We start from the raw sequence: 144,179 nt of genomic DNA, 5'->3' as shown, positions 1-144,179 counted from the left end.
CAGGGGCAGAAGACGTGCCGTGACAGACACGGCACCTTTCCGCTGGTGTCCTCTGGGCCAGACTGAATTTCGCGGCGGCTGCGTCGAGCGTCTTCTGAACGACAGAGGGCGTGCAGTGAGTAGGGGCCATGGAGCAGCGAGGAACTCCCAGACAGTGCGAATCCTGCGCTCCACCTCAAACAAATGACGCAGGACAGCTGGCCAGCCTAGTGACAGCTGATGCACGGGGCAACCATCTTGCCTTGGGTGACAGACTTAAAAGTCTTTTCAGGCGTGTGGAGATCCTTCTACACGGCCAAAACAAAAAGAGTACAGACGAAACTACCAGATACTAATGAGCAACATTGACAAAAATTTTCTTAATCATAATCTGAATGCAACTTGTAAGAGGTCCATAATTAGAGAACTTGTTGCTAGCGCACTCGAGCTGATGTAACTTCGATGTATTGCTCACGCGCTGCCTGCGATATGTAAGCTAGAAGAGAATCTGAGACCAAAGAGCAGTATTGACTGCAGTAAGAACTGTGTGTTAGTAGGAGTAAGTTGTTGCTAGCGAGCAGTCGTGTTTGGTGTATCGTGTTGGCTGGGCCGGTCGTGTGCAGCGATGGCGGAGCCTGAGCGTTGTAGGATAAGGTAAAAGCAGCCTCGCGCATATGTAGTATTGTTACATCAAGACCCATGTAAATGTTTTTAAAAAATCTGTTAATAATAATCTTTCTCATAATAAGTAACTTTTGACATTCATCTCAATTTACAGAAATCACTAATTTCTCCAATCCTTGACCATCCCGATTATTGAAAAGAAAAATCAGTTCTTTCCTTTTATATAAGACAAATCTATCGGCCAGCATTGCACTTAGCTGCGCCATGAAAATTTCTTACAGGAGCAGATATATACGCCTTATCCGGCGATCTAATTAAGGTAAGATTTTTCAGTTTATTCAGAATGATGTAACTGGGCCATGACGCAGCATTGCTGACGTCCAAATTTTACCAGGTTAAATTGACTATCAGTTATTGAAAGATTATAAGTGACCCGCATTTTTTTATCGAGAGATTAGTCACGTTTTTATTGTTGATAGGTTCCGCAATTTATGTTGTGGGGAGGTTACACTGAATGTGAACGACATAATTATATTTTTTACTGTTGAGAGGTTTCGGAATTTTTTTGTTTTGAGGCTACATTAAATGAGAATATTATTCATATTATTTTATTTTGTGGGGAGGTTACAAACTTCTGAGTTTGAATAAGTGTAAAATTGCCGTTTCCATTTTCCTTATTTTAGTAATGCCAATGGCAACTTCACTGTGGCTACTACAAGTTGGCCGTTGAGCCTACCGATTAAATTTTGATACTGGCGACCATGCTGTGCTGTTTGTAAATGAGCCGTTGTATCCAACAACTTTTGAGGTACTTCTTTTTAAAAAATGTGTCATTTGAAGACAAAGCTTGTCTTGTCTGAAAAAAACATCGTTTAGTATTACGGTAAATAGTTTTTTCTAATAAAAGTGGTTAATAGTCCTTTTGAAGAAAAAAATTGTTCAAATGTGTGTTAAATCTTATGGGACTTAACTTCTAAGGTCGTCAGTCCCTACGCTTACACACTACGTAACCTAAATTATTCTAAGGACAAACGCACACACCCGTGCCCGAGGGAGGACTCTAACCTCCGCCAGGACGAGCTGCACAGTCCATGACTGCAGCGCCCAAGACCGCTCGTCTAATCCCTTTTGAAGAAACAGCCCTACTACTCACCTTTTTCTTCATTACGCCGTTGTTTCACAATGTCTGATGTTTATCTAACGAGCCGTTTTCGTGATGCTTACATTGAACTGCTGTCTCCATTTCCTTGCTGTCTCTAGCTGAATTACAGCACCGCCGAATTACCTCAAAGATTTTATGTCGTCACCTTGAACCTTAGTACCTTTCCCACATTTCTACTTGGTTTCCTACCAATGAGGTACCGAGTCGTAGTCCATGTCCCATTCAGTCTCGTCCCACCTTGATAATACTGATAAAATTATTAATTAAGTGCAAACACTACTGAAGGAAGGGAAGGACGATTTAGGGCCAATATTCAACTGCGCGCTCGCACTCACACGCACACCTACACACACACCTACACACACACCTACACACACACACACACACACACACACACACACACACACACATACATAACTTTTTTTATTTTGTTCCATTTATACTTAATTACTCTCTATCCTTAATGCTTTCTCTGATGTAAGCACTGTATTGTAAAAAAATTATATTCGCTCTGTGTTTGCCGCTCGGAGTAGCCGCGAGGTTTGAGGCGTCATGTCACGGAGTGCGCGGCCCCTCCCGCCGCAGATTCGACTCCTCCCTCGGGCATGGGTGTGTGTGTTGTTCTTTACATAAGTTAATTTAAGTAGTGTGTAAGTCAAGGGTCCGATGACCTAAGCAGTTTGATCCCTTAGAAATTCACATACATTTGATCATTTTGAACACTCTGTGTTTGCACCTCACAGACGTTTCCAACGCTGTTCACCTGTAATTCATCCTTTGACAACGACAGTCAGTTAAAATGTTACGATAGCCTTGTAACGGAAAACTGTTAATGAGGTAAATTAATGCAGCAGTATGTCCACTATTTTATGCGTTTCATTTATCTACATCTCCATCTACATGATTATTTTGTAGCTCACTCCTAAATGGTTGGCAGAGGATCTGTCGATCACCGTCGAACTATTTCTCTGCTGTTCCACCCTGGAAAAGCGGGTAATAGGTACAAACAATTCAGTCTGACCGTTCGAGTTTTCATTTGCCTTATTTTATTGATTATTGTTCCTCCCTATGTAAGTGGCCTAAATAATATATTTTCGCGTTCGGAGGAGACAGCTTGTGGTTGTAATTTAGTAAAAAGATCTCCTCGCAACGAATGTAGGGTGACATGTACTTAACACTCTTTGCTCTGTTTCAAAATAAGGCAAAAAGATGTGTCCCCCTGCCATTTTTTCCATGTAATCTTTCAGTCCTGTTTGGTAACGAACAAATACGACATAGACGAAGTAGAATAGGATGAAAAAGCGCAGTGCAGGCAATCTCTTTAACAGATTGCTTGCGTCTTCTAAGTATTCTGCCTATAAGACGCAGTCTTTCGTTCACCTACCCATGCCGGACGGAGTGGCCGAGCGGTTCTAGGCGTTATAGTCTGGAACCGCGTGACCGCTACGGTCACAGGTTCGAATCCTGCCACGGGCATGGATGTATGTGATGTCCTTAGGTTAGTCAGGTTTAAGTAGTTCTAAGTCCTAGGGGACTGATGACCTCAGCAGTTAAGTCCCATATGGCTCAGAGCCATTTGAACCATTTTTTTCGCCTACCCAACAGCATTTTCTGTGTGATCGTTCCAATTTAAGCTATCCGTAATTATAATCCCTCTGGATTTCGTTGACTTTACAGCTTTTAAGTTTGTGTATTTACTGTGTAGCCGAAAATTAACATGCTCCTGTTATTACTCTAGTGGATGAGCCTACACTTCTCACTATTTAGAGTAAATTGCCACTTCTTGCTCCAAACAGGTACCTTGTTTAAATAATTCTACAGTTGGTTTTGATCTTCTGATTTCTTTCCCAGCTGATGATCGAAAGCATCATCTGTAACCAATCTAAGACGGCTGCTCAAGCTGTTTCCTAAATCGCGGCAAAATGTACAATGACACTAAGAATGCGCTACTGGGCAATTTGAGGTTTGGAACCTGGAGTCGGAGAGGCCAACTTAAGGAGATATGGAAGTAGACCCGTCTATCGCTTTGTCTAGCGTTACTGTTTTCTAGTGTATTTACAACTAACATACACGTTTACACGGACTGTGCTGTTTATTTACATGTACACTGTTTATTTCCTGCCACGAAAATAGGAGGACGAGCTTGATTACTCGGAAGTCATGACGCAGATTGCAGGTTTTGTTTACTGTACTTGTTCATACGGTGGTTCTGTTGTATCGTATTTAAATTGTCCCATGACAGAACGTAATATGAATCAACGACGCACCCACTGATTGCTTGGTGCTATTTAGAGACGTAAAGGACAATACTACGGAGCAGTACTAGTACAGTTCCGTAGAACTCACTGACATTCATCTTGTGTACGCGGAACAACGTTGCAATGCTCTTGCCGCTGGAAGTCTGTGCACGGAAATATTTCCTTAGATATATAATCCTTCACAAGGAGTGTTTATTTCTCTCGATCAACGAATGCGGGGGATTCGTTTATTGGAATGAAGAAACGAGGGACCTGCCAACATCAGGATCATACGCATGCCCGATTTTGCAGAGGAAGTGTTGCAGGGGATCCCACGTGACGTACTCGTCATATTGCGTGTGAAATGGACGCTACACAAACTAGCGAGTGGCGAGCACTCCACAAATAACAATTACATCCACATCACCCAGAATGAGTCCATGCAATGCGTGTGACTGACTTTGCACCAAGGGTCACATTGTGTCAGTGGTTTTTCCAACACTAGATTTATCTACCAGATTTCCTCCAAATCATGGTATTTACTGACGAGGCCTCATTTGACCGTGATGATATTTCGAACAGTAGGAATAGCCATATGTGGTATGACGGAAACCTGCACGCTGTAGTAGAGCCACACCATCAAGTACGTCCTGCTGCGGAAATCTGGGCCGGAGTTGTAGGCGACAGTCTCATTGGGCCACATCTTCTACCGGTCCGTCTGAATGGCCACCCATACTTGAGGTTCGTGCAAAGAGTTCTGGCTGAGTTGTTGGAGAGCTCTTCCTTGGCTGTTCGTGAGAAGAAGTGGATACAAAATGACGGGACAGTCCTATTCCTAGGTCTGCGAGGTCACCTGTCCTGAACCCTCTTGACTATTTCCTAAGGGGATATCTAAAGTCACTTATGTATGAGATCCCAGTGGATATGGAGACTAAATTATTTACCAGAATTGTAGGTGCCTGTGATATGATTTGAAACACATCAGGGATGTTGGTCAGGGTGCGTCACAATCTTCTTCACTGACGTCACGTTCGCATTGACGCCAATGGACTTCACGTTTACCACATTTCATAAGACACAATAAAAATGGTTCCTTTAGTGTGTGAGTGATAGCATTTGCAGTAACCTGTAACAAATGTAAATAAAAATGGACCTAGTAGTTTGATTTTATTCGTGTTATCTCCTTAATCTGGCTTTTACGACCCCAGGTTATCTACCAGAGATTGGTCAGTGGAGCATCCTGTATCTTCTGTAAAATTTTTGCACGCTCTTACTTCAACATGATAGAACAGCATAGAGTCTATAACATTTTCCTGTAGCAGGAATGGTATCATTTTTGTTTCACCCGATGACTTTCCGTCGATTACTACGAATTATATCATTTCTTGATGGAAATCAAGAACTAATTCGCACAACCGCAGCGTTGCTCGATAGGCATGCAATTTGATTAGAAGCCACTTGTGAAGTATCGAAAGCCTTTTGGAAATCCAGAAGAATGGAATAATCAGAGATCACCTACTGCTTTCACTCATTACTTCATGAGAATAAAGAGATAGTTGTGTTGCACAAGAACGATACTTAATGAATCAGTGATGAGTATGTGTCAACAGATCGTTTTCTTCAAATAATTCATAATGTTCGAACATAGTATATCTTCTAAAACATATAGATATGTATTAATCCTTGTTCCATAGATCATGAATACGTCATTTCGTAATGATGTGGAATGTGTAAATTTATCATATGGCTTCTTTACACAAAATAACTAACCTTTTCTTTTACAGTTACTACTTCATTTCTAATAATTCATCTATTGAGTAGAGGGCGCTGTAATTCAGAAATTCTTTTAATTTGCTTGTGAATGTTGACTGGATATTTATCAGACATTTAATATTGCTTCGCGAAGTACCAAAATTTTTTTGTGGCAGCATAAGTCACCTGTTTCTTTGTGAAAGTGAGATTTAATCCGGAATAGTGAAGATTGTCCTTTCTTTTAGTGTTGTAGTTATGCATTTCACTGTTATTTTCGAATTGGAATGGATTATTAATGACAAATTTCATAAGTGAATATATATATTGCGAAGTAAGTGGGGATATCCTGAGTTTTTAAAATAAATGTCTGCAACGTGGTCTTGGGTGTGCTCCAGCTATTATTCTGATTACACACTTTTTGGCAATGAATAATTTCTGTCTTAATGACGAGTTGCCCCAAAACGTGATGTCATATGAAAGCAGTGAATGAAAATAGGCATAGTACACTAATTTACTGATATGTTTATCACCAAAATTTACAATAACCATAATAGCGTTAGTAGCTGAACCTGTTTCCGCAGATCATTGATGTGTTTCTTCCAATTCAGTTTCTCATGAATGCACACACCTAGAAATTTGGAATATTCTGCCTTAGCAACAAACTTCCGTTCATAGTCCATATTTATCAATGGTATTATGCCATTTACTATACAGAATTGTATTAACTGTGGTTTCTCAAAATTTAGTGAGAGTCCATTTGCAGAGAAACACTAAATAATTTTCTAAAAGACATTATTTGCAATTTTTTCAGTTGATTCTTGCTTCTTGGGTGTGATCACTATACTTATATTATCAGCAAAAAAATTGCTTTGCATCTTCATGATATATAGTGGCAAGTCGTTAATATATATTATGAACAAGAAGGGACAGAAGACTGTCCCCTGTGGGACACCATTGTTGATACCTCCCCAGTAAGATGTTTCTGCTGGTGTTTGTAGACTGTCTGTACTGTTAGTTTCAACCTTTCACATTCTTCCAGTTAAGTAGGAATTAAACCATTTGTGCACTGTCCCACTCATACCACAATACTTAAGCTTATCTAGAAGAATTCCATGATTCACACACTCAAAAACGTTTGAGAGACCACAGAATATACCAATGGGTGATGTTCAGTTATTCAATGCATTTCATATTTGATCACTGAAAGCATATATAGAATTTTCTGTGCAAAAGCCTTTCTGAAAACCAAATTGACACCTTGTTAGTACTTCATTTTTAAAATATGTGATGCAACTCTTGAATACATTACTTTTTCAAGAATTCTGAATAGGACTGTCAGAAGTGTGGCTGGGTGGTAGTTGTTAGCATCAGATCTATCCCTATTTTTGTGCAATGGTTTAAGAATAGCGTATTTCAGTCAATGTGGAAAAGTGCCCTGTTTCTCTTAACTACTACATACGTGGCTGTGAATCCTACTTATTTGTTGGGAACAGGCTTTCAGTACTCTGTTGGAAATGCAATCAATTCCATGTAAGATTTAACTATTGAGTGAATTTATTATTTTCCTAATTTCAGTAGGAGAGTTGGGTTGAATTTCCGTTATATCAGACTGCATAGGTACCGCCTCTTCCACTTACTGCCTTGCGTTTTCTAGTGAATATGTAGATCCTATTTCCTTTACAACACTTAAAAATTATTATGAAAAATGTTTTCTACTTCTGATTCCTTGTTAACTAACCTTTCATTGTGTCTGATAGAAATATAGTCTTCGTTTGCTCTTGGTTGAATTGTTACCATTTTGAACAATATTCCATATTGTTTTAATTTTATTATCAGATGAGCTAATATCAGGTCTAAAGCATATACTTCTGGACTTTTTAATAACTTTTCTTAATATATACTGTAGTTTTTATGTATCACTGTTTTGGGATCATTACTCAACCTAGCTGTGAGACACATGTCCATTTTCTGTTTACAAGATATTTTTATCCCTTTAGGAAGCCATAGCTTTTCACATGGTTTCTTGGAATTTTATTTCACTATTTTCTTAGGGCAACTGTTTTCAAATATACTCACAAAGGTATCATGAAGTAGGTTACATTTTTAATTAGCTTCATGTTCCCTGTGCACCTAATCCCAGTCTAACTGTTGCAAGCTTTCCCTACAATGGTGAATTGTTAAATCATTAATAGAATGCACTAGCTTGGAGGACTGTTTTACTTTACCGTATGGAGCTCTATCATATACTGTAACTAGCTGTGCGTCATGATCACACAGGCCATTCTTAACAAATAAATTTTTATTTGATTAGATTTATCTTGGTCTATGAAAACGTTATCTATCAGTGTGCTTCGTTCCTGTGCCACCTAAGTAGGAAAATCAGTAACTGATGTCAAATTTAAAGAACCAAGTAGTACTTCAGGGTCAAGCTTTCTAGCAGACTCTTTCAAAAAATTTGCATTGAAATCCCCAGAAACAATAATTTGCTTTCCTCTATGTGACAGATAGCACTACAAAGAATCCAAGTTTTCCTAAATAGTTGAAAATTTCCTAATGGGGACCTATAAATGTCTAAAAATATAAAAGTGCCACTCTTTAGTTTAAGCTCACATGCACATGCTTGTGTATGTTCCTGTACACAAAAGTTTTTAGTTTCCAAATTTTTCACATGATCACAGATTTTAACGTTTATGGCAAATCTTCCTCTCTCCATAGTGTCTCTACTTACATGCGCTGAAAGCTTATATCCAGCTACATTTACCATTTCCATACCTGTGAATATATGAAGTTCATACAGGTTTAGTAAATCTATTCTACACTCAGTTTCTTAATCTAAGAAAACAAGAAGCTCATATACTTTGGTTTTTAATCCCCTGATATTATGATGCAATATATTAACATTATTTTTCATTTTGCCTTTATATGAATCTTGTGACATACTAACATTATTTTTCACTGCCTGTTATAAGAATCTTATGATTTTTTCACATTTCTAGTACCAGCCTGGCTGAACTTCTCATTAAGCCTAATTTCAGTCAATTTAGGATGACTGGACACTGATCTTAGCCTAAAAAAGTACTCCAATGAGTTTCAGAGCGCCCCACCCCCGGTATTAAAGATTTTGCTATCATTCCAACCAGTTTATCCTTCCCTTTCCTAATGAGGTGCAGGCCATGTCTTGTGAAGTTCCACCTACCAATAACATCAACAGGAACCCAAAATATGCCTAACAAAGTAGCCACCCAAAGCAGCTGATCTAGCTCAAAATTGACCCTCCTGATAGAGCTGTTCAATTGGGGCTGAGCATACTGCATGAAAGTAGGAACCAAGTCAATATTTGTATGGTTTGTTGCAGACACTATTTTTACCAGGTGACACTCAATATTGTAGCACGGATGCCTATCAATACTGTTTCCTGCTCCAACCACTATCACAACACGATCCTGCTTTGTAAAACCCTTGCACAATGATCTTACCTCGGCTAATACATGCACTGGGCTTCAAAATACTTGTGACCTGGACCTGTCACCTAATTTTTCCTGCAACATTTAGCCCACATCTCTTCCATACCTGCTAACTAACAACAGAACTTTCCTCCTACTTTTTACTTCTTTTGCAACGGTTGGTTTCCCAGTGAAAGTCTGTTGAGTGCTGACTACACTTACATCTACTTGAGCCACTTCGCCGGCCGCGGTGGTCTAGCGGTTCTAGGCGCGCAGTCCGGAACCGCGGGACTGCTACGGTCGCAGGTTCGAATCCTGCCTCGGACATGGATGTGTGTGATGTCCTTAGGTTAGTTATGTTTAAGTAGTTCTAAGTTCTAGGGGACTGATGACCACAGCAGTTAAGTCCCATAGTGATCAGAGCCATTTGAACCAACTTGATCCACTTCCTTAGTTGACTGAGGTGGCAAGGCAAATCTATTGTTTGTGCCAATGATGAAACTGTCAGATACTGTTCTCTTCCTGTGTCCCCCGTCCCTTGCTACTACATCCCACCTTTTTGCACCTTTCTCCCCCCTTAACCTCATCATTTCCTTCTTGGCACTATCCAGTTCAGCCAGAGGGGCTCTAATTTTCCCTTCCTGTTCTGCTTTTTTCCTGTCACTTGAATGAATCTGCAATATCATGGAAGGGACACATTTACTTCCCCGATTCCAATGCCACTACGTTGACTTCAATGTAACGATCTACCACAACAGCTGCACAGAAACCAAAACTGACTGTCCGACAGCAGCTGAAACACTTCTCACTCATATTTGCTTACAATATTTCTACAAAATTTATCTTGGCAATAACAATAATATTCTATTAACTACAGATCACTAGAGTCACTAAAGTTATGCAGAACACTAATATACGTGTATACTATTAATATAGCAACGTAATGCAGTTAAATTCACGTAAAAATCGAAACTTGTATACCCCAAAAAAGTTAGGAGAAAGAACCATGTATGAGAGATATGTACTTCACGCGTTTTGAAAGGAAATAAATACAGAACTTAAAATCTTTAACTCTCCAAATAGATAAGGCACTACTAAATATTTGTGTGTATGTGTGATGAAAACAAACTAAATTCTTCGTGTAATGCATAAAGAAATGTCTTACATTTATATGTAAACTTACGTCTGAAGTACGCGGAAACCGTCCCCTAGTTAGGTTTTTTTTTTCGATAAATACTTTGAAACGAGTGAGGTTCAATTGGCTCTGAGCACTATGCGACTTAGCTTCTGAGGTCATCAGTCTCCTAGAATTTAGAAATAATTGAACCTAACTTACCTAGGGACATCTCACACATCCATGTCCGAGGCAGGATCGAACCTGCAACCATAGCGGTCACGCGGTTCCAGACTGAAGCGCCTAGAACCGCACAGCCACACCGGCCGGCATAAAACGAGTGAAACCTTCAATACATAATATAAAGTAAACTCTAATTTACTTCGTTTCAGTGTAATAGTAACTTAGTTGACAGTTATTAAGGAATTAACTACTTATTCTCAAGAGCTTAATATTCAAGCGTATGCCATCTGCGGCAGTGCTGCCAGCCACAAAATCCACATTAGTGATTTGGGTATGTAATTTGTCGACTGAACTGCTGTATAATATTGCTAAATATGATGGTTTTATACCACTGTAGTCAGACAGGAACTTAATTGGCATAGAATGTGTACTGAAAGACTTGCCATTACTAAGTGATTTAGATTGCTGTACTATACCAGGGCATCTACTTCTAACAATTGAACACTCCCAAATGTAAGTAAAAGACCTTTACGAAATTTGGCAGGTATATGTAGGGGGAAAAATAATTCGAAACATGTTAGCTTCTGTATTTGCCCAGTTTCACTTTCAAGGTGTGAAATAGATCCCAAAAAGTAATCTGATATATTAGGTTTATAGCGAATATCTTAAAAATCATGATACATAAATTTTGTTCTGTTGTTGAAGTTGATACGTAATTAATGTTCTTGGAAACAGAACCACTAACTTTGTAATAATTCAAAATTTTGTAAATTCATCCCCCATTATTAATTAGTTTTGCAAAATAAAACTTTTGAAATAACAAAAAATTTAAGAAACTTTCAAGCCATTTACATCAACGTGATATGAAGCTGGTTTCTGAATTACTGATTTTGGACAATACATTACACATACTGTACTCTCAGAGTATATTCATTTATTGTTATTCTATTGTTTTGTTGTAAATATATTTATTTTAAGGTTTAAGTTTGTTATTTTAGGTTTTTTTAATACTTTTTTCAGTTTTCCATTTCACATACATATACTGAAAATAATAAATAAGACATTATTATGCTACAAAATCATTACAGCATTGATAATGCGGATGTAAATTCTTCATTTATAAAGTTTCTAACACCATGTATATAAAAGTATATTCATTTAACAAAATGCATGTATGTAAAGTGGTAAAATAAAAAAACATGCAAATTTAATTTCTAAAACAATTTATAACATAAAAATGAAAGTAAAATAAATAATTGGAATAAAAATGAATAATTAAATATTTTAATCATGGACAGCAAAAACTCTTTGAAATCAAATTATGTGTAGCTTATTAACCAAAAATGTTGTTTCCATAATCAGGTTTATTACAAATGGATGTATGTGACATGACAAGTTTGCTTTTGCAAAATTAATTAATGGCAGTGGGTTTAATTTGCAAAAATTTAATTGTTTGCAAAAGTTGGTCATGCAGTTTTAAGGATGTTAATTACGCATAAACTTTTATATGAAAAACATTTTTTATATCTTATGGTTTTCAAGGCATTCCTCCTAAATTTAATATGCCGAATTACCCTTAGTGTGTATTTTACCCCTTGAAAGTAAAATTGATCAAACACAATAAAATAAGTATTGCGTTATTTGTTCCTCTATGCACTTGCCAAGGTCCAGCAATAATGTTCATTTAGACTTGGGTATGTTCCCTTGTAAGTTATTTATGTTAGCAGCTGTTCTTGATTCGAGTTCTGGAATTTTACTTCGTCTTCTATGGTGACAGAATTGCGGAAAACCGTGTTTAGCAACTCCGCTTTAATGGCACTGCTGTGAGTTGATTTACCATTGATATAGTGCTGTGAAGGTAGCGATTATGAATTAAGTAGTCGCTATAAATAAATAAAATATTTGTCTGCCAGAAGCGGATACTATCGTTTATAGTAATTACATGAATGATGTGCAACACCACACATAAAATTGGTGAACTGTGTAAATAGTACTTCAGTCTATGGAGGGTGCAGAAGGGAGTGGACGGCTGATAGGTAGGGAGGAACCAGGAGGCGAATAGTTTCAATAAAAACGTGTACTGCCAAAAGTCGAGCGCCATTCTTTCTGTCAAAAGCCAGAAACATTTTGATCCGCCTCGTAAACGTTGAAGCTGAGGTCGGATCCATACCTCTTAGCGTCGGAAACAATAATAATGCGTCGAAAATAACGATTTGTCCGGTTCTGATACAAGTCGGTAGTTTTTTTACGCGATCAGTGCTCAACCAGAACGGCGCTGTTTGCGGTGTCGAAGGCCGCTGCTGCATTATGCATAGGCGGGGGATGCGATGTTTGGCGGTGCGGCGGCGCGCATGAATGCTTAATTGCGGCTCATTAGCGCCGACTGCCGGCCGACCGCAGAGCACGCGAGTGCCGCACGCACACTGCACGCACACTGCACGCACACCTCTGCCGCCGCTGACCGCAGGCGGCCAGCCAGCGGTGGATGCGTCCCGGGCCCAGAAAAATTAACGGCGCGGCTCGGGCTCGTACATGTCCTGCCGCTATGCTGTCACCGAGGGGGCGGTTCCACGACGGGGCGAGGCAGCAACCGTAACAGGTTTTAGTATCCATCAGATGTCGCCACATAAATTTCAGGTACGCCGGTGGGGCCAACCTCATGTCGAGGAGCGCAGCTGAGGTCTTTCAGGAAAACTAAATGGCTGGTCATAACACGAAGAAGGGCCGGAGATCTCACAGTCAAACTGATATGGGAGATAACGCATCGTAGGAAGATTACTTGACTGAAAATATAGCCCCACGTGAAGTGAGGAAGGTGATGAAATCGGTATTGAGAGTTGCCACCATTGCTGACTATAGCCGCTGCTACCCGCATTGGCACTGAATCGAAGAGACTCAGGATTGTTGTTGAGGTACAGCACTCCGGCCGGCCGGTGTGGCCGAGCGGTTCTAGGAGCGACAGTCTGGAACACCACGACCGCTACAGTCGCAGGTTCGAACGCTGCATTGGCCATTGGTGTGTGTGATGTCCTTAGGTTAGTTAGGTTTAAGTAGTTCTACGTTCTAGGGGACTGATGACCTCAGAAGTTAGGTATCAGTGCTCATAGCTACACTCCTGCAAATGGAAAAAAGAACACATTGACACCGGTGTGTCAGACCCACCATACTTGCTCCGGACACTGCGAGAAAGCTGTACAAGCAATGATCATATGCACGGCACAGCGGACACACCAGGAACCGCGGTGTTGGCCGTCGAATGGCGCTAGCTGCGCAGCATTTGTGCACCGCCACCGTCAGTGTCAGCCAGTTTGCCGTAGCATACGGAGCTCCATCGTAGTCTTTAACACTGGTAGCATGCCGCGACAGCGTGGACGTGAACCGTATGTGCAGTTGACGGACTTTGAGCGAGGGCGTATAGTGGGCATGCGGGAGGCCGGGTAGACGTACCGTCGAATTGCTCAACACGTGGGGCGTGAGGTCTCCACAATACATCGATGTTGTCGCCAGTGGTCGGCGGAAGGTCCATGTGCCCGTCGACCTGGGACCGGACCGCAGCGACGCACGGATGCACGCCAAGACCGTAGGATCCTACGCAGTGCCGTAGGGGACCGCACCGCCACTTCCCAGCAAATTAGGGACACTGTTGCTCCTGGGGTATCGGCGAGGACCATTCGCAACCGTCTCCATGAAGCAGGGCTACGGTCCCGCACACCGTTAGGCCGTCTTCCGCTCACGCCCCAACATCGTGCAGCCCGCCTCCAGTGGTGTCGCGACAGGCGTGAATGGAGGGACGAATGGAGACGTCTCGTCTTCAGCGATGAGAGTCGCTTCTGCCTTGGTGCCAATGATGGTCATATGTGTGTTTGGCGCCGTGCAGGTGAGCGCCACAATCAGGACTGCATATGACCGAGGCACACAGGGCCAACACCCGGCATCATGGTGTGGGGAGCGATCTCCTACACTGGCCGTACACCTCTGGTGATCGTCGAGGGGACACTGATTAGTGCACGGTACATCCAAACCGTCATCGAACCCATCGTTCTACCATTCCTAGACCGGCAAGGGAACTTGCTGTTCCAACAGGACAATGCACGTCCGCATGTATCCCGTGCCACCCAACGTGCTCTAGAAGGTGTAAGTCAACTACCCTGGCCAGCAAGATCTCCGGATCTGTCCCCCATTGAGCATGTTTGGGACTGGATGAAGCGTCGTCTCACGCGGTCTGCAGGTCCAGCACGAACGCTGGTCCAACTGAGGCGCCAGGTGGAAATGTCATGGCAAGCAGTTCCACAGGACTACATCCAGCATCTCTACGATCGTCTCCATGGGAGAATAGCAGCCTGCATTGCTGCGAAAGGTGGATATACACTGTACTAGTGCCGACATTGTGCATGCTGTGTTGCCTGTGTCTATGTGCCTGTGGTTCTGTCAGTGTGATCATGTGATGTATCTGACCCCAGGAATGTGTCAATAAAGTTTCGCCTTCCTGGGACAATGAATTTACGGTGTACTTATTTCAATTTCTAGGAGTGTATTTGAACCATTTGAACAGCAGTCCGTGCTGTTTCCACATACTGACAAAGTTGAGCAGTAGGTGGGGTCTTCAGTGCCAGTCGTTTCGAAATCATCGAGTAGACGTTTTCGATAGATGAGAGATCGGGAGAAGAGAGAGGCAAAGGTACCAGTGCAATCGTTTGGGCTACGAAGAAGTCTTGAACATTGCGTGCCATTTGCTGTCGAGCATTATTCTGTTGCAATGTTGCCGTTAGCAGGCTCCCGATGGTATGGGAGGACAACAGGCTCCACCCCTTCAGAGATGTAATGCTGGCTGGTTACTGTACCAGTAACGCGTACAAGGGGGAGAGGGGGTGGGGAAGGAGAGGGGGAGGGGAGTGGAATCCAAACCACTATACCGAGTACAAGACCAGTAGGGCGATGTGTAAGGTAACAGTTGGGCAAGTATCTACCACAGTGCCTCCAGACTCCAATCTGCAATCTGACCGTGGTGGTGGGGCAAGCAGAATTGGGATTCGTCGGTGAAAACAACGCCGTGCCGTTCACTTTTCGATGCCCGTTGTTCATCGCAACACTGTCGTCGCAAGCACCTGTGACGTTGACTCAGTGGTAAAGTAGGACAGTCCACTTTGCTGCAAATGACGTCGAATAGTGCTCGCAGATACTGATTGTTTTGCAAGAGACTGGATTTGTTGTGAAAGGGATCGTGATGCTGTTGAGCGATCCATCACTGCCATGAGCACAGCATGCCGGTCACCATGCCTAGTGGTGCAACCGCTCCCATCGGTCCGTCGTTCCCTCCTTCATAAAACGATGACAGATCTGCATCACAGTTGCTTGGTTCCGCCCGACATGATCACCCATTTTTTCTGAGGAATTATCGCCAAGCCGGCCGCGGTGGTCTAGCGGTTCTAGGCGCACAGTCAGGAACCGCGCGACTGCTACGGTCGCAGGTTCGAATCCTGCCTCGGGCATGGATGTGTGTGGTGTCCTTAGGTTAGTTAGGTTTAATTAGTTCTAAGTTCTAGGCGACTGATGACCTCAGATGATAAGTCGCATAGTGCTCAGAGACATTTTTGGAATTATCGCCAATCCTAACAGGTGACTATTCTCCCTCGTCAAAATCCGAAACGTGCTCGAAAGAAGCGCGCGTGTCTTCTAGGAGGCATACTGAATCTGCATCAGCAAAACAATCGCAGGTAACGACAAATGCTGTACGTCCACACGGCCGTCTGTTGCTACTTTATACGGCACTTACAGGTGACCCTAGTGGCGCAGGTGGTGTGCGTCTGCCCTGAAATGCTAGCCTACTCATGTGCATTTCTCGTCGTCGCAAACGGATGCTTCAGATTTCACCCAATTTGGATGTTTCCTTCAAGGTGTTACATTTTTATCATTTCGATCCCTACGGCAAATCGTACCTACAGGCAAGTCAAGGGGGTGGTACTTCTACGACATATTTCCAAGAGACCGAAAACTTTATGTCTAAGAATGAACACTGTTTGAGTAAGCATATCACTTGCCAATCTTAACTGGTCCTTCTCTCACATGATATACTGCGAATTGTGAACGAAGGGCAACAAGAAGATTCTGTATTTCCAGATTTGCGAAAAGCATTTGATACGTATTTTATTGCAGTCTGTTAACGAAGGTACGAGGGTACATAATAGATTGCCAGATACTTTAGTGGCCCGAAGACTTCTTAAGTAATAGAAGCCAATATGTCCTCGACGGCGAGTGTTCATAAGACACAAGGGTATCGTCAGGAGTGCCCCAGGCAAGTGTGGTAGGACTGCTGTTGTTTTCTGTATGCATTAATGATCTGCAGGACAGGATGGGCAGCAGTCGGCGGTTGTTTGCTGACGATGCTGTGGTGTGCGGGAAGGTGTCAAGGATAAGTGATTGTAGGGTGGTACAATATGACTTAGGCAAAATTTCTAGTAGTTCGTGTGAAGAATGCAAAAAAATGTAACTTAGGATGGATGAGTAGTAAAAACAAACCCGTAATGTACAGATACTGCATTAGTAGTGCCCTGATAGATACAGTCACGTCGTTTAAATACCCGGGCGCAGCGTTACGAAACAATGTGAAATGGAACGAGCATTTGAGGATTGTGTTAGGGAAGGCGAACCTGGTCTAATTAAAGGAGTACATCGAAGCATCTCAGAGAGGGGCTGCAACGTTTGTTACCAGTAGGTTCGAACAACACGCAAGTATTACGGAGATGCTTCACGAACTAAAATAGGAATCTCTGGAGGGAAGGCCACGTTCTTTCTCAAGGAACACAGGTGAGGAAATTTAATGAACTGACTTCGGAAGCTGAATGCAGAACGATCCTACTTCCACCAAAATACACTCCTGGAAATTTAAATAAGAACACCGTGAATTCATTGTCCCTGGAAGGGGAAACTTTATTGACACATTCGTGGAGTCAGATACATCACATGATCACACTGACAGAACCACAGGCACATAGACACAGGCAACACAGCATGCACAATGTCGGCACTAGTACAGTGTATATCCACCTTTCGCAGCAAAGCATGCTGCTATTCTACCACGGAGACGATCGTAGAGATGCTGGATGTAGTCCTGTGGAACGGCTTGCCATGACATTTCCACCTGGCTCCTCAGTTGGACCAGCGTTCGTGCTGGACGTGCAGACCGCGTGAGACGACGCTTCATCCAGTCCCAAACATGCTCAATGGGGGACAGATCCGGAGATGTTGCTGGCCAGGGTAGTTGACTTACACCTTCTAGAGCACGTTGAGTGGCACGGGATACATGCGGACGTGCATTGTCCTGTTGGAACAGCAAGTTCCCTTGCCGGTCTAGGAATGGTAGAACGATGGGTTCGATGACGGTTTGGATGTACCGTGCACTATTCAGTGTCCCCTCGACGATCACCAGAGGTGTACGGCCAGTGTAGGAGATCGCTCCCCACACCATGATGCCGGGTGTTGGCCCTGTGTGCCTCGGTCGTATGCAGTCCTGATTGTGGCGCTCACCTGCACGGCGCCAAACACGCATACGACCATCATTGGCACCAAGGCAGAAGCGACTCTCATCGCTGAAGACGACACGTCTCCAATCGTCCCTCCATTCACTCCTGTCGCGACACCACTGGAGGCGGGCTGCACGATGTTGGGGCGTGAGCGGAAGACGGCCTAACAGTGTGCGTGACCGTAGCCCAGCTTCATGGAGACGGTTGCGAATGGTCCTCGCCGATACCCCAGGAGCAACAGTGTCCCTAATTTGCTGGGAAGTGGCGGTGCGGTCCCCTACGGCACTGCGTAGGATCCTACGATCTTGGCGTGCATCCGTGCGTCGCTGCGGTCCGGTCCCAGGTCGACGGGCACGTGCACCTTCCGCCGACCACTGGCGACAACCTCGATGTACTGTGGAGACCTTACGCCCCACGTGTTGAGCAATTCGGCGGTACGTCCACCCGGCCTCCCGCATGCCCACTATACGCCCTCGCTCAAAGTCCGTCAACTGCACATACGGTTCATGTCCACGCTGTCGCGGCATGCTACCAGTGTTAAAGACTGCGATGGAGCTCCGTATGCCACGGCAAACTGGCTGACACTGACGGCGGCGGTGCACAAACGCTGCGCAGTTAGCGCCATTCGACGGCCAACACCGCGGTTCCTGGTGTGTCCGCTGTGCCGTGCGTGTGATCATTGCTTGTAAAGCCCTCTCGCAGTGTCCGGAGCAAGTATGGTGGGTCTGACACACCGGTGTCAATGTGTTCTTTTTTCCATTTCCAGCAGTGTACATTTCCCATACGGTCCACGAAGATAAGTTACGATAAATTGGGGATCATAAGAAGACTGGTAGATAATTGTTTTTCCCTCTCTCTGTGTCCAAATAGAACAGGAAAGCAGAGGACTAGTTGTGGTACAGGATATCCTCCACCACGCCCCCTATGGTATGAAAATGTAGACCTAGGACATAGCATAAAAGAACGTAATACTGGTGTAGACAAATTGATAAATATTGGCAACGCACAATATTTGTGTCATTAAGATACAGAAAAGGTTTGTGTTTCTAACGGTGAAACACAAAATCGACACCGATGGCTCTGCAATTATTTGATTCATTTTCATTTAGTCTTCTTCTCCGTTCTACTTTTCTCTGTCGTTTATTGTGTCTATTACAGAATCCGCTTTTTCAGCGTGCAGTAAAGTTCTATTTACTATTTAACTTCGCGGGCAGAATCCCTACCAGACGGCAGAGTCGTCAAAGTCACCAGGGGCACGGAAGCTATGTGAGACACCTGTGTAAAATTTGTTCTCTTAGCGTCGTATTTTCATTTTTTCTGTATCTTATTCCTCCAGCTCCGTAGCAGTGTGGTCAGCGTGGCTGACAGACACGTGGAGAACTTAGGTTAAAGTCCCGTTACTGTCAGAGATTTTTCATTTGTGAGAGGTCTGGAACAGGGTGCTGTAAGCTTCGTGATGCTAATTGGGAAGCTACTCGATTGACAAGTAGGTGCTCCAAAGTTTGGAAGTCCGCTAAAGGTATAGAACACGGTGTGGCGATTCACACCGTATCCCTAGCGCGGCTTATCACAGAGGGTGACACGGCAGACAGTTAGCTGTGTATCGTATACTCTGAGGCAGAATTTTTGGGCCGGCCCAGGAACTCCCTAAACGAGCGGTAGAAACCACGCAGATTCGTTCCGAGTCAGCATCGGCGCCCAGTCTTGCAATCTAGGGCGCTGCTCATCACGCTGTATCAACACTGCTTCTATGTAATTTGATTTACACACGTACATCTAAAAGGCACTTTACGGTGGAAACCACTATTTGACTGTGTATTATCATACACTATTTATCTTTAGTACTACCCAGGTTTCGGTATTTGTGCCATTATCAAGTACAATGCTAAAGGCATAAAATCCGAACTCTGGACAGTAAAAAAGATAACTATGATGGGCCATAGTCAAATTGTAGTCCTTAGTCAAATTGTTGTTCACTCTTTTAAAACGTGTTGCATGACTGCGGCTCAGCTCCACCGAAAACTTTGTACTTTAATGTGTCTGAGAGCATGCAGTGATTTCACTGACAGCAGACGTCGGGATTGGTTCCTGGAGTAATGATGTTTGGGTATGTGACGTCGTAGGTATGCAGACAGTTAAAGTGTAGATTACTAATATTTATTTTGCTTCACTTAGTTTTAAATGTGCGAGAGGCGTTCAGTAACTAATGCTACACAATATTTCTCCCCAAATTTAAAAAATGTGGGATTTTTGTGGTTCATCGTGGAATACTCCCGCTCAATCACATACAGTCTCATTAAGTTTCAATAGGTAACGGGGCTATAGGTAACCTTCAAAATGGCGTCTGTAGATTGGTTGGTTGATTTGGGAGAGGGGACCAGACAACGAGGTTATCGGTCCCATCAGATTAGGGGGGGAAATCGGCCATGGTCTTTCATAGGAACCAACCCATCATTTGTCTGAAGCGATTAAGGAAATCGTGGAATATCTAAATCAGGATGGTTGGACGCGGATTTCAACCGTCGTCCTCCAGAATACGAGTCCAGTGTGCTAACCACTGCGCCACCTCGCTCGGTTGCGTTTGTAACGGAAGTGCAGAGGGCTGTCATTGAGTTTCTTTCGGCGGAAAACCAGAGGATCGCAGATACTCAAAGGCTCTTGCCGAATTCCTACGGAGACCAGGCAGTGAACAAAAGCACGGTGACTGGTTGGGCGGGCCGCCTGGCCGCACACAGCTTTGACTGCTGCAATGTTCAAATGTCCGGACACTCTCACTGAAGATGATCAACTATCACAATCAAACCCAGTCGCTGCTCAACTGGACGTCGCCGCTTGTAGAGTTGATACATTAGCCCAACACATGGGGTATTCAAAGGTGTGTGCAAAGAAACTATTCGGAAGTGTATTGTGATACCATCAGGAAATCGAATAAAATACGCCACTGTGTTCGTCGCCACAAAAATGTAAACATACATCTCTTTCTCCATGACAACGCAAGGCTTCACACAATTCGACGCACCTGAGACGTGCTCATCAAACTTCATTTGACTGTTCTTCCTCATCCACCCCGCAGGCCGGATCTCGCACCCTCCGACTTTCATCTGTTTGGCCCTGAAGGATGTTGTTTTTGTTGTTTCGGGGAGAAGACCAGACAGCGAGTTCATCGGTCTCATCTGATTGGGGAAGGACCTGGAAGGAAGTCGGCCGTGTCCTTTCAAAGGAACAATCCCGGCATTTGCCTAGGGCGATTTAGGGAAATCAAAGAAAACTTAAATCAGGATGGCCGGACGCGGGATTGAACCGTCGTCCTTCCGAAGGCGAGTCCAATGTGCTAGCCACTGCACCACCTCGCTCGGTCCTGAAGGATGCACTCCGCCGGAAGTGGTACGTGCACGGTGAGGAGGTTATTGATGCAACTGGACGTTCATTCCGACGTCGAGTAGCAGTGTGTAACCAAGCAGGCATACAGGCCTTCCCAGTAATGTGAAGTAAGGCCGTCGCATTCAAGAGAGGCTCTGATGATAAACTGGGTTTTGTAGCCAATAGAATGGAGAATAATATGGTGTATTGGAATGTCGAATAAACGCAACCTGCTTTCAGAAAAACCACCGTTTTGCTTAATTATTGAACTCCAATAGTAGTTTGTGTTAACACACAAACCTGTTAAGTAACCCGGGGTCTAGGCTAAGTTAGGATAAGACAATACGGCTGTCAGTTATCGAAGCTATAGGATGGAACACGAAACTTTGTTAACGGTAAGTTATTGAGCTGTAGCGCATCAAGAATTCTAGGTTGGATTAGAAGGTAATGTTTTGTTTGTGATCTGTCAGAGGCAACGTATGTAATAATGTAATTGCAATAATTTATATTTGTTGTCACAGATTGTATCTGAATTTCAGTGACAGGTTTATGTATGGTATTTTACCCACCAGGTTAGCCGAGAGCACCAATGCGCTCCTTTCTGGACTTGGGTAGGCGCGCCGGCCCCAGATCGAATAAGCCCGGCGGACTGCCGACAGCGGCCGGTGTGTCGGCCAGCCTGAATGTGGTTTCTAGGCGGTTTTCCACACCCCACTAGGTGAATACCGGGCTGGTCCTCACGTTCCGCCTCGCAGACATCTGGCCACGTTCGCACTATTCCATTGCTTACACTAGACGCAGACAGCTGGGGTACACTAATTCCATCCTAGGCGTATGGGATGGCAGCAGGAAGGGCATCTGAGCATCCCTTAAAACTAACCTTGTCAAATACGTTCCTAACCGTGCCGAACCTGCGACACTGTGGGACATGGCACTAGCAAAAGAAACAAAGTAAGTTTATGTACGGTATTTTTTTGAGATCAGGGGTCAGCACTGATAGCGTTAGTGATACTTTCATTATTTCCTTAGAGAGTAGTTCCACTTCAACAGTTGCTTCTTCACTTTCCTGTTTTTGGAATGGTGTGTAGGAATAACAACATTCCCTCCTTATAGGCTGTAATACTCCCGTTTTTTATCTGAAATACTTAAGACGTTTAGGGATGACGTAAGGCATGTTCCCTGATTCCTCTTACAGTGCGCTGTCTCGGAAGTTTAATTGTAATCCTTTACATGGTGCAGTTCACCTAACTTCAGTAGGATGCCTTGGTAGTCTGAAAGTTAACATCATAATACTCTCGCGCTTGCGACATGAACCAGTAACGATATGCACTACCCTTATTCAGAAAATCTACGTCCTCTGTAACAGCTGTAATACACTCCTGGAAATGGAAAAAAGAACACATTGACACCGGTGTGTCAGACCCACCATACTTGCTCCGGACACTGCGAGAGGGCTGTACAAGCAATTATCACACGCACGGCACAGCGGACACACCAGGAACCGCGGTGTTGGCCGTCGAATGGCGCTAGCTGCGCAGCATTTGTGCACCGCCGCCGTCAGTGTCAGCCAGTTTGCGGTGCCATACGGAGCTCCATCGCAGTCTTTAACACTGGTAGCATGCCGCGACAGCGTGGACGTGAACCGTATGTGCAGGTGACGGACTTCGAGCGAGGGCATGCGGGAGGCCGGATGGACGTACCGCCGAATTGCTCAACACGTGGAGCGTGAGGTCTCTACAGTACATCGATGTTGTCGCCAGTGGTCGGCGGAAGGTGCACGTGCCCGTCGACCTAGGACCGGACCGCAGCGACGCACGGATGCACGCCAACACCGTAGGATCGTACGCAGTTGCCGTAGCGGACTGCACCGCCACTTCCCAGCAAATTAGGGACACTTTTGCTTCTGGGGTATCGGCGAGGACCATTCGCAACCGTCTCCATGAAGCTGGGCTACGGTCACGCACACTGTTAGGCCGTCTTCCGCTCACGCCCCAACATCGTGCAGCCCGCCTCCAGTGGTGTCGTGACAGGCGTGAATGGAGGGACGAATGGAGACGTGTTGTCTTCAGCGATGAGAGTCGCTTCTGCCTTGGTGCCAATGATGGTCGTATGCGTGTTTGGCGCCGTGCAGGTAAGCGCCACAATCAGGACTGCATACGACCGAGGCACACAGGGCCAACACCCGGCATCATGGTGTGGGGAGCGATCTCCTACACTGACCGTTCACCTCTGGTGATCGTCGAGGGGACACTGAATAGTGCACGGTACATCCAAACCGTCATCGAACCCATCGTTCTACCATTCCTAGACCGGCAAGGGAACTTGCTGTTCCAACAGGACAATGCACGTCCGCATGTATCCCGTGCCACCCAACGTGCTCTAGAAGGTGTAAGTCAACTACCCTGGCCAGCAAGACCTCCGGATCTGTCCCCCATTGAGCATGTTTGGGACTGGATGAAGCGTCGTCTCACGCGGTCTGCACGTCCAGCACGAACGCTGGTCCAACTGAGGCGCCAGGTGGAAATGGCATTGCAAGCCGTTCCACAGGACTACATCCAGCATCTCTACGATCGTCTCCATGGTAGAATAGCAGCCTGCATTGCTGCGAAAGGTGGATATACGCTGTACTAGTGCCGATATTATGCATGCTCTGTTGCCTGTGTCTATGTTCCTGTGGTTCTGTCAGTGTGATCATGTGATGTATCTGACCCCAGGAATGTGTCAATAAAGTTTCCCCTTCCTGGGACAATGAATTCACGGTGTTCTTATTTCAATTTTCAGGAGTGTAGATAAGTGTCTAAGAGTGCTAAGTGGTATTCAAGAAAAGTTAAAATCTGTTCACACTCTCCAATAACTATACTGCTTATTACAAATATCCACTATTGTAATTTCGACCTTAGGTAATTTTTAGTTGGTTATTGGTGCTGGAAACACAGCAGCAGTTACATCATTAAAATGTTGTGAGGCTCCATCACTTGTGTCAGCATCCAAAGAAGATAATCCAAATACTGCTTTCAAGTAGCTCTCCACAATAGGCTATGTTACTCACAGCTCTTCATCTACGCTTAAATACTTGCTGAATTCAAGTCCTCATATTCCTCTGCAGTTTCTATTTCTGTCCATTAACAAGCAGACAATTCCTCTATGATGTGTCATATGACTTGGTCTTTTGTTTTGGTCGAATTATCTTATAAATTCCTTTTTCTCAGTATGATTCAGTACCTTCCCATTAGATATTCGATCTGAAGGACCATAGAAAATTTCTGAATACATAACCAAAAAACGTCATACTCTGAACACGTCGTGGTAGCATGAACGAAAGTAATAAATTGAAAGAGGTTCGTGCGTGGTTCCTGAGACAAAATTTAATACAAACTGATTACTCTGTCATGGACTCTACCAACGGAACTTCCAGTCGCAGTACATTAACTTGTCGATAAGAGCGTGGTGATGTCGGTGCTGATGACGAATCGTTTTAGAGAGAAACCATTTCGAATGCACCCAGCGTCGTCCTAATCGGTTCGCGCGTCGCGTCGCCACCGCCTAAGCTAGAGTCCACTTTGCGATAGCGGCGCCGCGAGCGGCTGATTCGCCATCCCGGCGCGACGCGGCGCTGCGGTCGCGACACCGGCCTGCTCCTGTCGCCGCCGTCGATATGCCCGCCGCTCATCCCGATGCCCCGCGCCTACCGACACTTCCTGCGGCAACCTGCGGCGCTCTGCGGCCTGCTGCGCACCCACTGGAAAGGCAATTCCAGCCCGCGTGCGACCGGCGCAGTAACGAGGCCAAAAATATCGCCCGTGTTGGCATGCGGCGCCACCGCAGCAAAATGCCGATCTGACGTTTAATCAGGCGACATCGCCCGCGCCACCACATTCTACGCATCGCTGTCGCTTGTCGGGATATTGCCTCGTAACTACTCTGATTTGCAGATCGAGGTAGAAGCGGGCTGGGTGCTAAGTTTTCAGCAGATGAGGCGCTTGCAGCACTAGTCGAACGTACACTAATAACAGACTGCACCCTAAACTTCCCGAATGAGCATAATAAAACATTTTTCAGCTAAATCTTTAACCATGGAACGCATGACTGGTTGACCTCGTGATGATACATGATATATAAGACCCTTGCCCCAGAACAAACGTAAATGTTAGTCACTAGGACAATATTATCAATTTATAAGTGAATTTGTGAAACAACACCAGTAAGAAAGTATTTATTATGATCATGTGATTTGTATGTTAGTAAAAGAAACTCAACATCACAGCATATTTATAATTTTACTGAAATTAAACAACAGTTTCTCAATTTTACTGGGCTCACACCTGAAGTGCTGCTTATTACAGTACACTACTCACAGTTAATTGCAATATGTCCTTTGTATCTATTTTTGTGCATGTCCTACATGTAAACGATATTCTGTCTCTGACGGATGCAGGTGAATGAAACACCTTGGTTTTCATAATCTTCCACTTCCCATAATCTTCAGATGTTGGAAAAAACACCACAACCTACCACAGCTTCTAGAACATTATTTTGGAAGAATAGGTTGTCGACTCTCATCTCCGACTGGTCTCGTACCAATTATTGCCATAATTCCTCGAAAAAATTTCTTTTATCAGTTCTGTCATTCCGGTAGCCAGGACGTTACTGTGAAACTATATTTGTTCTTTTCCTTCAGTGTTTTTACCGCGTGTCTGTGAGGTCCGCTACATGGGTCCATTGTCTTCATTTCGCTCTATCAAGGGCTGCATCTGGGTGGATTTTCACGCATTTAAGGTCTTTATGAATAGTATAGGCCCAACATTGCTTAGGTCGTCCTTTGAGCCTACTTCCGACGACTTCAAGTGTGTAACCCGCCTTGGCAATAGAGTCATCACCAGCCCATAAAACATGCCCAAACCACCGAAGACGACTCTCACACATCTTGTCTTGAATCGGTGCAATACCAAACTGTTTCCTAATGCTGTCATTAGGAACGTGATATAGCTCAGTGTGGCACGCGGTTCACCTTAACATCTTCGTTTCCATTGCACTTAGGTGTCGTTCGGTCTCAACTGTAATTGGCTAGCACTCACAACCATACAAGGCGACTGGTCGGATGACAGTGTGATAGGTTTTTTATTTTAAATTATCTTTCATCCTGTGGTCGAAAGTAACTTCGGTTGTTTTTCACCACTTCACCCAGGCTGTCTTAGTTCTGCTGTTGACCTCTTCAGTGAGTCGGTCATCAACAGTGGTCGTGGAACCAAGGTACTTAAACTTATTCATACGAGTCAGATCTTCACCATTAATGGTGATGGTTTCCTTTTCATGTATCACTGATGTCATGTACTCGGTTTTCTTCAAATTAAGGTGCAAATCGTGTAGCACCAACTGGTCACTCCATTCTTGAGCTAGGCTCTGAAGATCATGCTTTTTTCCTGCTGCCAGCACCACGTTGTCAGTAAAAAGTGGGGTTCATGGTAATGGCCGGTGCATGTCAGCTGTCACCGTGTAAATTTCGAGAATGAACAGAAGTGGTGATAATGCAGGACGTTGATGGACGCCAACTGTGATGGGGAAGTCATTTGGTAGTCGTTGGCTGTGTATAAAGTAATGGCACCCAACTAATAAGCTGCTCTGGCACATCACGCTGTCGACGTGCTAGCCAGATGAGACTTTGTGGCACCTGATCAAAGGCCTATCCGATATCCACGAATGCTAGATGCAGCGGCTTGGTTTTCTCATGATGTTCCTCGACTAAGAGTCTTGCAGCATGAATCGCATCAATTGTGCCGCACTTCTTCACAAATCCAGATTGTTTTCTGGAAATCTGTGTAATCTCACGGATCCTTTGGTCCAGAACACGCTCAAAGATTTTCATTGCGTGGCAGTGAAGTCGACTTGGACGTTAGTTAGTGCACTCAGTGGGATTTCCCTTCTTCTTAAAGATAGACACGGTGACACTCTGCTGACAATCAGTTGGTGTTTGTCCTTCGTCAGTGTTCTTGTTGATGAGTTCCGTTAACCATTCGGCAGCCTTCCAATGATCGGAGCACCATCGAATGGTGTGAAACTACACTATGGTGACGAATCATGGGACTCTTCCTAATATAGTATCAGACCTCATTTTCCCTGGCGTAGTTCAGAAACTAGACTTAGCATGGACTCAATAAGTCGTTGGAAGCCCCTAGAGAAATATTGAGCCCTACTGCCTCTATAGCTGTCCGTAATTGCGAAAGTTTTGTTGGTGTAGGATTTCGTAAACGAATTCATCTCTCGATGATGTCCCATAAATGTTCGTGGAATTCATGGATGGCAAAATCATTCTCTCGAATGGTCCATAATGTTCTTCAAACCAGTCGCGAACAACTGTGGCCATCTGCCATGGCCGGCCGGGGAGGCCGAGCTGTTCGAGGCGCTACAGTCTAAACCGCGCGACCGCTATGGTAGCACGTTCGAATCCTGCCTCGGGCATAGATGTGTGCGATGTCCTTAGGTTAGTTAGGTTTAAGTATTTCTAAGTTCTAGGGGACTGATGACCTCAGAAGTTAAGTACCATAGTGCTCAGAGCCATTTGAACCTCTGCCATGACGCATTGTCATCCACAAAATTTCTATCTTCGTTTGAGAAAACGAAGCCAGTGTGTGGCTGCTAATGATCTCTAGGTAGCCTAACGTAACCATCTCTAGTCATTGATCTGTTCATTTGGACCAGCGGACCCAGTACATTCCATGTAAAGACAGCTCACATCATTATACAGCGCCACCAGCTTGCACAACTTGAGTCCGTGTCTTTGTGGGGTCTGCACCACACTAGAATAATACCTTCTGCCCTTACCAACCGAAATGTGGCACATCTGACCAGACCATAGTTTTCCAGTCGTCTATGGTTGAGCCGATGTGGTTATGAGCTCAGGAGAGACGCTACAGGCGATGTCATGCTTTTAGTAAAGGCGCTCTTGTCAGTCGTCAGCTGCCTTAGCCCATTAATGCCTAGATTTCGGCGCATTGTCCGAACGGATATGTTTGTAGTACGTCCAACGTGATGTCGGCAGTTATTTCACGCCGTGGTGCTTGTTTATAAGCACTGGCAACTCTACACGAACGCCGCTGGTCTCGGTCGTTAAGTGAAGGTCGTCGGCCAATGCGTTGGCCATGGTGAGAGCTAAAACCTGAAATCTGGTAGTCTCGGCACACTCTTGACACTGTGGATCTCGAAATATTGAATTCCCTAACGGTTTCCGCAATACTATGTGTCACGCGTCTAGCTCCAACTATCATAAAACGTTCAAAGTCTATTAATTCCCGCCGTGCAGTTATGATCGCGTCGGAAAGCATTTCACATGAATCACCTGAGCAGAGATGACAGCTCCGCCTATGCACTGCGCTTTTATACGTTGTGCACGCGATACTACCGCCATCTGCATATGTGCATATGGCTGTCTCATGAATTTTGTCACCTCAGTGTAAACACTGAACATTTGTGGCTGTTGCATATACGACATTTGTATATAAGGCATGGGACCATCTATTTGACTGTCTCTTGCCTTCATGTGTTATACTCGCTCACGGGCCACTTTTGTTGACGCTCTACTTCCAGCAGCACTCAGAAGAACAAAGCTGTGGCCTCGTGGTGTGGTTCGCTCTGCAAGAGGTCCGTCTTATCGCTGCATTGTATTACTGTAGTGCTAGAACTTGTCCGACTCATGCTGTCTAAGCAGCCGCAATGCTGTAACTGATACGCCTGCATGATGGCGTCCGCTGACTGCCTTCCATTGCTGCGGCTACTCAGTGGAGGAATTACAGTGAAATATAATGCATGTAACGAAGTGAAGGAATCTCACAGCATCTGACTATAAATTCAGCGGTAAACATCTTGAACATCCTTCATCTTTCATTCTATAAGTACTTACTAGCCCTAATTACTGCGATTACTAAGTCTTTATGGAAGAAACAGAAATACCTTTGAGATTAAGATCCTGTCAATGACTTGGTCATTAGAGACCAAGTACAATACTGCATTCGGGATGGAGTGGAAAGTAAATCGATGGAACTCTTTCTAAGCAACCGACCCAGTATTCTCCTTAATTTAGAGATAAGCCAGAATATTTAATTATGGGTGGCTGGATGGGGATTTGAATCGACGTAGTCCAGAGAACATCTCCACATCTTACTAACACGCCAAATAATTCTGTATGAAGAAGCGATATGAAATGGAATGGTCGCATACGATCAGGATTAAGGAAGGCGAATGGATAGCTTAGATTTGTTAGATGGGTTCTTAGAAAGTGCAGTGAATCTGTATACGTGACACTAATTGAGTGATTTCTATTGTCTCAACTTTTATAGCCCTTGTTGAGTAAGCAAGATATTAGACTTTGGGTGAATTCAGAGATGGGTTGCTATTGTTGTAGCAGGACGGTATGGCCCATAAGAAAATGTAAAATAAATGCTCAAGTAACGTAAGCGGAAGCCCCTAGATGAGTGATGATGTCTTTCTCAAGTAACTGTGTTGGGTAAATTTAGAGACCATATATTCGAGGAAAACCCTGTGACCAGTACGCTGACTCAATAGTAATCCTCGTGTAGCAATAAGGCGGTTCTAGTAGCAGCTCTGTAGGTCTCCAGAAGTTTGATGGTCTTTTCAGTTTTACAAAGTTACATCTACATCTAAATTTGTGTATTTTCAACTTCACCTAGCGCTAAATACCATGCTTAGCTCAGCCGCTTGTCTGCTTCTTTCTCTTTTATAGTGAGTCTTCTTAAAACTGTCTACCAAAACGTCTCAAAAAAGATTACCAAACAAACTAATTCCTAGCTTAAACTCGTGCATGAAGCAATACTCTGACTAAACTGAATTGTACAGACTTAATATGATTTTCTCAACACTGTCAACTTATTTAGTTAATTCCAGACTGTATACCAATTAGGTCCCATCAGAGTATGCTGATGCAATAGCTCCATACTTAACCATCATCTACAACCATTCGCTCGACGAAAGATTCGTACCCCAAAGACGGGAAACTTGCACAGGCCACACCAATATTTATGAAAGGTAGTAGGATTAATGCGCTAAATTACGGGCCCATATCATTACCGTCGATATACAGTAGGATTTTGGAACATATATTGTGTTCGAACATTATGAATTATCTCGAAGAAAACGGTCTATTTGTAAGTAGGATGTTTAGGTTTTTTTTAATTGGTAACGCCACCGCCACGTAGCGCTCTGTATGAAAATCACTGGCTGTGCCGTGTGCAGTCTGTGGCTGGTTTGCATTGTTGTAATACTCGCCATTGTAGTGTTGGGCAGCGGCAGCTGGATGCTAACAGCGCGTAGCGTTGCGCAGTTGGAGGTGAGCCGCCAGCAGTGGTGGACGTGGGGAGAGAGATGGCGGAGTTTTAAAATTTGTAGGAATTGGTGTCACGAACTGATTTATATATTATGACTATTAAGGTAAATACATTGTCTGTTCTGTATTAAAATCTTTCATTTGCTAACTATGCCTGTCAGTAGTTAGTGCCTTCAGTAGTTTGAATATTTTATTTAGCTGGCAGTAGTGGTGCTCACTGTATTGCAGTAGCTCGAGTAACGAAGATTTTTGTGAGGTAAGTGATTTGTGAAAGGTATAGGCTAATGTTAGTCAGGGCCATTCTTTTGTAGGTATTTTTGATAGTCATACTGCATTTGCGCCAAAAATTATTGTGTGTCAGTTTAAGCACAGTCGTGTATAAATTTTTCTAAGGGGACGTTTCATATAGACCAGTCTTATATAATTCTTCAAAGAGGACGTTTCATATGTCGACCCTTAGCCGAGGATACTTCACTGGAATCTTCTGACTTTTTCTTGTAGTTTGTGTAATTAATGTAGATTTTTTTTATTGCTAGCGCGTAATCATAGAGGGAATTTCCTTTGTAGTTGTAGTCTTTCATTGTTGTACAGTACAACAGTTGTGGCACGCATGTAGAGTTGCACCAAGTATTTCGCAGCTGCGCTTGCAATTAACTAGATATTATTTTCAGTGCTATGTTAATGTGTTCTCTTATTTTTGCTCTTCAAATTTTGCTTTTTTGTGTTGTCGTGTGAAATATTGTGACAATAATGGCGTGTGAAAAACGTAATACTAGGCTCCAAAGTAAACTGAGAAATGAGAGTGAAGACGAAAGCAGTGTGTTAGCGCCACCATGTAATGAATTAACTAATGTTCAAAGGAGTAATTTGGTAATTGTCCATAGGGAAATGGAGCGGGTTGCAAATAATGGTGTAGGCAGTGAAACAATTAGTGAACAGGGAAGCATTATCGATCGATTGGTCGGCAACAGCTCGCGTCAGGAATCCGATATGACAGGACACAATCTTGCAAATACTGTACATTCAGGTTTTGCGTCCTCACCGTTTTCTCCAATAAGCCGAGACACATTATCTGCTTGTCAAACTGTGAATGTTGCCGGTGCAAATGCACTGCCGAAAAGCATAGATGATCAGATTCCAGACACTAATACATTAAACACTAATACATGAAACAAAACCAGAGACAAACACAGCAACAGTTAGACACAATGGAACAAAATCTTCAGAAGTTAGACACAATGGAACAAAATCAGAGACAAACACAGCAAAAGTTGGACACAATGGAACAAAATCAGAGACAAACACAGCAAAAGCTTCAAAAGTTAGACACAGTGGAACATATGCTTGAACAAACACGTGAAGATTTAACTACTGAATTACATAAAATCGAATCGAAATGTCAAAAAGTCTGTAATGACGTAAAAACACAAATTTGTGAGCATTTCCAACCTATTTATTCGCGGCATGAAAATGCATTACAGAATCACGAAGCAGCCATAAAAGAACTGCAAACAGTTGTTCATGAAAATCATGAGACCTTGCAAGCTAAAATTGACTCAGTTGCATCCACCGATTCGGTTACGCAACTTGCAAGAACTCAGGAAAACTTAAAGGTCACAGTAGATTCGATTTCAACACAAATGGATACTCTGAAACTTGGTTCAGAAAAACACACTGAGGAAATGTGTTCACTATCGGAGAAAGTAGCCGAACTTTCAGATCAGTTCACTAACTTATCTACGAAGGTAGATGATGATCTGAATGACACAAAACCTGTAGCCTTGTGAAGGCTACAGAGAATGAAGAGAATGAACAAAATAGGAAATTCAAACAGAATCAAAATCAAATCAACACGCAGTACAAAAGAGAAATGCGGGAAGTACAAGATCAGTTGGCTCAAGTAATACAAGAATTACATATTTCAGAGGACACTCGCGCCCCAGTATGGGAAGAGGGACATAGCAATACAGAAAAACCACAAAATAATAACACAGGTCATTTCGGAAATCATGAACGTAATTGGCAAAATACACCGAATTTTGAGATGGAACCGCCGAAACGACGTAACAATGACCGATATGCGACCCGCCGACACGATGATTTTGACTATAAGCTGTTCATTACTACACGTAAATTCAAAACATTTAAGAATTCTGGCAACGACATTCATCCACAAGCGTGGCTCCATCAATTCTCTCATTGTTTTCCTCCCAACTGGTCACTAGAGCACAGATTAGAATTTATGTGTGACTATTTAGAGAATGAACCAGCTGTAAGAATGCGATCGGTCATTCACGATTGCCACAGTGAAGGAGAATTTTACCATGCCTTCCTCTCAGCATATTGGTCCCAAGCCACACAAGACCGAGTAAAACATAGCATCATAATGATGAAACATTTCGAACAATCTGAATTTTCCAGTCTTGTCAAATATTTTGAAGACATGTTACATAAGAATCAGTATCTTTCAAACCCATACAGCCCCTCAGAACTCATCCGCATTTGCTTAATCAAATTACCTGAACATTTACGACATATTATTTTGGCAGGACGTTGCAAAGACGACATTGAAGCTTTTCAGGGACTCTTACAAGAATTAGAAATTGACAATGACAATCGCGGAACGCGAAAACAGGAACACAACAATTACAGATCACACCTGTCACAATTCCGCGATGACAGAAATAATACACGACAAGGCTATTCGTACAACGTAAATCGTGACCAAAACGGACACCACCCATATGACAACCGTTGGCAGAGTAGTAATTATTACAGGGAAAGATCACCTCTCCGCAGTAATGACTATCACAGAGACAATCAGAGAAACAGACAATATGGAAACCAAAATAATTATTATCAAGGGAGACGGAATAACTTAAGACGCAATGGTCCAGCGCACAGTTACGATTCAGGGAGAAATTCTCCTCCACGTGACTGACAAGAAAGAAACTATGGAATCTACCGCCATGACGACACACGATATGATCGTAACGACAGACCTGAATTGCAACAGAACTGGCGGGAATCAAACAGAGCAGGGCCCTCTCGACAAGGTGAATTTGTAGAAGTTAGGTCTCCTAATCCCATTAAGGACTCGCGCCAACAAAGACACAATAGGCAATGACTCATACCGCTGGCAGCCACAAAACGTACGCATGAAACTGACGACGCAGCTGCCGTAGCTAGTAATTACGTAAAAATGGAAGACATTAGGGACATCTTACTCCAGGAACAGGACGTAAAACATAACAACATTGCATATCCTGTGATTCACATTACAGTAAATGACGTAAAATTTACGGCAGTACTTGACTCAGGCAGTCCCATTTCAGTAATTAGTGAAACAGCTTTTAGTAAATGCAGCAAATCGAAAGATTGCCCCACACTTCCGTTACGCAAGATTAAATTACAAGGTGCAGTCATTGGAAAAAGTGTAGATGTACGCCAACAAATCGACTTAGAATTCTTTTGTCAAAGCCACAGCTTCTCTATGAATTTTCTTATTGTTCCATTATTGTCGACGGAAATTATACTGGGAGTAGACTTTTTGAATGAAAACAAAGCAATCTTAAACTTTCACGATGCTGAAATAAGTTTAGAGAAAGAAGGTAAGTCAATAGCTTTGAAATTTGAAGATTGGCTCTCAAACCATGACGAGGAAATTAATCGCCTTTACCTTCTGTTAGATAACAGTTCGGAATTTTCTACGGAACTAGACACTAACAGTCGCTCTGCAAATACTGACAGGGATGATATCGACGGCACAATTGAAACTGATGAGTTAATTCAGAATAAAATTCAAACAATCGAGAATTGTAATGACACTGATAGGCAGGACCTTTTTGAGATTTTACAAGCACATTCCACAGTTTTTACTCACAACACAGGAACAATCAAGGGATTTCAATACCAATTTCGTGTTCGTGAGCATACTAGATTTTGTGTTAGACCATACGTAATTCCAGCACATTATAGGGACCGTGTTGGAACAGAAATACAATCTATGCTTGACGAGGGCATTATTGAGGCTGCAGTAAGCTCATACAACAATCCATTACATATTGTTGATAAGAAAAATGGGTCGATCAGGCTTGTCTTGGATTCGAGACAAATCAATACTATCATTATTCCTGAAACAGACAGGCCGCAAACGTTGGAAGAACTTCTTCAAAATTTTAATGGTGTAAAAGTGTTGTCTTCCATTGATCTCAGATCCAGCTTTTATCAGATCGAACTTCATCCAGAATGTAGAAAATACACAGCTTTCCTTTGTTTCGGCGTTTGTTATCAGTTTCAGAAACTTCCTTTTGGCTTGAACATTTCTTCGGGAGCATTCATTCGCGGGCTAAATTCCATATTACCTGAGTTCTTAAAACGTCACATCACCTTATATGTGGACGATATTCTGATAGCAGAAGCCTCATGGGAACAACATAATCGCATCCTCAACAGCGTGTTACATATTTTTGCAGAATCTGGAATTACAGTTAACTTGGAAAAGTCTGAATTCGGTAGGACAAAAGTGAAGTTTTTGGGACATATTATTTCTTCTGAAGGCATCCAGCCGGATCCTGAAAAGTTAGAAGCAATCAGAGCCATTCCAATTCCATCCACAAAAAAACAAGTCCGCAGTTTTCTAGGTCTCGTAATTTTTACCGTCGTTTTCTGAATATGCAAATTCTAGTTACACCAAAACTTTGTTCTATCACTGGAAAAAATACTATTTGGAACTGGGACGAACAAGCACAGTTGGAATTCAATTCTTTGAAACAATCGTTACTTAACGCGCCAATACCAGCTCATCCAGATCTCTCACAAGATTTTTGCCTTAGCACGGATTCTTCTAAAGTCGGTGTTGGTGCCCATTTATTTCAAGAAGCCACAGAAAATGACATTACTGTTCAGAAAACCATTGCTTTTGCTAGCCGAGTGCTAACAAAATCTGAAAAAAATTATTCCGTTACTGAATTAGAAGCTTTAGCTATCGTTTGGGCATTTAACAAATTCCGTTTCTTTCTTTATGGTAAGCATGTAAAAGTATACAGTGAGCATCGTGCATTACAATTTCTTATGTCTTCAAAATTAAATCATGACAGGTTAAAATGTTGGGCATTGTTTCTGCAAGAATTCCACTTCACAATAGTCTACATTCCCGGCAAGGAGAACATTGTTGCGGACGCACTGTCACGCGCACCGGCTGGGCTTGAGAAAAGTAACACTGAAAGCAACCTCGAGAGAAATTTCAGTATTCTTTGCATCCAGAAAGTCGCCTTTGAAAACTTCATCACCACATCTTGAAAGGACATTGCTCATGAACAAGATAAAGATCCGATTTGGAAAGACATCAAAAGTAAATGGCATGAAAAGACACACACACAGATTCGGCATTATTATCTGGTTAGAAACAACATACTGTTCAAACGATGCACTGTTGATGACAAGCTATGGGTACTTTGCATTCCAGACGATTTTGTTAATAAGCTCATGTGGTACATTCATTTCAGCTATGCACATTTTGGTCCACGAAAATGTTATCATATTCTTCGAACGACTTGTTATTTTAACAATATGGAAAAGAGAATTCGAAGAGTCTTGTCTATTTGTAAACTTTGTCAAAAGGCGAAACCATCTACTGTCACTCATCGTGCTCCATTGTTTCCTATCATTCCTTCTAAATTAAAAGAATTTGCTGCTGTTGATCTCTTGGGACCGCTTGTCAGAACATCTAATGGATTTTCGTACGTTCTAGTCGCTGTTGAACTTACTTCAAAATTTGTTTCTTTCACTCCGTTACGTAAAGCCACTGGACGGTCTGTATCCAACGCCTTTGTTACAAATTTCTTACGTGAAGTTGGACACGTTAGTAAAGTAATTTCAGATAACGGACCGCAATTCAGATCTGCTGTTTGGTCACGCATGCTTCGTAACCATAAAATCAAATCTGTTTTTATTTCATTGTACTCACCACATTGTAACCCGTCTGAACGGATTATGAAAGAAATCAATAAGCTTTGCAGACTTTATTGTCACAGAAAACATCAGCATTGGGACAGATATTTACACTTATTTCAAAACGTGCTGAATGAAATGCCTCATGACTCCACTGCTTTACCACCTGTTCTTGTACTGAAGAATAAAGAACCACCAAACAGAATCAGAGAGCTTGTACCTTTTCCGAATACACGTAAACTTCGACACAAAGACATAATTGATTTGGCTATTAAAAATATAAATTCTGCTGCAGACAAAAGGAAAAAATTACACGGTAAAGCAAATGCAAAGAAATTATATATTGGTCAGAAAGTTCTCATTAAAGTTCATCCATTGTCACATAAGAAGAAACACTTGAGTCACAAATTCTTTCTAGTTTACAATGGACCTTACAGAATCCGACGTATACCACATGATAATTGCGTTGAAGTTGAAACTCTGCGTACTAGGAAGAGTAAAGGCTTACACCACATTTCACATGTAAAACCGTTTATTGAAAGATAATCTGCTTTTTAACTTTGTATTTGCCATATAACTTTTCACTTCACATTACTAGTATGCTTTGTCAGACTTATAATCTCTTAACATGCAGCAATATTTAAGTTAAATATCCAATCAAGAACCAAGAGAACTTATCTAAACAGAAATTACGAATGCATTGTTACAATGAACAGATGACACAGTGTCATTGTGTGTGTGTGTACATTCTTGCTTGTTAGTAGCACGATTATGTAACGACCATAAGGCTGACATACTTAGAACATTTACCAGTACTACTAATGAAAATTTAATGCAACATTTTGGTTTACTTGCAAATACATTCTGGATTTAAAGTACTTTCTGTGAGATACCAGATGACACAGTGGTTAGTATATGTGACAGCTACACGATTATATCACGACGCTACTAATGAGTGACAATTTACAATGTTGCTTTTGCGGTGTATCTGTTTTATATCTGCAGTTTTTCTGAATAATTCTGGAAAGTAAAACATGTTTTACTAGTAACTTTTGTGGTATAGCTACAATGAGACAGCCTTTTCTGTAGCACAACAATACGTTACAGTACAGTACTTACTTCATCACGGCAATAAGCGTAGTAACTACGATATCTATACGCAAAGCATTTCACTTTTGTTTATCATGAGGTAAGTATATTGACTTCTGCAGCACTTAGTTTTCGGAGGACGATAACTACGACACTTCCACAGAGATTATCTTACAGCAAGACGCACAGTTTAGCGCTACAGTACGCGTATTTGAGTGACTAATTTTGTACTTAAAACATTTATTTTTAAAGATATTTGAAATACAATGATACAAAGGTTTTCCGTGATACATTTCATTCCATTGCTGTAATCTGTAACATCTGAGGATATAATTACATTAATCCTCAGGGGGGTACACGCTTACTTTGTGTACCATGTGTTTGGCAAGCACAAGGAGCCCTAGCTAATATGGTATGTGTTTATACAACTTTACACATCGGTACCATATTTCTCTAACACATAAATTACACAGCTATCTGATCATTTAACTGAGAGAGACAAACATTTACTTTACTACATCAGTGACAGATGTTTACGTAATTACACCATTGGATAACTTCACACTTACGAAGTTGTATTTTCTGAACTGTTCATATTTTTTCGGAACCATTGTGATACAATGAGAGCTTTGAATGACATATTTGGTATGGGATCACGATTTTTAAAGTACGTTTGAGGCAGATGACACTTTTGACATGAGCAGAGAATTTTTTTTTAGGTTTTGAAATTATTGGAGGAAGCTACGGAGATTTTGAGAATTTGACTGTGGTGTTATGATTTTATTACGACGACGATGTGAATTATGCTGCTGAAGTATGCTTAAGCTGATGCTATATGAGTTATTTGGTTATGCTACGTATCTGTTATGATGACATATTGAAGAAGTGTCGACGAATATACATATGTGTAATAAGGTAAGGAATAATGAGTAGTGGTTAGGGACTCTGGTTTGTGAAAAATGATGTTGGAAACCAAGAATCGTACTTTAAGAGTTATGAAATGTGTGTATACGTGTGAATGTATCGCAAGGCCGCCAAAAATTTTTGGACACTGTTATATTAATAGAATTTTGTTTCTACAGATGTGTAACGCAAATTCTTGACGTGTGAATTTTTTTACATGAGACTGCCACTGTAGTGGAAGCTGGTGTCGTAAATATTTCGTTAAGACAGTTAAGTGACCACCTGCACGTAATGCGTCGTGGGCACCCAGCTGCGTGACAACCACCTGACAAAAGAAAGCCATTAGTGTGTGCCTTTCAGAGGCACAGGTAAAAAAAAAAGGCCATTATCCTCTCTATTGAAATTCCTTTGTAGAAAGCATCGCAAAAACGACACGCTCATTACTTGGAAAGATATTTTCTTACATATGCATACCTGACAATAACAAGCGTCTTTCTACGAGAGTTGAGAGAATTTGTACTAACTTATGAAATGTCCCATGACTATTGAATGATATTTTTATGCTTTGCCTTTCATAGTTGCTTGTTTCATTTGATATCTGTTTTCCAGCTGTGTTGCAACATTGGTTTTATAAAATAAAATTAAATGCATTTGCTAATGTGAACACTTTCTGTCGACAGATCTATTAAATAATTATTTTATGATCCACATTCTGCGAAAAAGGAGCTCTTGGAATGGAAAGAGCAATAAGAAGCGACTAATAACAGTAACTGTATATATAATTTTCTTTTCAAGTACTTGGTAATTTATTTCATTGAATAAGTAGTGGTGCACCATTTTAATTATATAGACATTAAGATGTGAATATACATTTCCCTTATCTGCATTGTTGTCTTTAGCGTAATATTTTTTCTGCTTGAGCTTTGTCATGTTTAGGTATAATTTATAGCATTTGCTGCTGCTGCTATGTGCCAGGGATAGTGCTACTGAATGTCACTTTGTATTACTAGGTTAAGCCAATTTTATTACTGATTTATTTTTCTTGTTTGCTGCGCATTGCCTTATATTAGTTGTAATATTGCTACCTTTTTGGCAATTTCCATTTTTTTATCATTGCTATTTGTATTAATTGTTTTGTGTTGCTGCATTGCCTCGTCCCTTACTTTAGCATCTGAGCTCAGTAGGTTTAAGTTAGCTTAAGAGGGGGTAGACTAAATAAGAAACTAATTATGAGGAATTGGAAGAAATGCGTTGAGAAGTTACAAGAAAATGATTTGGCCAAAAAAGTAGTGTACAGTGGAGGAAAACTATTTTTGAAAGAGGATGTGAACAAAATACAGAAATCATGCTTGAATATGATATTTTTGGTGGAAACAAATGTTGAGATAAGACGAAAGATCTACAAAATGACGTTCTGGGTTGGACTGCAGTACCAAATGTTACACTGAAAACAAACCCTGTCCTTTCCCTTTCTATGATTCCGCTATGTGTTTGTGTACTCTTGTATATTTGTGTTCTTCCTGTCTTTATGTGTTTAGCTAATAATTTTTACATTGTAGAATTTTTCTGATGTTTAGACATTATTTATTCTCTTTTATTTTAATGCTCATGTGTGAAGTTGATGTTTCAAAAGTTATTCTGATCTTTTATGTACGTACTTATGCCGTAATTTTTGTAACACTGATGTATTTGCTATTTCTATTCTCTTGTAAAGCCTGTACTACTACAAATGTTATCTGTATTGTTATGTTATTTAAAGATGTATTTTGTACCTTTGTTATTGCATTCTTATGTTATAAAATTGTAATTGACACCAGTTAATCAAATTAAGTAACTTGTAAATTACATTTCACTGCACACATTTCTGTTGGTCATAGTATATGGACAACATGTGAGAAGTAGGGACTGATAGTGTTTGCACGTGTGTTAATAATTCAGTAAGGGACTGGATAACAGCATTGCTGGTTCTAAGGACATTTCAAAAACAATTTTTGTGAGTGCACAAGTGGTGGTTATGGACTTGCTATATTATCCGCAACACTCTTCAATGGTGACTGAGCGCCTGCACAGTCAAACAGATGGCTGCTGTCCATCTCTACAAGGACTACAGTGGGTCTACACCTTTGATGACCCACCAATACCATTATTTCTACAAGGACTGCAATGGGTCTGCACCTCTGGTGGCCCACCAATAGTAATCTGTACCAGGACTACAATGGGTCTACTCTGTGACGACCTACCTACCAATATTCTTTAAAACTTCGACTGACTCTGCTGTGGGTTTGCTCTGTTGTGGCCCATTACCTGTCTGCATGTCAAGAGTCAGCACCGTCTTTCGTTGGAAGGACAACACTACTTCTTCAAAACTGCATGGAAATCCACTACTTCCGTGTGCATTTTCTTTTACTACTCAGACTTTGAGAAAAACACTGCAATTTTACTTTGATGAATGATCATGATTGTCTTTATGGACTGTGAGAAAATTTTAGCTTTTGACCAACATTGTATCGATAAGTGTGTGCATTTCATTTCTTTGTTATTGTAATTATGAAAAAAATTTTCAAATCTGTATTGGCCACTGCCCAAAACAACTTGTAAATTTTTTTGTGGGGAGAATGGGGGCTATGTAAGTAGGATGTTTAGGTTTTTTTAAAATTGGTAACGCCGCCGCCACGTAGCGCTCTGTATGAAAATCACTGGCTGTGCCGTGTGCAGTCTGTGGCTGGTTGGCATTGTTGTAATACTCGCCATTGTAGTGTTGGGCAGCGGCAGCTGGATGCTAACAGCGCGTAGCGTTGCGCAGTTGGAGGTGAGCCGCCAGCAGTGGTGGACGTGGGGAGAGAGATGGCGGAGTTTTAAAATTTGTAGGAATTGGTGTCACGAACTGATTTATATATTATGACTATTAAGGTAAATACATTGTCTGTTCTGTATTAAAATCTTTCATTTGCTAACTATGCCTGTCAGTAGTTAGTGCCTTCAGTAGTTTGAATATTTTATTTAGCTGGCAGTAGCGGTGCTCACTGTATTGCAGTAGCTCGAGTAACGAAGATTTTTGTGAGGTAAGTGATTTGTGAAAGGTATAGGTTAATGTTAGTCAGGGCCATTCTTTTGTAGGGATTTTTGATAGTCAGATTACGTTGCGCCAAAAATTATTGTGTGTCAGTTTAAGCACAGTCGTGTATAAATTTTTCTAAGGGGACGTTTCACATAGACCAGTCTTATATAATTGTTCAAAGGGGACGTTTCATATTGACACACTGTCAACATGGATTTAGAGAACACCGTTCTTGTAAAACGCAACTAGCACTTTATTCGCATGAAACGTTGAGTGCTATTGGCAAGGGATTTCAGACTGACTCAGTAATTCGGGATTTCCAGAAGGGTTTTGACACTGTACCACACAAGCGACTTGTAGTGAAATTAAGTGCTTATGAAATATCGTCTCACTTATGCGACTCGATTCATGATTTCCTGTCACAGAGCCGGCCGCTGTGGCCGAGTGGTTCTAGGCACTTCATTCCGGAACCGCGTGGCTGCTACAGTCGCAGGTTCTAATCCTGCCTCGGGCATGGGTGTGTTTGACGACAATAGGTTAGTCAGTTTTAAGTAGTTCAAAGTCTAGGGGACTGATAACCTCAGATGTTAAGTCCCATAGTCCTTAGAGCCATTTGAACCATTTGAACCTGTCAGAGAGATCACAGCTCGTAGTAACTGACGGAATGTTATCGATTAAGACTGAAGTGATTTCTGGCGTTCCTCAAGATAGTGTTATAGGCCCTTTGCTCTTCCTTATCTATGTAAACGATTTGGGAGACCATATAAGCAGCCTTCTTATGTTGCTTGAGGATGAGGCTGTCCTTTAACGACTAATAATGTCGTCTGAAGATCAAAACAAATTGCAAAACGATTTAGGAAAGAAATCTGTATGGTGCGAAAAGTGGCAATTGAACTTAAATAACTAAAAGTGTGAGGTAATCCACATGAGTGCTAAAAGGTATCAGTTAAACTTCGATTACATGATAAATCAGTCAAATCTAAAGGCCGTAAATTCAACTACATACTTATGAATTACAAATACGAACAACTTAAATAGGACGGAACACAAAGAAAATGTTGTGAGGAAGGCTAAACAAAAACTGCATTCTATTGTAAGGACAGTTAGAAAGTGTAACGGGTCTACTAAGGAGAATGCCTACACAATGCTTGTCCGTCCTCTTTTAGAATACTGCTGCGTGTTGTGGGATCTTTATTAGATAGGACTGACGGAATATATCGAAAAAGTTCAGTGAAGGGCCGTACGTTTTGTACTATCGTGAAATAGGGGAGAAAGTGTCACTCAAATTATACAGTATTGGGATGGATCTAACTAAAACAAAGGAGTTTCTCGTTTAGGTGGAATCCAATCACCAACTGTCACCTCCGGATGCGAAAATACTTTATTGACACCGACCTACATAGTGAGTAACGATCACCATGATAAGATAAGGGAAATCAGAGCTCGTACGGAAAGATGTAGGTGTTCGTTCCTTCCACGCGCTATACGAGATTGGAACAATAGAGAATTGTGAAAGTAGTTTGATGAACTCTCTGCGAGGCACTTAAATGTGATTTGCAGAGTATCCATGTAGCTGTAGATGCAGGACTGTTTCCATGAAAATGCAGTGCTACCTTGAATTTAACCCGACTTCTGAAAGCCAGCCGGTGTGACCGAGCGTTTCTATGCGCTTCAGTGTGGAGCCGCGCGACCGTTACGGTTGCAGGTTCGAATCCTGCCTTTGGCATGGATGTGTGTGATGTCCTTAGGTTAGTCAGGCTTAAGTAGTTCTAAGTTCTAGGGGATTCCTGACCTCAGATGTTAAGTCCCACAGTGCTCAAGCCATTTGAACCATTTGGAGAGGGCGGTGAGCAACGCCGGTTGACTCACACGCCATTTCTGGAAGCTCTCAATTGTTCAGAAAGTCACGTTAGGTGGACTGCAACCTCGGATGCCGCGTAGTCGTGCTGTGAAAGTAGGCTGTTTAAGTGCTTATATTGGTAACGCCGCCGCCACGTACCGCTCTGTATGAAAATCACTGGCTGTGCTGTGTGCAGTCTGTGGCTGGTTTGCATTGTTGTCTGCCATTGTAGTGTTGGGCATCGGCAGCTGGATGTGAACAGCGCGTAGCGTTGCGCAGTTGGAGGTGAGCCGCCAGCACTGTTGGATGTGGGGAGAGAGATGTAGGAGTTATAAATTTTGAAGTTTTTGCCACAACTTGACCAGAAGAAGGGATCGGTGGGTAGGACATGTTCTGAGGCATCAAGGGATCACCAATTTCGTATTGGAAGGCAGCGTGGAGTATAAAAATCGTAGAGGGAGACCAAGAGATGACTACACTAAGCAGATTCAGAAGGATGTAGGTTGCAGTAGGTACTGGGAGACGAAGAAGCTTGCCCACGATAGAGAAGCATGGAGAGCTGCATCAAACCAGTCTCAAGACTGAAGACCACAACAACAAGACGGGATGCCATGAATTGCTATATACATTATGACTTTTGACACTATTGAGGTAAATACATTGTTTGTTCTCTATCAGAATCTTTCATTTGCTAACTATGTCTATCAGTAGTTAGTGCCTTCAGTAGTTTGAATCTTTTATTTAGCTGGCAGTAGTCCCGCTCGCTGTATTGCAGTAGTTCGAGTAACGAAGATTTTTGTGAATTAAGTGATTTGTGAAAGGTATAGGTTAATGTTAGTCAGGGCCATTCTCTTGTAGGGATTACTGAAAGTCAGATTGTGTAGCGCTAAAAATATTGTGCGTCAGTTTAAGCACAGTCCTGTATAATTGTTCAAATGGGACGTTTCAACTGTACGTTGAGCCTGGCCCTCCTTTAGGTAGGCCGTGACACCCATGTGACGCTGGAGTTTAGGGCAGCTTCCACCCTGGACCGGAGGGGTGTTGGTAGCCTCTCGGTGTACCCGTCAGGTCTGGCTGCTGTGCATGATGCTGGACTCCATCAGCCTTGTCTTCAGTTCTCAATCCTACCGAAGGACAGCAAGTGCAAGATCAACACAAGAAAAATCTGACACACATTCCATAACCAGAGAATAAAGTGCGATCGTCATGAACGCTATGGACCTTAATGATTGAGTACCAAAAGCTAACGCGCGTGAAGTATTCATGTAGCCGAGGAGAGGCTCTGCTCTACGACTTAACTCATAGTGAACGATTTAATTCTGCTCTTCCAGCGTCTTTCAGCAAAACTTGCATAACGAATTTCTTACAGGGTATTTACTGATTAGTCAGATTCTCGCTACTCATTATTGCTTCCTACCTAGAGTCTCTTGTGTAAAGTTGTGGAAGTAACGAAGGCCGTTCTGTATGCGCTCTCCTAACCATTTCCGCTGAGTTGCTATCAGTCTCTCAGTCTCTCAGTCAGAGCGGTCAGAGGACCTATTTGCCTAACCCAGTAACGGTGTTGAAATGTTTGCGTTTCTTGGCTGGCAGCAGTTCAGCGTTGTTGAGTAACGCAAGCTGCATTCGACCCAATTTACTCTTGCGTCCACTTTTTCTGTGTATGTTTATATCTAAGAAATTGAGTTTCGTATCTGCTGACCTGTCAATTGTGGATACCATTTTACAGTGAACCGTGTTTATGTTACTGTGTAGTAGTTTTATCTGTGTGTCCGTTTCATCTATCAATCAAATGACGACGTCCACATGTCGATACCCGTGTATAAACTTGTATTGTTTTGTACGTATAATTTCACTAAATATTTTGTTTTGAAAATGGCAGAGTTTTAGAAACCAAAATTTAATTTTCAGGGACCGAAAAAAAAGTCAATAAGGACTCCAAAATATAGCAAGAAGCCTCTATACATCTACATCCATACTCTACAAACCACTGTTAAGTGCATGGCGAAGATCTTAACCCGCTGTGCAAGTCGTTAGGGCTTTCTCCATTCACGTACGGAGTGCGGGAAAAATGATTGCTTGAATGTCTTGAATGTTATCTTCGCGATCCATTTGCGAACAATACGCACGTGCAATATATTCCTAGATTCGTCACTTAAAGTTCTAGTAGCTTTCTAAGTAGATTTTCTAACGGCAGGTTGCGTCTAATTTCAAGCGTTCGCCTGTACTTTCAGCATCTTCGTTATACTCTCCCATGGATCAAACAGATCTGTGACAATTCATGCTACCTTTCTTAGTAACCATCCAATAATCTCTATGTGGTACGGATCCCATGCACTTCAGCAATGTTCTAGGATGGGCCCTAAAAGTGTCTGGTATGCAGTCACCTTCTCCAGCGCTCTGAAGAATGAATTTATCTTGGACTACGTTTATGTGGAAATTCCATTCCATAGCCCTAGAAAATGCTAAAATGCCACACATTGATAGTACAGTCATAGGATACTACGTTATTTCCTTTTGTGAAGCGAACAGTTTTATTTTTATGATTATTTAAAGCAACTTACCAATCCTTGCAATCAGTGCCCCAGTTTCAAACCGGTTCAGTACCTGAGTAAATATCCGTGGAGGCTACTTGAGACAGTAGTTCACTATAACTAGTACAACATCTGCGAAGCGTTAGAGGTTATTAACTCTATTGTCTGAGAGGTCATTAATATATAACACGAAAAGCTAGGATCAAAACACACTTCCCTGGGCACATGCGCAATTATTTTCACATCTGCCGATGACTCTCCATCCAAGATAACATGCTCAGTCCTCCTAGTAAAGAATCCTCTATCCACTAATAAATTTAGCTTGATTTCCGATAAGATCGTACTTCTCATAATAAGCGTAGTTGTAGTGCTAAGTGAAATATGTTTTTCGGAAATCGAGAATTACTGCATCTGTTCGACTGGCTTGATACGCAGCTTTCAATATATGCGACAAAAGTTCGTGTCGGATTTCACATGATGGCAGTTTTCAGACTCGATGCTAGTTGGCATGGAGGACGTCATTTTGTTCTAAATACCCCATTATGTGAGATATCAGAATATATTCTTAGAAACTACAACAAGTAGATGTCAAGGATATTGGACGGTAGTTTTCTAGATAACATTATCTCCCTTCTTGTGGAACAGTGTGATCTGTACTTTCTTCCGACTATTAAGCACGGTTTTTTTGTCAAGGGATCTACCACAGATTATAGTTCAAAGAGGAGCTGAGTCTGCCGCAAATTCAGTGTGGAAGACGATGGTGACATCATCGGGCTCTGGAGCTTTGTTGAATTTTATGTCAGCTTCCTGTCAACGCCACCGACATGACTGTATCACTCATCTTTTCAGTGGTATGTCAATTCAATTGGGGCAATATTGCTCGGTTTTCCTTTGAAAAGGAAAATTTGAAAACGGAATTAAGCATTTCTGCTTTTTGTGCTACCGCAAATTTCACTTCGTGTCTTGTCCAACAGCCTTTGCACACGATGAGAATTTCTTCGGGTTTTGTGAAACACATTTCGAGAATATTCCGCTACGGTATTTGTTGAAGACTTCATACGTTGCTCTCTTTCCAGCCGAACACTTCTCATTCAGTCTACCTACAGCCCTATGTCTTGCTTTACACCCATTATGCAATAGTCTCTGTTCCTTCAGGACTTTCTTTACTGTGATAGCGTATTATGGAATGTCCCTCTCACCATGAGCTGTTCTACTGGGTACATATCTATCTCGTCAAGGGTCAACTATTCTTTTCAACCTCAGCCATAGTTCCTCTCCTGTCCTGAACTAAGTGTGGCAAGTTCCTCACTGAAATATGACACTACTGCCTCTTCGCTTAGTACTCTCAACTCACCAATATTTATTCATATTCAGTGGCTTTAAACCGTACTCACTTCAATCTTTTGCGCTTTGTATCCAAATCGTTAGCATAACTGGAAGACGAAGGGAATGTAGTGACTACGCAACGACTAAAGACAGCAGCTGAGCGAGACCAACCGATGCCGGAATAAGCGGCTACGGCGCCCGACATCGCTGCAGCAATAGGGAGCTCGTCGCTGTCGGATGTTGTACTCTGATATTTAAATTGAAATAATTACTAATTAACATGCGTTACTTGAACATGTTCGAAGGACTGTCATTTTGCTGGTGACGTTGTGCTAATGACCTCAGTGTAATTAAATCTCAATAAATAAAGGAAGAGACTCGAGCAATGATCATAAAAATTTCTCGGCACATTCGATGACAAAACGAGTATAGAGTTTTAAAGTCCATTGTCTCAGATCATGAGAGTTAGCATGAGTTATAGCTGCGTAGGCTTCTGCGGTCAGAGTCAGCTGACACAAAAATTTTCAAACTATCGTACCACGTCATAACCTAAATAAACTTCACTAAAAAAGCCAAAGTTTGGCCACGGTCACAGTGACCTTCTCGTGGGTCTACTGAAGTGCCTTAGCTTTGAAGACTAGCTTATATATTCTCATTACCTGTCTCCTGCCTTAGCTTTGAGGAGTAGCTTATATTTTCTCATTACCTGTCTTCTGCCTCAAGGGGCCAATTATAGCCATGACCTTCTACATTTATTACGTAACGTCACGTTCATTGAGCGGCACTTAACAAAATAAAAGCGACTCCTCAAAGCTGAGACCAGAAGACCCAGAATAAGCCCATAGTAACCGTGCCTGAATCATTGATTTCTCCCTTACAGTTTCTTACGATATGATGTGGCGAGATACTCAAAAAACTTTTATGTCAACCTAGTATGTTTGGTTTTTGAGGAACGCCGACTTTATGATGAAACAAGCACAGTGCTAGAGGCATGTATATCTCTTATTAATAATTTATGTGTGTTTGTGAAATTCTAAGGGACCGGACTGCTGAGATCATCAGTCCCTAAACTTACACACTACTTAAACTAACTTATTCTAAGAACAACACACACACCCATGCCCGAGGGACGGGCCACTCAATCCGTGAAATGTTGCGTCAGACCGTGCGACCAATCCTCGCGGCATTTAATTATTTATAAATAAGATTGCGCATATCAGTTTACGTCCTAATGTCTTCGACATTACGATCTTCATCTCCGCTCATCCATGATGCTCCTATAGCTTGTCTATTCTGGTTTCTTCCCTCACGCCAGAAAGACAGTCATGCGTTGGCAACTTGTGGAACTTCACTGCTCTCTCAGTAAATTCTACAGCCAAACAGGCTCAGCATCACCTCCATCGCTCGAACCTCACCACTGTACTCAGAGGGGTCAGTCCAGAAATAATGGATGCGGTGGTGTAATTACAATTAAAAATCACATCCTGATCTGAAAATACTTGGAACCTTTCGCATCGAGAGCACTTATGATCATAGCTGTCTCACTATTCCATTTACAGAGGTACCCTCTACAACAAATCCTCTTCTCGTCATTGAAACACTGGTGTAACATCGTCAAGAAAATGAATATATCAGAACCCATACAGAGTCCCACCACTGCAGAAGATGCCTAACTTAGAGTAACCAATAAACTTCTGACTGTAAAAGGCTGCCTACCCACCTCATTGTGGAGCAAACAATTTTCTACTCTTCTGGCCTAAGTGTACTTTTCTAAATACTTTCGTTATATATCACGTCTGTCCCTGGTAAACATTAATTGTAAAGCTGAGCTCCACCCTACTAAAACTGAAAAAACTATAGGAGTTTCTTCTATCAGTGCCCTCAGCCATCCAAATGCCTCCGTAAAACCCACTATTACCACAGAAGAAACTATCAGTTTCATGTGAACGGTTGAAAAGCTTCATGCAAACTACTGCTGGTTCCTTTGAAAGATGTGGCCGATTTCCTTCGTCGTCCTTTCCCATCCCAAATCTTTTTTCCTTCCAATCTACTACCATTCCAATCAACAGATCAGCCTATTGTATCTGCCCATCTGTCATTTAACTGCAGGAGCTAAATACTCTCACAACGAGGTTTTATTCGTGTCCATCCCGTTGACATTCTCGTTCAAGGTCCTATTTCAATTTTTCGGTTCTCACATTTCGAACCTGTTATCACCAGTTCCAGAACTCGACGAAATTTTCCAATTTTCCACTCCACTTCTACCTTTGTCCATCCTTCAGTCATAATGGAGTTTGTCTTTAGCCTCATGTTATTATCGACGCATGTTCCTGTACATTTCATTCCACAGAAACATCCTCTATTGGTGACAATCTCTGTCCTTTATACCTCTGTCCGGTAAGCGCCTCACGCATATGATTTCCTACATCCCAACTATAACACTTTATGACTTCCTCATCGATAATAATAATATTTTCTCCGTTTACATTACGACAGCTCGTCTTGACACAGTCACTTCCATGTAGATCTCCAGAGGGGGGTTGCATTTACCGACATCTGGAAAGTGTTATGGTCGCTAACACCACAGAACACCAGTCTTAAAGGCAAATCCAGCTCATATTCCACTGTGGTTTCATCGTTGTCTTTTAAGGTGCACTGCTGATGAAATCATTATTCCACCTGAAAATGATATTTCCCCTGTCACCAAATTTCTTGTCCACAGGCTTGATTGGAGGTGATTTTTGTGTTCAGTGAAGTCTATCGACAACGTGTGTATTATATAAATGAACTGTGTAGCATTATCCTTTTAGACTACAAAATCATTGGAAGATTACCTACAGTTACAAAGGAATAAATGAAAAATCACTCCCAAGCAAACACGCCATTCCTGTTTCTTGAAGAGAACAAATCTTAGAAAATTCCACGACATAAATTTTGTCGAGTTTCATAACGCGCGGAAGACCAAAATGCAAAAGATCAATCAAATTTCTGAGTGATACGTGACCAATGCACCATGCCTTCCATTTAAATTTTAGCGGCGCAAGCTACGTTCAGAGACAACTACGGCGTAACTCTCCATTCAGAGAATGTAATCCGTGAGCATGAAATCTATCAAGTTGTCACAAACTTAGAAAAGCAGAAATTCATCGCTCCTCAGTTCGCCCACGAGAGATGTGTATTTTAATGAACCACGGGAGGAAAAGAATAGCCTTTTTCCAGAATCAACAAACAAAACAGAATGGTACACTTGTGATATGACCAATGAGGCTGTGCTGTTGTCACTAGACTGGCCTTTTGTTCTGGAGGATGCAGCCACCAAGCCCCTTCCAGCGATCTTTATTTAGGATTACTGTGCATCCCTAAATTACTCAGGCAAGTTCTGATTCCTGGTTGCCGCATTACCATTAGAGTAGACACATTTCAGCCAACAGGTCCAGCGCAAACGAGTGCTCCATCACCAAACTGCCCTTCCTCGCGTCCTTGGGGTGTACTCATCGTCAGTTCCGGAGCTGGTGCGTCTTCCGTGACGCAGGTGCGGGTAGCGCCGCCTCTCCAAATTAACTGGAGGCCACGGAAACCGCATCGGTGACCGCAGGCCCCGTGATAAATCGGTTCGCCGTGCGTCGAGCGGACGGATTCATTTGTCTACGCCCATAAATAAGTCGCGGCTTAGCCCGACGGGCAGGCCTTCTCTATAAAGCGGAGTTTTTGAAGCTTAACGAATTTCCTCGTGACGCCGGCCATTATTGCAGGCGCAGGGCGGATCCAGCGCGAAGACTAATTACGAGCAACGTGGCAGGACGGTTAGAGCAGGCCGCTGGGCGGTCAGTGGAGACGGAAGCATCCGTTAGTCCGGCCTGATGTGAACCAGGCGTGTCTAAGCGCGAGGATGAGAACAAAGGTGTCTGAAGCTTGTGACAAAGTGAAACATGATACAGTCTTTCAAGGCCCGCGATTACATAATTAGTGATACCCGTTAGCTGGAAACTAGGCTGGGATTTGAAACCTACGTTTTTTTTGGTTTTTTTGTTTTTAGTGGTTTCTCGTTTCTTACCGTAGGGGGCTACCTCACAGACAACGTACCCTACTGGCCGTTAAAATTGCAGCACGAATCATGATAGACGATAAACGTATTTTACTTATTCTACGAACTGTGTTCAATAAGTACTACAATACATTATTTTCTCCAGCAACGTCGATTGAAAAAATGCGAAATTTGTGGTGGGACATCGGTGAATACTCTTGCATCAGCCCTGACGTTATATGAGGTTCCAGTAGGTGGCAGTGCTACAACTTGCCTTCAAAATGTCGTTTGAAATGAAGGTGCGTTTCAAGCAGAGAGCTCTCATTCTTTCTGCAGAAACCAGAGAAATGCAAATATACGGCGTGAAAAGTATTTAAACCGACAACCTCTGGGAGGTTCCAGGGGATATCAAAACAAATACTTTCCCCTAATGTCATTTTTTCGTATGAGGATTATTTAAACCGGTGGAGGCCGTATTACGCTGTTCAGTTGTAGGCAACTGCTGTCCACCAGTGTAGTAGTGCACTGTCTCTGTTTACTAATGGAGCGATACACCTGGAGTGAGTACGCTCATATGGTTGGTGCGTACTACGTAGCGCGCCACAACCGAAGAGCTGCACAGCCGGTTCATCAACAACAATATCCTAATCGCCGTATCTCGCATCATACGACCTTTGTTGCTGTGTACCAACGTCTGCGTGGGACCAGGTCATTTAGCAGATTACCTGGACAGAGATGCCGTCGCACGGTAAGAACGCTGCAATTTGACGAAGCTGTCTTGCAGCATGTGGAGCGGGATCCTTCTATCAGCACTCGCGCAATTTCACTTAACATGAGGACGAATCAGACGAATGTAAGAACAGTCCTTCGTGAGCAATTGTTACGTCCATTTCACTTACAGCGTGTCCACAACCTGGAACCAGTTGATTATCCACCCAGAGCACAGTTTTTGCAGTAGGACCTGGAACAGTGTGAAATGCATCCTACATTTCCATCCTCTGTGTTGTTTAACGATGGAGCAACGTTCGGACGTGATGGAGTCTTCAACATGTACAATTGGCATGTTTGGAGTGAGGATAACCCACATGCCACAGTTACTAGCGCTAATCAAGTGCGGCTCTTCGTTACTGTGTGGGTCGGTGTTGTTGGGGTCTGTTTAATTGGGCCGTATCAGCTCCCTAGGCCGTTAAATGGCAGGCACTATCACAATTTTCTCACCAGAGCATTGCCAGAATTGCTGGAAGACGTCCCGCTCCCTACAAGACAACACAAGTGGTTACAACATGACGGGGCGCCGGCGCATTCCAGCCGTCGTGTGCGTCGATTCGTGGACCGACGGTTCCCAGAAACATGGATTGGCAGAGGTGGTCTTGTATCATGACCTGCTCAATCTCCAGATATGTCCCCTCTGGACGTTTTTGTGTGGGAAGAGATGCGCAACCTTGTTTGCGCAACTCCTGTTGCATCAGAGGAGGATATGGTTGCCTGGATAGTATCAGCAGCAGGAACAACTAAGGATACTCCAGGGGTTTTTGCCCGTGTCAGACAGAACATACTCTGACGGTGTAACCTATCGCCGGGCCGTGTCGCCGAGCGGTTCTCGGCGCTTCAGTCTATAACCGCGCAACCGCTACGGTAGCTGGTTCGAATCCTGCCTCGGGCATGGACGTGAGTGATGTCCTTAGGTTAGTTAGATTTAAGTAGTTCTAAGTTCTAGGGGACTGATGACCTCAGATGTTAAGTCACATAGTGCACAGAGCCATTTGTTCCATTTGGTGTAACCTTCGTTTACGTTTCAATAGAGGCATTTCTGAAAATCTACTGTAATTGAAATTGGGTTGCGCTAATGTGTTGTCTCTTGGTCATAAAAAAATGGAAAAGTGGTTGTTGGTTTAATTAATTTGCAGCTAGAGAAATATTCCTCTACCGGTTTAAATACTCCTCGTAGGGAAAAATGCCATTAGGGAAAAATATTTGTTTTGATGTCTCATACAACCTCCCAGAGTTTGTCGGTTTAAGTACTTTTCACCCTGTATATAGCCGCTTGCAGAATGTCTACAGAGGCCTGGCAGTGAACAAAAGGACATTAAGTCATTGCGCAAGGTGTGTGTGTCATCGCAACAAGGTCGCACAATCCCGTCCGATCTCCCGTGTCCGGCCGGCTGCACACAGCAGTGCCTTCTGCGCTGCTGGAACGTGCGGACACACTCATTCGACGCGATCGGCGAATCACAATCAGACACTTCGCAACACTACTATACATCTCTTTGGTACTGTTGACAAAGTCGTACAGCAGTTGGTTTTCTCAAAGCTGTGTTCACGCTGAGTTCCTCGTCATCTAACAGGAGACAGTAAACAGCGACAAAGGTCACCTACGATGAACAGCTTGCTCGTTACGAGGCTGATCGTGATAATTTTGTGTCGAACATCGTCACAAGCGATGAAACATGAGTCCGTTACTTCTAATTGGAAACACATGGCAATGCATGTGTCGCCGGCACACCTACTCTGCACTGAAGAAAAGGTTCGAAGTCGCACCTACAGCCTGTAAAGTCGTGGTGACAGTTTTCTGGGACTCTGAAGGGGTTATTTGTTTGATGTCCTCTCTCATGGTGCAACCATCAACTGTGAAATTCATTGCGTTATCGTAGTAAAGTGAAGAAACGACGTCAACGTCTTCGTCACTACAAACCTGGAAAAGAATTTCTCCTCCATGACAACTCAAAGCCTCAGACAAGTCTGCGCTCCCGAGAGGACCTCACAACACTTCAGTTAACTGTTCTTTCTCATCCTCTCTACGGCCCAGATCTCGCACCTTTCGACTTCCATCTGTTTGGCCCAATGAGGATGCACTCTGCGGGAAGCAGTACGTGGATGACTGAGACATTCAGCAAGACGTTGCCTTCGACGTCGTCCAGTAGAGTGGTACCATGCGGGCATATAGGGCACCACAGTAAGGGGGGGGGGGGGGGGGGGTAAGGCTGTCGCACTGAACGAAGATTATACTAAAAAATAGGATTTTCTAGAAAAAAGAGTGTGGCACAATACGGTGTATTGGAACCTTCAATAAAGCCAACTTGCCTCCAGAAAATAGTGTGTGGCATTATCTCATATGTATAGGGTATAGTAGGAGGAAAACATGATTAACCATTGGTCCATCTTGTTGAATGTGATGCTTCAGGATTTGTAGCTATAGCAATTATCTGGAAAGCAATAACAGTACCAATTACGGTATTGTTTTATAAAAATACGAACACTTTCAGCCACCAAGGCTATTTTCGGGCGGTTATGAACCTATCATCGTGATGGAACACAGCGCATCTTTGTACCTCCATGGCGCAAGGCTCAAAATCTCTTGAAAACGGCCTTGGTTGCTGTAACCAGTCATGGCGCTGATGATTAACCAGTTTCAATGTCTGTGACAGTACAGAAAAAAAGATGTTTTATGGTGAGTAGTCAATAGGACGTACTGCTGGATAACAGACACTTCATAAAACTCAGGAAAATGAATAAATTTGATCCGGAGATATTTGACCTGAGAGTTAAACTAGCAGTCTGTGAATATTGAACGAATCTGCCAACCCAGAGCTAGTTATGAAGTATCGAGTTACGTAGCAATTACTAACTGCAGAGGCTTTTTGATGGCTCTTAAGCTACTCATATGTCAAATACATTTTATTGCTAAGACAAAAATGCCTGTAATGCTTCTTATTATGCCGTTAAGGAAGTAAACATGTAAGATCGTCAGTGGTCTATTCACAACTCTGAAAGGAATCATACCCCATCCGTCTGCGTCTGCACTGATTTTACATCTACATCTACATCTACATGACTACTCTGCAATTCACATTTAAGTGCTTGGCAGAGGGTTCATCGAACCACAATCATACTTTCTCTCTACTATTCCACTCCCGAAAAGCGAGCGGGAAAAACGAACACATAAACCTTTCTGTTCGAGCTCTAATCTCTCTTATTTTATTTTGATGATCATTCCTACCTATGTAGGTTGGGCTCAACAAAATATTTTCGCATTCGGAAGAGAAAGTTGGTGACTGAAATTTCGTAAGAAGGTCTCGCCGCGACGAAAAACGTCTATGCTGTAATGACTTCCATCCCAACTCGTGTATCATATCTGCCACACTCTCTCCCCTATAACGCGATAATACAAAACGAGCTGCCCTTTTTTGCACCCTTTCGATGTCCTCCGTCAATCCCACCTGGTAAGGATCCCACACCGCGCAGCAGTATTCTAACAGAGGACGAACGAGTGTAGTGTAAGCTGTCTCTTTAGTGGACTTGTTGCATCTGCTAAGTGTCCTGCCAATGAAACGCAACCTTTGGCTCGCCTTCCCGACAATATTATCTATGTGGTCTTTCCAACTAAAGTTGTTCGTAATTTTAACACCCAGGTACTTAGTTGAATTGACAGCCTTGAGAATTGTACTATTTATCGAGTAATCGAATTCCAACGGATTTCTTTTGGAACTCATGTGGATCATCTCACACTTTTCGTTATTTAGCGTCAACTGCCACCTAACACACCATACAGCAATCTTTTCTAAATTGCTTTGCAGCTGATACTGGTCTTCGGATGACCTTACTAGACGGTAAATTACAGCATCATCTGCGAACAGTCTAAGAGAACTGCTCAGATTGTCACCCAGGTCATTTATATAGATCAGGAACAGTAGAGGTCCCAGGACGCTTCCCTGGGGAACACCTGATATTTTATGTGCAAGTTTAAGAAAATTTTCTAAATGTTTGCGTAGTTTGTATCTGAGGTGGGGTACCGGTCCTGTATTCACTTAGTGGTATGTGGAAAACAACGTATGTTGGAGCCGAAAGGACCTTATCTCGTACAATGTGCATGTCAACCTCGAGTATCAACTTTTAACATGCACATTGTATTTGATAAGAGCCTTTCGGCACCAACATACATTTGTGTCATTGTCGATACCATGGTAAAGGGTTGATAAACCTTTATTTCTGAAAATGGTTGGCTGTTATTTTCCAGTCCTATCAAATTTCTACAAGCACCGCTTCAGAAGCGCAATAGTGTTTAAACTTTAAAAACATGACAGTAGAATCGTCAGTGCCTAGATGGTAGCCTAAAGTAAATATGTGTGTGTGTGTGTGTGTGTGTGTGTGTGTGTGTGTGTGTGTGTGTGTGCCTGTTTTGACAGTTCGGCGGAATCACTCAGAGGTGTGGAGCAGAGTTGCCATGGCCCACACGAAATACAGGCCCTACCGTACATTTCACTCGAGTCGCTCAAACTTGCACACAGTTCAGTACACAGATATGAAAAGAGAACTCGTATGTTTCCATTTTAGTTTTATTTTTGGCCGCAGATTATTAAGTCGATATAATCCAGATTTTCAACAAGAGGGAAACTTTTTTATTACTGAAGTTAGGTAACACTTTATGCGAATGAAATCATAGGAATATATCACACTGTCATCTACTCCAAATCTGGTCATCCTTAGGACTTTCTAAGGTTAGATTGTTTGTGTTAACGATCGGAAACATCCGTTCGCTCTCGAAGTACCAAGCAGCCGCCCGTATTGTTTCGTTACGAGAAACAAATAGTCAGAATTATAATTAACCCGGTATTAAGTTTCCCTCCTCCTTACTCATTCGTGACGTAACAAAAAATGTGATATACGAGTATGACTCTTTACTGTGGTGAGAAAATGTGTCAAAATTAGCCGACCGGTGTTGGGAGAAGAATAAAAGCTTAGGAAAACCCAGTCTTTCAGGATTCTAGCAACTGTACTATAAACAGGGATATTTATTTGGTATGATACAGAGTGACTTCCTGCGATTATAATTTTGGGTTTGTAGCTACTAATAGCCCTGTATTCAAAATGTTAAAACCTACGAAAATATAACTTACCTTCGTAGTTACTTATGATCCTAAACTGCGCACTGTAAGCATTCATCTGAACCCGACCTGAGCATCACTTCTACGGCGCAGTGATAAAACTCCACTGAGACGTGACACTAGTCGCTACAAAATATGCATGCAGTGTCACTGTCACAACCGTTATTTAGTGAAATGATCATCTTCTCCGCTGAATTCTCCTAAATAGCTTCATTCTGCCAATATCTTTCCCTGTTGCTCTGCTTAAGATTGGCGGCTCTTTTCGAATCTTCAAAGGCAAACTTCCTAACAGTTTGTTTTATGAGTGCTTCGACTAGCGACAATGTAAATTTATTCCTGTTTATAACGACGTAGCCTTTAATTTTGACCCTTATCAATACTCTTACGTTCAAATAATAGTGGCGAGGAGGTGAGGCAGTAGCGTAATGCCCCATGCCCATACGATTTTGCGAGCTTGCTGATTTCTAATATGGGGGGGGGGAAGGGGGGGGGGTTGACTGATGGAGAGATTTTAGTTTCATATTCTCCCACTTAATAGTTCTGGCTTTGCAGCCACAACATTCAGATTCAAGATGCTCTTCTTACAGCATCTGAGGAGGCAGCAGTGGCAAGATGACGTAATGTGATGTGAGGTACTGATGACAGGTGGTCTGTCCGCGATTGGCTGCTGCATTCCGAAGCTGCGCGCCAAAATGACAATGTTCTGTTATTAATATTATCAAAATTAAACAACGGATTTACTGGCATTTCAAATCAAAGCGTCTCTCGATTGCGTGCTATCATTCCATTGTTGCACAAATATTAATAACCAGCTGGCTAATAAACAACTGCTAAACGAAAAGGCACACGAAGCACTTCGGTCATCTTAGGATTTCTCCTAACTTGGATGGCGGGCGAAGACGTTCGGCTGCAAGATCATAGCTGGTTCGACAGTTTTGGAGGACAGACATGTTATTGGCCGCCTTATCAATTAAGACATTATTTCCAATGTTTAGTTTGTAAATGTGAGAGTTGTAATTACGGAAGTACACAGTTCATTAATTTTTTGCAGAAAAGAAATTATTTGTGACTCTAAAGTGGAAACTAAGTGTGCAGTTTGTCGTATTCTGCCAACAAAAAAAGAAAATGACATCGTGCACAAACAAACGGATTGGAAATTCAGTTGTTTCTGAAATAAAAGTCCCTCGCTAAGAGTTTCTTAAAGCCAACGACCAACGTGTGCTGTTTACTGCGCAGAAGACCACAAATATAGAAGACTGCAGGTTGGCGGACATATATTAGAACTTATGCATTCTACTCAGGTCGGTGGAAGCAAATAGGCAATACTGCAATCTTGGTACAAATGACATCAGTGACACATCATCATATTTTCTTTCACCCACTCTCTCTTTTTCAGCATGTCGTACAACTTTGTAAGACTATCACTTATGTAGACTTTGTGGCACTGAAACCAAATCAGGCATCTCCTTTTGCTTTGCCGTGATAGGAATCTTGCCAACAACAATTGAACGACATTAAGAACTTAAGAACAATTGTTGATAGTCTTCCCGGAGGTAGAATTAATATTCTACGAACGACTTGGTAAATGCGACATGGTTCATTTCATCATGATGATCGCCTGTCTTCTTTGCCTTAAAAAGCAGGAGATCTTGTGCAGTCCCTCCATGCAGAGGACCAAGGCAGCAACCCCTTGTCGCAAGGCACTGGCTTTGTGCTTTTAGTTTTGTCATCTGGCCAGCCTTGCTTCAGAAGCAACCAAACTTTCTACGTTTCGTAAAGCAAGATAGTTTCGTCGACATTCACGACACGAGTCTGCCTTAAAATTCGGCCTAGCCATGCAGCTATATCATTCCTCTCCATTAACGGCGTAGGGCCACTGAAATGTCCATAGCGAAATACCAGGGCGTGCTAAACTGTGATATCAATATGGGGCTGCCTAAATGCTTAAAACTGACAAATTACTTTCTGAGTGTCGGATGTTACTTTCGGTGATAATAATCATGAGTATGACGACATATTGTATTATCAGCAAATAAACCTATATAGGTAATTCGCTTATCTCCACTACGATTTTTCCGCAGTTTGAAGCTTCGCTGTCTTTTAAGGTCCCTTTTCTTTCATGAGCATCCTCGGCAATCTTCATAACAGCGTGTTTGTTTGTATTTAAATCTGCATGCGTTAAATCGATTAACGTGTTAACTTATATCAGCAGGTCACCATTAAGTATGTAAGTCGTGAAGGAAGCATGTAATGAACGAACCACTTCTCTCAACTCGCCTCGGAAGACAATCGAACATGCCCCCTTACAAAATCCTATGAACTCTTTCAATAGCACTTAACTAATAACAACAATTAAAATAAATAGTTTCTGTAACCGCAAAAATAAAATCGAACGGAATCACAGGGCGTAACGAACGTGCACACAGGCCATCAAGCTGGCCGGAAAGAGCAAGTGGGAGTTGTTGTGCTGCGGCTGCGGTCTTGCGAATTTGCCTGAATATGTACCATTTCTCCAACAACTGTTGCAAGCCACTAATTCCTTCGTTTCTGACATTCTAAAGTAAATAAAAATGTAAATGTCGTGTGACTAGGGCCTCCCGTCGGGTAGACCGTTCGCCGGGTGCAAGTCTTTCGATCTGACACCACTTCGGGAGCTGCACATGTATGGGGGTGAAAAGACGATGTTTAGAACAACACAACACCCAGTCCCTGAGCGGAAAATATCTCCAACTCATCCGGGAAGCGAACACAGGCCTTTAGGATTGACACTCTGTCTCGCTGTCCACACAGCTACTGGTGGCGGACGATCTAAGATAATGATAAACATACAATAATGTGGCTTGTGGTTATTTACAGCGTGAGCAGTGATAACTGATGTGATACAAATGGAATGCTGGATCTCATGAAGTTCTCGTCCGTTAAATACTGTTTCTGGTCGTGTGATTCACCAAAAATATTAAGTATTATATTTATCTGACAAATCCAACAGCCACATAGTTTAGTTAGTTAAGTGCTCCACTTATCGAAATGAAGTGGAACGAGTCAGTTTACACGATATGTACATATGATTAGCGTTAACATTAACGAACACCTTATTATTGTGTTCCTGGTCATGCAGTTACACTTCAAAGTAAGATTTTTCGCTCGCCAGTAGTTTTTAGAAGAAATTCTTCTGTCGAGAGAAGGAGATATCCAGGAGAAAAGATTTTAAATTAGATTTAAAAATTGCTTCGCTAGCATTGAGATATTTTGCATTACTGAGCAAATGATTAAGAATTTTTATTGCTGAATGCTGAACTCCTCCCCAAGCGACTGACAGCTTGAACAATGGGTAACAAAGATGGTATCTGTAATCACAGTGTATGAGGAGGAAATGTTCCGTGATTTGAAGTCGATTGCAATCAGTGAAAATAAATACAGCTCCCTCAGATATGAAAATATTACTCAAAAGTAAGAAACAGCTTTTCTCTTCGTAAGAAAAAAATTAATAGCTGGCTTTTCCATCTCTTCCAGCATTACTGAAGTAACAAGACGAATAATCTATTTTTCTAAGTGTTTACCTAATTTGCAAGAACTTTTGACTCGTCAGCTTACTTTGTAGTTTTGGGATACCCAAGGGGAGCGCAGAAACAATACATAGAGTGTATCTAATGACTTATTGACTCAATAGCAAAGTTTATTGTTAGTTAGCTGAGCGCAAACGAAGACAATGGATAATGTGCCTCTCGAGTAAGGAATCATTTGTCCCTACAGACTTCACACTGCGGTGTCGTACTGTAGTGTCGTTGAATGACTTCCAGCGATAGTTCCCAATATGGCTGACCTAGCCGCTGTACACATGATGACCGATGGCGAACTGTGGCGGGATGGCATGAACGTCTTGGCGTTAGGTGGAACCAACAATTGGTCTCATACATACGGATGGGATGTTAAATAATGAAAGCAAATCCGAAGTGTTGCTCACTGCTGAGAGTATGCTGAAATCCTAGCCGGCACGGGATTCCTCGTCTGTTGGGACGGAGGCCGTTCTCTCTGGAAGATTCATACACCGGGAGAAAGCCAGTGGGGGCTGGAAACATTAGGCGGGCGACGGAGCTCCTAGGAAAACAGCTAGGGCGGTCAATGTTGCTGGAAGCGTTCGTTATTCCGGTCTGTTGTGAACGAGGCTTGTCTAGGCGGAAGGAACTCGAAGACGAGAACAGAGGTGTCTGAAGCTTGCGACGAAGTGAAACGTGATAGTCTTTCAATGCCAGCGATTACGTGCTTGGTGATACCAATTTCCTGGATGCAAGTCTGGATGTTAAGGCCCGCGTCCTTTTTTTAGTGTATGTCTCATTTTCTACTATGGGAGGCAACCTCACGGAGAATGTGCACTGCTGGCCGCTATAACTGCAACATAGGTTAGGATAGATGACAGCTGAATTTTACTTTTTGTACGTCGGGCATTCAATAAGTTCCATGCAAAACATTTTTTTCTCTAGCAGTTTCGCTTGAAAAAATGTAATATTTCTTGTGGCACATTGTTGAATACACCCGCTCCCGCCTCTAAGGTTTCATGGAGTTCCAATTGATGGTGGCGCTACACGTTGTCCACAAAATTGCGTCTTTAATGGAGATGCGTTCCAAGGAGAGAGGTGTGATTCTTTTGGCAGGAACCAGAACATCGCAGATATTGATAGCCGCTTACAAAATGTCTGCAGAGACCTGCCAGTGAAGAAAAAGGACAGTGGGTCGTTGCGTAGTGTCTGTCATCATCGGAATAAAGTCGCGCGAACCTGTAGGATCTCCTGCCTCCGGCCACCAGCATACAGATCTGACTTCTGCGATACTGGAACTTGTGGACACACTCATTCGGCGTAATGGGCGGATCACAAACAAACGCCTCGCAGCCCAGCTGGACATCTCTGTTGGTACTGCTGACAAACTCGTCCACCAGGTGACGTTCTCAAATATGTTTTCTCGCTGAGTTCCTCGCCGCCTGAAATAAGACGATTGAAAGCAACAAAGGACCATCCACGTGGCGTTGCTTGTGCGTAGCAGGCTGGTAGTGTCGATTTTCTGTCGAACATCGTCACAGGCAACGAAACATGATTTCATCGCTTCGAACCGGAAAGAAAACGGCAATGCGTTTAGTGACTCCACACCACCCATACTCCGACGAAAAAGTTCAAAAGCGCACTCACTGCGGGTGAAGTCATGGCGACAGTTTTATGGGACCCCAAAGGGCTTATTCTGTTTGATGTACTCCCTCATAGCGAGACGATAAACTGTGAGGTGTACTGTGCTGCCCACAGGAAAATATGAAACAGCTTCAGCGTGTTCGTCAGTACAAAAATGCAAACGAACATCTTCTCCTTCTCCATGACAACGCAAATACTAACACAAGTCTGGGCGCCGGAGAGCAGCTGAAGAACCTTAATTTTCCTGTTCTTCCGCATCCAATCTACAAACCGGATCCCTCATCTTCCCACTTCCATCTGTTTCGCCAACGAAAGATGCACTCTGGGGGAAGCAGTACTTGGATGATGGTGACGTTATTGATGCAGCAGGGCGTTGCCTTTGACGTCGTCCAGCAGAGTCGTACTATGCGGGCATACGTGCCTTCAAGGTATGGTGGTGAAAGGCCGTCGCACTGAACAGAGATTACTTTCAAAAATAAGGTTTTGAAGCCATAGGAGTGGGGGACAATAAGTTGTATTGGAGTCTCGAATAAAACCAAACTGCCTTCAGAAAAAATGGGGTTGCATTACTTCTTTAGTGCCCATCATACGTGTAGGACGTGGCAGGAAGAAAACATGATTAACCATTTGCCCATTGTGCCGAAGGTGATGCTTCTGGGACTGAAACTATAGAAATTAACCAGAAAACTATAACAGCGCCAGCTACAATTTTATTTTATAATGACACAAACAGTGTCAGCTACCAAGACTTTTTTCAGGAGGTAATGTGCCTTTGCTGATCCAGAGCGCAAGGCTCAAAACCACTTGAAAATGGTCTTCGTGGCTGTAACTGCTCATGACGATAATAGTTAAAGAGTTTTAAAGTCTGTGACAGTGCAGAACGAAATTTTCACTGTAACTCATCGTTACAAAGTACTGCTAGGTAGCGACCATTTTATAAATCTCAAGGAATTAAATAAATCTGAACCGAAAATATTTGACCTGAGAATTAAACTAGCGGTCTGAGAACATGTAACACGTCTGCTAACATATAGTTGTTTACGAGGTATCGCGTTATGTGGTAATTACTAGCTACGGAGGTTTCGAGATGACATTGTCTGTCAGATAAGTTTTGCTGCCAGGACTAGACTGCCAGTATCAATACTGATTATGTCGTTAAGGAGCTATCAGTCTTCTATTCGCAACACTGGACTTAATCAGTGTACCCATACCTCTGCGTATGCAGTAGATAGGATGTGCAAGTTTTATAAAGTTTTCCAAATATTTGCATAGCATGTATCTGAGGTGGGCTATGGCTACCGGCCTGGTATTCTCTTAGTGGGATGTGTGAAACAACATTTGTTGGAGACGAAAGACTCTTATCCCGTAGAATCTGCATGTCAAACACAAATATCAACACTTAAGATTCCCCTTGTACTAGATAACAGCCTTTTGGCACCATCAAACATTGTTCCCGACATGTGATTCTACAAGTCCATTTTCCTTCCGAAGAAGAAAAAAATTATATTTGTTGAAACCATGTTAAAACGTTAATAACGTTTATTTCTACAACTGGTAGGTTGTTGTTTTCCAATTCAATCAACTTTCCACGTGCACCTTAATAAAGGGCAGTAAGGCTTAAAATTAAAAAAAAAAAAAATAGCGGATATATCGTCAGTGCCCTGATGCCAGCCTGAAGTAAACGTGTGTGTTTGTGTTTGTGTCTGTGTTTGTTTGTTTGTGTTTGTGTTTGTGTGTGTGTGTGTGTGTGTGTGTGTGTGTGTGTGTGTTTGTGTTTGTGTGTGTGTGTGTGTGCGAGATGTGTTTTGACAGTTCGGCAGTATCGCGAGCGGGTGTGGAGCAGAAATAAACGCCTCATCATACGTTTCATATTCAATTGGCTCAAACTTGCACTCTTTCCAGCACACGGGCAAGAAATAGGAACTGGTCGATATAATCCAAATTTTCAGCACGATAGAAACTTTTGACTACTGAAGTTGGGTCAAGACATTAAGCAAATGAAATCTTAGGAATGTATCACACTTTAATCTACTCCAAACGTGATATTTGTCAGAGTTTCCCAAGGTGAGATTGCTGCTGTTAGACGTGACGCACAATGCTCCACCCGCTCGCTAAGTACCATGTAGCAGTCTCTCGGTTTTGTTGTGAGAAACAGATCGCTAGAATTATAACTACCGTGTTATTCACTTTTCTACTTGCCTACTAATTTATAACGTAGCAAAAAATGGTTTCTGAGTGTTTACTGTGGTTAGAACACGTATCTTAAATTTGCCGACAGATGTTGGGAGAAGAACAATAGCTTCGCAAAACCAAGAATCTCAGGATTGCAGCAACTGTATTAATAACAGGGGTATCTATTTCTTGTGATACAGACTGACGTCCTGCAATCCTGATTTGGAGTTTGTCGCTGATCATACCCTTGTAAAGCCTCCACAGTAAGCGGTCCACAGCACATTCCTCCCATGTCTGTATAAAACCTATGTAATAAGTACAGCTATGAGAAAAAACTATACATCGTATACTGAGAATTCTCTCACAGTTTATCGTGGTGAAAACGAATTACGATACAACAAATATTTCGGCAAATACTGCATGTGAAGAGTTTAGCTCAATTACCTATTATATCGATGGACACCAGAGAAAGGGGAATGTTTGAGACCGCAACTAATAAGATGTTGCGATCTAGAGAGTTACTACAGATTCACATTGCAAAATTATTTTGTTGAAGGTAAGTTTAATAGTGGAACAAACCTGAGGAAGGTAAGGATAAAAGAATTTTGCAGGAATTATCCAGTTCCATTGTGGCAGGCTGCTACAGCAACCCGTTACGAATTATATCAGAATAGAGACAATGTTGGTTGCGAAATTGTTTAATATCGATGACGCGTTTCACCCTTTTGGGCCATCATCATATTGTGTAAAAGTAGCTGGATGTGTAACCTATCATTTATAAAGCCGTATAAAACAGATAATGGACATATGCAGTTGCTGTTGCGTTCTTTTTTCATTTTATATTGGTTTAGGAAGGATGGGTTTCATATCAAGCTACTTTGACATATCCTGAAGTTTCTCGAATAGGGTGAAACGCGTTAGTGACATTAAATATTTTTGTAAAACAGATGTGATACAGAAGTAAAACAGAAGTGATATCAGCTGTTCCCCAGTGAAGCGTCCTGGGACCTCTGCTGTTCCTGATCTATATAAATGACCTGGGTGACAATCTGAGCAGTTCTCTTAGGTTGTTCGCAGATGATGCTGTAATTTACCGTCAAGTAATTTACCGAAGACCAGTATCAGTTGCAAAGCGATTTAGAAAAGATTGCTGTATGGTGTGGCAGGTAGCAGTTGACGCTAAATAACGAAAAGTGTGAGGTGATCCACATGAGTTCCATAAGAAATCCGTTGGAATTCGATTACTCGATAAATAGTACAATTCTCAAGGCTGTCAATTCAACTAAGTACCTGGGTGTTAAAATTATGGGCAACTTCAGTTGGAAAGACCACATAGATAATATTGGGGGAAGGCGAGCCAAAGGTTGCGTTTCATTGGCAGGACACTTAGAAGATGCAACAAGTCCACTAAAGAGACTCGTTCGTCCTCTGTTAGAATACTGCTGCGCCGTGTGGGATCCTTACCAGGTGGGATTGACGGAGGACTCGAATGGGTGCAAAAAAGGGCAGCTTGTTTTGTATTATCACGTAATAGGGGAGAGAGTGTGGCAGATATGATACGCGAATTAGGATGGAAGTCATTACAGCAAAGTCGTTTTTCGTCGCGGCGAGATCTTTTTACGAAATTTCAGTCACCAACTTTCTCTTCCGAATGCGAAAATATTTTGTTGAGCCCAACCTACATAGGTAGGAATGATCATCAAAATAAAATAAGAGAAATCAGAGCTCGAACAGAAAGGTTAAGGTGTTCGTTTTTCCCACGCGCTGTTAGGGAGTGGAATAGTAGAGAGATAGTATGATTGTGGTTCGATGAACCCTCAGCCAAGCACTTAAATGAGAATTGCAGAGTAGTCCTGTAGATGTAGATGCAACCAAGACTGTTTTTATACCAAAACGTTTTAGAGAAGCTCGAAATCTGTCATCAGCTGTAGAATGTCCTGAAGACCTTTTAAATGAGAACCTGATCTATACCACAGAAAGTACATGAAAGACAAAAAACTACTCACTTTTACGTGATAATTAAGTTTCAATGGTAATGTATCAGGCTTAGGCGCAAATAACATGAAATGTTATTTTTAAATCATTCTGTGTATATGTGATTTTACGTTTCAGTCATAAAAGTTTCCATTTAAGGATTTATGAATTTTCTAGCCTATATGTTTTACACAGGAAAATACACTGACGGGAAAACAATCGCAGCATCAACAAGGAGTTCTGAATTATAAACAAAAGTTGGTAGGCGTGTTTCTCCGTCTGAAATGTAATGTCTATTCAAATTTCGCGCCGGTCGCATAAGAGCGGGGCTGCTAGTGAAAGTATGATGATGCACTTCCGGCATCCTTTAAATACACGCTGTTGCAGTCTTGAGCGTAAGTTACCTTTGAGATTGGACGTGGTGAGTTGTTGTTAGGCAAGAATGCTTTTAAGGCGACAAACACGCGTTGGTCAACACCTCAATAATTGAAACTTCCTGGAAGATTAAAACTGTGTGCCGGACCGAGACCCGATCTCGGGACCTTCGCCTTTCGCGGGCAAGTGTTCTCCCACTGAGCTACCCAAGTGCTTGGCTAGCTCAGTTGGTAGAGCACTTGCCCACGAAACGCAAAGGTCCCGAGTTCGAGTGTCGGTCGAGCATACAGTTGTAATCTGCCAGGAACTTTCAATATCAGCGCACACTCCGCTGCAGAGTGAAAACCTTATTCTGGACCTCAATAATAGTGAACGAGGAGGTATAATGGGACTAATAGGAGCCGGTTGGCCTTTGTGCGATATTGCAGAGAAACGTGGTAGGAATGTAGCAACTGTACACGATTGCTTGCAGTAGTGGTCACGAGAATGTACAGTCGGAAGATAACTGCGTTCTGGACGGACACGTGGCATTGCCGAGTGGGAAGACCATCGTGTTTGGCGTATGGCTCTGACGCATCGTGCCACATGTGCAGCAGCAATTTGAGCAGCAGTTGACACAACAGTGACACAAGGAAATGTTGCAGATTGGTTACTTGTAAGACAGCTGCGTGCGAGACATTCTGTAGCGTGCATTCACTAACCCCAAACCACTGCTGTTTACGACTTCAGTGGTGTCAGGCGAGAGGTCATTGGAGGACAGGGTGGAAGTCTGTTTAGTTTTCTGATGAAAGCTTTTCCTTTTCCCCGGTCCCAGTAATGGGCGCGAGTTGGTTAGAAGGTGGTCACTTGAAGGCCTGCAACCAACCTGTCTGTATGCTGCATGGACTGGATTTAAACGCAGAGCTACAGTCCAGGTTGTGATTTCGTATGACAGCAGGTTCACTCTCGTGGTCATGTCACGCACCATGACTCCAAATTTATACTGCAGTCTAGTGATTCGACTTGATGTGCTGCCATTCGTGAAGAGCATTCCAAAGCGTGTTTTCCAACAGGATAACGGTCGCCCACATACCGCTGTTGGCAACGTACCACACAGAGTGTCGACATGTTGCCTTCGTCTTCTTGACCAGCCAGATCTCTCTCCAGGCGAGCATATATGGGACATCATTGGACGACAACTCCAACGTCATCCACGAACCACATTAATTGTCCCATCTTTGACTCACCAAGTGCAACAGGTATGGAAGTCCATCCCACAAACTGACGTCCAGTACTTGTACGGCGTAATAGATGCACGTGTCTATGTTTTCATTCAACTTTCTGGCGTTTACACTGTTTGCTAATGTACCAGCATTTCACATTTGCAAAAGGCGTATCTCACACTTACATTAACTTGTGATCTTGCAATCAGTTACATATACTGATAACCATATCGAGTCTCCAGCCGGAACAAAGCGTCAGGTTAGAAAGCCGTCGCACTAACTCACCGGAACCAAAATCAAACACGCAAAGGCGGCTCCTTCCTACATGGCCTGTATATCCAACGCATAGTTGCCCTCTAGCACAAAGTACGATAAACTGTAGGTGGTGAACACTTGCGGAAACGATAAATAGGTATCAAACACTGTTGACACCTTCTCATGACCGAAGAAAATACTTCTGCTTCTTAATGTCAAGTAAAACACGGCTCCAACTCTTACGTGAAGGATGCCCCTTATCTATGTCTACAATATAGTCAGATTGCCATATTTCAATAGCTTCTTTCACTACACAGTTCCAATAACACGACGCAGTGGTAACTCTGGTACCGCGCGCCGAGGAATTTTAATCCCCCCCCAGACGCCACGGACGTCGAAGTCCCGTAGAGGTCTCTGTACCATCGCGCCGTAAGCTGTGGCGGCGCGCGCCTCCTGCCCGCATTTAGAGTGAGGGCGCCACAGTGGAACACGTGGTTGCAGCGGCCAATAGCGGCGTCCTCGATAGAGTAGTTAAGCGCCTGCCTGTCGATCAGGCTGCCTGTGTAACCTCGCGTGCGTCTCAGGGCTTATCGCCTAGCATTAGGCAGCCTATTGACTTTTCGTGTTGCTTTACGAGTGGACGTGGTTGTCTTCTGTGGTTCGTGACTCTGTTGTCTGTTCTCGTTTTGTGTCGCAAGGTCCTCCGTTGGTCGTGTCTGTCATCTCCCGTTGTGTTGTTGTTCGCGGGCCGCTCCGCAGGTCTCGCCGCGTTCCCGTCACCACAACCCCACGACCGTTCCGGTCGCCGTTATAACGGAATCCACTTGTGTCTGATTCAACAACATTTTATGTCCCTCCGTAAGACTATGTTCGGCAAGCGTAGATTTTTGTGGTTGCAATAAACGCGTTTTGTGATGGTGCTCAACTTTTCGATCCTACAGCGTACGAATCGTTTGTCCAATATAGGGTTTCCCACAGTAGCAAGGAAATTTGTAGACACCAGGCTTCCTCAAACACAAATTATTCACTAATTATTCTTCGCTGAGTCCAAAAATGCCCTATTCTTAACTGGCTGAGGAAATACGTTTTTCACACCAAATCCCTTTAAATTTCTTCCTTTTTTTGAAGATATGCTTCCCACGAAAGATAGTAACTCCACCGATTTCCATACATCTTCTGTTGGTTCCAATCAGTAAAGCATGACGGCTCTGATTGTTAGTATTGACACTACTTTCACACGATCCAGTTTTATGTGTCAAACTATCTCTATCTGAGATGGTATAAGGTTTTATACCAATATACGTAGGACTCCTTGCGTTGGTTCGCTGGAAGAAAATGGATGAAGATATGGGTCCGAATAGGGGGATTCCGATAAACACTGTGCCCTAATGTTCCTTCATCCTCCTCTAGACGAAGATACCTAATAACAGAAGTTTTCCGTCATTTTCAACCTCCATCATGAGCTCAATATTGGGATGCTGACAGTTAAAATAATCTAGCAAAAGATCCAGAGCATCCCGCCCATGTGGCCATATCATAAACATATCGTTGACGTATCATCAAAAACAGTTCGGTTTTAAGAACGCCGTCTTCAGTGCCGTGTCCTCAAAATCTTCCATTAACAAATTGGCGACTATGGGGGATCATGGTGTGGGAACCTGCCCACTCGTCTCTTATAGGGTGCCCAGGAAGCTGTTTTCTCGGATAGCTAGACAACATACAAGCAAATCATGTTAATGGAATTTATTACAGTAATTGAATTGACAATACGTAACTTTCGTTTCTATATCATGGGTCGTAAGCAATTGACAATATGCAAATACTCAATGTCCTTTAATATGTACAATTTCTATGGAAGCTAATAACAAAAGTTCATAAGTCACTGCTATCGTTCGTATCACTGCGACATTTCTAGTGCCAGTCTTCGAGACGGTGTTCTAATTCACGATTTCTAGCGCGCGGCCTCGTTAGGCGGCACGTCCCCTTCAACTCTCTTCGTGTAGATGCTGCTCCTGTCGTGGTGACGTGCTAGTCAGGGCGCTATTTGCTGACGTTGCCTCTCAGCCCTCTTTTCTGCATCGTTCTTGATCTTCGTGCCGGCTCTTTTAGTTACGCCGGAACCAATGGACTCTATTAGTCACCCCGTCTGTTCGTTCAGACTATTTGTCATTCAATAAGAGATACGTTTGGGTCAACGCATGGTGCCTAAGCTTAGTTGTTTCTTCGTCCAATTTCGCATCAATTAACTGCAAATAATATTCAAGAGGACCTCTGGTAAAAAGGGATGCAACATCGAAACTAATGAGCAAATCCGTGGGACTGAGACACAAAGACCTCAAATGCTGAATAAAAATCAGAGAATTGGAAATATGATGTTTACATTTCCAGGTAGGGACTGCGATTGGATGCTATATACTTGTCAAGTAAATGACGATGCACTGAGCACCATCACCACATGCGTTTATTTCAGCCAGAAAAATCTGCGGTTGCCGAACATTGTCTTTCGGAAGGACAGAAAATGTCCACATGACGCAAAAGTGGTCTCCCCTGCGTCGCGTTATTGGGACCGCGTATAGAGAGAAGCTATTGAAATCCGGATATCTGAAAAAATTATAAACAGAAATAAGGGTCATCCTTTAGGTAAGAGTAGGAACCGTGTTTTGTTTGACTCAGAAAACAACGGTCTTTGCTTAGCTCATCAAAAGGAGTCAAAAGGTTTTACATCGATTTGTCGTTTTCACAACCGTGTTTGCGCTAGAGGGCAGTTATGTTTGCGCATGCCCGGTGGATATATAGGAGGGGCATAAAGGAGCTGCCTCTGCGTGATTGATGTAGGCAGTGTTTGGTTTTTTATGTGTGCTATTTTTTTACGGTTTTTATCTCCATTTTAGAGTCGCCCTTTTTTTGTCTATTGTCTTCCACGATGTTCCCCCTTTTTCATATCTATGTTCACCATGTTTTGTCCTTTGTATATTTTTAACTCTCTTCTGTTGTTTGTTCTATGTCTTTCGGCTGAAGAGCAACGCATATCCTGCTGCCAGCCCTCCCTGATGGGGAAATGAAATACAATAAAGGAAAAAAAAAATGATTGATTTTCGTCCGGTGAGTCAGTGCGACAGGTCACTCACCAGAAGATGGCGTCCAGGTGGACCGTGGAAATATTATGTCAAGATGACGTTATATTTCCACTGGAGACCCGATACGAATATCATCAATTACTATTCCGGGAAATTTTACGGAGCCGCAATCACATATGTTACCTTGACAAATGTAGTCCCAAATTTTGGTTACTGATTTTCTCCAACTTTCGCACGGTGCGCTACTGTAACGTAGTTCAATCAAACTGTTATTGTAGCACAGAACTTAACTGAAAGAAACACCCAACCAGACGAACAGAAATGACACTACTATTCCGAGACAATTATTACATTGAAGCCGCTGCCGTTCCTGGTGGTCCCCTGCACATTACGATCGGCGGACATCTCAAAAGGGTGTGATATCATCATGAACGACAGTACATACTGTGCAGTGCTCTTCCATTACGTACCCTCATATGACGAGAGGTAGTAAAACGTAATGCAGCCAGCAACATTGCCGAATATGATCGTTTTGTTGGCCCAGGTGTCATGATGCGGGGAGACAATGTTGCATGCACGTATCCTAGATCATGGAACTCTCACTCGTGAACATACTTGTCACAACGTGCGCCTTCCGTTTTTCAGGGGTGAATTCGGCCACTGACTACATTTTTGTGGATCGCAGTCCGCGACCGCATCGAGCAGTGCAGGCTGAGTAGCTCTCGGAACTAGAGGATATTCGGCGAAGGGACTGGCCTTTTTTAACACCCAGGTACTTAGTTGAATTGACAGCCTTGAGAATTGTACTATTTATCGAGTAATCGAATTCCAACGGATTTCTTTTGGAACTCATGTGGATCATCTCACACTTTTCGTTATTTAGCGTCAACTGCCACCTAACACACCATACAGCAATCTTTTCTAAATTGCTTTGCAGCTGATACTGGTCTTCGGATGACCTTACTAGACGGTAAATTACAGCATCATCTGCGAACAGTCTAAGAGAACTGCTCAGATTGTCACCCAGGTCATTTATATAGATCAGGAACAGTAGAGGTCCCAGGACGCTTCCCTGGGGAACACCTGATATTTTATGTGCAAGTTTAAGAAAATTTTCTAAATGTTTGCGTAGTTTGTATCTGAGGTGGGGTACCGGTCCTGTATTCACTTAGTGGTATGTGGAAAACAACGTATGTTGGAGCCGAAAGGACCTTATCTCGTACAATGTGCATGTCAACCTCGAGTATCAACTTTTAACATGCACATTGTATTTGATAAGAGCCTTTCGGCTCCAACATACTTCTGTGTCATTGTCGATACCATGGTAAAGGGTTGATAAACCTTTATTTCTGAAAATGGTTGGGCTGTTATTTTCCAGTCCTATCAAATTTCTACAAGCACCGCTTCAGAAGCGCAGTAGTGTTTAAACTTTAAAAACATGACAGTAGAATCGTCAGTGCCTAAATGGTAGCCTAAAGTAAATGTGTGTGTGTGTGTGTGTGTGTGTGTGTGTGTGTGTGTGTGTGTGTGTGCCTGTTTTGACAGTTCGGCGGAATCACTCAGAGGTGTGGAGCAGAGTTGCCATGGCCCACACGAAATGCAGGCCCTACCGTACATTTCACTCGAGTCGCTCAAACTTGCACACAGTTCAGTACACAGATATGAAAAGAGAACTCGTATGTTTCCATTTTAGTTTTATTTTTGGCCGCAGATTATTAAGTCGATATAATCCAGATTTTCAACAAGAGGGAAACTTTTTTATTACTGAAGTTAGGTAACACTTTATGCGAATGAAATCATAGGAATATATCACACTGTCATCTACTCCAAATCTGGTCTTCCTTAGGGCTTTCTAAGGTTAGATTGTTGCTGTTAACGATCAGAAACATCCGCTCGCTCTCGAACTACCAAGCAGCCGCCCGTATTGTTTCGTTACGAGAAACAAATAGTCAGAATTATAATTAACCCGGTATTAAGTTTCCCACCTCCTTACTCACTCGTGATGTAACAAAAAATGTGATATACGAGTGTGACTCTTTACTGTGGTGAGAAGTTGTGTCTGAAATTGGCCGACCGGTGTTGGGAGAAGAATAAAAGCTTAGGAAAATCCAGTCTTTCAGGATTCTAGCAACTGTACTATAAACAGGGATATTTATTTGGTATGATACAGAGTGACTTCCTGCGATTATAATTTTGGGTTTGTAGCTACTAGTAGCCCTGTATTCAAAATGTCAAAACCTACGAAAATATAACTTACCTTCGTAGTTACTTATGATCCTAAACTGCGCACTGTAAGCATTCATCTGAACCCCACCTGAGCATCTCTTCTACGGCGCAGTGATAAAACTCCACTGAGACGTGACACTAGTCGCTACAAAATATGCATGCAGTGTCACTGTCACAACCGTTACTTAGTGAAATGATCATCTCCTCCGCTGAATTCTCCTAAATAGCTTCATTCTGCCAATATCTTTCCCTGTTGCTCTGCGTAAGATTGGCGGCTCTTTTCGAATCTTCAAAGGCAAACTTCCTAACAGTTTGTTTTATGAGTGCTTCGACTGGCGACAATGTAAATTTATTCCTGTTTCTAACGACGTAGCCTTTAATTTTGACCCTTATCAATTCTCTTACGTTCAAATAATAGTGGCGAGGAGGTGAGGCAGTAGCCTAATGCCCCATGCCCATACGATTTTGCGAGCTTGCTGATTTCTAATATGGGGGGGGGGGGAGGGGAGGGGGTTGACTGATGGAGAGATTTTAGTTTCATATTCTCCCACTTAATAGTTCTGGCTTTGCAGCCAAAACATTCAGATTCAAGATGCTCTTCTTACAGCATCTGAGGAGGCAGCAGTGGCAAGATGACGTAATGTGATGTGAGGTACTGATGACAGGTGGTCTGTCCGCGATTGGCTGCTGCATTCCGAAGCTCCGCGCCAAAATGACAATGTTCTGTTATTAATATTATCAAAATTAAACAGCGGATTTACTGGCATTTCAAATCAAAGCGTCTCTCGATTGCGTGCTATCATTCCATTGTTGCACAAATATTAATAACCAGCTGGCTAATAAACAACTGCTAAACGAAAAGGCACACGAAGCACTTCGGTCATCTTCGGATTTCTCCTAACTTGGATGGCGGGCGAAGTGGTTCGGCTGCAAGATCATAGCTGGTTCGACAGTGTTGGAGGACAGACATGTTATTGGCCGCCTTATCAATTAAGACATTATTTCCAATGTTTAGTTTGTAAATGTGAGAGTTGTAATTACGGAAGTACACAGTTCATTAATTTTTTGCAGAAAAGAAATTATTTGTGACTCTAAAGTGGAAACTAAGTGTGCAGTTTGTCGTATTCTGCCAATAAAAAAAGAAAATGACATCGTGCACAAACAAACGGATTGGAAATTCAGTTGTTTCTGAAATAAAAGTCCCTTGCTAAGAGTTTCTTAAAGCCAATGACCAACGTATGCTGTTTACTGAGCAGAAGACCACAAATATAGAAGACTGCGGACATTTATTAGAACTTATGCATTCTACTCAGGTCGGTGGAAGCAAATAGGCAATACTGCAGTCTTGGTACAAATGACATCAGTGACACATCATCATATTTTCTCTCACCCACTCTCTCTTTTTCAGTATGTCGTACAACTTTGTAAGACTATCACTTATGTAGACTTTGCGGCACTGAAACCAAATCAGTCATCTCCTTTTGCTTTGCCGTGATAGGAATCTTGCCAACAACAATTGAACCACATTAAGAACTTAAGAACAATTGTTGATAGTCTTCCCGGAGGTAGAATTAATATTCTACGAACGACTTGGTAAATGCGACATGGTTCATTTCATCATGATAATCGCCTGTCTTCTTTGCCTTAAAAAGCAGGAGATCTTGTGCAGTCCCTCCATGCAGAGGACCAAGGCAGCAACCCCTTGTCGCAAGGCGCTGGCTTCGTGCTTTTAGTTTTGTCATCTGGCCAGCCTAGCTTCAGAAGCCAACAAACTTTCTACGTTTCGTAAAGCAAGACAGTTTCGTCAACATTCACGACACGAGTCTGCCTTAAAATTCGGCCTAGCCATGCAGCTATATCATTCCTCTCCATCAACGGCGTACGGCCACTGAAATGTCCATAGCGAAATACCAGGGCGTGCTAAACTGTGATATCAATATGGGGCTGCCTAAATGCTTAAAACTGACAAATTACTCTCTGAGTGTCGGACGTTACTTTCGGTGATAATAATCATGAGTATGACGACATATTGTATTATCAGCAAATAAACCTATATTGGTAATTCGCTTATCTCCACTACGATTTTTCCGCAGTTTGAAGCTTCGTTGTCATTTCAGGTTCCTTTTCTTTCATGACCATCCTCGGCAATCTTCATAACAGCGTGTTTGTTTGTATTTAAATCTGCATGCGTTAAATCGATTAACGTGTTAACTTATATCAGCAAGTCACCATTAAGCACGTAAGTCGTGAAGAAAGCATGTAATGAACGAACCACTTCTCTCAACTCGCCTCGGAAGACAATCGAACATGCCCTCTTACAAAATTCGACGAACTCTTTCAATAGCACTTAACTCATAACAACAATTAAAATAAACGGTTTCTCTAACCGCAAAAACAAAATCGAACGGAATCACAGGGCGTAACGAACGTGCACACAGGCCATCAAGCTGGCCGGAAAGAGCAAGTGGGAGTTGCTGTGCTGCGGCTGTGGTCTTGCGAATTTGCCTGAATATGTACCATTTCTCCATCAACTGTTGCAAGCCACTAATTCCATCGTTTCTGACAATCTAAAGTAAATAAAAATGTAAATGTCGTGTGACTAGGGCCTCCCGTCGGGTAGATCGTTCGCGGGGTGCAAGTCTTTCGATCTGACACCACTTCGGCGAGCTGCACATCTAAGGGGGTGAAAAGACGATGTTTAGAACTACACAACTCCCTGTCCCAGAGCGGAAAATATCTCCAACCCATCCGGGAATCGAACGCAGGCCTTTAGGATTGACACTCTGTCTCGCTGTCCACTCAGCTACTGGGAGCGGACGATCTATGATAATGATAAACATACAATAATGTGGCTTGTGGTTATTTACAGTGTGAGCAGTGATAACTGATGTGATACAAATGGAATGCTGGATCTCATGAACATTTCGTCCGTTAAATATTGTTTCTGGTCGTGTTATTCACCAAAAATAATAAGTATTATATTTATCTGACAAATCCAACAGACACATAGTTTAGTTAGTTAAGGGCTCCATTCATCGAAATGAAGTGGAACGAGTCAGTTTACACGATATGTACATATGCTTAGCGTTAACATTAACGAACACATTATTATTGTGTTCCTAGTCATGCAGTTATACTTCAAAGTAAGATTTTTTCCCTCGCCAGTAGTTTTTGAGAAGAAATTCGTCAGTCGAGAGAAGGAGATATCCAGGAGAAAGATTTTAAATTAGATTTAAAAATTGCTTCGCTAGCTTTGAGATATTTTGCATTACTGAACAAATGATTAAGAATTTTTATTGCTGAATGCTGAACTCCTCCCCAAGCGACTGACAGCTTTAACAATGGGTAACAAAGATGGTAGCTGTAATCACGGTGTATGAGGAGGAAATGTTCCGTGATTTGAAGTCGACTGCAATCAGTGAAAATAAATACAGCTCCCTCAGACATGAAAATATTACTCAAAAGTAAGAAACAGCTTTTCTCTTCGTAAGAAAAAAATTAGTAGCTGGTTTTTCCATCTCTTCCAGCATTACTGAAGTAACAAGACGAACTACCTATTTTTCTAAGTGTTTACCTAATTTGTAAGAACTTTTGACTCGTCAGCTTACTTTGTAGTTTTGAGATACCCTAGGGGAGTGAAGAAACAATACATAGAGTGTATCTAAGGACTTATTGACTCAATAGTAAAGTTTATTGTTAGTTAGCTGAGCGCAGACGAAGACAATGGATAATGTGCCTCTCGAGTAAGGAATCATTTTGTCCCTACAGACTTCACACTGCTGTGTCGTACTGTAGTGTCGTTGAATGACTTGCTGCGATAGTTCCCAATATGGCTGACCTAGCCGCTTTACACATGAGGGCCGATGGCGAACTGTGGCGGGATGGCATGCACGTCTTGGCGTTTGGTGTAACCGACAATTGGTCTCATACATACGGATGGGACGTTAAATAATGAAGCAAATCCGAAGGGTTGCTCACTGCTGAGAGTATGCTGAAATCCTAGCCGGCACGGGATTCCTCGTCTCTTGGGACGGGGGCCGTTCTCTCTGGAAGATCCGTACACCGGGAGAAAGCCAGTGGGGGCTGGAAACATTAGGCGGGCGACGGAGCTCCTAGGAAAACAGCTATGGCGGTCAATGTTGCTGGAAGCGTTCGTTATCCGGTCTGTTGTGAACGAGGCTTGCCTAGGCGGGAGGAACTCGAAGACGAGAACAGAGGTGTCTGAAGCTTGCGACGAAGTGAAACGTGATAGTCTTTCAATGCCAGCGATTACGTGCTTGGTGATACCAATTTCCTGGAAGCAAGTCTGGATGTTAAGGCCCGCGTCCTTTTTTTAGTGTATATCTCATTTTCTACTATGGGAGGCAACCTCACGGAGAATGTGCACTGCTGGCAGCTATAACTGCAACATAGGTTAAGATAGATGACTGCTGAATTTTACTTTTTGTACGTCGGGCATTCAATAAGTTCCATGCAAAACATTTTTTTCTCTAGCAGTTTCGCTTGAAAAAATTTAATATTTCTTGTGGCACATTGTTGAATACACCCGCTCCCGCCTCTAAGGTTTCATGGAGTTCCAATTGATGGTGGCGCTACACGTTGTCCACAAAATTGCGCCTTTAATGGAGATGCGTTCCAAGGAGAGAGGTGTGATTCTTTTGGCAGGAACCAGAACATCGCAGATATTGATAGCCGCTTACAAAATGTCTGCAGAGACCTTCCAGTGAAGAAAAAGGACAGTGGGTCGTTGCGTAGTGTCTGTCATCATCGGAACAAGGTCGCGCGAACATGTAGGATCTCCTGCCTCCGGCCACCCGCATACAGATCTGACTTTTGCGATTCTGGAACTTGTGGACACACTCATTCGGCGTAATGGGCGGATCACAAACAAACGCCTCGCAGCACAACTGGACGTCTCTGTTGGTACTGCTGACAAACTCGTCCACCAGGTGACGTTCTCAAATATGTTTTCTCGCTGAGTTCCTCGTCGCCTGAAATAAGACGATTGAAAGCAACAAAGGACCATCCAAGTGGCGTTGCTTGTGCGTAGCAGGCTGACAGTGTCGATTTTCTGTCGAACGTCGTCACAGGCAACGAAACATGATTTCATCGCTTCGAACCTGAAAGAAAACGGCAATGCGTTTAGTGACTCCACACCACCCATACTCCGACGAAAAAGTTCAAAAACGCACTCACTGCGGGTGATGTCATGGCGACAGATTTATGGGACCCCAAAGGGCTTATTCTGTTTGATATACTCCCTCATAGCGAAACGATCAACTGTAAGGTGTGTTGTGCTGCCCGCAGGAAAATATGAAACAGCTTCAGCGTGTTCGTCAGTACAAAAATGCAAACGAACATCTTCTCCTTCTCCATGACAACGCAAATACTAACACAAGTCTGGGCGCCGGAGAGCAGCTGAAGAACCTTAATTTTCCTGTTCTTCCGCATTCAATCTACAAACCGGATCCCTCATCTTCCGACTTCCATCTGTTTGGCCAACGAAAGATGCACTCTGGGGGAAGCAGTACTTGGATGATGGTGAGGTTACTGATGCAGCAGGGCGTTGCCTTTGACGTCGTCCAGCTGAGTGGTACTATGCGGGCATACGTGCCCTCAAGGTATGGTGGTGAAAGGCCGAAGCACTCAATAGAGATTACTTTGAAAAATAAGGTTTTGTAGCGATAGGAGTGGGGGACAATAAGTTTTATTGGAATCTCGAATAAAACCAAACTGCCTTCAGAAAAACTGGTGTAGCATTACTTCTTTAGTGCCCATCATACGTGTAGGACATGGCAGGAAGAAAACATGATTAACCATTTGTCCATTGTGCTGAAGGTGATGCTTCTGGGACTGAAACTATAGAAATTAGCCAGAAAACTATAACAGCGCCAGCTACAATTTTATTTTATAATGACACGAACAGTGTCAGCTAGCAAGACTTTTTTCAGGAGGTAATGTGCCTAGCGTCGTGCAGGTACAGAGTCCATCTTTGCTGATCCAGAGCGCAAGGCTCAAAACCACTTGAAAATGGTCTCCGTGGCTGTAACTGCTCATGACGATGATAGTTAAAGAGTTTTAAAGTCTGTGACAGTGCAGAACGAAATTTTCACTGTAACTCATCGTTACAAAGTACTGATAGGTAGCGACCATTTCATAAATCTCAGGGAATTAAATAAATCTGAACCGAAAATATTTGACCTGAAAATTAAACTAGCGGTCTGAGAACATGTAACACGTCTGCTAACATATAGTTGTTTACGAGGTATCGCGTTATGTGGTAATTACTAGCTACGGAGGTTTCGAGATGACATTATCTGTCAGATAAGTTTTGCTGCTAGGACTAGACTGCCAGTATCAATACTGATTATGTCGTTAAGGAGCTATCAGTCTTCTATTCGCAACGCTGGACTTAATCAGTGTACCAACACCTCTGCGTATGCAGTAGATAGGATGTGCAAGTTTTATAAAGTTTTCCAAATATTTGCATAGCATGTATCTGAGGTGGGCTATGGCTACCGGCCAGGTATTCTCTTAGTGGGATGTGTGAAACAACATTAGTTGGAGACGAAAGACTCTTATCCCGTAGAATCTGCATGTCAAACACAAATATCAACACTTAAGATTCCCCTTGTACTAGATAACAGCTTTTTGGCACCATCAAACATTGTTCTCGACATGTGATTCTACAAGTCCATTTCCCTTCCGAAGAAGAAACAAATTATATTTGTTGAAACCATGTTAAAACGTTAATAACCTTTATTTCTACAACTGGTAGGTTGTTGTTTTCCAATTCAATCAACTTTCCACGTGCAACGTAATAAAGGGCAGTAAGGCTTAAAATAAAAAAAAAAATAGCGTATATATCGTCAGTGCCCTGATGCCAGCCTGAAGTAAACGTGTGTGTTTGTGTTTGTTTGCTTGTGTGTGCGCGCGCGCGCGCGCGCGCGCGTGTGTGTGTGTGTGTGTGTGTGTGTGTGTGTGTGTGCGTGTGTGTGTGCGAGGTGTGTTTTGACAGTTCGGCAGTATCGCGAGCGGGTGTGGAGCAGAAATAAACGCCTCATCATACGTTTCATATTCAACTGGTCAAACTTGCACTCTTTCCAGCACACGGACAAGAAACAGGAACTGGTCGATATAATCCAAATTTTCAGCATGATAGAAACTTTTGACTACTGAAGTTGGGTCAAGACATTAAGCAAATGAAATCTTAGGAATGTATCAAACTTTAACCTACTCCAAACGTGATATGTGTCAGAGTTTCCCAAGGTGAGATTGCTGCTGTTAGACGTGACGCATAATGCTCCACCCGCTCGCTAAGTACCACGTAGCCGTCTCTCGGTTTTGTTATGAAAAACAGATCGCTAGAATTATAACTACCGTGTTATTCACTTTTCTACTTGCCTACTAATTTATAACGTAACAAAAAAAAATGGTTTCTGTTTACTGTGGTTAGAACACGTATCTATTTCTTGTGATACAGACTGGCGTCCTGCAATCATGATTTGGAGTTTGTCGCTGATCATACCCTTGTAAAGCCTCCACAGTAAGCGGTCCACAGCACATTCCTCCCATGTTTGTATAAAACCTATGTAATAAGTACAGCTATGAGAAAAAACTATACATCGTATACTGAGAATTCTCTCTCAGTTTATCGTGGTGAAAACGAATTACGATACAACAAATATTTCGGGAAATACTGCATGTGAAGAGCTTAGCTCAGTTACCTACTATACCGATGGACACCGGAAAAAGTGGAATTTTTGAGACCGCAACTAATAAGATGTTGCGATCTAGAGAGTTACTACAGATTCACATTGCAAAATTATTTTGTTGAAAGTAATTTTAATAGTGGAACAAACCTGAGGAAGGTAAGGATAAAAGAATTTTGCAGGAATTATCCCGTTCCATTGTGGCAAGCTGCTACAGCAACCCGTTACGAATTATATCAGAATAGAGACAATGTTGGTTGCGAAATTGTTTAATATCGATGACGCGTTTCACCCTTTTGGGCCATCATCAGATTGTGTAAAAGTAGCTGGATGTGTAACCTATCATTTATAAAGCCGTATATATCGGAAAATGGACATATGCAGTTGCTGTTGCGTTCTTTTTTCATTTTATATTGGTTTCGGAAGGATGGGTTTCATATCAAGCTACTTTGACATATCCTGAAGTTGCTCGAAAAGGGTGAAACGCGTCATTGACATTAAATACTTTTGTAAAACAGAAGCGAAACAGAAGTAAAACAGAAGTGATATCAGCTGTTCCCCAGGGAAGCGTCCTGGGACCTCTGCGGTTCCTGATCTATATAAATGACCTGGGTGACAATCTGAGCAGTTCTCTTAGGTTGTTCGCAGATGATGCTGTAATTTACCGTCAAGTAAGGTCATCCGAAGACCAGTATCAGTTGCAAAGCGATTTAGAAAAGATTGCTGTATGGTGTGGCAGGTGGCAGTTGACGCTAAATAACGAAAAGTGTGAGGTGATCCACATGAGTTCCATAAGAAATCCGTTGGAATTCGATTACTCGATAAATAGTACATTTCTCAAGGCTGTCAATTCAACTAAGTACCTGGGTGTTAAAATTACGAGCAACTTCAGTTGGAAAGACCGCATGGATAATATTGTGGGGAAGGTGAGCCAAAGGTTGCGTTTCATTGGCAGGACACTTAGAAGATGCAACAAGTCCACTAAAGAGACAGCTTACACTACACTCGTTCGTCCTCTGTTACAATACTGCTGTGCCGTGTGGGATCCTTACCAGGTGGGATTGACGAAGGACATCTAAAGGGTGCAAAAAAGGCCAGCTTATTTTGTATTATCACGTAATAGGGGAGAGAGTGTGGCAGATATGATACGCGAATTGGAATGAAAGTCATTACAGCAAAGTCGTTTTTCGTCGCGGCGAGATCTTTTTACGAAATTTCAGTCACGAACTTTCTCTTCCGAATGCGAAAATATTTTTTTGAGCGCAACCTACATAGGTAAGAATGATCACCAAAATAAAATAAGAGAAATCAGAGCTCGAACAGAAAGGTTTAGGTGTTCGTTTTTCCCACGCGCTGTTAGGGAGTGGAACACTAGTGAGATAGTATGATTGTGGTTCGATGAACCCTCTGCCGAGCACTTAAATGTGAATTGCAGAGTAGTCATGTAGATGCAACCAAGACTGTTTTTATACCAAAACGTTTTAGAGAAGCTCGAAATCTGTCATCAGGTGTGGAATGTCCTGAAGACCTTTTAAATGAGTACCTGATCTACACCACAGAAAGAACATGAAAGACAAAAAACTACTCACTTTTACGTGATAATTAAGTTTCAATGGTAATGTATCAGGCTTAGGCGCAAATAACATGAAATGTTATTTTTAAATCATTCTGAGTATATGTGATTTTACGTTTCAGTCATAAAAGTTTCCATTTAAGGATTTATGAATTTTCTAGCCTATATGTTTTACACAGGAAAATACACTGACGGGAAAACAATCGCAACATCAAGAAGGAGTTCTGAATTATAAACAAAAGTTGGTGGGCGTGTTTCTCCATCTGAAATGTAATGTCTATTCAAATTTCGCGCCGGTCGCATAAGAGCGGGGCTGCTAGTGAAAGTATGATGATGTACTTCCGGCATCCTTTAAATACACGCTGTTGCAGTCTTGAGCGTAAGTTACCTTTGAGATTGGACGTGGTGAGTTGTTGTTAGGCAAGAATGCTTTTAAGGCGACAAACACGCGTTGGTCAACACCTCAATAATTGAAACTTCCTGGCAGATTAAAACTGTGTGCCGGACCGAGACCCGATCTCGGGACCTTCGCCTTTCGCGGGCAAGTGTTCTCCCACTGAGCTACCCAAGTGCTTGGCTAGCTCAGTTGGTAGAGCACTTGCCCACGAAACGCAAAGGTCCCGAGTTCGAGTGTCGGTCGAGCATACAGTTGTAATCTGCCAGGAACTTTCAATATCAGCGCACACTCCGCTGCAGAGTGAAAACCTCATTCTGGACCTCAATAATAGTGAACGAGGAGGTATAATGGGACTAATAGGAGCCGGTTGGCCTTTGTGCGATATTGCAGAGAAACGTGGTAGGAATGTAGCAACTGTACACGATTGCTTGCAGTAGTGATCACGAGAATGTACAGTCGGAAGATAACTGCGTTCTGGACGGACACGTGGCATTGCCGAGTGGGAAGACCATCGTGTTTGGCGTATGGCTCTGACGCATCGTGCCACATGTGCAGCAGCAATTTCAGCAGCAGTTGACACCACAGTGACACAAGGAAATGTTGCAGATTCGTTACTTGTAAGACAGCTGCGTGAGAGACATTCTGTAGTGTGCATTCCACTAACCCCAAACCACTGCTGTTTACGACTTCAGTGGTGTCAAGCGAGAGGTCATTGGAGGACAGGGTGGAAGTCTGTTTAGTTTTCTGATGAAAGCTTTTCCTTTTCCCCGGTCCCAGTAATGGGCGCGAGTTGGTTAGAAGGAGGTCACTTGAAGGCCTGCAACCAACCTGTCTGCATGCTGCATGGACTGGATTTAAACGCAGAGCTACAGTCCAGGTTGTGATTTCGTATGACGGCAGGAGCACTCTCGTGGTCATGTCACGCACCATGACTCCAAATTTATACTGCAGTCTAGTGATTCGACTTGATGTGCTGCCATTCGTGAAGAGCATTCTAAAGCGTGTTTTCCAACAGGATAACGGTCGCCCACATACCGTTGTTGTAACCCAACGTACCACACAGAGTGTCGACATGTTGCCTTCGTCTTCTTGACCAGCAGATCTCTCTCCAGGCGAGCATATATGGGACATCATTGGACGACAACTCCAACGTCATCCACGAACCACATTAATTGTCCCATCTTTGACTCACCAAGTGCAACAGGTATGGAAGTCCATCCCACAAACTGACGTCCAGTACTTGTACGGCGTAATAGATGCACGTGTCTATGTTTTCATTCAACTTTCTGGCGTGTACACTGTTTGCTAACGTACCAGCATTTCACATTTGCAAAGGCGTATCTCACACTTACATTAACTTGTGATCTTGCAATCAGTTACATATACTGATAACCATATCGAGTCTCCAGCCGGAACAAAGCATCAGGTTAGAAAGCCGTCGCACTAACTCACCGGAACCGAAATCAAACACGCAACGGCGGCTCCTTCCTATACCCAACGCACAGTTGCCCTCTAGCACAAAGTACAATAAAGTGTAGGTGGTGAACACTTGCGGAAACGATAAATAGGTATCAGACACTGTTGACACCTTCTCATGACCGAAGAAAAGACTTCTGCTTCTTAATGTCAAGTAAAACACGGCTCCAACTCTTACGTGAAGGATGCCCCTTATCTATGTCTACAATATAGTCAGATTGCCATATTTCAATAGCTTCTTTCACTACACAGTTCCAATAACACGACGCAGTCATAACTCTGGTACCGCGCGTCGAGGAATTTGAATTCCCCCCCCCCCCCCCCACCCCCAGACGCCGTGGACGTAGAAGTCCCGTAGAGGTCTCTGTACCATCGCGCCTCCTGGCCCGCATTTAGAGTGAGGGCGCCACAGTGGAACACGTGGTTGCAGCGGCCAATAGCGGCGTCCTCGATAGAGTAGTTAAGCGCCTGCCTGTCGCTCAGCCTGCCTGCGTAACCTCGCGTGCGTGTCAGGGCTTATCGCCTAGCATTAGGTAGCGTATTGACTTTTCGTGTTGCTTTACGAGTGGACGTGGTTGTCTTCTGTGGTTCGTGACTCTGTTGTCTGTTTTCGTTTTGTGTCGCAAGGTTCTCCGTTGGTCGTGTCTGTCATCTCCCGTTGTGTTGTTGTTCGCGGGCCGCTCCGCAGGTCTCGCCGCGTTCCCGTCACCACAACCCCACGACCGTTCCGGTCGCCGTTATAACGGAATCCACTCGTGTCTGATTGAACAACATTTTATGTCCTTCCGTAAGACTATGTTCGGTAAGCGTAGATTTTTGTGGTTGCAATAAACGCGTTTTGTGATGGTGCTCAACTTTTCGATCGTACAGCGTACGAATCGTTTGTCCAATATAGGGTTTCCCACAGTAGCAAGGAAATTTGTAGACACCAGGCTTCCTCAAACACAAATGATTCTTCGCTGAGCCCAAAAATACCCTATTCTTAACTGGCTGAGAAAATACATTTTTGACACCAAATCCCTTTAAATTTCTTCCTTTTTTTGAAGATATGCTTCCCACGAAAGATAGTAACTCCACCGATTTCCATACATCTTCTGTTGGTTCCAATCAGTAAAGCATGACGGCTCTGATTGTTAGTATTGACACTACTTTCACACGATCCAGTTTTTTGTGTCAAACTATCTCTATCTGAGATGGTATAAAGTTTTATACCAATATACGTAGGACTCCTTGCATTGGTTCATTGGAAGAAAACTTAATGGATGATGATATAGGGCCGAACAGGGGGCTTCCGATAAACGCTGTGCCCTAATGTTCTTTCATCCCTCCTCTAGACGAAGATACCTAATAACGGAAGTTTTCCGTCATTTTCAACCTACATCATGAGCTCAATATTGGGATGCTGACAGTTAAAATAATCTAGCAAAAGATCCAGAGCATCCCGCCCATGTGGCCATATCATAAACATATCGTTGACGTATCATCAAAAACAGTTCGGTTTTAAGAACGCCGTCTTCAGTACCGTGTCCTCAAAATCTTCCATTAACAAATTGGCGACTATGGGGGATCATGGTGTGGGAACCTGCCCACTCGTCTCTTATAGGGTGCCCAGGAAGCTGTTTTCTCGGATAGCTAGACAACATACAAGCAAATCATGTTAATGGAATTTATTACAGTAATTGAATTGACAATACGTAACTTTCGTTTCTATATCATGGGTCGTAAGCAATTGACAATATGCAAATACTCAATGTCCTTTAATATGTACAATTTCTATGGAAGCTAATAACAAAAGTTCATAAGTCACTGCTATCGTTCGTATCACTGCGACATTTCTAGTGCCAGTCTTCGAGACGGTGTTCTAATTCACGATTTCTAGCGCGCGGCCTCGTTAGGCGGCACGTCCCCTTCAACTCTCTTCGTGTAGATGCTGCTCCTGTCGTGGTGACGTGCTAGTCAGCGCGCTATTTGCTGACGTTGCCTCTCAGCCCTCTTTTCTGCATCGTTCTTGATCTTCGTGCCGGCTCTTTTAGTTACGCCGGAACCAATGGACTCTATTAGTCACCCCGTCTGTTCGTTCAGACTATTTGTCATTCAATAAGAGATACGTCGGGGTCAACGCATGGTGCCTAAGCTTAGTTGTTTTTTCGTCCAATTTCGCACCAATTAACTGCAAATAATATTCAAGAGGACCTCTGGTAAAAAGGGATGCAACATCGAAACTAATGAGCAAATCCGTGCGACTGAGACACAAAGACCTCAAATGCTGAATAAAAATAAGAGAATTGGAAATATGATGTTAACATTACCAGGTAGGGACTGCGATTGGATGCTATATACTTTTCAAGTAAATAACGATGCGCTGAGCACCATCACCACCTGCTTTTATTTCAGCCAGAAAAATCTGCGGTTGCCGATCATTGTCTTTCGGAAGGACAGAAAATGTCCACATGACACAAAAGTGGTCTCCCCTGCTTCGCGTTATTGGGACCGTGTATTGAGAGAAGCTATTCAAATCCGGATATCTGAAAAAATTATAAACAGAAATAAGGGGCATCCTTTAAGTAAGAGTTGGAACCGTGTCTTGTTTGACTCAGAAAACAAAAGGTTTTATATCGATTTGTCGTTTTCACAACCGTGTTTGCGCTAGAGGGCAGTTATGTTTGCGCATGCCCGGTGGATATATAGGAGGGGCATAAAGGAGCTGCCTCTGCGTGATTGATGTAGGCAGTGTTTGGTTTTTTATGTGTGCTATTTTTTTACGGTTCTTATCTCCATTTTACAGTCGCCCTTTTTTTGTCTATTGTCTTCCATGATGTTCCCCCTTTTCCATATCTATGTTCACCATGTTTTGTCCTTTGTATATTTTTAACTCTCTTCTGTTGTTTGTTCTATGTCTTTCGGCTGAAGAGCAGCGCATATCCTGCTGCCAGCCCTCCCTGATGGGGAAATGAAATACAATAAAGGAAAAAAAAAGATTGATTTTCGTCCGGTGAGTCAGTGCGACAGGTCACTCACCAGAAGATGGCGTCCAGGTGGGCCGTGGAAATATTATGTCAAGATGACGTTATATTTCCACTGGAGACCCGATATGAATATCATCAATTACTATTCCGGGAAATTTTACGGAGCCGCAATCACATATGTTACCTTGACAAATGTAGTCCCAAATTTTGGTTACTGATTTTCTCCAACTTTCGCACGGTGCGCTACTGTAACGTAGTTCAATCAAACTGTTATTGTAGCACAGAACTTAACTGAAAGAAACACCCAACCAGACGAACAGAAATGACACTACTATTCCGAGACAATTATTACATTGAAGCCGCTGCCGTTCCTGGTGGTCCCCTGCACATTACGATCGGCGGACATCTCAAAATGGTGTGATATCATCATGGACGACAGTACATACTGTGCAGTGCTCTTCCATTACGTACCCTCATATGATGAGAGGTAGTAAAACGTAATGCAGCCAGCAACATTGCCGAATATGATCGTTTTGTTGGCCCAGGTGTCATGATGCGGGGAGACAATGTTGCATGCACGTATCCTTGATCATGGAACTATCACTCGTGAACATACTTGTCACAACGTGCGCCTTCCGTTTTTCAGGGGTGAATTCGGCCACTGACTACATTTTTGTGGATCGCAGTCCGCGACCGCATCGAACAGTGCAGGCTGTGTAGCTCTCGGAACTCGAAGGGACTGGCCTGCCTGATCGCCCATCTTCAATCTCACCGAGAGCGTTGGGGTGCTTTGCGAAGGCGCACTGGAGCACGTTCACACTCGATTGCGACCGTACTCCAGTTGTCAGCTGCGCTTGTGGACGAATGGAACGCCATACCAAAAAATGGTTCAAATGGCTCCGAGCACTATGGCACTTAACTTCTGAGGTCGTCAGTCCCCTAGAACTTAGAACTACTTAAACCTAACTAACCTAAGGACATCACACACACCTATGCCCGAAGCACGATTCGAACCTGCGACCGTAGCAGCCGCGTAGTTCCGGACTTAAGCGCCTACAACCGCACGGGCACAACGGCCGGACGCTAAATAGAAGCTCCTCCTGTAGAGACTTCCCATTTATATAACGGACAAAAACTAACAAAATGACTAAATTGGCAACATCACTCGATTCATTAAGTTGAATCGTCAAAGAAGGACTGGTACGAACCTTCTCTAAAATTTCATTTTCAACATAATGTGACATGTCTTTAATGCGAAGGTTGGTAGTGTTGTTGGATGATATTCACTTTTATTGTGAAAGCTTCTCCAAGCATGCACGTCATTTATAGACGGCCGCACTAAATCTTCAGCTACTGAATGACGTTTTGCGGTTTTAGCAATTCTTTTAGTTAACGCGATGAGATAATTCAAGATAAATGACATTGTCGCTGTTTGCAGCTTCGGGACTGAAGCGCCTAGAACCGTTCGGCCACCGCGGCCGGACATGAGGGAGAACATCAAACAGAATAACCCCTTGAGAGTCCCAGAAGACAGACGTTATGACATAATCGACTGGCGGTGCGGTTGGAATTTTTCTTCGGAGGTGAGATGGTATGGCACCTCTCCATGGACTGCTCTTTTCTTTGCGGTTCGAAGTTACATCCCCTGTGACATTGTTCGCGCAAAAATTGTCACTATCAGTCCCGTAATACGCAAGAAACTTCACACAGATTGTATTTTCTTCCTCTTTATTGTCCTCAGTTAGGCGGCGTGTAATTCAGCAGGCACACCTCTGAGTACCCTAACCGGTAGGCGAGTGCGTCAGCACTACCAAGAGAGACGTCCAGTCGAGCAGCGAGGTGTTTGATAGCGATCTGTTGATAAACTCTAGTGAGTGTGTCCGCACGTTCCAGCATTGCCTGAGCCACTGCTGTGTGTAGCCGGCCAGCACGCGGGAGATGGGAGATGTTTGCTCGACCTTGTTGCGGTAATGACAGACGACTCCCTGTGCTTTCATTCCCTACCTGGTCTCTGTGGATATCAGTGTTGGCTCGTGACAAAACAAGATGGTGGTGCACTTTGCTCACGAAAGAAAACATCTCATAATAAAACCAAAAGGTGTACACAGAATGAAGAATTACTTTTTCAGAATAAAAAGAATTGTAATCACCTGCAGCTCTATTTACTCAAAAAGTGGTAGGCATGCCTTACTTACATATTTCAGCAGGACTGATGTTAACGCCGTTCGATTTAATCTCTGAAATTGGATGAGGTAGTAATCATTTGTACAGGAACTCTATTCCTCTTTCCTTCATATTTGCAAATCTTTCAGTCACTCTTTGATTGAAGTCTGCAATTCCTAAAATGAGGTCTCATTCAATAGAGAGCATCCCGAGTGCTGACAGCTTTTCTTCGTCCATAGTATTCCGCAAGAAGGTTTTGATGCGTTTCAGTGAAGAAAACAGCGTTCTACTTCTGATGTGGTAATTGGAATTGTAAGTATCGCTTTCAGGAGCTTCACAGATTTGCTCAGTGTATCACAAAGAATATTGTCTGTTATGTAATCCAGAAAGCTCAAAGCTCCACATATGCTTTTGTACTCCTCTCTTCAATAAATACCAGAGAATTCTGTTCGAAGTTTCTTTGCCTCCAAAAAAGAGTAGCATTCAATAGCAGCTCTGAAAGAAGTTTCTGGGAAACTGGAAGAGTAAGTAGCGAATTTCTTTGGTAGAAAGAGAGAAGCTGCCAGCAGGTGACCAGTGAACTTGACTCTTTCTTTTGTCTCATAATTTATGACATCACGTACTTCTTTTGCCTCCCTCAGTAGATTACACATCGCTGAGCCATCTTCAGTTCTCCCTCGTTCATGGTACTCCTGTAAACCTGTTGAATTTTCTGCAGTAAAATTCATCAAGGAACGAAAAACACCAGGATTGGAAGATGAATCAGTCTCATCATGTCCTCTAAGGGCAAGTTCCAATGCACCACAGAAACGAATACAGTTAATAATTAGATTCAATATGTACCTGTTATCACCGGCCGGGGTGACCGAGCGGTTCTGGGCGCTACAGTCTGGAACCACGCGACCGCTACGGTCGCAGGTTCGAATCCTGCATCGGGCAAGGATGTGTGTGATGTCCTTAGGTTAGTTACGTTTCAGTAGTTCTAAGTTCTAGGGGACTGATGACCTTAGAAGTTAAGTCCCATAGTGCTCAGAGCCATTTGAACCATTTGTACCTGTTATCGGTAACTTTTTGGTTGTGTCATGTACCCACTGTCTAATTGGGTAGCTATATTTACATTGCATAGACTTGCGATACTCAAAACGTTATTTACATCGTCTGAAGAAAGTTCGTGTTTTCTAATTTTGTCATGGGGATGTTGAATGTCACAGACTCCGTGTTTAGACCACGAAAGATCTCTTGCAAAGAATAAACAAGGGAAACAAAGTAAGGCATTTTTCATGTCAGAACCACACAGCCATTCATGCTTGTTGTACAATACAGAGTTAAATTTCCTATTGAAACGGCGCACCACTTCTTCACTAGTATAGAACGCTCAGAAGGCAAACACAGTTGAACAAAACTATTGTTTAGGGGTAGCGCAAACCTGCAAACCTATACAGGAGCCGCTCCTGGTAGATATTCTTCAAGCGCCTATGAAGCTCCTGCTTCCCGCCAAATGAAGCTCAATGTCAGTACTCAGCTCGGAATGTACCTACGTTACAGTTGTCATTTCTGAGGCTACATACAGCGCCGCCACCTATCGGAATTCGATGGAACTGTTTGCTGGTGCCTTTAGCGCCATTACCACCAAAGTTTACTTTCCTCTCATTCGCTGGAAAATGCTATCAATATAAAATGGTCGCTTCCCCATTAAATATATCTGTAACCGCATTTGTATGAGAACTGAACAGTGTTCTTGGGAATCAATCAAGTTCTCAAATCAGTGCATTTGTATAAAATTTTATAATATCCACACGAACTTGACAGTAACAAGCAGCAATTTAAATAAAGTTTCTGAATCACTAATTATATAGAGAATAATATTTAAATTTAATGTGCATCATTTCTCGAAGAGATTAGGTATGTTTTCAGGATGTATAATTAATACTATGACAATAATAACAGATCTGAGAAATGTAGAAGCCATAAAATATAGTCCTACATCAGTGATTATGGCAATACAGAGACAGATCACATACAAGATTGGCACTTTTCCCCACACCATCACCTTTACACCATACTTAAATTCCGTCTGTCCCGTAACCTTACGGTGACTGCGATTCCTAACAACAAGATACATACTAGAACTGAAGTAAGATGTACCAGTATCCATATTATACACCACTCTAAGTTTTTTAAAAGGTTTGAACATGTACGGATTTTATGGAACATCTAATTGATATTTTTCACTATCTATCCTAAGAACACCCTTGAAGCAAACAAGTCCACGTTCGCGTATTATTGCTCACAGCAATTATTAAAGCCCCAATGGCTCCTGTCGTGACCTGTTAATCCCATAACCATTTGCCTACTACAGCTTGATGTTTCACTTTTGAGATGAGGCAGTGCTCAGCTGTCTTACAGATAACGCTCAGTTACTGATGACACAGTTACGTAATCGAGACAGTGGAGTAAGAGAAGAAATGATACCAGAACGTATCCCCAATATGTGTTATTTTTTACAGTTGTATATTGATTACGGAAATCCGCATCTTAACCCAACCTTTAGGCACGTAGAGATTTGAATTTTAGTTGAAGATACGCATCAGAATTCGCTGGTGTGCGCAATGGCCGCCTCCGACCATCGTAGTGCAGATAGCAGCCGATCATCTAGTAACAATGCAATTTAGGATTGGGCTGGAGAGAAGCGTTAAGAGGATTTTGGAGTCTTCGCCCAGGTACACTAGCAGAAAAAAAATAAAAATTAGACGTAGTTTGCATGCGCTGACAGGCCTTAGCAACAGATGGTGGGACTCATCTCAAGAGAGAGAGTGGCAGAGTAAAAAAGTAGTCCATCCAGGACAATACGTTGAAAGGTGTCTACACTGAGTCACAGCGCCAGAGATTGCCCCAAAGATTGTTATTCAGCCGCCTCCACTTGTGCAGTAGTAGTTCAGCGGATGTCGAGGGCAGTTGTTGTTTTGTTGGGTGAGAGAGTAGATGCTGTTCGGTTGGTGTAATGTGAATATGGAAGATGTTGCAATTACTACAGTGTATTTTTCGTCAATATATATAGATGTAAAAAAAGTATTGCAGATTTCTTGAATGACAATGCCTCTTGGTCGCAGGTACAGACAACAAGGCATATGGCTCGTGTTCATGTATTAGATTTGTAATTCTGGTTTCTATGTGCATTTATAGTATTTCTGGATTTTCAATTAGTTCATTGTAAATAGTGTTTAAAATATTTTGTCGTATTGAGAAAGAACCGAGCCAGATACGTGTACGTTGAGTCACACTACCACACACAGAACAGTTACACTTGTGCATTGTTGTTTCGTAGCTTTTACAGTTGCAGTGGACTTAATTAATCAATTGCGTTAACGGAAATTCCTTGTCATTCTTTATTTTTATATTTTGTGCAGTCAGATTGCGTGTTAATACTAGTCAGGGCCAACAGGTTACGAGACTTCGTAACCGATCACACAGTTAGTAAAATTGTTGCATCTTATTCTTTTAATTAAGCCCCCATGCAACGTTTATGTGGAGAAGGCACGATCGTATAACTGTTTCAAGCAGTGTTACTAAGATAGCCGAAAACGTTGGAACCATTGTGTAGCAACACTATATCTAAATTACATGTAATAGTGAAAGTGAAGGGTGTGACTTCAGAAACGGCTTAGCAGTGATAATTAGGGGTCACAAGAAGATTTGAAGCAAATAGCGACGGGTGTTCTTACTGATGCAGTTAGATCTCAGTGGCGGAATAAGTACTGTAATCCATCATCTGATGCTGGAAAAATCAAAATATTAACATTCGTGTAGGAAGTGACTTGAATTGGTGTTTTGAAGCTATATTTTCGATCGTGACGATCATACAGCCTTAGACGTTGGTACCTTAGTTGAGCAAAGTCTATGTCGTGTTGCTACGTCTCACCCTGCTGGTGGTAAGTAGGATGAGGTTTGTCACTTTGTTGACTTAAACAGCCATGGAGGAACTTTAATCGTCTTGGACAATATTGTGGGTATCGTTGGCAAGCATTTTCAGAACTATCCTGGCATTCCTTTTTCAAAGTTCCATGTGCCACCAGTATCACTGTGACCTCAGACGGCAGTCGTTTGTGACTTAAAATTTGAGGTGTTTCTTGTGAATCCAAATTAACAAGTACGAGTACTATACAGGCTCTGGGAACACTGGTGGTTGGCAATTTTATATCTGGGTTTGCTTTGTTACCACCATACATCAAACTAATCGGAGGACATATGGCCTCACAAGATAGTCTGTTTTTACCAGAATGGTAGAACCAGAAGATAAATCTCTTATCACTCGATCATGCATTCTGTAATTACTCTGCTGATGGATGCAGACAACTCTTTCTAACATTTGTTGCAGGCTTGCTTTTCGCGTATCTTCCAGTCTCTTTAGAAACGATGTACTAATTTTTCGAGGCTAAGCAATATGAGACGTTTGAAAGCAGTGCGGTTCTAAATCACTGCACTAAATAACAGTGTAAGGAGATCTGACAATGCAGTTTTATACTATCATGTGTACATTGGAAGCAGCATTAGAAACAATGGTATATACACGAACAACAATTCACAGGGGTGCACCTGACATTACTTATAAGTTTATGGAAAATTCACCCTCCACTTCCGTCAAGAGTTCATCAGACAGAGTGCGTCATTAGATATTAGATGCCGACATCATAAGAAGAAGACATCTTGATGCATTATTTTGAAAATTTGTTCGGATCGTAACTGAAATGGCCATAAACTTGGGTCTTCATTTTTTTTTAAACTCTTCCATTACTGTTTTAGAGCTTGGTGATATACTATGTTACAACTTTTATCACGTTTTAATTTCAAACATTTTATTGACGCACCTTAAAGCTGTCGTACCTTGAAACATGCCCCTGAAGCAGGATATCATATTATGTAAGGACCGCGGTTTTCTAAAATGAATGCTGGGCGTCTAGTGTTATCGCTGTTGTGCAACAATAAACCGAAATGCATCATCCTCGGCACTGCGATAGTGTCATAATAAAATATTCAGGGATGTTATGCTGTAATCGACTGAATTTAACATTTAAATCTAACATTTCGTCCCCATCTGCGGAGGACACTTTCAAAGGGGATCGTAGTTTCTTTCAGTGTCCGATTCACAACCTAGCTCCGTGGCGCCTTACCCCGGTTCGCGCGGCTCCCCCGTCTGAGGTTCGAGTCCTCCTTTGGGCATGGGTGTGTGTGTTGTCCTTAGGGTAAGTTAAGTTAGATTAAGTAGTGTGTAAGCTTAGAGACCGATGACCTCAGCAGTTTGGTCCTATAGGAACTTACCATAAATTTCCAAATTTACTGGGTCGTTCTGACTGCAGTAAAATTCCGTTTAGGCGTGTTTCCTAGCCGTGGCGTGACGTCACTTGTTTGTGTCACTTGTTTTCGTCACTTGTTTATGCCACTTGTTTTGAATACTCGGACGTCGTCCGCTGTTGCCATCACTCGATGTTGGAAGACAGGTACACATCCTCCTCAGCATTGGAACCCAGATGTCATTCAATTTCGCGCCCTCCTCCTTCCTACTGGAGTTCCTGTGTGTTTCACAATCTCTGTGACCTCTCTGTGTAGCCTTTCATGGTTTCCGTTTGTAGCTGGCAGTTCGTGCCTGGTATTAAAATGAATGTGGCGGCCTCTTGGCTGCAAAGCATGATCCACAACAGCTGGTCGGTGAGTCTTCCCCCTTGCAATTGCCCTTGTGCTCTTCTAATCACTTTTTGACTATTACTTCGCTAGTATCCAAGTACACATCCATACAGCTACAACAAATCCTATAAATTCCATTATTTTTCCAGCTATTAGCGATCTTTCTTGACCAATTTTATGTGCTTTTTTATGTTCCAGGGGAGTTTTTAGATTACCGCGATGTTCCATTTGTTTAAAGATTTTTCCTATTCGGGCAGTAAAATCCTTAATGAATGGTAGGAAAACTTTAGATTTCACAGCAGCTTGAACTACGCTATGATTTTTTAGCAGTGGCTTAACCATTCTTGAGCGCCGGCCTGCGTGGCCGAACGGTTCTAGGCGCTACAGTATGGAATTGCGCAACCGCTACGGTCGCAGGTTCAAATCCTGCCTCGGTCATGGATGTGTGTGATGTCCATAGGTTAGTTAGGTTTATGTAGTTCTAAGTTGTAGGGGACTGATGACCTCAGAAGTTAAGTCCCATAGTGCCCACAGCCATTTGAACGATTTGAACCATTTTTGAGCAATGCACTGGTGAGATGTTTTAATTCTAAGTAAAGCTGTTCTGATTCGCATTTGTTCCTTGCTCTATCCGCCGACCTTTCCATGATGTCTCGCGTTTGTTGTTATTGGTGGTTCGAATCACGGTGTAGGCAACGTTCGTGTGCGTCTGTTTCCGATAAACCATGTGGCCTGTCTGGCGTGAGGTCGGTCGCTCGACGGCGCGTTCGGAGCGGGCCCGCACGTTGCCGGCGCACCGTAAGGCACGGAGGCTCGCACTGGGGCGTATCGCTTCCAGACGGGCGTGCCGCGGCAGTCCTCACAGGGGAAGCGACGCGTCTCTCATAGCCTCTCCTTCCCAAGTGGCTCTTTCCGCCTTCCTGTGGTGCCAGTCGTTAAGCTTGGCATTTTGCCTTGCGACAAAAGGGAGAGCTGCGACACAACCCGATGCGAAAGCGAAGGGTGCGTGGCACAGGGGGAGCTGTGTCGAGGAACCGAACATCAGTCCCTTTCTGTTCGCAGGGCACAGACCAACAGGTGCTCTGCATGCCGGCGATCTCGTTTGTCGGCGTGGGATCGCGGCGCGTGTTGGCAAGGGTGCTTCGCCGAGCCCCTGGGTAGCCGGGGCGTGTTCTGCCAAACCCAGGTGGTGGTAACATAGCCTGGGCCAGGTTAGATGGGTCCAGACCGCCGAACGCCTGGGGGATCGGCCCGCCACCTGAGTAGGAGTGGGTCCCTGGCCGAGAGGTGGAAACTCGGGCAAGTAGGCGGCGAAGGGCGAGAGATGCATCCGCCTCTCCGGAGTGCGGGATGCAGTTGCCGGGGTGCGTCGTGTGAAATCGCCGATGACGGAGTCACCGAGGGGGACCAGTGCGCTGGAAACGGTGCGCTGAACCCAGCAGCTCTGGAGTGCTCTTGACCTAGGGGCGAGGTCGGCGGGCGAGCTGCAGAAGTCTCCCCCCCCCCCCCCCCCCCATGCCAGAGGCGCCGGTTCCGGGGCTAGAGACGGGCTCCCACCCCTCTTTTATCACTCGTTCAATATGACGACACCAGAGACGAGTGATTCGAGTGCGCTATCGCGAGATTCCGTGATGTCTGAACCCGCTCCTCAGGACAAGTCGGGACAGGCAACCGAGAAAAATGTCTTGCAGACATACAAGAATCACGTTGCTCCTCGAGCAAGGCATTAAAAATTTAAAAATCAGTCAAACGGCATTAACGATAATCAAGAATGAACTGGCGGAGTGGGCAATCGCTAACGCCAAGCTTGAGGGCCGTGTCGAAGAACTTACCAAAGAAAACGAAAGATTAAGAAAGCAACCTGGAATGACCTGGGCGGCGGTGGTCGCACAAGCGCCACCAAAACCGCAGACAACAAAGGATGCCATTGCCAAAGTCACTAAAAGATCAGACACAACGGTCTTTCTAAGGAACCTGCCTGGTCAGGACACTAGTGTAAAAAGAATTCAGGAATTGCTCACAACCACTACAAATTCAGCGAAAGATAAAATTAAAATCAACAAGGTCAAACCAGGTAGAAACTCTGTTATTGTCGAAGTCGCATCAGAGGAGGACAAAGAAAAATTATTAAACAATGCAAAATTAAACTCGGTGGTCAAATGCGAGCCACCAAGGAAAAGGAACCCGTTGGTCATTTTATATGATGTACCAACGATTATGACAAACGAGGAACTGCAAAAAGCTATAAAGGCAAAAAACTTTGAGGACATGTCAGAAGAAGAATTCAAACGAAATTTCAATCTGAGATTCAAAACGGGGCCTCGGGACCGTGATGTGGTGCATCACGTTGCCGAGGTCTCCGCTCAAATGTGGAGAAAAATAACAGCAATGGGCAAATTATACATCGGCTTTCAAGCCATAAATACACGCGACTTTCTGATTGTACCGCGTTGCCACAATTGTGGAGATCTCGACCACGTTCTGAGATACTGTACTAGGCGGTCGGCCTGCTCGAAATGTGGCGAGGATGGCCATGTCAGGAAGGACTGTAGGGCTGCAGCAGTTTGCATCCCCTGTAAGAGATGGGGTAAAAAACACTGTGGTACCACAGGACGTAACTGCCCCACCTACAGACTTCTGGAACAAAGGCTCATTTCAAGGATAGACTATGGCTGATCAAGCCAAAGCCAACAGGATGCCCAAAAGAAAATCCCCAAGTAAAAGGAGGAGGGATGCCATGGGGGCGAGTGCCTTCAAGTTATTCTTGAGGTCGCTCACGGGCACCACAACTGGAACCACTGACATAGGTACTCAAACCGACTCCACCACTACGGATAGAGGTACACAAACTAGGCCTCTGGCAGTCATGCTCCCCTCCTCCCCAAGCAGGGAAACAAGGCCGACTAAAGACCTACGGCAACGGCATCCTGTACCAGAGACTGTGGCAGTCTCAGCAGAAGAAAATAGAACTACAAAAGAACCAGTTCAAGAAAATAAAATAACTAGTTCAAGTGAACCAGCTGCAACAACAGATCCTGTCGTGAAACTGCCACCTGTCGATCCAGTCAGAGTCCATCCAAACCTCGAACTCACCATGAAACTGGCGAGGCTCGAGCAGCCGACTACCCTGACCACTGCCTTGAGACACGTGGTTCGGTTCACTCAAGTCAGTGAATCTCCCCACCGACTTCGGAGCCCTGCGAGACCTACTAAAGAAAGTCTTTGACAGACGTGGTGAAAAATTCGACCTGGACGAAATTTATCGACAAGCAGTTCTGGCAAATGGACGCATCACATTTGACTGGAACAAGACATGGCCTAATGACAGAATTCATACATACTCTCCGTAGACAACTACATGACGGAAATCACCATTGGCCAACTTAACACTCATAACAGCAGACTTGTGATGCAGGAGTTACGTAAGGAAGTGGAGGAGAGGAGACTAGATGTGGTCTGTCTGCAAGAGCCGTACTCCCTAAACGGGAAGATAGCTTTCACAGCTGCGACCTGGCAAGTAGACAGCAGAGGAGAAGACCCAAGAGCGGCAATAATTATTAGTAACAAACTTATAAGGGCTACAGTCCTAACGCAGTTTACAACCAGCCACTGCAACGTTGTGGAGCTACAGTCTCCATCAGGAGCTATTGTCGTTATCAACATGTACTTCCAATATGGTGATGACATCGAAAGACACCTGGCGCACCTCACCACAGCTATCACGGCGTTGCGGGGGCGGAAAGCATTTGTGACTGCCGATATAAATGCCAAATCCCCCATATGGTACAGTGGCACCAGAGATCTTAATGGAGAGAAGGCAGAAGAGGCCATCATGGCCTTGCAGCTTGTGGTGGCTAACAAGCCAGGCCACCCTCCGAACTATGCAGTGGGAGGTGGCCAAGGCACAAACATTGATGTGCCCCGAGCTACGCCTAATGCTGCACACCTCATCCAGCAATGGAAAGTAGTGGAGAATGCCACCACAAGTGATCAAAATCTCATCACTTTCAGCATTGGAGACGACGAGAGCCGCTGGGCCATGGGGTGGGAAGTACAATATAATTACAAAAAAGCTGACTGGGAAAGACTTGCTAGGGAGTGCGACGTTCCTCCGTTATCAGAAGGTGACGAACACAGGGACCTTGACGTTGACAACAGAGCCGAGGAACTGGTGACAGTAATAATTCAGTAATAATTCAAAGCCGCCGTAACTACTAGGAGGAGGGCCATGGCGGCCTCTCCGTCACCATGGTCTGCTGAACTAGAGGAGATGCGCCGGTCGGTCAGAAGGATCAGGAGGTACTACCAGCGCAGTGTCGTCTGGCTAGAAAGACCAAGATGGCTGCAGCTTTACCGGGAAGCCGAAGATAACTTCCAAAAACAGCTACGGGAAGTTAGAACAAAAAGTTGGGAACACTTTGTTCTGAACCAACTAGCACTAGACCCATGGAGAGTTCCCTACAGGCTTGTCCGGGAAAAAATCCGTTCTCCGATGGAGCTCTCAACCGTCAGGCATGGGGACGGGATGACGGGGTCTTGGCAGGAAACTGCTGAGGTCCTTCTCCACTCCCTGCTGCCTGATGACACTGCGGATGAGACAGACGAACAACGGCAGCTGCGGGAGAACAACGACAAAGTATATGAAAATGATACGGCAGTTTACCCATTCTCTGAAGAAGAGGTAGCTGCCCATATAAACTCTGAAGAGAGGAAAAGCTCCTGGGCCAGACGGCATTGTGGCGGAGGTGGTGCAATTCCTGGCCCCCCCAGATAGTCGCCCCTCTATCTCATCTGTACAACGAATGCCTCAGGCAGAAAAAGTTCCCTCGAATATGGAAGAGGGCAAATGTTGTAATTATAAAGAAAGGAGCCGACAAAGACCCAGCAGAAACTAAATCTTACAGACCTATATGCCTGCTTGACCTGCTTGGGAAGGTTCTGGAGAGACTTCTGGCTGACAGACTGGCTGCGCACCAAGTGCTGTGCGGAATGAGCAGCAGGCAGTTTGGCTTTAGGCCTGGGCGATCGGCATCTGATGCAATTGCCCTGGCGGCCGAGGTCTGCGGCTCTACCCCGTACAAGTACGTTGTTGGCATCATGGTGTACATAAGTGACGCCTTCGACAACCTGTGGTGGCCTTCGCTCTTCTCCTGCTTATGGGAAAAGGAGTGTCCAGGGCCGCTATATGGGTGTCTGAGGAGCTATTGCGAAGATCGGAAGGTCTGGCTATCATCTACTAGCACAAGAGTAAGGAAAACTATCACAAAAGGATTTCCCCAGGGGTCCGTACTGGGTCCCCTGTTTTGGGACATCCACATGGAACCCTTACTAGACAAATTACAGCAAAGTGATGAAGTGCTGGAGGTGATAGCCTACGCAGATGACCTCCTCCTACTGGTCGGCGGCCGTAGCCGAGAAGACATAGAGTCCAAGATTGAAAGAACAATAAATACACTACAACTACGGTGCCGTAACACAAAGATGAAAATTTCACCGGCTAAGTCTACATACCTTCTTCTGAAGGGACAATTAGCTCGCAATCCACCTGTCAGGATAGATGGATCACCAGTTCTCCGGCGACCTGAGACTCGCTACCTTGGTATCATCATTGATGAAAGGTGGTCTTTCGGTAGACACATCGAAACCGTAACTCAAAGAGCCCTACAAGTACTCAACAACCTCATCTCCATTGGGCATAAACGGTTTCATCTCCCACCACATCTCATCAAACTCTATCACAACAGCATACTCACATCTATAGTGGGTTACGGCTCGGGAGTCTGGGCCACAGGCTCACGAGGGTGGTGCCCGCCATGACAGTGAGGAGAGTGCAGAGAAACATGATTTTGAGATCAGTGGGGGCATACAGGACTACACCGGGAGGAGCCCTGTTAGTTATAATGGGGCTCTACCCCTTGGATATCAAAATTCGGGAGCAGGCCGCTTGGTACTGGACTAAGAAGGGGAATTTGGAGAATGAGGAAATTCTGGGCAGCAGGACCGAAAATAAAGTAGAGATCAGGCAAAAAGGGGAGCTGCTATGGCAACATTCGTGGGAAAGCGAAGAAACAGGGCGTCGAACCTTTGAGCTCCTACCAGATGTCAGGGAAAGGATGGGAATGTCATATTTTGATCCAACCCGGGGAATAATCCACTTTCTCACTGGACATGGACCGTACCCGACATACCTATGTCGATTTGGTAAAAAGGCGACACCTGCGTGTGACTGTGGTGTTCCGGAGGGTACTCCAGACCATGTAGTCTACGAGTGCCCTCTTTTCAATGATGTGGCCTCAGTATTGCGTGACCAACTACCACACAACGACACATATAGACTAATCTGACATCGCGACACTTTTCATACCATCAATAAACTGGCTAACGCGGTATCTCAGAAAGTCTTCAAGGACTACTTGAGAGAACTATACTAGCACAAATAGGAGACAAACCCAAACACAAATAGAGTTCGATACCCTACTCCCAAACCGCCTGGGCGCGGAAAGGCCGACTTCCTCAGTCTGAATCCGCTGGGCCACAGGATTCTGGGGGAGTGGGGTGCAGCCTTACTGAACTAGAAATCGCACCGGACTTGACCTTAGGATAAGTTAGTTGTAGGATTTAGTTTTTAGACATTATTCTTAGAAACCTGCAGCGATTAACATCTTGGCCTGCCCAGTGTCCGGGGCACGCTCATTGGGGTTAGCTCAATGAGCAAGGCTCTATAGTAGGTTTATACTATTCAGCTGACACATTTGTAACGCTGTAGGACTTAGTAACTAGTCTTAAGAAAAACATGATTGTAGTAGACTAACATATTAACTTTTGCCCATTGCTCACTCCTAATAGCTTACCTACTTACTAGTTACTAAATAGGACTTAGAAATAGCTGCAACTAATATCTTTGTATAAATATTTTGGCCCACTAATCACATAAGGCAGTGGGCTAGATGTATAATTTACATTCTTTCTGGAAATAAAGAATTTTTTAAAAAAAAACATGTGGCCTAAGCTACCATCTTCTTTGTTGAAAACTAGCACATCAAGAACATATAATCGTCCTTAGGCCTCCTCCTCTGTGGTAAACTGAATCTTCGGATCAATCCCGTTAGGATGTTTTGTGAAGACGACCTAGCTGCCCTCCTGCATGGGTCCGCAAAACAAACGTCTCATCCACGTACCAGAAACAAATATTCTGTCCCTTGTTGGCAATTTACAGCGCCTGCTCCTCGAATTTATGTTTGCTTCCACGAATTTTTCCATAAAAAAGTTCGTTATTGCTGGACCTAAGGGGCCGTGGAACTTCCCATTTTACATTCCGACAATTCTCGACTTAATGGGCTCCTTATTCCTCACTCTCTGCCAACACTTTAATTATGCGACTAGTCTCATACCTTTCGTTGTCGATATACGTGTCTTGTTGTTATGTAAATTGGCGTTGTTCATAAGGTTGGTCGATTACAAGAAGGCATTCATACCAAACAAAACTTTTTCGTATCTCCTAGAGTATTGTCCGATTTCCCCACCGAAGCACGTCCGTGGTTAACTTGAATTAAGGCTGCTGACTGTGCCAAACATCAAGCGTATCATCGACTGGGTGCTCGTAATTTCACAGCAGTAACTACTTCATAGATGAAAGTACACACGAATAGCGACATTGACTCGGCAAGCATGTGAGGTGTTCTGCAGTAACTGCGCTCGGCGCAAACCGGCTATAAATCAACTTCGTTATGACTGCCTGAACACGTGGACGGTGTAGGTCGCAGCTGGCAAGGCGATAATCCTCGCGTCGGAAGCTTATATTTGCGAGACAGCGGCAAATGAACTGTGCCGTCAGCTCATAGTGCGTTTACGATGTTGCTTTGTTTAAAATAGCGGAGTTTGGTTTACGTCGCGAGCCGGGCGATTATATTACCGTGGGCAGTCAAAGGGATCTAGTTCTGCATTAACCTCGGTTTGAGGATGCTGAACGAGAGAGGTAGAGAAACAACGTTTCAGTTCTAGGCTGGACGAAAGAGCAATTACGTTGCTCTTCTGACCGTCGCAACTAATTATCGTAATGTGATTTGTCTACCAATTTACTTCGCTTTGATTGGAGGCCTAAAGCACAACACGTGCATCTGATATTGCCGGTACTGCGCGCTACAAAACAGAGGCAGAAATTTTCTACGGTAAGGGATCATACGAAAATAACAGTTCATTTAAAACCAGTGGATTTATCTTCTATGCTTGAATTCGAAATAATTAATGTTATTTCTCATATTGCTGCTTGTAAACCTTGCGGGGTATTAGGTCATGGTCCACAAAACTCATCTGTTCCTAACGAATCGTCCCAGAGCTGCGTTGGGCATCTTCAATGGCGTTGCTGCTCCATTGAGTCTAACCGCAGTTCTGGACGAAACGTTAGGAACAGAAGCGTTTCATGAACCACAGCGTTATACCCTAAAAAGATTTACCAGCATCAAAGTCATTTGCTCCTGCGAGCCTTCATTCCATTTCTCACCATATTGGACATTATACTTCTCTTATTACTGTGCGTCCGCGGTTCGTGGACTTGCGGTAGCGTTCTCGCTTCATGCGCACGGGTTCGTGAGTTCTATTCCCGGTGGGGTCAGCGATTTTTCCTCCCTCAGGATGACTGTTGTTGTGTCAGTCTTCTTAATCATGATTCATCCCTATTACGGTCTCAGGAAGACAATGGCAAACCACCTCCGCTAGGACCTTGTCTAGTACCGCTGTGCGGGTCTCCCGCATCATCGCCTAGGCTCCTCGGAGGATGTGACCTCATCATCAGATAACTATGCGCTGAAACCACAGGGAGATATTTTATCGTTCTTACTTAGTTGTAAAATGGCATTGTTATTTTAAAAATATATATTACAATAACTGGTATAAAAATACACTCCTGGAAATGAAAAAAAGAACACATTGACACCGGTGTGTCAGACCCACCATACTTGCTCCGGACACTGCGAGAGGGCTGTACAAGCAATGATCACACGCACGGCACAGCGGACACACCAGGAACCACGGTGTTGGCCGTCGAATGGCGCTAGCTGCGCAGCATTTGTGCACCGCCGACGTCAGTGTCAGCCAGTTTTCCGTGGCATACGGAGCTCCATCGCAGTCTTTAACACTGGTAGCATGCCGCGACAGCGTGGACGTGAACCGTATGTGCAGTTGACGGACTTTGAGCGAGGGCGTATAGTGGGCATGCGGGAGGCCAGGTGGACGTACCGCCGAATTGCTCAACACGTGGGGCGTGAGGTCTCCACAGTACATCGATGTTGTCGCCAGTGGTCGGCGGAAGGTGCACGTGCCCGTCGACCTGGGACCGGACCGCAGCGACGCACGGATGCACGCCAAGACCGTAGGATCCTACGCAGTGCCGTAGGGGACCGCACCGCCACTTCCCAGCAAATTAGGGACACGGTTGCTCCTGGGGTATCGGCGAGGACCATTCGCAACCGTCTCCATGAAGCTGGGCTACGGTCCCGCACACCGTTGGGCCGTCTTCCGCTCACGCCCCAACATCGTGCAGCCCGCCTCCAGTGGTGTCGCGACAGGCGTGAATGGAGGGACGAATGGAGACGTGTCGTCTTCAGCGATGAAAGTCGCTTCGGCCTTGGTGCCAATGATAGTCGTATGCGTGTTTGGCGCCGTGCAGGTGAGCGCCACAATCAGGACTGCATACGACCGAGGCACACAGAGCCAACACCCGGCATCATGGTGTGGGGAGCGATCTCCTACACTGGCCGTACAGCTCTGGTAATCGTCGAGGGGACTCTGAATAGTGCACGGTACATCCAAACCGTCATCGAACCATTGTTCTACCATTCCTAGACCGGCAAGGCAACTTGCTGTTCCAACAGGACAATGCGCGTCCGCATGTATCCCGTGCCACCCAACGTGCTCTAGAAGGTGTAAGTCAACTACCCTGGCCAGCAAGATCTCCGGATCTGTCCCCCATTGAGCATGTTTGGGACTGGATTAAGCGTTGTCTCACGCGGTCTGCACGTCCACCAAGAACGCTGGTCCAACTGAGGCGCCAGGTGGAAATGGCATGGCAAGCCGTTCCACAGGACTACATCCAGCATCTCTACGATCGTCTCCATGGGAGAATAGCAGCCTGCATTGCTGCGAAAGGTGGATATACACTGTACTAGTGCCGACATTGTGCATGCTCTGTTGCCTGTGTCTATGTGCCTGTGGTTCTGTCAGTGTGATCATGTGATGTATCTGACCCCAGGAATGTGTCAATAAAGTTTCCCCTTCCTGGGACAATGAATTCACGGTGTTCTTATTTCAATTTCCAGGAGTGTATTACTTCTTCACAACTTTTCCCACAAATAGCGAATATTTTTATACTACTATAATTCCCACTGACTTTAGTCAGTTTCTAACGTTACGTTACCTGATGATCCCTTAATTAAATATCCTCTAGTGTTTACGTCGTCCTGATATTCCACAACAGACAAAGGGCGATGGTTAACTGAAGCTGTATATCTTATGAAACTTTGTGTCCGCAGCTCGTTCTCGCTTCCCACGCCCGGGTTCCCGGGTTCGATTCCCGGCGGGGTCAGGGATTTTCTCTGCCTCGTGATGACTGGGTGTTGTGTGCTGTCCTTAGGTTAGTTTGGTTTAAGTAGTTCTAAGTTCTAGGGGACTGATGACCCTAGATGTTAAGTCCCATAGTGCTCAGAGCCATTTGAACCATCTTATGAAACTTTGACCTTGCAGTGGGATATGCATGTGAAATAATACCTGCAACTTCACCTAAATATAACGATAAATCAATGCTATAACCAAATATAACGTTGAGAGCAGTAGTGAAGCATAAATCACACCTAAACTTGGGGGCATAGTTTTTAGCCAATGTCAAAGTAAATGATTTGCAGCCACTTAAAATTAATGGAAGTTTAATTTTTATTCCTTTTTTAAATCAATATTACTGTGTTTTTTGTTGGCAAGGAAGATTAAGAAGCCAAGTATAGAGTACGTAAATCACGTTAACCAACGATGATAATGCGTTACTGACACGAAAAGAAGGTTTCAGAGAAAGAAAATATTCTTTCTTTGATTGGGAATAAGTTCATAATTTTGTAAATCCTTCGTAGTTATGAAAGTGAACGTTTCAACTAGTTCATCCAAACTTTACAGATACAATTTGCAGATGTCTTACACACTCTCTGGTGCACACCACAGTGAGTAATAACTATGTTCACTCAGTATTAATAATATTAAGAATAAACAATATAGATACAATGCTGTTTCGTTCTAGACCAAAAAAACCACGAACCTTTATACTAATACAATTAATAAAGGATTGCATTATCTGAAATTATCCGTTTGTCAGAATTTAAAATTCCATTACCATATGATTGAATTAGTTAACAGCAATTACTAGTGTAACCAAATTGTTTGAAATGTTTGCATCTACTTCTTCTTCTATTGTGGCGCTATAGTCCAGGTTGAATGTTGGCCATCCCAACGAGCTTCCGCCATCCAACGCGGTCACATGCTACCCTACTCCAGTTTCTGCAGCTGAGCTTTCATAGGTCTTCTTCGCCGACATCCAGCCACTTGCTCGAGGTCGACCTCACTCTCTTTGTCCTCCTGGATTACCAGAGAGAATCTTCTTTATCACCTCAGACTCCTTGCCACATGACGTGCCTATCTCATACTTCCTGACTGTTTGATTTTGGTTACAAGAGCATCGGCATATATAGTGTACAATTCTTCATTGTACTTTTTCCTACATTGTTCTCTGCCATACAAAGGGCCAATTATTCTCCTCAAAACTTGCCTCTCGAATCCTTCGAGCAGCCTTGCATCGGTTTCTGTCGAGGGCCATGTTTCCGAAGCATAAGTGAGAAATGGTCTAACAAGGGTTTCCTAAAGGGTGAATTTTGGTGGACGGCTGAGGAGTCTTGACCAGAATAAATTACTCAAGGCGAAATATGCCTTATTTGCTGATATGAACGTCATCTTTATTTCAGTTGAGATGTTATTAAAGCAAGTGACTGTGGAACCAAGATACCTGAAGCTATCAACTCTTTCAAATGTGTATCCATTCGCACTGAAAGGTGACGGAATATTGGGTTGATAAGCTTTCCCACAGGCCATGTATTTGCTTTTATCTTAATTTCTCATAAGACCCATATTCTTACTTGCTTGACTTAAGGCTGTGAAAGCTTCTTTCAGTGCTGGTATGGCCGTGCTATAATGTCTACATCTACATATGCTAATATCTGCACTGACTTGTAGAAGGTGATGCCCCTGGTCTGTAGGCCTGCTTCCCTAATCACCTACTCTAGTGCTACATTAAATAATAAGCATGATAATCCATCTGCTTGACGTAGCTCATTTTTTATTTCCAGAGTGTCTGAGTAATTTCCTCGAACTCGAATTCAGCTTCTTACGTCAGACATCATTTTAACCATTCTCAGGAGTTTTTCCATGTGTCCACATCTCCTGTAAGGCATGAAACAACTGGTTTCAGTTGATGCTGTCGTATGCAGCCTTAAAGTGAATAAAGAGGTGACATGTTCCAATTCTTTATTCAACATTTTTCACCAAGATTTGGCGTAGGTTGAAAATATCGTCTATTGTTGACCTTCCTCATCGAAATCTGCTTTGTTATATCCCAATTTCTTTATCCACCTGTGGGAGTAGCCAATCAGAAATAACATTAGATAACCCCTTGTACCCCAGGTTCAGGAGAGTGGTTCCCAGGTGGTTTCTACACTCCATTCCGTCGTCCTTTTTATGCATGGGACATACTAATCACTCAGTGTTAATAATGTTAAGAGCAAACAACATCGATACAATGCTGTTCCGTCTAGTCCATAAAAATATCACGAACCTTCATACAATTACAGTAAATACACGATACCAGTATGTGATATTACGCGTTTGTCGGAGATTAAAATTTCATTACCAGACGATTGAACTAGTTAACATCGATTACCGGTCTTACCTAATTGTCTGAGATGTTTCCATCATCAGAAATATTAATATGACCGATTTTCAGTGTTTTCAAGCACCATGTAAGGTAGATCATATTGTTAATAAGATTCGCAATAGTTCTGTTAATCAGTGCATTCACACGGTTTAATATATTCACTGGTGCTCCTCTTTATAAAATTAGTTAAGTCATATTTTTTTTTTAATGAAATATTTATTTAACATTTAACAATTTCACCTAACAGCGTCACCTAAAAGGACGCAACGGTAAAAAAATCATTCTATAAATACTAATACACTCGTTAAGACATTAACATTTCATTCCTTAGTACGGAAATCTGGAAGAAATTGTACATTGAGTTCTTCCTGAGGCACCACTTTTGTAGGATTCACATTGCTGTCCTTTTCTTTACGGAAGGTTTTACATTAGAACACCACCGGCTTTACCTGTTGAAATCCTGAGAAAATTCACGTACGTAATCTGTATTGATGCTAACGAGCTACTTTCTCGTGTTCACACTATTAGTTTCCTGGATACTATAAGTTGTCCGTTAATTGAAGTCCCAAAATTAAATGTATTATATGCACCACGATCCACGTTGTGCGTCGCTTTGCTTTGGCAAACAGTTCCTATTCGTGTATCATGGCGTTAGGTGTAGTATATTGCTCATGTCCGTTCTACAGATCAGTCGAATCATTTGTGTCCCAAAACAGGAGCATCTTTTGGACATTAAAAATGATGTTCGAAGTTTGCTGCACATTTCAATGGACCATGAAGTCTTAGAAATGATGACTGCATACAGAGAAAATATTTAACACTTTCAAAAGGAAAGATTGAAAATGTGTGGTCGGATGACAACGCGATGACCATAATAAATCTCCGCCATGCCAGCTGATTGACAGGTAAGAGCCAATGAGGGCAGGAAACTGGAATTTATCTTGAGATAAAAGGCAATCGGTTGACGCAGGATAGGTCACAACCTGTACGGAATTAGTGAAAGGAAACTTTAGCGAAAAGGTGGCTTTGGGAGACGAAAGATAGCTAACTAGATTCAATCACCCTTCTCAGTAGAGCACAACTATATACACTCATGGAAATTGAAATAAGAACACCGTCAATTCATTGTCCCAGGAAGGGGAAACTTTATTGACACATTCCTGGGGTCAGATACATCACATGATCACACTGACAGAACCACAGGCACATAGACACAGGCAACAGAGCATGCACAATGTCGGCACTAGTACAGTGTATATCCACCTTTCGCAGCAATGCAGGCTGCTATTCTCCCATGGAGACGATCGTAGAGATGCTGGATGTAGTCCTGTGTAGCGGCTTGCCATGCCATTTCCACCTGGCGCCTCAGTTGGACCAGCGTTCGTGCTGGACGTGCAGACTGCGTGAGACGACGCTTCACCCAGTTCCAAACATGCTCAATGGGGGACACATCCGGAGATCTTGCTGGCCAGGGTATTTGACTTACACCTTCTAGAGCACGTTGGGTGGCACGGGATACATGCGGACGCGCATTGTCCTGTTGGAACAGCAAGTTCCCTTGCCGGTCTAGGAATGGTAGAACGATGGGTTCGATGACGGTTTGGATGTACCGTGCACTATTCAGTGTCCCCTCGACGATCACCAGAGGTGTACGGCCAGAGTAGGAGATCGCTCCCCACACCATGATGCCGGGTGTTGGCCCTGTGTGCCTCGGTCGTATGCAGTCCTGATTGTGGCGCTCACCTGCACGGCGCCAAACACGCATACGACCATCATTGGCACCAAGGCAGAAGCGACTCTCATCGCTGAAGACGACACGTCTCCATTCGTCCCTCCATTCACGCCTGTCGCGACACCACTGGAGGCGGGCTGCACGATGTTGGGGCGTGAGCGGAAGACGGCCTAACGGTGTGCGGGACCGTAGCCCAGCTTCATGGAGACGGTTGCGAATGGTCCTCGCCGATACCCCAGGAGCAACAGTGTCCCTAATTTGCTGGGAAGTGGCGGTGCGGTCCCCTACGGCACTGCGTAGGATCCTACGGTCTTGGCGTGCATCTGTGCGTCGCTGCGGTCCGGTCCCAGGTCGACGGGCACGTGCACCTTCCGCCGACCACTGGCGACAACATCGATGTACTGTGGAGACCTTACGCCCCACGTGTTGAGCAATTCGGCGGTACGTCCACCCGGCCTCCCGCATGCCCACTATACGCCCTCGCTCCAAGTCCGTCAACTGCACATACGGTTCACGTCCACGCTGTCGCGGCATGCTACCAGTGTTAAAGACTGCGATGGAGCTCCGTATGCCACGGCAAACTGGCTGACACTGACGGCTGCGGTGCACAAATGCTGCGCAACTAGCGCCATTCGACGGCCAACACCGTGGTTCCTGGTGTGTCCGCTGTGCCGTGCGTGTGATCATTGCTTGTACAGCCCTCTCGCAGTGTCCGGACTAAGTATGGTGGGTCTGACACAACGGGGTCAATGTGGTTTTTTTTCCATTTCCAGGAGTGTATAAAGATAATTTATTTGACGTCATATCAAGGGGGATGATGCAAAACTCGTCAAAACTTTGAATTTTTGTTCTTCTAACAGATAGTACTCTAGCATATTATAAATATCGTCTCCAATTTTCTGAGATTAATTCATGCGGCAGATGATCTTGTTTCAACCAATTTGCAGTGCCATGTCCCCTTTTCTACACAACTCTGCGCGTGTTTGCGATATTATTTTGTTTCCTGTCATCAGAAAAGACATCTGTAGAGTACAGAAAGCAGTGAGTCCATTTATGAAGCGATTAATTGAGATGTACTTGCGAAAGTGACACATGATGGAACTGAAAATCAGAACGTAAGCCTTTAATAAACACATTCAGAAGAGACCCCCAAAGACAACATTTGCTCAACTACTGAAAAACTTTCCTCGTATGAGGCTTGTCTGGCGGTGAGTGAGAGTAACAGTGGAAGAATCAGGAGCTTTATAAGACTAGGTTTTGATGCAGGTTGGTTTACTGAAAACATACTGAAGAAGAATGATGATTTACTTATTGCTAATTATGAATTGTCAGTGGGGGATGTTGCCAAGACAGGTTGGCAGAAGGATCAGACTAGAAGAAAAGAGCTATTCTACTGGCCATTAAAATTGCTACATCACGAAGATGACGTGCTACAGACGCGAAATTTAACCGATAGGAAGAAGGTACAGCACCTGCAAATGACGTGATAGCAAATCCGGCAGTATGTCACATAGCTCCAAATAAACCCTGACATTAAATTAACCAAAGTAATACTATCATACCGCATTTTTGAGCGCATAAGAAAAGAACTGCAGAGGTCTCACCTGTTACTTCCCCTTTTTACGTAATACTAGTGTCTATCGTCAATTAAATCTCATGGTGTTCACATTTGCTACATGAAGTTAAAATCTGAAACGCAAAGATTTTTCTATTATATAATTATTGAGAAGCCGCATCAGCCACTGTAGCTTACGACAAGTTAGATAAGTAATCAAAGATAACTGAGGGTCACTGTAGACCATTTTGATAGTTTTCTCTTTTTATGAAACTTAACTTAAACCTAGATTATAGATGTGATATTACATAGGTCATTCTTCGATCCATTGTAGAACTTGGAAACCCATTCAGGGAATATTCGTTCACATTTGTGTTGAACGTAGTTGGTTTTTAACATCCTGTATTAAAATATTTCCTTTTATCAATAGTGCAATTTATATAGAATGTTTTGTGAATAGAATAAAATTTCCAGTAGTAAACATAACTGCTTTTTCGACGTTATTTTACCAGCTAACTAAAATTAGGAAAGCCTTGAACCCCTTCCACTAAATTTAGTTAGTATTAACATTCTTTTACAGGGTGTGCCGTGGAGCTGATCCTGAAATCATTAAGTATTTGATTATATCATCGCTAGTCTCACTGAACTCTTCTGAACTCTACATGTAATATGTGGTCTGGTGTCTCCTAACCCGCAACAGGTCCCAGGTTCAATTTAGTCAATTCCCTTAAAAACACGCTCAGAGCGTTGCTGCGCGAAAGTGGTAGGCAGACACGACTTAGAACAAACAGATACCATGCAGAATGTTAGAAAGTTTCCAACCGATTTCTCATACCCAAACAGCGTTGCCTGGTGAAACGTTGTTGTCATGCTTCGTGTAAGGAGGAGAAAGGCGTGCCATCACGTTTACGACTTTGATAAACGTCACATAACAGTCCATCACGATTCGGTTTATCGTATAGCGACATTGCTGCTCGCTTTGGTCGAGATGCAATGACTTTTAGTAGAATATGGAATCGGTGGGTTCATGAGGGTAATACGGAATGCTGTGCTGGATCCCAACGACCTTGTATCACTAACACTCGAGGTGACAGGCATCTTATCTGCATGGCTGTAATGGATCGTGCAACCAAGTCTCGATCCCTGAGTCAACAGATGGGGACGTTTTCAAGACAACAATCGTCTGCACGAACAGTTCAACGAAGTTTGCAGCAGCATGAACCATCAGCTCGGAGACCATGGCTACGGTTTCCCTTGTCGCTGCATTACTGACATGAGCTCCTGCGATAGTATACTCAACAACGAACCTGGGTGCATGAATGGCAGAACGTAATTTTTTCGGATGAATCCTGGTTCTGTTTACAGCATCGTGATGGTCGCATCCGTGTTTCGCGATATCACTATGAATGCACAATGGAAGCGTGTATTCGTCATCACCATACTGGCGTGTCACCCGGCGTGATGGCATGGGGTGGCATTGATTAAACGTCTCGGTCACCTCTCGTTCGCACTGAACAGTGGACGTTACATTTCAGATGTGTTACAACCCGCGGCACTATCCTTCATTCCATCCCTGCGAAACCCTATATTTCGGCTGGGTAATGCACGACCGCATGTTGCATTCCTGTACGGGCCTTTCTGGATACAGAAATTGTTCGACTGTTGTCCTGGCCAGCACATTCTCCAGATCTCTCTCCATTTGAAAACGTCGTCACAATACGTCAGCTACTAGTCTGGATGAACTGTGGTATAGTGTTGAAGCTGCATGGGCATCTGTACCTGCACACGCCATCCAAGCTCTGTTTGACTCAATGTCCAGGCGTATCAAGGCCGTTATTACGGCCAGAGGTGTTTGTTCTGGGTACTGATTTGTCAGGATCTATGCACCCAAATTGCGTGAAAATGAAATCACATGTCAGTTCTAGTATAATATATTTGTCCAATGAATACCCGTTTACCATCTGCATTTCTTCTTGGTGTAGCAATTTTAATGGCTAGTAGTGTATATAAAGACCGAAACCACCAAATGTATGATTATGGCCAAACTGAGGTATTTGTTCGCTGTATAGATGCTAATAAAAATTTTTCTACATTTCCTTCAGCTTTCATTCTTCGATTTATATGATACGTTTCATAGTGGACAACTGGTTTGCGTCAATTTTTTTAAATGTTTGTTATTTAAATTTTTTTGAACGTTATAGACATAAATTTTTAAAAAAGTTGCGAAAGTTAAAAGTCTGACACTGACAAACTGTTACACCGATTCGTTTGTGTAATTAGTATGTATTACCTACCTTTTATTGAAAGAGACTGTAACCTCCCCACAAAATAAAATAATATGAATAATACTCTCATTTAGCGTAACTACCCAACAGTGAAAATATAATACAATGTGACAAACCTATAACCTTTCAATAATTGACAGTCAAGTTAACCTGGTAAATTTTGGACGTCAGCAATGCTGCGTCATGGCCCTGATACATCATTCTGAATAAGGTGAAAAATCTTACCTTAATTAGGTCGCCGAATAACGCGTATATATCTGCTCCTATAAGAAATTTTCCTGGCGCAGCTAAGTGCAATGCTGGCCGATAGATTTGTCTTATAAAAAAGGAAAGAACTGACTTTTCTTTTCAATAATCGGGATTGCCAAGGATTGGAGAAATTAGTGAATTCCTTAAATTGAGATAAATGTCAAAAGTAACTTTTTATGAGAAAGATTATTATTAACAGATTTTTTTTAATAACATTTATATGGGACTTGATGTAACAATACTATATATGCGCGAGGCTGCTTTTCCCTTATCCTACAACGCTCAGGCTCCGCCATCGCAGCACGCGACCGGCCCAGCCAACACGATACATCAGACACGACAGCTCGCTAGCAACCACTAAATGCAACTGCTACACAGTTCCTACTGCAGTCAATACTGCTCTTTGGTCTCAGATTCTCTTCTAGCTTACATATCGCAGGCAGCGCGTGAGTAATACATCGAAATTACATCAGCTCGAGTGCGCTAGCAACTAGTTCTCTAATTATGGACCTCTTACATAACCCTCCACTAGGGGGCAAAAATTTGGCAGCAATGGTGAGTCAATTGGACTTGCCATGAGCAACAATTTTTTCTATAATCTATTTAGTTCACTAAGGCTACAATCACAGAGTATATACATCATTGATAAGTGCAGAACATATTAAGAAATTAAATAGAGTGCACACGCACAGAGTACAAAACATATTCAGAAATGACAAAGTATATACGCAATGAGAACAAAATATATTAACAAAATAGAGTGCACACGCACTGAGTACAAAACATATCATTTTACAATAATTTAAATGCACTATATAAGCCTTTTCTATTTTACAGGAACTAGGAAAAGAATGGGAAGGATTGCATCATTCTTGTAGCACAGTAGGTTGCACTTAGCTACACTGAAAGTCCATATCTTTCTACAGAAGCACAACAACAAGTGAGACAATCTGAAGTTCACAACACCAAGTGAGACAATCTGAAGTTCTCTTCCCTGAAATATTAATTAGTGTAGCCAAGGCACTGAAATGTTGTATTAATATTCAATGTTATCATTTTGGTAGTACATTAGGTACACCAAACAGTGGGACCATAATAACATCTCCATCGTTCAAGGTGGTGGACAGCTTGATATGTCAACACCATATTCTTGTAGAATCCATACTCTTACAGCAATGTAGAATTAGTGCAAAAACCAATATAGTGCTCCATGATCATGAGGATGGACAGGATAAACGGTTATTGCAATAATTAGATCAGAAGGTGAAGGACACATTAAGTCTGATGCTAGTCATCATAGAATTACACTAGTGTATCAACCGATATGAACAATATAATCAAGAACAATCTCCTTAAACATAAGAAGCTGAGCATGGCAGAAATCTATGAGCTCATTCAGTTACTCACATTGGTCCTGTCATACAATTACTTCAGTTTTAATAACAAAATTTACAAACAGAATGATGGGTTGGTAATGGGTAGCAGCCTAGCTGGGAAGTTAGCAGACATTTACATTAACCACTTAGAGCACACATTTTTCAAAACTAACAGTCACATCAACAGCAAAATCATCTACTATAAAAGATATGTAGATGATACAGTTATTCTTTTTGATAGCACTAAAGAAGAAATTGACACATTAGCAACCAAGCTGAGTAGCATGCACAATAACATCAAATTCACTGTTGAACATGAATCCAATAACAGCATCAATTTCTTAGATTTAAAAATTTCCAGCAAAAACCAGAAACATCACTTTGAAATTTACAGAAAGCAAACAGCCACAGATGTGTGCATCAACAGCTCATCTTGCCATAAACACCAACATAAGATGGCATACATCAGGTCCATGCCTAGTCGCCTTCATAAAATTCCATTGGAACCAGCTGAACAACATAAAGAAACCAATATCATCAAAGCCATAGCTCTTAACAATGTATATAACCATCACATGATTCATAAATTATCACATAAAATCCAAAAAACAGCAGAAATCAATGCCTCACATCAGACACCTATGCAGTCAGCACTAAAGTCTATAGAAAGCAGCAGTAAATATGTCTCACTTCCTTTTCTAGGGGGCATATCCCATAAAATAAGTAATCTTTTCAGAAACACAAACATAAATGTAAGTTTCCACACAAACCATAAACTTCAGCAGCTAACCATTCATAACATAAAGAATAACAACCCCCCCATACAAAAGATCAGGTATATATAAACTCAGATGCCAAAATTGCCCCTCCTTCTATATTGGACAGACTGGTAGAAACTTTGAGATTCGATTCAAAGAACATTTAGATGCCATACGCTTGAACAATCCATCAAAAATGCATTTGCAATGCATACAACCATCAGTAAACATGAAGTAAAAAACATTGAAGACCACATTCAAATATTGCATCATGCTGAGAAAGGTAGCCTCATGATTCTGCTTGAAGAGATAGAAATATATACACATAAAAGCAAATCACCACATCATATCCTCAATGAGCAGACAGAGCTAGCCAATGCAACCTTCCTACAAAATTTCACTCACCTACTGTCCAGTTTAAAACATAAATAAACACTGCTCCTTTTAACAACAACACACAATCAATATCCCAACAATGTATTACATCACAATACAGCTGCCTATCCATCACACATTACTGCAACTTCAGAACCGGAAGAAAAAATGTTGTATGCCGTACTACATTAATATAATTTCTACTCTCACATTATTCATGTACCTCATGTATATGTTGATGTTGCATGTTTATGGCATAGTATTTATACAATACCATGTTAGTAACATTCATATGAACTTGCCACCACATTTTTCCAATTTAATTGTAATTAAAGCTCACAGAATATGGTATGCTCACAATGTAACATTTATTCTTTGTAATATAAATACCTGTACTGTTACCTTGATTCTTTAAAAAAAAAACATGTCTCCACTGTCAAATTTAAGCAATGTTTATATTGCAATAGAAGCTCCTTATGTTTCAATTTTCATTATGTTATGTCTGTTCTTTAATAACATACTGTGAAATCAAACAATCTGTATATTGGAATATTTCTGATAGAGAACATCTCTGGCACTGTTGTGTTTGTAAACCTTCAATCTTTGTGTCAACGCATGTGGCAAATACTTTTTGGTGTGTGTGTGTGTGTGTTACTTTGCACAATATGGTCATTTGCAAATCAAATAAGTGCCGCATATACTATACAATATTTGAAAAATGCAATCCTGCAAGTTCGCAAAAAATTTTCGCGGAATTTTCGATGTAAGTACTGTAACCACTTAACCTCACATATTTGTTTGCTCTGTATTTCATCGTTTGGAAGTTAGGATGTTCACATAGGACGCTTATAACACTGTTTTCTACTGCAGGGCACCAACACACCAAGAATATTTCACTGCAGTGGAAGTGTAAATATCAAAAACTCATAATTATGTAAAGTGCGTCTTATAAATATTGTGAACAGCCGTCTGAAGATGAACTTTTCAGTTCAAAACTGGTTACGGTGCTATTTACTTAAATAAATAGCAGTATTAATAGTGGCTGGTTGCTGTTTTCTTCTTTGTAAGAATCAACTTACATTAATTGTATACAGCCATGGTCTCACCATATCAGTTTTAGACAAAATAGATATGAACAATATTGAGTATTACGAAACACTATTCATAACTCATCCGACTGAATCAGTGGCATTCATTGGCCAGTTACAAAGTATTCATACAGTGTTACAAAACATTATGCAGTGTTATTCACAAGTCATCATTTAAAACAGGAGCTATTGAATTATTGACATTCATTGGCTAGCTACAAAGTATTCATATAGTGTATTGGCACTCATTGGCCACTTACAAAGTATTCATATATTGTTACAAAACATTATTCAGTGTTATACACAAGTCATCATTTAAAACAGGAGCTATTATTGGCTAGTTACAAAACATTATTCAGCATTATTCACAAGTCATCATTTAAAACAGGAGCTATGGAGTTACTGACATTCATTGGCTAGTTACAAAGTATTCATTTAGTGTTACAAAACACTATTCAGTGTTATTCACAAGTCATCATTTAAAACAGGAGCGATTGACTTACTGCCATTCAGTGGCTAGTTACAAAGTATTCATATAGTGTTACAAAACACTACTCAGTGTTACTCACAAGTCATCTTTTAAAACAGGAGCTATTGAATTATTGACATTCATTGGCTAGTTACAAAGTATTCATATAGTGTTAGAAAACATTATTCACTGTTATTCACAAGTCATCATTTAAAACAGGAGCTATTGAATGTAGCATCAAGCTACTGGTGTTTATATATGATATCATGTAAGTGACATGAGACATATTTAAAATGTAAGACATTGGAACTATTACCCAAGGTCGGTAGTGCAATAATACATAGACATAATGGAATCAACATACATAAAATTTGCATGACCTTTAGGACTAAAAATATATCTTAAACTGGTAGCATTATTTAGTTGTATACTGGTAATAGTTGGGACTTGTATTTTTTTTTTTTTTGCAATGCATTGCACTGGAATCGATAATTAATTGCTGGGGCATGAAAATATTTGCTTTTGACTTATTGCTGGAAATGTTGTTGTTGTTGTTGTCTTCAGTCCTGAGACTGGTTTGATGCAGCTCTCCATGCTACTCTATCCTGTGCAAGCTGCTTCATCTCCCAGTACCTACTGCAACCTACATCCTTCTGAATCTGCTTGGTGTACTCATCTCTCGGTCTCCCTCTACGATTTTTACCCTCCACGCTGCCCTCCAATGCTAAATTTGTGATCCCTTGATGCCTCAAAACATGTCCTACCAACCGATCCCTTCTTCTAGTCAAGTTGTGCCACAAACTTCTCTTCTCCCCAATCCTATTCAATACCTCCTCATTAGTTACGTGATCTATCCACCTTATCTTCAGTATTCTTCTGTAGCACCACATTTCGAAAGCTTCTATTCTCTTCTTGTCCAAACTAGTTATCGTCCATGTTTCACTTCCATACATGGCTACACTCCAAACAAATACTTTCAGAAAGGACTTCCTGATACATAAATCTATATTCGATGTTAACAAATTTCTCTTCTTCAGAAACGCTTTCCTTGCCATTGCCAGTCTACATTTTATATCCTCTCTACTTCGACCATCATCAGTTATTTTACTTCCTAAATAGCAAAACTCCTTTACTACTTTAAGTGCCTCATTTCCTAATCTAATTCCCTCAGCATCACCCGATTTAATTTGACTACATTCCATTATCCTCGTTTTGCTTTTGTTAATGTTCATCTTATATCCTCCTTTCAAGACACTGTCCATTCCGTTCAACTGCTCTTCCAAGTCCTTTGCCGTCTCTGACAGAATTACAATGTCATCGGCGAACCTCAAAGTTTTTACATCGTCTCCATGAATTTTAATACCTACTCCAAATTTTTCTTTTGTTTCCTTTACTGCTTGCTCAATATACAGATTGAATAACATCGGGGAGAGGCTACAACCCTGTCTCACTCCTTTCCCAACCACTGCTTCCCTTTCATGCCCCTCGACTCTTATTACTGCCATCTGGTTTCTGTACAAATTATAAATAGCCTTTCGCTCCCTGTATTTTACCCCTGCCACCTTTAGAATTTGAAAAAGAGTATTCCAGTCAACATTGTCAAAAGCTTTCTCTAAGTCTACAAATGCTAGAAACGTAGGTTTGCCTTTTCTTAATCTTTCTTCTAAGATAAGTCGTAAGGTCAGTATTGCCTCACGTGTTCCAACATTTCTACGGAATCCAAACTGATCTTCCCCGAGGTCTGCATCTATCAGTTTTTCCATTCGTCTGTAAAGAATTCGCGTTAGTATTTTGCAGCCGTGGCTTATTAAACTGATAGTTCGGTAATTTTCACATCTGTCAGCACCTGCTTTCTTTGGGATTGGAATTATTATATTCTTCTTGAAGTCTGAGGGTATTTCGCCTGTCTCATACATCTTGCTCACCAGCTGGTAGAGTTTTGTCATGACTGGCTCTCCCAAGGCCGTCAGTAGTTCTAATGGAATGTTGTCTACTCCGGGGGCCTTGTTTCGACTCAGGTCTTTCAGTGCTCTGTCAAACTCTTCACGCAGTATCGTATCTCCCATTTCGTCTTCATCTACATCCTCTTCTATTTCCATAATATTGTCCTCAAGTACATCGCTCTTGTATAAACCTTCTATATACTCCTTCCACCTTTTTGCCTTCCCTTCTTTGCTTAGAACTGGGCTGCCATCTGAGCTCTTGATATTCATACACGTGGTTCTCTTCTCTCCAAAGGTCTCTTTAATTTTCCTGTAGGCAATATCTATCTTACCCCTAGTGAGATAAGCTTCTACATCCTTACATTTGTCCTCTAGCCATCCCTGTTTAGCCATTTTGCACTTCCTGTCGATCTCATTTTTGAGACGTTTGTATTCCTTTTTGCCTGCTTCATTTACTGCATTTTTATATTTTCTCCATTCATCAATTAAATTCAATATTTCTTCTGTTACCCAAGGATTTCTAGCAGCCCTCGTCTTTGTACCTACTTTATCCTCTGCTGCCTTCACTACTACATCCCTCAGAGCTACCCATTCTTCTTCTACTGTATTTCTTTCCCCTATTCCTGTCAATTGTTCCCTTATGCTCTCTCTGAAACTCTGTACAACCTCTGGTTCTTTCAGTTTATCCAGGTCCCATCTCCTTAATTTCCCACATTTTTGCAGTTTCTTCAGTTTTAATCTACAGGTCATAACCAATAGATTGTGGTCAGAGTCCACATCTGCCCCTGGAAATGTCTTACAACTTAAAACCTGGTTCCTAAATCTCTGTCTTACCATTATATAATCTATCTGATACCTTTTAGTATCTCCAGGGTTCTTCCACGTATACAACCTTCTTTCGTGATTCTTAAACCAAGTGTTAGCTATGATTAAGTTGTGCTCTGTGCAAAATTCTACTAGGCGGCTTCCTCTTTCATTTCTTAGCCCCAATCCATATTCACCTACTATGTTTCCTTCTCTCCCTTTTCCTACACTCGAATTCCAGTCACCCATTACTATTAAATTTTCGTCTCCCTTCACTATCTGAATAATTTCTTTTATTTCATCGTACATTTCTTCAATTTCTTCATCATCTGCAGAGCTAGTTGGCATATAAACTTGTACTACTGTAGTAGGTGTGGGCTTCGTATCTATCTTGGCCACAATAATGCGTTCACTATGCTGTTTGTAGTAGCTTACCCGCATTCCTATTTTCCTATTCATTATTAAACCTACTCCTGCATTACCCCTATTTGATTTTGTGTTTATAACCCTGTAGTCACCTGACCAGAAGTCTTGTTCCTCCTGCCACCGAACTTCACTAATTCCCACTATATCTAACTTTAACCTATCCATTTCCCTTTTTAAATTTTCTAACCTACCTGCCCGATTAAGGGATCTGACATTCCACATGCTGGAAATAAGGATTATTAATGTCATTCGTCATGAGTCAGCTGTAGCAAGGTTAAGAAACAAGTACAGTATATGTGATCACATTCATAAATGATAGACACAACTGGGTAAAAAATGTAAGTACTAGAACAGGTTTAATAACTAACAGCTTATAGCATATTAATATCCTGAAAAGCTTCTCCTGGAAAAATTACAAAATGGGTTATTGACCTGAAAGAAAAAAATGTGTATTATGCTGAAAAGTAGTGAACTTCGAATTAACAGGTAATGAAACGTGTACTTAATATGTATGTACTCTAGCTGTCTTTCCCAAAACATTCAGTCATTATACTGTGCGACATAAGACATACTGTCAGAAGGAACTGCAACAAATACTTAAATAACTACATAGCATTTCTTAACTAACAGTAAATATTATCATCATCTGTAAAGAAAAACTTCATTATTCATATTATCATATTCTTCATATAACTATTCATCATCATTTATCATCATCTGCAAAAAATAGACACTTCAGTATGCATATTCATATTACCATTTACTTCATACAACTATTCATTATCATTCATTACTTCATATAGTACACAGTTTCTTACTTCTAGCATACTTCATCACTAAAATTAACATCTGTAGTTCTGTCTGACAGTCTGCATCAATCGCCTTTTATTCTGAAAGAAAAATAATTAGTCAAGACTGCTATCATACGATGTGTACAGTATATTCTGGTTAATGGTTCTTAATTCTGATCCATTTACTCTTCATGACAAGATATTGCATTTTCTTTCCTTCATTCTGATTTTAAAATTTCCATTTCATAGTAAACCACTGTGGTTGTTTAATTCATTTCTTTTACACGGTATTGCTTTCTGAAAAATGATGAATAAGGATTAATATCTTGCATTTAATTCATATACCCATTAAATTAAACTTGTTTCTAGTAATATAATAAAGCATACAGCATAGCATGACAGAAAACATATTAGGTCAAAAACATAGAAAATTTTCAAGTGCAAAAAATGTATACACAGTATCATAATGTAGTGACAAAAATAAATCTAGAATAGGCAAAATATCATGACAGAAAACGTATTAGGTCAAAAACATAGACAGTTTTCAAGTGCAAAAAATGTACACACAGTATCATAATGTAGTAGTAAAAAATGTAAAATAGTCAAGATGTTGAGATATCATAAGGAAAAATGTCAAAGTCAACTGTTGTTTGTTACATCTTAAAGATTTCATAGTGCATACAGACAAAAAAGTGTAACCTCCCCACAAAATAAAATAATATGAATAATACTCTCATTTAGCGTAACTACCCAACAGTGAAAAAATAATACAATGTGACAAACCTATAACCTCTCAATAATTGACAGTCAAGCTATCCTGGTAAATTTTGGACGTCAGCAATATTGCGTTATGGCCCTGATACATCTTTCTGAATAAGCTGAAAAATCTTACCTTAATTAGGTCGCCGGATAACGCGTATATTTCTGCTCCTATTAGAAATTTTCTTGGCGCAGCTAAGTGCAATTCTGGCCGATAGATTTGTCTTATAAAAAAGGAAAGAACTGACTTTTCTTTTCAATAATCGGGATTGCCAAGGATTGAAGAAATTTGTGAATTCTTTAAATTGAGATAAATGTCAAAAGTTACTTTTTATGAGAAAGATTATTATTAACAGATTTTTTTAAAAAAACATTTACATGGGACTTGATGTAACAATACTATATATGCGCGAGGCTGCTTTTACCTTATCCTACAACGCTCAGGCTCCGCCATCGCTGCACACGACCGGCCCAGCCAACACGATACACCAGACGCGACAGCTCGCTAGCAACCACTAAATGCAACTGCTACACAGTTCCTACTGGAGTCAATACTGCTCTTTGGTCTCAGATTCTCTTCTAGCTTACATATCGCAGGCAGCGCGTGAGCAATACATCGAAATTACATCAGCTCGAGTGCGCTAGCAACAAGTTCTCTAATTATGGACCTGTTACAAGACAAATAAATTAACCCTTGTGAAAATGTTCCTCATGTTAAAGTATGTATTCTGAAAAAATTCAACAATGTCCTGACCAAATAATTTGACAAAAAAATGGAGAAATGTCGATTATAGTCAATACATAATGACTCTATGTGCAAAATTCGGTTCAATTGTCTCTCAGACAGTTTGATTAGCTTATAAATGTTTTTTCATACGTCTCCCCTTAACATCGCAAATCATAGCAGAGAAGAGGTTCTGAGATCAGCTGTACGTCGACGAGACGTTGAAGCCTGTGTAGAGCCCTGATCTGAAGGTTTCTCGTGATTGGTCCCCCCCGCACAGTAGACGGGAAGTAGTTCGCACGGCAATTCTTCCCCTGAAACAGAAGTTCCCAGCGCCGCGCAGCCTGGTCCCCACATTCTGACGAATCGCCTCCCCGCCCACAGAGTTGCAGAAGCCGAACCGAATGTTCGCCTTCAGCGCGCGACGCGGACGTGGACTCGTAATCCGCTTAGCTGTTTGTGACGTCGCGTTGTCCTCGGTAAGCCGGCAAACAGACTTGGAGAGGTCGTCGTCCATCCCTCCCCCTCACCCCTCCCACTCGTGTAAGCCGAACGCACCACCAATTACAGTTAACACGGGATCTGCCGCGTGCGTCACAAGCTGGTGGCCGTGGTGTTGAATCGAGGCACTCAGACCGTGTAAAAGCTCGCAGATGGGCCAGCGGCGAGATTCGCGTGGAGGCGTCTCCGAAGCTACGCGGCGGCATATTACAAGGTGGGAACTGCAAGGCTTCAGGGTACTTACTATCGGTAAAGGTATTCGGCCGGGAATGCACAAGTACAGTATTCCCATTAATAACGTAGCGGTATTTGATACGTACAGTGCTGTTTGGAAGAGGCTGAAAGATCAAGAATGTGATAGATTGTAACATCCCCCTCACTTATCGACCTTAATGACAGTGAAAAATTAAACCGGGTGCACCTAATGGAAATTTGGGAAAAGCAATCGTCACTGAAGTTAATTTGTCTGTAAAAAGGGAGAAAAGGGTTACATCTAAATGAAACGAAAAATGCAAATGAAATTGGTGAAAATTAATTTTGAGAAAAGGGTAAAATTAATAAAGAAAGTAAATGTGCGGTCGTTACGTTAATTAATTGGCGTTAATTTGATATTTGAGATTTGGGAAAAATAGGCTACAGTCCTACGGACAACTACTATAATAACTGAAAATGAAAGATTAATGCACATATAATTAGCACTAAAAGCGTGGCAACTGAAGGTTTACACGTGTTGTGTGAAAACTGAATGTTTGTTAGAAGTAATAAATTTCGCTACACTCTGAGTTAATTTAGCAAAAGAATTAATAAAACCGGAAAATTGAAAGTTAATTTAGTGACTGAAATTAATAGTGAACTTTGTTTCTGAAACACTACGAAATTCAAAAAAAGTAAGGTTAGTCTTGGGCTACCTCAACAATCATTTCAAAAGCTACTTGAATCTACGCAATTTAGAAATAAGAGGTTTAACTTTGAACTTGATTTAAATGATTCTGAACAATTAACAATAGTAAAATTTAGTACGTACCAAGCTGAGCTGCAATCACAGGTAAGCTAAAATATATTAACAAAACTCGCACTCTTAATTTCTGCTTCTGTAAACTTTACGTGCTTCCAGTCTTCCTTGTTGGTTGACTGAAGATTTGCAGTCGTCGGTCGGGGACGTGGCGACAGTCACTCACTGTCGGCCATCGCTGTTGCAGAATCTGGATGTTGCCGCGCCTTCTTCTCGACACGGTCACCAGGCGAGACTGGCTCTTGATGAGCGCAAGTTAATGCTTACCGTCCGCGACACCGTGTCAGAAACGATCATAGCAAGTCGAGCGCAATTACCTGCTGCCAAACTCCGAAAGTGCGGCAACTCGCGGGAGCGTCACACAACACACTAGCTCCACCGCCCTACTCCAGCCAGACCCTATCTGCCCGCGCTCCATGCGCCAGAGTTAACACTACCAAAGATCGTAAACACTTTGGTTCTCCACAAGACCTGTCCGTGTAATCGTTCGATAGCATAGTTTTCCCTAGGCAAGAGACAGCATACAAATACAAATAGTATTTACAAAACAAACCAATTATACATCGACATAAATGCATAAATAAATATATATACAAATAGTAAAACAGTTACAATATATAAAGACACAGAAATGTAATATTTTCAGGTAAAAAAATAAGGAAAAAATTTATAGTACAATAGATGGAAATAGGAGGATATGCATTTCCAGCATTACAAGCTGATCACTGGCAAGTTGATTCCCCTTGCGAGAGGTCCATGACTAAGGAATTTATTGCTAGCACACAAGAGCAGATGTAATTTCGATGGATTGCTCACGCGCTGCCTGCGATATGTAAGCTATAAAAGAATCTGAGACCAGAGGACAGTGTTGGCTGCAGTAAGAGCAGTGTCAGTAAGAGTAAGTAGAAGCTAGCAGTCTGGTGTACGGAGCTGGTGGAACCGGTCATAGAGAGCGATGGTGTTGCCTGAGCATATGTAGTTTGTTGCAACTAAATTTGTACTACCGTTATATCAAGTACCATGTAAATGTTTCTAAAAATCTGTTAATAATAATTTTTTTATCAAATTAACTTTTTGACAATCATTCATCTGAATTTAAAGAATTTACTAATTTCTGCAGTCCATGGTCATCCCGATTATCGTAAAGAAAAATCAGTTGTTACCTGTTATACATAGCAAACCTAGCGGCCAGCATTGCACTGGGCTGTGCCAGAAAAATTTCTTATAGGAGCAGATATATATGAGTTATCCGGCGACTTCATTGAGGGAAGAATTTTCATTGTATTCAGAATGATCTTTCAGGGCCATGACGCAGCACTGCTGACGTACAAATTCACCAGTTTAGATTCACAGTCAGTTAATTACTGAAAGATTATGTATGGGTCACTTTTTTTTTATTCGGAGGTTAGTCACGTTATTATTGCGAGGTTACAGAATAATAAACTGTTGGAAGATTACATTAAATGTGAATGTTATAAATATTTTTTCTGTTGGGAGGTTACACACTGATTAGTGACACGACACTAGCATTACAGATCTGCACGTTAACTGCGGCTGTGGAAATTCAGTACCGAGTAGCGCCACCACGTGCTGCAGTCAGAGCCACTAGACTTCGTGGCTTGGAATCAAAGAGCGCTGGAATATGCCCCTCGGGAATACTCCGCAATACGGCTTGTAAGGGCGTCAACGAAGCATCAGATGTGGCTCCAGGAGGACCAGAACGAACAAGTTGTCCACCAACCACATCGCAGACATGTTCGATGGGCGACATAACAAGCGAACGGGCACGCCATAGAATCAGTGGTACCCGTCGTTCTTCGCAAAAGGCTTGCGCATTACTCGCCACATGCGACCGGGTGTCGGTCAACTGAAATATAGCATGTGGAACGAACGGCCTGCGTCAGGGGCAGTACTTCGGACCTCAAAACTAGACTGATGTAGCTGTGAAAACTTCCCGTCTCTTCTACACTACTGGAAATGGAAAAAAGAACACATTGACACCGGTGTGTCAGACCCACCATACTTGCTACGGACACTGCGAGAGGGCTGTACAAGCAATGATCACACGCACGGCACAGCGGACACACCAGGAACCGCGATGTTGGCCGTCGAATGGCGCTAGCTGCGCAGCGTTTGTGCACCTCCGCCGTCAGTGTCAGCCAGTTTGCCGTGGCATACGGAGCTCCATCGCAGTCTTTAACACTGGTAGCATGCCGCGACAGCGTGAACGTGAACCGTATGTGCAGTTGACGGACTTTGAGCGAGGGCGTATAGTGGGCATGCGGGAGGCCGGGTGGAGGTATCGACGAATTGCTCAACACGTGGGGCGTGAGGTCTCCACACTACATCGATGTTGTCGCCAGTGGTCGGCGGAAGGCGCACGTGCCCGTCGACCTGGGACCGGACCGCAGCGCCGCACGGATGCACACCACGACCGTAAGGTCCTACGCAGTGCCGTAGGGGACCACACCGCCACTTCCCAGCAAATTAGGGACACTGTTGCTCCTGGGGTATCGGCGAGGACCATTCGCAAACCGTCTCCATGAAGCTGGGCTACGGTCCCGCACACCGTTAAGCCGTCTTCCGCTCACGCCCCAACATCGTGCAGCCCGCCTCCAGTGGTGACGCGACAAGCGTGAATGGAGGGACGAATGGAGACGTGTCATCTTCAGCGATGAGAGTCGCTTCTGCCTTGGTGCCAATGATGGTCGTATGCGTGTTTGGCGCCGTGCAGGTGAGCGCCACAATCAGGACTGCATACGACCGAGGCACACAGGGCCAACACCTGGCATCATGGTGTGGGGAGCGATCTCCTACACTGGCCGTACACCTCTGGTGATCGTCGAGGGGACCTGAATAGTGCACGGTACATCCAAACCGTCATCGAACCCATCGTTCTACCATTCCTAGACCGGCAAGGGAACTTGCTGTTCCAACAGGATAATGCACGTCCGCATGTATCCCGTGCCACCCAACGTGCTCTAGAAGGTCTAAGTCAACTACCCTGGCCAGCAAGATCTCCGGATCTGCCCCCATTGAGCATGTTTGGGACTGGATGAAGCGTCGTCTCACGCGGTCTGCACGTCCAGCACGAACGCTGGTCCAACTGAGGCGCCAGGTGGAAATGGCATGGCAAGCCGTTCCACAGGACTACATCCAGCATCTCTACCATCGTCTCCGTGGGAAAATAGCAGCCTGCATTGCTGCGAAAGGTGGATATACACTGTACTAGTGCCGACATTGTGCATGCTCTGTTGCCTGTGTCTATGTGCCTGTGGTTCTGTCATTGTGATCATGTGATGTATGTGACCCCAGGAATGTGTCAATAAAGTTTCCCCTTCCTGGGACAATGAATTCACGGTGTTCTTATTTCAATTTCCAGGAGTGTATATGTCTTTTGTTACATAACCTCCCCTTCTACAATAATCTATGAAATCTTCCCTCACGATTTCTATCTCTTGGTTAATGATAACAAATGAAATCTTCCCTTTCAAATTAACTCTATTTCTCAATCTTCGCATACAAATTTAAATGCTGCTTATTAAAAGTGATTTTCTGATTATTTGGACTAAACATAGAAGGTGTCGTCGTCGTGGCCCTCAGTCGTTACCTGCAGTAACCCAAAACTGTTCCTTACCTTTTTTACTGTTACTGGATAGCCATCTGACTGCTACATCGAACTGCAACATGAATATACTTACTCTGTTTTACTATACGCTATTATCTGCTGGTGGACTGTCATAGTAAGTGGCTGTATTTATTACCAAAGCTGACATTATTCTTTAATTAATTTGACTCAAGTTACGTAATTCATAGTTAAACTTTTCCTTGATAACAATAAAATTTTGCAAAGCTTTACGTCGATGGTTTTTGGGATGGATTACAATCAGTAATGCAATATTGTTTGCAAAAATTAATTATACTATGAATGACATCATTTTACAAACCTTCAAATGGGACTTACTGTTTACAATAATCTTATAACTAGCATTGCGCAAACATACCTTCACTAGCCTTGAGTTTCTCAAAAAAGTGGTTCAATAATATTAGTTCCTCTTATAATAATAATTAGCTGATGTCTCTGTACATCCGTTTATAATCTCTTGTAAATCATAGCTGGTGGCTGCCAGGCACAACGCTCCTCTCAACCTCTCGCTTGAGACCTGCCACCGACTCGCTTCACATCTCGCTTAGTACTGACTTCCTACGAACGCTAAAGTGCGGTCTCTCCCGCCAACAATGCTTTCTGGTGCACACAATCCCTGCTACCATCGCAAAATGTATCCATAAGCGGTCTCTCGCGCCCTGTTTAAAATTATTTCAATGTGCGGTTTCTCCTGCCAACAATACTTTGGTGCAGACATTCCCTGCTACCACAATTATTTCCAACATGACACATTAATTATTCCTACTTAATCCTATTAATAAAATAAAAACATCTTTAATATATTGTGGTCTTACAGCGGTAACTGTTCAGGCACAATCGCACATTATACACAATAACGCTCCGAACCATCTCGCTTGGCGTTTGTCTGCTACGCTGCTCAACAAAACGGTCCACCCGACAGTGCTTATCACGGCGGCGGCGTCGAAAATAATATGTTTTACCCCTCAGCACGCCACTGTCGCCGTTCGCCTGCCCAGTGCAGTCTGCGGCGCTGGTGGGTTCTGGTCAGTGGAAACCGACGAAATGGTGTGATTTCCACCAGCCCAACCCGCAGAGGGCGTCGAACCGGCAGCACAAGCATGCCACACCCGATTCAGCGCTCCAACTTCGAGCCAGCATTGTGGATCAAGCGGACAAGATGGCAGCCATCTCGTGGTGTGGGCTCACTGTGTCGTCCGGTATCCTGTCAGTGCTGTATGCGGCCCTCTTCTCTTCACTGGTTCCACGTACCCCTCACTGTTGAAACAGCCTACCTTCTACAAACCGCAGTGCCACGCAACGACAGACGTGCATCCCCGTGACAAATCCTCAGCCCCGTTCGAGCGCAATCAGCATTCCGATATTCGTCCCGTGATGTCGACGAGGCATAATACCACTTAGCTACGCGTTTCCACTTCGTATGGATGCTCATCACCGACTGAGCGTTGCGTAACACTGACCTATTCGGTCACAGGAAAGAGGGCGTTGTTGGGGCTATGTACACGCCACATCTCTGACATTTAAAGTCACTTATAATGGTTCCACTGTTCTACACGCCGTTTTATTGTGGCGTATTGGAGACCAGTATTTCTGCCGGTCAGGGTGGTCCAGCGCTTCTAGGCGCTTCAGTCTGGAACCGTGCGACGGCTAAGGTCGCAGGTTCGAATCCTGCCTCGGGCATAGTTGTGTGTGATGTCCTTAGGTTATTTAGGTTTAAGTAGTTCTAAGTTCTAGGGGACTGATGACCTCAGATGTTAAGTCTCATAGTGCTCAGACGCATTTGAACCATTTTTGAACCAGTACTCCTGACTTGAAATTTTTACAAACAATAATGCACGAGTATAACGTTTGGGACACGAAACTGAGACCTTCGCCTTTCGTGGTCTCCAACTTCTGGGCTGAAACCATCCAAGCACGTACATGGATAGCTCAATCAGTAAAACACGTGACCGTGAAAGACGAAGGTCACAGTATCGTATCCCAGTCTAGCATACTGTGCTAATCCTCCACGAATTTTCAAATCAGTGCCCACTCCACTACAGTGTGAAAAATTATTCTGAAAACGTTACAGAGCACATGAGAACGGAATCTACTGCCGTTTACAGTAGAAGCAGCTTCACGGTACAAGCTGAATGCTTCGCTGCTGGTAGGTAGCTATTTGTGGCACCCCCACTCCGAAACGTTTTCCTCGCTGCCAGCGGTGGCATGCAAAGCCGACTGATTCAGTAGAGATGTGCCACATGTGAGGTGGTCTGCCTACATTTACTTTCATCTTTTCTTTCTTTCTCGGGGTCTTTGTCCCGCTCCAACGCGGAGTCGATTTTGTCATGACGGATTTGGCAGTGTTAATTGCAGAGGGCGGCCGCATGCCCTTCCTGATGTCACCCCAAACCCCTGGATGGAAGTAGTGCACCCCAGCTGCCTGCGTCTAGTGTAAGTCATGAAATAGTGCGAACTTTTTTCAGATGTCTGTGAGTCGTGTAACTGAGGCGGAACTGTGGGCCCAGCCTAGTATTCACCTGGCAGGATGTGGAAAACCGCCTAAAAACCACATCCAGGCTGGCCGGCACACCGGCCCTCGTCGTTAATCCGCCGGGCGGATTCGATCCGGGGTCGGCGCGCCTGCCCGAGTCCAGGAAGCAGCGCATTAGTGCTCTCTGGTCTGGCTACATTTACATATCCTAGTAACTACAGACTCAGCCTGATGCTAAATGAAAGCTGTAAGACCCATAATGCCTCCTGGTCACCATTATCAAAGCCTTCTTATGTCTAGAGCTAGTCCCTAATTAGCAATCATTTTTCCCAGGCCATTTTTCTCACTCTCGGTCTCAGATGTAGTGGTCCAGCCATACTAGCACTCATCCCCCCTCCCCCCCTCCCCACGCACTTCTGCCATCCTTATGGTAATTACTGCAAGCTGTCCAGTATCATCATCAGTGTCACAGGAACAGCCACATCATCACAATGTGTAATTTTCTCAGTAATTATACTCTACACTGTATTTAAATTCCATTACTTTATTCATAACCTATGTAATTTTTTTAAATATCACTGGGGCGAATCACAGCCGTATGGCTGATGGCATCTCATGACGCCCACTCCCTCCCGCATTTGTGGAAAAACCACTAAAGCAATTGCTATGCCTCCTGTGGTATATATAGACAATATATACACGGATACACTTAGAATGGTGCTACAATTTAATATGATGGGAATACTGTAAGTAACAAGGTCACATCAGATATTAACTTTCTTAAGGTCACAAAATAACTAACAAAGATTTAAAAGAAGGAAAAGGCATACAATTTTGTAACGCTTCCTACGGCATATCCCATTAGTGTGGGAATCTGTTAGATAAATGTCACAGGAGACTAAGCTACACTAGTCTCAAGAACCTACACTCCTGTACAAACCGAACTCACAGCTAATCTCGCGAAATTATCACACGTAGAAGTTCGGCATCAGTTTGAAGAACGGTAGAGCACGAAATGGAAACAAATTTGTAGCAACTGTCCCAGTGTGTTGATGGTAGTGAGACAGTGGCAACTGCCGTTATGACGCTGTATGTAATATAGAGATAAGATTTCTGGTGCTAGAATTGATAAGTATTAGCTCTGAGATACGAAGGGTGCGCCTTATTGAAATGTGCCTACGATACATTATGGAGGGTACGCATGCGGAGGCATGGTAAGTATTAGGAGCCAATGGGATTTTGGTCTTCACGTTCATGGTGTGCAGTACAGTTCGTTCGTGGAACGGCTGTTGTAAGCCGAGAGAACATTTCTGTTCATGATTCGTGATGTCTGTACACCGTGAGACGCTTACGAAGCTTACAACGGTATGCAGAGGTAGTCTATGGTGAGTCAGTCACAACCAGCAGTTCTATCTCAGAGTCTGGCAAGATTAATAAATGTTGGGTTGATTTGTGCCGCAAGGCTCAAAGCAAATACCGCCCCATTCCGTTCACCCCTACTATATGACTACCCTTCCTACATTATCAAAGGTTCAGGGTGTTGAAGTTAGCGCTGCAATTGTTCGGCCTACTGTGCCACAAAAGCGCACAATTAGATGAACAGTTGTGTTGTGAGCTGGTCGTGCAAGACGCGCAGTATTTTCACCTTATAACTATCCTAATGACGTGGCTTGCCATTACCATACAAATGGAACCCAAATATTTATGAATCCCAGAAACGCAGAGGTATGGTTTCAGGTAAGAAATACAGGCAGGGGCGTAAGTTTTTACAACGTGATACTGCTCCAAGAGAAACCTCTTGCTTCACGATATCGGTCAGTTTCCATAGAATAAACAAGGATGCAATGTCCCCGGTGTGTACCAGGGGCGAGAATTACTCTTCATGCTAATCGGAGACTCATCTGTGTCCAGGTACCTTCCCTATTATTTCTGAGCAATCGTACGTTGAGATGACAACATATTCGCCAAACCATACTGTATCATTAGGAATGTAGTTCACAATTGCAAAAAATTATAGCAGGATTGCATTCATGCGGCTATTGATATCTGATTTCTCATCTACGTCGGCACAAAAAGTCTTGCAGATCAACCTTCTGTGTGTGGCCCAGTCGTTAATTTTGATTGTAGTATTTTGGTTGTGGTTCAGTATACTTTTGACTTCTGAAGTGTCATGGGGTGTATAATCGAATTTACTCTGGCCATATGCAGACCATGACTAACGCAACTTACACGACCTTCTATTTTTAGACTGCTGTTAAACTAGGTTAATAACAAGACATCACCAACATATGCAATTACTGCCAAAACTTTTTCCTTTAAGCCATTAAAAATGGATGTAGGTTAATTCAGGAAATATACGCCCAAGAGCTGACCTCTTAGGCCGGTCTTTGGAGATTATTTTAGTCACATTTCTGTTGGGACTCGACGGAGTAACCTCTTCATGCGCACGGTAGTGTGCAACTCTCAGCCAACGAAATTCTTCATCCGCACAAATGAATAGAACTTCTAAAGGTTGTTGAAGGCTCCAAACATAACTTTTCAATCATAATAGCAACGACATATTGCGCCTCTGAATACTACACCAGCTCTAACGCGTGTTTAGAGGCATCCTTAGTAGATTTCCTCTTCGTGAAGGTATTATGAACGTCGTCTATTGCAGATGTGCTTCTGTGAATATAAGCTTCTTATTTACTACTTTTCGAAAGTTTTGCCATATGCATTTAGTAGACAGATGAATTTGTAAGATTTTACCTTGGGACAAGGCACATACCGAATGACCAGTTTCAATTGGGAACAACGGCCGGACATAATGTTTTAATATTTGGGCAGAAACGTGAACAAGACTTTGCTCCTTATTAGTTTTCAATGTGTAGGGATCTCCCTATTCTCTTGGTCATCAATCGGACTCACAGGGCAATTGTTCTTATCGACAAAGAATGTAAGACATCATTGCCTGTGTCAGTTTTATAGGTAAGTCACGGACCGTACACAAGAACCTCAGAAAGCGAACAGTACACATCGAGGTGGGAGACGCGACCCCACTGAGTCTTCCGCGCGCCATTTGTCTGTCGCGCACGTGGAATATCGATAGCTGTGGCCTTGATTCGCACGTTTTTGGCCGTTGCCTAGGAATGAGAGCAGGCCGCCGCACAAAGCTGTGGTCGGCGGCGCTCCGGTTTAATGCTGTGTACTGACTGGTTTGGAGAGACAGTTAATGTGATGAAATGGAGGCGCTGGTGCTTTGTTGAGCCGCACTAACCGCGGCTTCTAATTCCCTGGTGGTGCACAGATGAGTTCCAAGGAAGTTGCGACCTGTCAGTTAGTGACCTGGATTCGACCAGCTGAGCACTATACATACTTGCGGCGCTAACCGCAGTATGGAAATATCTTGTTTTCACAACGCGTTGCGTTTGTTCACGGTGAGCGTCAGGCTTGGCATTGTTCGAAGGTTTCTGCCTCTCCATCGATGTTCTTTGCTTTTTGGTGCCTTGTATTATCTGACGGTACTGTGTAGTCGCTTTAGATAAACGTTTTGCATCTGTAGTTGTAACCATGCATTGTGAGGCGTCGTGTTCCTGTGCAATAATTTACAAATGTACCGAAATGAAATGAGCGTTTTTTTTGTGAAAATGAAACACTAATTTTGAAATTGAAAGTAAAAACATTTTATTCAAAGTACTGACCATTGCTTTCTATGCATTTTGACCACATTTCTTGCAATTTGTGGAATCCACGCCTATATAAATGTTCGTCTTTTGAAGCAAACGAGTCAGACACCCAATTTTCGACTTCTTCGTAGGAATCGAAGTGTTCCTCCGCCAATGCCTGTCCCATTGATGAAAACAAATGATAGTCGGAAGGGACCAAGTCTGGTGAATAGGGCGGGTGGGCTAGCAGCTCCCATCCAAATGTTTTGATTGTATCCTGAACCGGTTTTGCTTTGTGTTGAGGTGCATTGTCGTGTAAAAAATTACTTTGCAATGTCTTCTGGCCCATTCTGTTTTTTTTTTTTTTTCGATCAATGCATAGTTAAAATTGATCATTTGTTGTCTGTAGCGATTAGTATTCAAAGTTTACCCGGGTTTTAGAAGCTCACGATACACCACACCTTTCTGATACCACCAAACACAGAGCATTGTCTTCTTGCCGAATCGATCTGGATTTGAAGTCGACGTTGGTGGTTGTCCCGGATTAACCCATGATCTTTACCGTTTACGATTCTTAAATTAAATCCGTTCTTCATCGCCAGTAAAAATTCCATGCAAAATTTATTCTCTTTCATGTCTTTGAAGCAAAATTTGACAAATGGTTTTTCGGTTTTCCATCTGTCTTTCATTCAATTCATGTGGCAACCATTTCCCACACTTTTGGATCTTTCCCATCGCTTTCAAACGGTCAGAAATTGTTTGTTGTCCAACATTTAGCATTGGTACCATTTCCTTCCGACTCAAAGTATCATCTTCATCCAAAATTCAGCATCTTCGAACTTTTTTGGTGGTCTTCCACGTTCTTCATTTCTTAGATCAAAATCATTATTTCTGAACAGCTGAAACCATCTTTTACATGTTGCTTCTGCTAGAGAAATTTCACCATATGCCTCGACAAACATTTGATGCGACTCTGCAGCACTTTAAAAAAAATGAAAAGGAAAAATTAATTCTTTCCGCAAATCATCACTTTCTGGTACAAAATTCGACATTGTTCATCATCATCATCATCATCATCATTTAAGACTGAGTATGCCTTTCAGCGTTCAGTCTGGAGCGTAGCCCCCTTATAAAATTCCTCCATGATTCCCTATTCAGTGCTAACATTGGTGCCTCTTATGATGTTAAACCTATTACTTCAAAATCATTCTTAACTGAATCAATGTACCTTCTTGGTATGCTCCGACTCCTCCTACCCTCTACTGATGAATCCATGAGTCTCTTGGGTAACCTTGCTTCTCCCACGCATGTAACATGACCCCACCATCTAAGCCTGTTCCCCCTGACTGCTACATCTATAGAGGTCATTCCCAGTTTTTCTTTGATTTCCTCATTGTGGACACCCTCCTGCCATTGTTCCCATCTACTAGTACCTGCAATCATCCTAGCTACTTTTATATCCGTAACCTCAACCTTGTTGATAAGGTAACCTGAATCCACTCAGCTTTCACTCCCATACAACAAAGTTGGTCGAAAGATTGAACGGTGCACAGATAACTTAGTCTTGGTACTGACTTCCTTCTTGCAAAAGAGAGTAGATCGTAGCTGAGCGCTCACTGCATTATCTTTGCTACACCTTGCTTCCAGTTCTTTCACTATGTTGCCATTCTGTGAGAATATGCATACTAAGTACTAGAAACCGTCCACCTGTTCTAACTTTGTGCCTCCTATTTGGCACTCAATCCCTTTATATTTCTTTTCCACTGACATTACTTTCGTTTTGGAGATGCTAATCTTCATACCATAGTCCTTACATCTCTGATCTAGCTCTGAAATATTACTTTGCAAACTTTCAATCGAATCTGCCATCACAACTAAGTCATCTGCATATGCAAGTCTGCTTATTTTGTGTTCACATATCTTAATCTCACCCAGCCAATGTATTGTATTTAACATAGCATCCATAAATAATATGAACAACAGTGGCGACAGGTTGCAGACTTATCTTACCCCTGAAACTACTCTGAACCATGAACTCAATTTACCATCAACTCTAACTGCTGCCTGACTATCCATGTAAAGACCTTTAATTGCTTGCAAAAGCTAGTCTCCTATTCCATAATCTCTTAGAACAGACAATAAGGTCCTTCTAGGAACCCGGTCATATGCCTTTTCTAGATCTATAAAGCATAGATACAATTCCATGTTCCAATCATAACACTTCTCCATTATCTGCCGTAAGCTAAAGATCTGGTCCTGACAACCTCTACGAGGCCTAAACCCACACGGATTTTCATCCAATTGGTTCTCAACTAATACTCGCACTTTCCTTTTAACAATACCTAAGAAGATTTTACCCACAACGCTGATTAAAGAGATGCCTCTGTAGTTGTTACAATCTTTTCTGTTTCCATGTTTAAAGATGGGTGTGATTACTTCTTTTGTCCAGCCTGATGGAACATGTCCCGACTCCCAGGCCATTTCAATTATCCTGTGTAACTATTTAAGACCTGCCATTCCACTGTATTTGATGAGTTCCGACTTCATTTCATCCACCCCAGCTGCTTTATTGCACTGCAATCTATTAACCCTTTTCTCCACTTCCTCAAATGTGATCCTATTTCCATCATCATTCCTATCCCATTCTACCTCGAAATCTGAAACATTACTGATCGTATTTTCACCTACATTGAGCAACTCTTCAAAATATTCCCTCCATTTGCCCAAAGCATCCACAGGATTCACCAGCAGTTTTCCTGACCTGTCCAAAATAGTTGTCATTACCTTCTTACCTCCCTTTCGAAGAATGCTAATTACACTCCAGAATGATTTTCCAGCAGCTTGACCCATAGTCTCCAACCTGTTTTGAAAGTCTCCCCAAGATTTCTTCTTGGATGCTGCAATTATCTGTTTGGCTTTGTTTCATTCTGCAACATAACTTTCTCTGTCTACCTGAGTTCTAGTATGTAGCCATTTTTGATACGCCTTCTTTTCCCTTTTACAGGCTGCCTTGACAGTGTCATTCCGCCAAGCTGTTTGCTTCATCCTACTTTTACACACTACTGTTCCAAGACATTCTTTAGCCACTTCTAGTACTGTGCCCTGTACCTTATCCATTCTTTTTCCAATGACTGTAATTGACTACATTCAACCAACTGGTACCTTTCTGAGATCGCTGTTATGTACTTGTGCCTGATTTCCTTATCCTGAATATTCTCCACTCTTATCCTCCTACATATGGACCTGACCTCCTGCACTTTCGGGCTCACAATCCCAATTTCACTGCAGATTAAATTATGATCAGCTTCATCAAAGAATCCCTGAATACACGTGTGTCCCTCGCAGCCTTCCTGAATTCCTGATCTGTTATTATATAGTCAATGACAGATCTGGTTACACTGCCTTCCCAAGTATACCGGTGAATTTTCTTACGTTTAAAAAAGGAGTTTGTGATTACTAAGCCCATACTGGCACAGAAATCCAAGAGTTGTTTCCCGTTCCTGTTGGCCTCCATATCCTCTCCAAATTTACCCATAACCATTTTATACCCTTCTGTTCGATTTCCAATCCTGGCGTTAAAATCACCCATGAGCAGAACACTGTCCTTGTCCTTTACTCTAACAACTACATCACTGAGTGCCTCATAAAAACTATCGATCTCATTCTGATCTGTCCCTTCACAGTGCGAATATACTGACACAATCCTAATTTTCTTGCTATACACTGTCAAATCTATCCACATCAGCCGTTCGTTTACATACCTTACTGCAAATACGCTGGGTTCCATTTATTTCCTGATGTAAAGCCCTACACCCCATTGTGCTATTCCTGCTTTGACTCCTGACAGGTAGACCTTGTATTCTCCCACTTCCTCTTCTTTCTCACCCCTTACCCGACTGTCACTAACAGCTAAAACGTCCCTCCACATCTTACTTGCAGCCTCTGCCAGCTCTACCTTCTTCCCAGAGTAGCCCCCATTGATATTAATAGCTCCCCATCTCATTACCATTTGTTAGCCAAGTCGTACCTTAGGAGTCCCTGGTTTGTCAGTTAGAGGTGGGACTCCGTCACCTTCAAAGGTCCGAGGCATTTTGCTCTGACTATTGCCGGCATCATATTTAAAGTACCAGGGAAGCAGGTTGCTAGTCTTACTTGCCCCGAGTCCCATTGGGTTTCACCCATAACGGTTGAGGGACTAACCGGTGGATTTGGTAGTCTTCGCCGTGTGAGCACAAAGGTGACCACGACTCAGAATATGTCCGAGATGCCCAGCCTTATTCCAAACTAACTGGTAACCCGACTGTCGGGACCACTTACTTGGCCACTCATACGTTGCCCGTGAACTAGGACATGATTACAGAAACCCACACCATGAACCATTGTTAACACGTTGAAAACATATAATGTTGTTTGTTCCATGACTTGGTCTATACAAAATAGCTTTGACAGATGTCATACCAACCAAACAAAAAAAATTAATGCTCGTTCACAGCAAATGTTTCCTATCGACACATTTAATGCTCATTTCATACCGGTACACCTGGTAAATGTCAGGTTAAGCCTACCGAATAATAACTATCATGATTTGTGTGACTTCAAATGGTTTTTTTTGGTGATGTGTCCATCAGGTAGCAACTTTTATTTCATTTCTATGTTTAACTGTCTTGGAAAGTACATCACGGGCGCGATCTTTACCCCCTGTGGTAGGTCCTTTTATGTATGCTAACGGCAATTCTTTCTTTAGTGTCTTGTTCTGTTATTTAGCGTCAATTGCCAATCTTCCCACGATACAGGTATCTTATTAAATCGATTTGCATTTTTTTTTACCTTCTGATGACATCACTATACGATTAGCGACAGCATCATCTAAAAAAAACCTATGACAGCTGTTCATATAGTCACCTAAATCGTTGGTATAGATATGGAAGAGCAGAGGGTGTATAACATTGCCTTGGGGAACGCCAAAAATCACTTCTGTTTTACTCGATCACTGATCATCGGTTACTATGAACTGTGACCTCCCTGACATGAAATGACGACGAATTCAGTCTCGTAACTGAGACGATATCTATAAGCCCACAATTTGATTATAGGCTGCTTGTGTGGTACAGTGTCAAAATCCTTCTGTAAATCTAGAAATACGGAATACATTGGAAATCGTTTGTCAATAGCACTCATCACTTCGCGTGAGTAAAGAGCTAGTTGTGTTTCACAAGAACGTTGTTTTATAAGTCCGTGTTCACTGTGTGTCAATACACCGCTCTCTTCGTGGTAATTCATAATGTCTAACACAATATATGTTCCAAAATCCCGGCATATCGCCGTTAGTGATATGGGCATATAGTGGATTACTCCCATTTCTTGGGGATCGAATTTAAATTATGCTCATGTACCGTTTTCTTAATTCTTCGAACTTGAGAAAGTAATTAAATAGTAAGACAGGCAAAATTATTCAAAAATAGTAATTTTCGCCGTAATACTTTCATTAACAAATCAATGAATACAGCAAGCATTCTTCAAATGAGTATTCCATTCTTTCGAAAGCAGACTACAGAATCCTCTTACTCTCTTCCATCGCTTTCATTGGTAGAGCAGAATTCTGGGTAGCTTATGTCATAGGACGAATTCCTAGAACAGCAAACTCATTTAATGAAAGCTGCTGCATAAACAAGCACACTTGATTTTTCAGATATTATACGGGAAAACGCAGTTCGTTGGGATTCAGATGGAGTATTTCTTCGATCAACTTCGTTGTGAGCAGCGGGTATGAGATAAATCCTGTGGAAGCAGGTGGCTAAATTGATGCAGAAAAAGGAATGTATTTTCTATCGTAGTAGTTTCTCTTTTCAGCAAGTCGGGAACATTTTAACCTACCTGTAAATGTAAACATGATACGCGTGGCAAAGTTGAGTTCGTTTGGGAGGGATCATTTTTACAGCGCAGGTGCAAGCTTTGTTTCATCTGCTAAGATTTCATTGCAAAGTCCCTGATGAGTCTGCTCTCCCAAGAAATCAATAATGCACGGAAATATACAAGCACTGGATTGGAACCGGAACCGCCAATGTGGTAGCCGTGTGCCTTAGCAGCTGCTGTACGCTCGCTTGGTCGAACATGACTAACATTATAGGCATAGGAGGTACGCACACAACGTGAGCATCGTTTTTCGTCCACTAGGGGTCGTCGCAAGAAAAGATGCTAGCCAGGTACTCAGGCCACGTCGCTCTAAAACATACCTAATACTAATCAAAATCCGTGATTAAAAGGTCTGATGACCCCCTTGTGAGTTTTCCGCTCCATGCTATCTCCGAGCCTGGATACGCTTCTGCTTACAGTTAAAAATATACCTCTAACTTGTCATCGCAAACGAGGGGCTTACGCATGAAGAATATTTACGAATCAGAGCTGGTCTCGACTGCAGTGTACCGTTAATCGGGTCTGAGGCCCGCACAGTCCGTACTTGGATAGAGTTCGTGACCGCAACTTTTTTCGCCTGCACGCAGTTCCGTCGCTTTCGTTTGGCGGGGCAATATTCCGGGCCGGAAACTTGCCGGCGCGCCTTTAATTAGCGGTATCTGTTATTGGTGGGCCTTGTCGGCAAGTTTCGACAGCTGGTGTACAGCGCGGCGCGCCAGAGTATAGCGGAGCGCAGCCCGCAACCGCCTCTAATTATTTGCGCAGCAGCCGTCGCAACAAACACGGCACTCTCTCCCGGCGTGCGAGGCACGTAACAGGCACCGCGCGATAGCCCCGCGGCAGGGGCCCGCAAACCCTCCCACCGCCACCAGCTACCTCGCCTCTTCTCGCCGCAACACGCTTCTGAACATCACATTCACGTCAAACCAGTTCCATAACATATTGGTTTCTTGTAAGTTACGGGAAAGACACGAAAGCAGCAGCAGTAGCTCGAGATGAATATGAGGAACTTTCTCAGACGTTTACACTACCTGCCATTACAATTGATACACCAAGAAAAAATGCAGATGATAAACGGGTACTCATTGGACAAATATATTACACTACAACTGACATGTGATACCATTTTCACAAAATTTGGGTGCATAGATCCTGAGAAATCAGTACCCAGAATAACCACTTCTGGCCGTAATAACGGCCTTGATTCGCCTGGGCATTGAGTCAAACAGACCTTGGATGGTGTGTACAGGTACAGCTGCCCATGCAGCTTCAACACGATACCACAGTTCATCAAGAGTAGTGGATGGCGTATTGTGACGACCCTTTTGCTCGGCCACCATTGACCAGACGGTTTCAATTCGTGAGAGATCTGTACAATGTCTGGCCAGGGCACCAATCGAACATTTTCTGTATCCATAAAGGCCCGTACAGGACCTGCAATATGCGGTCGTGCATTATCCTGCTGAAATGTAGGGTTTCGCAGGGATCGAATGAAGGGTAGAGCCACGGGTCCTAACACATCTGAAATATAACGTCTACTGTTCAAAGTGCGTCAATGCGATAAAGAGGTGACAGAGACGTGTAACTAATGGCATCCCACATCATCACGCCGAGTGATACGCCAGTATGGCGATGACAAATACACGCTTCCAATATGCGTTCACCGTGATGTCGCCAAACACGTATGCGACCATCATGATGCTGTAAACAGAAACTAGATTCATCCGAAAAAAATGAGGTTTTTCCATTCGTGCACCCAGGTTCGTCGTTGAGTACACAATCGCAGGAGCTCCAGTCTGTGATGCTGCGTCAAGGGTAACCGCAGTCATGGTCTCCGAGCTGATAGTCCATGTTGTTGCAATCGTCGTCGAACTGTTCGTGCAGATGGTTGTAGTCTTGCAAACGTCCCAATCTGTTGACTCAGGGATTGAGACGTGGGTACACGATCCGTTACAGCCGTGCGGATAAGATGTCTGTTATCTCGACTGCTAGTGATAGGAGGCCGTTGGTATCCAGCACGGCGTTCCGTATTAGCCTCCTGGACCCACCGATTCCATATTCTGCTAACAGTTAGTGGATCTCGACCAACGCGAGCAGCAATGTCGCGATACGATAAACAGCAATCGCGTTAAGCTACAATCCGACCTTTATCAAAGTCGGAAACGTGATGGTACGCATTTCTCCTCCTTACACGAGGCATCACAACAACGTTTCACCAGGCACCGCCGGTCAACTGCTGTTTGTGTATGAGAAATCGGTTGGAAACTTTCCTTGTGTCAGGACGTTGTAGGTGCCTCCGCCGGCGCCTACCTCGTGTGAACTCTCTGAAAAGCTAATCATTTGCATATCACAGCATCTTATTTCTGTCGGTTAAATTTCGCATCTGTAGCATGTCATCTTCGTGGTGTAGTAATTTTAATTGCCATTTGTGTAGTAGTTTCTTTTAAAAAATATCCAGCACAGAAAACTCGAACCGAGAGACGCGATGCAGATCCAATTGTGGTGGTGGTGGTGGTTAGTGTTTAACGTCCCGTCGACAACGAGGTCATTAGAGACGGAGCGCAAGCTCAGGTTAGGGAAGGATTGGGAAGGAAATCGGCCGTGCCCTTTCAAAGGAACCATCCCGGCATTTGCCTGAAACGATTTATGGAAATCACGGAAAACCTAAATGAGGATGGCCGGAGACGGAATTGAACCGTCGTCCTCCCGAATGCGAGTCCAGTGCGCTATCCACGATCCAATTGTGGTCTGCGTTGTCAGGGGGGGGGGGGGGGGGAGAGGGTTATATTCCGCCACCAAAGAAAACGTTTTAAGCACTCGTTTCGTAGTGCGAACTTTTCCTAATTTTCTTAACAAAAAAGTAGATAGAAAACTGCGAGCCTCGAAATGGCCATAAGTACTAGATAATAACAAGCTGTGTTACGCAAATGATATTTTTCAAATTCCTTGTCT

This window comes from Schistocerca gregaria, chromosome 7, assembly GCF_023897955.1.
Source record: "Schistocerca gregaria isolate iqSchGreg1 chromosome 7, iqSchGreg1.2, whole genome shotgun sequence".
Taxonomy (NCBI): Eukaryota; Metazoa; Arthropoda; class Insecta; order Orthoptera; family Acrididae; genus Schistocerca; species Schistocerca gregaria.
Note: the sequence above shows the minus strand (reverse complement) of the source record.